Source organism: Micrasema longulum, unplaced genomic scaffold, assembly GCF_059751315.1.
Source record: "Micrasema longulum isolate JH-2025_06_02 unplaced genomic scaffold, ASM5975131v1 h1tg000831l, whole genome shotgun sequence".
NCBI lineage: Eukaryota > Metazoa > Arthropoda > Insecta > Trichoptera > Brachycentridae > Micrasema > Micrasema longulum.
The window spans coordinates 571,368-715,546 of NW_028278023.1; the positions used below are offsets into that span (position 1 = coordinate 571,368).

Genomic DNA, 144,179 nt, shown 5'->3' on the forward strand with positions numbered 1-144,179 from the left:
CTTTGAAATTCAAAATGAGTATCTTTTTGCCAAAAATAACACACAGTGTGCACAATGAGTTTTTCCGAGTTGCTATCCCGCGTGTCTTTTGTAAACTTTTCCAATGTTTCGGATCACATTACAGCATCCATCATGAGTCGATGTTATATGTTTATGGTATGTATTTAGGATTTGTACCGTGTTTTAGTCATTGCTATATGCAGCAAAATTGACCCTGATGATGGACAGTGATGCGATCTAAAACGTTGGAAGAGGGGCAAGGGGAATAACTTAGAATAACTCATTGTGCATCTTAACTGAAAATCTAAGAAATTTAATCCATAGCTATTTGGCGTAAATGATGCTTATCAAAAATACTAATTCTTATACTGGTATGAGAATAATTAGTAACTTAATTTTTAAGTTGAATATTTTTTATTGTAAAACATTGGGGTCACAAATAGGCAATTGAATGCCTGTTCTAGTGGTTATATTTAAATGAAAACTATGGTTTCGAATATTTTAGTTTTAATAGTCATAAAAATATGCTTCAAATACTCTATTCAATTTTATAAATTAATAATTATTCAATTATTTCTCTACTTTAAAATGTTAGGTAAACCATCTTAGCTTCCAGCTTAGTAACCGGGTTTAATTAACCCATCTGATGTAAACTTTCTAAGATTACTATGGTTAAAAGATGCCTGGATTTTTATTTAAAAAATATCGCAAGTATATTGAATATAACTTGAATGAATGAATAATTTAGAGAAACACCTTTTTATAATATGCATATATATGAGGGAAGGAGTGCCCGTTTGAATTGAACATATTGTATTTATATTTTTTTGATCTGATTGTATATGACTTACACTGACGGTATTAGTATGTAAAACTTGCTTAACAATTTAGTTATTAGATATATTTTTTCATTTTGCTATAAATAATCTCCGCTCTAGTTAAGAAAATACCTTTCTCCGAATATTGATTTCAAGAAAAAATAATTATTTGTGTATATAATTTGTTAACATCTAGTAGTTAATAAAAATTGTAAAGAGTGAAAATCTACTGTAATTCCATGTATTTGTTTCAATACAAACCCAAACTTTACATAATTTAAAAGGATTTTGGTTTCTTTACTTGCCCTTTTATTGGAATAACATTGTGTTATCAATAAAATACCATATTTATTTTTAAGTGAATTTTATTTCTTTCCCTAATCTTGCTAGCAATTATCACGATTTTCACAACATGTCCAGCATCTGAAAACGATTATAACTATTAGAAATAGGCATAAAAATATATATGTCTCAGAGTTTACATCTTGACTTACATTTTTAAGAGGCAGTGGTAAATAAACTGTTTGGAAATCTGTGTTACAAAAGTATTAATTGCGAGAAAATTAGAGATCTTTGCAGCAACACTTTCAAATAAACACTGACTAATTATGGCAATCCATATTAACTTTTATTAATATATATTCAGTAAAGAAATTCTTTTAATTTACATACCAACTGTGGAAGTATTTTTTCCACTTGTTCAATTTCTATACATGTTATGTGATCGCGGATAGCTTGTTTAGCACTTCTGAGTGTGGTTTCTACGACAAGTTTTTGTAGAATTTCATTGACTAAAAATAAAGTTTCTTCTGGAATACGTGTTTTTGAATCCTTAAATGAGCGCTTTAAACAGTCGCGGACTACTTCCTAAAGATACAAAAAATATTGTGTCAATTGTGGCTTTACAGCTTTTAACACACGATTTTATATTGGGAAATGTTTTGAAATACTCACAGATTTAATTTTAGATTTTACATTTGAAGCAACTAAAGAGTAATCAAAATTATCTGACATTTTCCAATAACAAAATTGAACGATATTCCCGTGCAATCGATACCGAAAAATTCAAATCACAAGTTATTTAGATGTCAAAATTAATTTATAAAAAACCACAGATGTCAAATTTAAAACATAGACAATAAAAATTGATAATGACCAAAGACAAAATTGTAGAAGGGAAAAAATACTATTTGGGGACCACCTTATTTAATTTACAAATAATCCACAATCAGAAACCTCCAGGAAAATAAGAAAATTCATAATATTGTGTTGGGAGGTACACAAAGATTTCAAGCTTAAGAAAGTAAGTTAGAAAATCCCATAATTGATAATCGCGCACAATATATTATAATATTCATTGGTTTAAATAATTTTAGATAAATAAATAAAAGAATAAACAGCAATACATACGTAGCGACATAATTTCAAGATAAATAATTGAATACAAAATTATTAATAAAAAGGAATACAACACAAGAGCAATGAGACTGTCCATATTGTCATTGTCCTGGCATGACTTTTTTAGAAGTATTTTTAATTTCTCATTAAGATAACTTAAATATTTTTTAAAATCCATCAGCAAAAGATACATTGTTCAAATTGTGTCCTTGAATTTAAAAAAAAAAATACACTTAAAAAATATTGCCAGCGCAAAGACTATATCCTCTTCATAACCTAATTAGTGAAATATACAGGTGTTCTTTAAACCCTGTCACATCCGAAACCACGATGATCAGTATGGCCAAGAAGACATATTGGCACATTAAAATAAATGTTAAGAACAAATAAAATTTACAAAAATAAAATATTAAAATAAAACAAATGATTGCTTACTTCTGCAAGGGAGAAGCGAGGAGGGGAGTCTGATACACCGTCAACCACATGGCCTCGCCCCCCTCGCTTCTCCTCTGCAGAAGTAAGCAACCATTCGTTTTTTTAAATATATATTTTTTTAAATTCTGCGTTCTAAATATTGTTTTAAATATGCTAATATGTCTTCTTGCTCATACTGATCATCATGGTTTCGGATGTGACAGGGTTTAAAGAACACCCTGTATATCATAATACACCAAATCTACCTACATCATTATTGTTATACATCAGACTCTAAATGTAATGACTCTGAAGTTTTTTTTTATACTTACACTTAACCGAGATCTTGTTAAATCTATACACAAAACAGACACAATCAAATGTACATTGATGCTCTCTAATAGTACATTACACATTAAAAAATAAATAATTGTGGTTATGTATTTGTACTGGTAAATAGTTCACATTACACAAAAAAATAACATTCACGTGCTGTCAGATGCCATCTGCTGAAGTAACTTCATTACATTCTGAAATCTATCTCTGATTTCCCCGATAGATCGATGTGGTAAAATTCTTTGAATCTTTTCAAAAGTGTAATCAGAGTCGCTTTCACACTGAAGAACCATTAATATGGCTTTATCTTCTTCCCTCGTCCATGTTTGCTCATCTTCCAATTTGATATTTGGTGTACTTTCTGATAGATCCGCAGCATCAATATCCATGTTTATGTTGAAATCATCACACGGTAATTCTATATGTTCAGTCTTGACGATTGTTGAATTTGTGATTTCACTAGATTGTAAAGGTTCAGACTGAGAGGGAGAATTTCGAACAGAAATTGAGGAAGGCTCAACATTCATGGCCTCTATACCATAATCCTGAGGAGATACTTCCTGTGTAGGTTCCAAGCGTTCTTCACCTTGAGGTAATGCTTCAGCCAGTTGTTCGGCTTCTCTACTTCCCCCTCTAAATGGGTTGTCTGCCAAATTCTCGTCCCTAATAATACTTTTGGAGCAACTCGGTTTACTCATTGCTTCTTCTGCATCATTAGATTTTATGGAATTTCTTGGTATTCGAGTGTGTTTGGTTTTAGACGTTGGAGTTCTAACTATTTTTACAACCCTAGAAATAAAAAAATAGTAGTTTTGGATTAGTAAAATCAATAAAATAAATTTATTCATTTCGAGTTAGTGAATAGAATCCATTTGATTAGTACCTTCTAGGGGAGACTCTCTCTTCATCACTGTCCCTGTGTGGTGGGTCTATGGATGTAGCTCTTCTCTTCCCAGTAGTTGCAGAAGAGTTGACGTGCGGGAGAGAGGAATGATGTGTGGGAGGAGCAGAGAGGCGGCGAGCTTGCTCAGCTCCCTCCGCTTCCCCTCCCCACTCCACCCGCGCTGCTCGCAGACATTTGCCATGTTGAATGTATAATCGACCTTGCATATACTGAAAAAGAAAAAGGGTATTTTTTTAGGTGATAAATTAAACAAAACTTATTATAGACACAAAGAGGGAATCTTTTTTGTAAATTTTGCAATTACCTTCATACCGCAGGCGATGCAATGCCGCGCTCTCACTTTCAATTTGTCATCTGAGGTATTGTGACATGAACACACACAGGATTCATTACCATAATTATCTTCTATAGGGGGAATGTTTAGTATTTCACTATCCAAATATGATTCTGCGGGAGTTTCAAGATTCTTTGTAAGGCTTTCCACATCTATTACTTCAAAACTGTTATTTGTTTGACTAAAAACAAAGAAAGTGTTAGAAAACCTGTCAAATTCGATGGATTATGTTGTATGGTCAAGCAACAAATAAAGAAATTTACTGTTGCATGAATTTTTCTTGTGATTTTACGACATTAAAACATGTAAACTTTATCTACTGTAAAAAATATCCTTAAGAAAAGGATTTTATCTAATTTACATATATATTTTAAAAACAAATGAAAAATGAATAGTTTATTACGCAGAGAGTTAATAGCTCTATACCTTTCTGGTGGGTTTTCTGTAGGAAATAATTTCAGGAACCAATTTACCAAGTGCTTATTACCCTTTAAATGAGGTAGTATAGTAGCCTTAATACTTTCAATAGTAACTGAGTCAGTAGACCTATCTATGTTTTCTACTATCCTTTCCAAACACCAGAGAATTTTCCTTAATTGTGCCGGCCTTCTTGCAAAATATATCTATAACACAAAAACCGATAATCATATAATGATAATTTGAATATAAATTATGTGGACGAAATAAAGTATCTCGGGGTCTACTTGGATAGATATTTAAATTTTAAAAAACATACTCAATATGTAACTTTTTTTTTTTAATTAATGGGAAGATTACGAAATGTAATAGATTTAAAAAGTAGTATTCTTATATATAAAACAATAATATGTCCACACATAAATTACTGTTCTTCCATTCTTTTTTTATGTAATGGAGAAAAATTCAAAATATACAAATTCTTCAAAATAAGGCAATGAGGATTATACTCAAAAGAAATATCTATTCTAATGTAGAAATAATGCACAAAGAAATTGGCTTGCTCACAGTAAAGCAACAAATTAAATATAATGTAGCAATTTTTATACATAAAATAATTAAGGGGATGAATAAAATAAAAACAATAATAAAATTTAACCAACAATGTCAAACAAGGGGTAAAAAAAAAAAAAAGATTACTAATGAGGAAAAAAACAGAATCTCAAAACTCATTGTACAAGGGATTGAAGCTGTACAATGAGTTACCTGAAGAAATAAGTTATTGAGAAATTTTGATAAAAAAATTGTAATATTATTAAAAGTTTATATTAGTTCTTAAGATGTTATGAACTAACTCAATAAAGCATAAATAAATAATTTCCAAAAAAATAAAAAGGAGTAAAAATAGAATTCCGAGTCTAATCTGTAAAAGATGTTTTTTGATAAACTCAACAAAAAATTTTGGTATGGAAATCGAGATTGCATAAAATTTTGAGACACTTTTCCAGATCATTTTCAGTAAATGCTAATTTTAACTTCTTAACAAACCTGCAATCTTTCAATAAAGTCTGACATGTTGGTTAACATGAAATGATCCATAAATCTTCCAACTTCCACAGCTTGTCCCGCAGTCAAGAAAGTTAGAAACTCTTCCGTCAAGTCTTCATTTTCAGGGCCGAAGAACTTTTCCAGGTTTCTGTACAAGTCACAAGGTGTCTCTTTTTCTGGGTCGAACGACTCTAACATATCTTGAAACTCTACATATTTATTTGTGATATAAGTCTCCAAATTGCCATTCAGGCGAGATTGAACTTTCTCCAGAAAAGCTGTGACGTATACTGCAAAAATTGTAAAATAAAATGTTTGAATCATTATTTTTACATAAAAGCTGTATTTATATTTTTATGCGACCATTTCTTAAACGGTTTATTGGAAACGTAATACGACATAAGAATAATTAGAGAAGTATTTTTGTTCGTTTTTCAAATGTTTTTTGATTTGGTATAGAAAAACTCTCATAATATTTATAAGGTCATCTCATCTCATAAGGTCAAACTCAGTGTTTCATTGATGTACAGTATACTTATATGTGGCTTTATTCCTATGAAAAAAGAAAATATACTGGAATGCGCCGGAAAGGAAGTGATTTTCTATTTTTATTGAAATTGTATTTTTTATGTATTCGGTTTTTTGGGCTGTAAGTTTATCTGTGTCTGGGCGGATAAAGGAAGCAGTTGTGTGTGTGAAATAGAACAAGACTATGGGTAAGTTTTTTCAGCTCGATGGCTACTCTTAGGTGGAAACAGAAATTATTTTGGTTGGTTCGATTTCTGGCAGTCAAAATGAAATATTTCTTAAAATGTGGTTTTCCACCACAATATTTCTGGGCTGGCACACAAAGCCACTCCTTACTGATTTCCTTACCTTTATTTAACAGATTACAGCAGTATTCATCAGGTGCGGATATGGATATAAATATGATGGTTATATGCACTTACAAGAATCTTTGAAATCTTCCACATAGGGATCGCTGGTGGCAAACATGGCCTTGTTGGCTTCCAGTTCCCGCTGTGCTCGCGCAGCCAGGCGATGTTTGGTGGACTGGCCTGAGATACCGCTGCGGGGCGGGTTACGCAGAGGGCGGCTGGCCTTCTCCACTCCCTGATGAATCAATATTTATTTATTTTATTTTAGGGTGATCATACAGCATACATGTATAATAATAATAATATGCGTACAATAAATATTTTTTAATAAAAAGCTAGACTAAAAATATGATTATGAGTTGGTGTTTATTTTGTAGAACTCTTATTTGAGTTAGGAACACCGCCTTTTTAGGGCATTTTCAAATTAAGAATTGTCTGATTATGCCAAAAAAAATATGTAGAGTCAATCAGTGTTTGGTTCAAAGGAATGTTTATGTGTAGATATTTGAGTGATGTTTTTGTGTCCGTGTGGATAAGATATGCGCATAAACATAATTGAGAGAATAGATTGCTGTGTGTCCAAAAACAAGTTACGAATTGGAATTTGCCAAATCATCTTTTCTCACTGAGCATCTTTTTTAAAAGGACATAAAGTATCCAGGAATCAAATATTTATTTCGTATTCATAATCAACCTAAATAGAAATGAAAAAGTTTTTTACAAAAGAATATGGATGTCTAGGTATTAACAGTGCTTATGATAAAATTCCTAGAAAGTTGAATATGCTAGTCTACGATTGGATAAATTGGGCACTCAAAATATTTACAATATTTATTCTACTACTACTATCATCTTGCCATTTCCCATTTCGTAGGGGTAGACAGAGAGGATGGACTGCCACACACGTCTATCCTGGCATGCATTCCTAGCTTCTTCCATACATGCTCTTTGGTTGTGTCTGTTTTTGACTTCACGAAAGCATATTTTTTCTATATTATGTATATATTATCATTTATTTAGTTTCCTAGTACATATTAGTAATGTAGCGTAAGGGAAATAAACATAATTTTATCTTTTATTTGTTACTAAATTTGTATAAACCACTTAATTTTTTTAATTACACTTTGACCGGTTTCGAGGTTACTACCTCATCGTCAGGAATTTAACTAACTTATAATTACACGCGTTGCTATTTATATAATAAAATATTGTATGAAAGAGACAGAAAATTGAAAGAAAGAGAGAGAAAGAAGATAAAATAAATCATAACGGGAATAGTTTTAAAAGAGGACTCGAAGTTAAATTTGATTGATTATTTATTATTTGAAGTTTTTGATTAATGGCTTTACTAATTTCTAATCGTTCTAAATTATCTAAACGAAAACCATTTTTATTGACATGCAAAATTTCTACACACGTTTCGTGTAATTATAAGTTAGTTAAATTCCTGACGATGAGGTAGTAACCTCGAAACCGGTCGAAGTGTAATTAAAAAAATTAAGTGGTTTATACAAATTTATAAACAAATAAGTGTAAAATGTCATACCACAAAGTGAAAAATGTTTTTGATAACAATAATATAATTTTATCTGTCTAATAAACCATAAGTAAATTTCTTTGTTCAATATAATAAGTAGATCGATGATTAGAAGGTAGCAGCCTTACCTTGGAGAATACTAAGAATCGATTAAAGTAAACTTTGCAAGTTATCACAAATATATTTTTGCTTTCAAAATATCTAAGTAATTATACATATATTCCATCTAACCTTTTTGACATCATCTTCAACGATTGGTGGTGTAATCTGAACATCTGGAGAATCGCACTCGGGAATTACAGGAACACCAATTAAATTAGATTCATCTTGACCATCGACACAAGATTTGGATGGAGTTGTTAAATTTGGCATAGATGGCAACATGTTGTTTTCAACTTCTTGAATTTCGTTGAATAATTTAGCTCGGACCCTCCAAGCAATATGTGATTTTAATTTGTGTTTTTGATTACTTTTTTTGAGAAAGAGAGCTTTCCTTTCTCTGTTGATTTTAAACAAATGTTTTAGCTTAGAAAGTACAGTTCTTAATGTAAAATGTTCATTATTGTATTCATATTTATAAGAAGAGAATAATTCAATTTCTTCTGGATTAGATTGGTCTTGTTCATCAACACTCGAGGTATCACCTGTTAGATCGTGCGATGGAAACGGAACATGTTCGATTATCAGTTCTTCTTGTTTAATGTGTTCATTCTGTTCTGGATCAGTAATACTTGAATTTTCCGTCAAATCTAATACATTCGGTTGGCTCCACTCGAGAATAACAGACTCGGAAGTGATTTCCTTGCCACAATTAGCACTACAGACAGGATTCGGTTTATTTTTAACAGTTTTTTTGAAAAATTGCGTCAGCAAAGTTTGGTTCTTCGGAAGTTCTTCATCTTCGATGCTGCACCCAGAGTGGCAGCAGGTTCTATCAACATTAGAACAACGATTTTTGTCGGCGTTATTCTTTTTTGTGGAATTTGAAACTTGTTCCGGTTGTTTAGGAGGCGAACTTGGCGGGGAATTCGAGGGCGAATTACCAGAAATTAAATTTATAGATTCGCAAGAGTTAGATGATTCGTCACTGGAAATAATAAACTGGGGTATTTCGTTGCTGATTGGCTTTTGACTGTGTGTCTGCGCAAGTTGAGGGATTATCGGCGGCTCTGTTCTGTTGTCCGATCGAACAGCGGGAGTAACACACTGTTGGGAGATGAACTGTCCGCCATTTACGTTAAGAGCGGGACTCTGTACATTGTTGTTAATGAAAAGCTGACCGTCTCGTAAAACTAGAGATAGAGCAGGAATCGGTCTCGTATTTGTAATCAATGGAGAGCTTATAGAACTATTATTCAAGTTAACCATATGAACAGCGCCATCATTTGTGATTGCAGGTATTGTGGTGGTTCTATTTGTAATCAATGGAGAGCGTATAGAACTATTATCCAAGTTGACCATATGAATAGCGCCATCGCTTGTAATTGCAGGTATTCTGGTGGTTGTATTTGTGCAGGTTTCAGTAGGTTTGTGTTGTGTCGGTATACCGACCTTGTTGTGTAAGCTATTCCCTAAATCCCGGTCAACAATGGGACTAAACACATACTGATTCGAACCAACAGGCTTAACATGATAATAAGCATTGTTTAGTTTGTTAGGTGTATTTTGGTCTTGTAAAATATCTTTAGATGGAGTTACCCCATGATTCGGTTGCGATAAAATCGGAGTCTGATAATTTGCATTATTACTATTGCGGATTTGGCTGTTTTCTATTAATGGACTTATCAATAGAGTATTAGGGTCCACGAATAGTTGCGTTGTCGCGTTACTACTATCCAAATGTGCGGGGCAATTTTTCTTACTTTCAAGTGTTGCTGACAGTGCTCCTAACCTTTCAACTATCTGTAAAATAAACGTAATATTGATTTTTTATGAAAAATAAACATGTAACATTTAAAAAATATATAATAAAAATGAATAAAACAGTACAAATTTGATAATAATTCTCATTCGCATCACTCACTCATTCACCAATTACAGCTTGTTTTGACATTTAGTTTAATGTTGCCAGCGGAAGAAAAAAGTACTTATCCGAAAAAATTTAAAACTTTGACCATAGGTCGTATAAAATTAAATATTATTATGAATAATATTACATATACAAGGAGCATGTAAAATGTATCAGTGCTTAATTTAAACAAAAAAAACCTCAGAAAAAGACATTATATCAGTATAATTAAAATCATTATCAGACAGAAGTCAAATATATATTTTTTTGCTATAAAATTTTTAAAACATTTTAAGAAATTTTGTATTTATTTATTTGCTTATCTCACTAACACTTTTTTATTATGTCTCAGAAAAGGGTGAAATCTATTTTTTTAAAATACAAACTAGGTAGGTATGCGTTTAATACAAAATACATGTAAACACACATAGATGTTTGAGTCACATAACATAAAATAAGTAAAACTGTTATTTTAATGGGGTCAGGTCGTTTGGCTACCATGCAAGAGGTCTCGGGTTTGATTTCCGACATGGTGGATATGAAATATTTATTAAAAAGGGTGTTTTCACATTAGAGTATTTCAGAGTCCCTGGACCGGCACCTGGGATGCTATCCTGAACCACTCTCGTGGCAAGAGAAAGCAGTTTTTTACTAGGGTCGGAAAGAGAATGATGATAATATATTAAATTACATATGTAATATTACAATCCGGCTTTTTTGTATAAATATTAAGACCCAGACGAGCAGTTTTCCTGTTGTTTGTAAATAATGTCCCGAAGAACACCAACAGATTTTTTAAGAAGAACCGCATTATCTGTGTACTCCAAGTCGCACAACTTTAGGAGGGAGTTCACTTCTATGCCTCAATCAGGTGGTACTGATTTGCATAAGATAAAATCCATCAATTTGAGGAATAAGAATGGTGCAACGATGCAGCCTTGCCTTACTAGAGTGGAGACCTTGAACCAAATAGTTAAAGAGCTTCCGATTCTCACACGACTATTGTTGTCTATGTGGAGCGCCTTTATAACAGCAACAATCTTGGAAGGAATACCGTACGCATCGAGAATTTTCCAGAGTGATGGTCGATGTGGACTATCAAATGTTTTCTCGTAGTCAATGAAGCAACACGAAAGAGGTGAGTTCATTTCATTGCTCTGTTGGAAAATGCATCTTGAAAAATATAATTATGTTTGTACTACTTGAAGATCAAATATATATGAATCATATAAAATAAATTGGCACTCAAAGGTATCAAAAGATCATTTTGATAAAGTGGCCAACTTTCCTATTGCACGCATCTCTATTTAACTTTAATAAAAGTTGATGGAATGACAAGTTTAACAAGAGTGGTTTAATTATTTTAATTTTTAAAAATCTAGCTACACTAATATTTTTTTTAATGTAATGATAATTATATGATATGATAGGCATTCTTTGAAAAGAACTGTTTTAATGCATACAGGACAGAGGTTCCACAGAGATAATATGCTAAATAAATAAAAATAATACATCATTAATAGTGATGACAAGAGATTTTCACAAAATGTATAACTTACGTTATTTTTAACCCTTGATGTTGGATTCAAATATAATCGCCAAGCTTTTGGAAGATCAGTGAGTGGATGATCTCTAGGGGTCTTGGACGGATCAAAAGGTATAATCGTATGCTCTGTCTTAGGAGCACACCCATGTTTAAAATAATACTGAAAAACACAATATTTATTATTCTTTAGAAACAGCTCTGCAAACTTACTACTTGCAAATAAATGAGTTTATTTATACACATTACATGCATTTAGAATTTTTATTGAGACCATTTTTTAAACACAATTGTTCTTTTGTCAAGGCATACAAATAAACAAATGAAATAATCTTAAATTCATAAACAATTTCAAATATTTTAACCTTGTAATCCCACAGGAATTATTATTGACGCAAACTAGTGAATCCCACTCGAGAAGGGATAGCTTATGATGACATGTCATTTATTGGTTTGTGTAATCACTTCACAAATTGCGTGACATTCACCATTTTGTCTACATTTGAACATTCATATTTCATCAATTCTGAAATCTGTTATTTTTTGTGAAGTAAAAGGGCTGATATTAATAACAACATATCGAAAATTTGAAGAAATGTGGATATTTAATCTTGGACCAAAAGGTGAATGTTACACAGTGTGTAAAGAGATTATTTAAACTGGCCAATGACTGTTCTGTAGATGACTATACTTTTATATTTTCATCTCAAAAATTATTCTAATTTAGAACCGGTTAAAATGTGTGTTACCTTTTTTACTAGGTTTTTGTGCTTAAAAAAGTCAAGAAGCTTGACTTACCTTGACTGGGTTATCTGAATCTTGGCGTTTAAGTAGTCTGATTCGACTAGTTAGAGCACTTTCTCCACGAGAACGAATTATGTATGTGGAAATTAGTCCGGCAAGTTTTTTGAATCGATGACTTGGAATAATTTTATTGTAAAGTTTAGGATTTGCATTTATGTATTCATTAAATTGCTCGATGCCTAAAGCAATTAAGCTAAAAAAAGAAATGAGAGTTAATGGAATAAGTAAACACACATGGATATTTTGACATATTATATACATTGTGGCAGCACCAATACATTGTATGTCAAAAAATAATATTCTTGTCTACCAACCCAGTGAACTACATTGCAAGAAGACTGACATTAAAAACTAATGACAGAATTAATCTGAATTACACATTACTCACACAAAGGCAGCTGAGAAAATGAGAATGTTTCTTGTCTCTCTTGTAAAGATATATTTATTTGATATACAGCCTATTGCAGTTGCCAAGACATAGTTATCATTCCAACTCAACACCAGACCATTGCTTTCAAATAGTTGTAACAATATTATTGGAATATTGGAAATTGTTGATTTACGCAATTCAATGAATATGTATGTATACGAAATAAATAATTACATATAAAAAAGACAAAGGATATGTGAGGCATAAGGGGGCGTAACAGGAGCATTTCTAAATAAATATATTCTTTTGCCATTTAATAAACTAAGCACTTTTTTATTTTTAAAAGAAGCAGATTTTACAATAAAATTGTAACTATGAAATTCTTTTATGCTCAAAAATATAATTTTGGTACTATGACACACATATAGTTCTCAACTAAATTATGCCTTTAAATGAAATGTTTATTTATAAACTGTAGCCTATTGAAATGTCCAAATGTTTGCAGTAAAGGCTGGAGGCTGGATTGAAATTTATTACAACAGAGAGGGAACACATTTGAAATATAGGCAGAATGGTTAATGCTACAGTGTGTAAAGTGGCCGCTTAAACCAGACAATGACAAATCATAAGCCCTGTAAATGCCAAGACTTCCACATTTCCTTCTCAAAAATGTTTTCCCTCTCTGTTGCAATAAATTTCATATCAATATGTTTATCAATAAAAATATACTAACTGATCCTCTGAGGCTGAGTATTCACACTTGCCAACCATCTCCGCCCTAAATGGATTGAATGGTAACAAGTGTGGGTAGATGAACACATTACTATTAACAACTGTTTCAAAATATTCCTTAGGAAATTTCATGTAATACACTGAACTCTGTTCATGCCGTTTGATTCTGAAATAAAATAACATCAAAATTATAAATCCACAGACCATCATCCCAAAAATTATATTCTCTGGCCATAAAAATAAGCAAAAATTAAATACTTACAGTTTTGGCATACTAAGTAGAAAAAATTTACAAGCATGATAAAAAGATTAATATTATAGGCTGATAAAATCAGTCTTCACCAGTCAGCTAGTGATTGTCTCTGGCCTAAAAAAGTTTCCTTTAAATTAACTATAAAAATCTTATGTGCTATTTTTTTCAAAAAGCATTCTTCTAAAAATATATTTATTGTACTTACGCTTTTAGATTTTCATTCACTATAAACCTGTAAGGCAAAAAAGCATTAATTTATTAATTATTAATTTAAATCAAGTTTATTCAGTAACGCAGAAAGAAAAAATCACAAGACTCCTATGAACTCTGGTGGCAGTTGATATAGTTTAGTTAAGTTTAAAATTAATGAGTAGTCAAAATAATTTTAATTAATTACAAATCTAGTTTTCCCTACATACAGGAAAAATAAATCAACACATCTAACTAATAATGTTGTATCTACAAAATAGGCAAAAATGAATGACTAAAATAGCATCATCATTTACGTCAAATAAAGTCGGTTGGACTTTTTGTATTTTATTGTGTTGTCTGAAGGAGTACGACTAAATTAATAGACTGAAAATGTTGTGAGCATTGCCCGTGCGCTGTGAAAAAACTGTATTCTGGACAAGAGAATAGGGTTATTTTTACGCTGATATATATTAAAGCTTTTTATTCAACACAACACGTTGTGAATGTCTGGAATAAAAATTGCCACACCTACAAAACCACCACTGTAAAATACATATGTAATTTCTAATGAACCGGTGTTGGAAAGAATATTTTTAAAAAGTAGAGGAAGTTTCTAAACTAATAAGTTAAATTTAAGATGGTAAAATAAACATTTTAAAAAGTAAAAAAAACTTACTGCATCATGTCTCTCATTTCTTGAGTGTCTTCTAGGAGCATACTTTGCCATTTCTTACACAGTTCAATTGCAGGTAGAAGATTGCATGGGATAAAAGCTGAATTAGGCTTGTTGGCTCCCAATTCTTTTAGTTCATTCTAATTGAAAAAATATTACATGTTAAATGCGTGTATATATTTCAGCGCTTACTTTAATTATCGAAAGTGTAAATCCATGAGAAGCTCAATTTGAATTAGTAGACCCCATAGTGTAACGGTTAAGACGTATGCTACATGGACGGGATTCCGAGTACTCTAGATTACAATAATGAAATGTCACTTCTCTCAAGCCTGTACTGTGATTTTGTGCAACTTGGTCGGTCAGTTGTGGTGCAAACAATATACACATTGTAACTGAGCAAGTCCTAAATTGTTATTTGTAAGTTGAGTGTGCAGAAATATTCTTTACAACAATAGCAGCATACCTCTATCATTATTTTTGTTACATTAAAACAATATGATTAGTAAGTCTTCCTTTTTTAGGTGCCAGTGAAATATTGGAGTGCTAAACATCTTTTTAAATAAATATTTCATGTCAGGAATTGAACCTAAGACGTTTTGCACAGGAAAATGTGCTAACCAATAAACCACCAATTTAACCAATAAACATGAGTTTGAAAAATAAATAAATCTAAAGATTACCAAATATTCCATTTGCTTTGGTCCATGTTTCCATAGCTCCGGGTGGCCGTGAAGTTGCAGGAAACACTGCGTCACTATTTGAACATGCTGTCTCATTTGTTGGTCGAGAATTTGATGTTGTTTGGGTGTTAAATCTACGACCTCTTCAACATCACTATCATCGTCATTTTGACTACATTTTTCAACAACAGGAGTTGGTTCATTCTTTATAATCTTATCAGTTACAGTTGTTATTAATTCAACTGAGGATGAAATGACACGTCTCTCATTATCTAAGACTTCCACCTTGATGCTTAGAGGAGCCGTTACCGGAACCCTTTTTGCAACTGTGACAGATCCAGTTTCCACTTTGACATTTGGTGGTGTTTGAGTCTTATTCATCTGTTCAATATTTTCAGCAGTTAAACTAATATTTTGAGCTATTTCATCGATGCAATTCTTTTCCTCAATTGAATTGTGTTGCAAAATGTGCTAAAAAGTTTGAATTAATGAAAAAATATCCCAATAAAATTCTCAATAATATTGAAACCTGACTGTAAACATAAATTTCAGTTTTAAAAAAGGAAGAATCTCTTTATAATCTAGATACTTAAATGATTTTTACATTGTATGTTTACTTATGCATTTTTATTAAAAGTATGATATAATTTAATTGTGATTTATTGTGTATTAAACTAATGTCAAGAACACAGTAGCTTTTTTTATTTTATTCTAAATTTTTTTTTTACATTAGACTAGGTGTTAGTGGGGTTTCAAATAGACAAATTGTTGCCTGTTCTACGAGTTTTAAGTAGCAAATGTTTTAAAATTATAGTTGCTATGATTGTATTTTTTTAAGTAATCAATGTGGATAGTGACAAAGTAAAAAGTAATTACAGAGGATTGGCTAATGTCTAGCAATTTTATCGGCGAATTCTTTACGGGAGTTTGCAAACTTGCATTAGGAGATAAATTCATTGGCGGCATATGTGAGTTGGAAGCCATCATCATAGGTTCTTGAATGCCAAAAACATCTTCAATATCGAAAAGTTCTGCGACCAAATCATTTAGTTCTTTTCTGGATACTTTAACTGCTTTGTCTTCTCGTAACTCCTCCAAATCCACTGCAAATAATTGGGGTATATTAATCAGAAAGTAGAATTATGATATTCACAAGATGCAAAACGTAGTTTTAAATGTATGTTTGTACCCATTTCTGATTCTGCCGAAGCATTATACTCCGGATCATTCGCTTCGTCGTCATTTGTAGGCTCTGGCGGAGCTGGAAAAGAAATAATAATTGACTAAAGTAAATGACATGGTTATTGTAATAAATAAATAATTAAGAAGTTTCAGTTTAAGTAAACCAAGCTGATTAATGCATTCAAGCAGTGTATAAATGATTATTGCAATTTTGTCAAGTTGTAATAATTTTTTAGAATTTAGAATAATTATTTTAAAAATTCTCCGGGAAGTGAGTATTTTTAATCAATAGCTACAATAATATAATTATAAAATTAATGAATTATAAGAAACTGACTTTCAGGATTAATAAATTCTGCTAAAAATTCACTCCAGTCATTGTCCATAGGATAGGCCTCAACATCGTCAGGGGGAACGAACGAGTTCTCTATTTCTTCAATAGCTTGATCACTGAGACACAGTTTAGATCTTGTTCTGAGTGCAATTGTTGGTTCACTCTTCTCATCAGGATTCGTGACATCCTACAAAATATATAATGTATGGAAAGGTTAACTTAATATTCACCTAAACAATGAAAATAGTTTGAGGACGGAGGAACATTATCTTTAATGTAGAAAAAGTCATATTTAAATTGTAAAAGAACAAATAAAATAAAATACTATCGGCTCTCCAAAATTTAATTTTGATGTCCCCTTTCGCGTGACAAGAAATAAATATTTATTCCATCTGCCAGTTTGTAGCACTAACTATGCACAACACTCTTTCCTCTATCATTCTTGTTCAAATTATAATGTATTTTTTTTCATCTATTAATATATTTATCAACACCTTAATTTATTTAAAAATAAATTACGATTCATCCTATCTGGCTGTGATACACTCCCACTTGCTTTTAAATGATGCCCAGGCTTACACACAAATTAACATTTACTCTCACAAAAATACATACCCTCTTACACATATATATTTATATATATGCTCTAAAGATAAAAAATCTCCATCTTAGAACAGGCTGAGCCATGTTAGATGGAGACTATCATAAACAGAGAATACTCCGTTTTCATTTTACATTAATTAGTTTTATATAGATTCCCTGTTATTAAGTTTGTATACTAATATTTTGCAATAAATTTATAAAATAAAATAATAAATATACACGCACGCACATGTTTAAGAATGCACCATCATTTAATATGTATGATTATTATTTTGAAACTTCGCTGGTCTGTCTTTCAACCTTACCTTTATGTTATTTCATTATTGTTAATTGTATATTTTTATTTTTAAAATTTAAAAAATGGTCTGAGACACGTAAACCACAATAGTTCAAATACAGCTATAGGCAACAGATTTAAGATATTTAATATGATGTAGTAATTGGCAGTGCACAATAGAGTTTTAGTCCCAACACTTATGTATGGAAGTGAAATGTGAAACCGGCAGAGGAAAGCAGAGTGGACGCGATCGAAATGCGATTTCTTGGATGTTTATTTATTTATTTATTGTGGATAACTTATATAGCGCCATTTTCGTAATAAAATACCTCAAGGGCGCTTAACATGGTGATTCTATTGTTAAGTTAATTTAATTGAAGCTTTTAAATTTGTAATTTAATTGAAATAATTTATTTTGTTGTCACGTGCTACGGATTTATTAAAATGATTTAGAGAACAAGTGGGTTTTAAGTTTTTTCCGAAACATCACTTCACTTTCACAGCCTCGCACCTCTGCTGGGAGAGCATTCCATGCCATAGGGCCTGCGACCGCAAATGCGCGCTCACCAAATTTAGTGCGCTGTTTGCGTAGAGGTATAATAACTTTTCCTCTCGCCGTAGACGTAGCTGATCTAAGCGTGAGACGCCTGTCAGCTAGTTCATCTGGAATGCATAGTTCCCTTAGATATTCCGGAGCCGAGTTGTGCAGTGACTTATACATAAGCCAACAGAGTTTGTATTCGACCCTCTGTGGAAAACGTAGCCAGTGTAGTTCCCGAAGTAGTGGAGTGATATGACTGAACTTAGAGATTCCGAAAATAAGTCTCGCTGCGGCATTCAATACAGATTGTAGGCGAGTCATTTTGTTCATTGGTAGACCTGCATAGATACCATTACAATAATCGACTCTAGACACTACAAACGCATTTATTAATTGACGGGCGGCATCAACCGGCAAATTTTTGCGTATGCATTTAATTTGTCTCAGCTGGTAGAAGCATGAACTTATCGTTCTACTAATTTGAGCGTCAAGAGATAGGTCAGAATTGAGTAAAACTCCCAGTAGTTTAACGGTGGGTAAAACGGCACTCCCTACATTGGGTAGAGCCGTATCCTGGATCAAATTCTGTCGTCTGGCCGAAGCCACCCACAGTTGTTCAGTTTTTGATGGGTTTAATGTTAGTCTGTTTTCAGCCATCCAGTTTCCTATTTTCTTGATGCATCCATCAATTAAATTGACAAGCACACTTCTCTCGCCTGGTTTGCAATAAAAATAAATCTGCGTATCATCTGCATAGCAGTGCGATGTGTGGGATATCAATGAATAACAGGGTTACGAATTATGATATCAGGTGGGAGTGCAAATCTGAGACAAGTATAATTGACAAGATTAAGAAAGGACCATTTAGATGGTTTGGTTGTGAAGAACAAATGGATGATGAAAGAATGTTAAAACAGATATAAATGGAGAGAATGAATGGTGACATAGGGAGAGGACGACCAAGAAAGACGTGGCATGATCAAATAAATAAATAAACAAAAATCTCATGGTCTCTCTGGTCATGTCAAAAGTAGGCACAACTGAAGACCATGTATGACAAGATTTATGAATGCGGATACAGCTAGGAATGTATATCAGGGTAGAGGTATGGCGGCCCACCCTCTCTGTCTACCCCTACGTGGAAATGGTGTAATGGTAGTAGTAGTCAACAAAACATGCAGGGGGAAATCATTGTGACCATTTTGTATCTCTCTATAAGGTTTCCACACTTCCTTTGTTTTTACAATAAAGCTAATTTTTATATTTTTTCTTATTTAGTTTATAAGAGAAAAAAATAATCATTTACCTTTGGTACTTTAAAAACACCATCTTCTGTGTACTTTATTGGGCTGAGATCGAAATCTATTGATCCGGGAGTTTTGGGAGTCCGAGGTTGGGAATCCGCATCAGACAAGGATCCGAGAGTATCTCTCTCATCATCGCTACCATCCTTAAGGAAAAAAAATACAGGCAATGTGAAACTTTTTAATATCCATAATGCAAAGAGAGATGAAAATATATAAATTAAACTGAGAAACTAAGAAAATATACATATCTTCAAGATAAACTTTGTATGCTGTAAGGGTAAAGAAAATTACAAAAAATAAATATTATAGAAACATTACAATTGTGAACATTTTGAGTGGTAAGTCCTTTATTATTCTTTGTTTTTTCACCCTTAATTTAAACAAGTAACAGATTATATTTTATAAATAGATAAAATCCTGAGGGTATTGAAAAAAAAAGACTTTGACATATTAATAACTACATCAGGATTACTCATCCCCGATTACTCATCCCCGGGAGTCATTTTTTGAACTAAATACTTCAAAATAGCTGAAACTACTCAAAAAGGTCCAAATATGTATTAATTGTGATTAGTTATATCAAATGATTCTCATTTAAAAGACATACGAGTTATTTCACACCAGGACAAATTTGTACCATCAGGGAGCAAAGGGTTAATACAGTTATATTCAATCGTCTGTAAAATAAATTCAAATTTTTCATAAAATTTGAAGTACCATTGTTGGAAACCTGTAATTGAACATATCTAAAATTATATTTGATATAAATATTCCGTTTTCAATACAGAAAATAAAATTTTACTTTATAGACAATTGAAGACAACTCTGTTAACTTTCCACTGTAATACGGGACCTAAGTGAGATCTCTTGCCTTATACGTTAACCTGTCAAGTAGGCACGAGTAACTCGAGATCATTTTTTGAGAGAAATTTGAGCTGCAGCTCAACAGCTCAAAGCATTCGAACAGTTTTTTCGAACCGGTTTAAAATTGAGTTACCCATGCCTAGTCAAGTAATGCTGGCTGCAGTTATTTTTTGTAACATAAATAAATACCAGAAATATTATATACAGATTCTCCATATTTAATTATGCTGTAAGTTTGTTTGGCTCTTGATTGAAAATAAATATGTATTACGTGCTCATCTGGAGTAGGCTGGTACTCTTCATCCGATTCTTCATCAGGTAGATCCTTCTCTATCAATTTAGTAACTTCGGGAGATGTAACTTTCATGACCTTGACAGGAGTCAGCGGGAGAGGCCATGTCATGTCTGGGGTAATTTTTTTAAGCTCTCTAAAAAAGACAATAATCAACAAGTATAAAATGAATTCGAAGCACTAGCTTTGTGATTTTACATGTTGAACAATTTATTCATTCAATGTGAGTGTTTTTACTCATAATAAAACATAGTTAAACTGTGCATCAACATTAAAGTATGTAATTATCATTATCGTATTTTCCTAATGAACATTTGTAAGGCACTACATCGGTACATTGACACCGGATTTTTTTTTAAAGAAAATTTGATTCACCCACAAATAAAGACATTGAAAATAACAAAGAAAAAATATTATCGAATCGAAGCCAATAAAAAGAGAGAAAAACGAAGCTAGAACCGATAATTGAAAAAGGTGTTATAAATAAACATTCTTCTTTTTTTAAATTTGCAGTTTATTAAAAATGTATTGAAAAAACGTATCGATAAAAGTGAAGAAAAATGTGTATGATGAATATTATGTAAAATCTAAACTATCTTATATGATTCCATCATGGGGTACAGAAGCTCAAAGAAATATAAATAGACAAGTGCACCTCCGAAAAAAATCAATTTCAAAAATGACATATGACATACCATAACGAATGGAAACTGCAACAGACTTAGGTACTGGCTCAAAGTTGTTTATGACATAAAAAGTATACTACCCTTCAGGACATTAATATCACTCGCTCACTGAATCGATTATATCTAACAAAGTGCATGTTTGGAGTCTCACTTTCCAGTCTCATCTGGGTAAAATTTATGATATTCAGGTGAGACTGTTGAGGGAAATTGCACCGAATAGCGTAATCCGTGAGGTGAAACATATGGGCAAGGGTGTGCATTTTAAATTCTGTAATATCCTGCCGGTAAAAGAACTTTGTGACTTTAAATTGATTGTAGATCACTTTGTTTATCCGGAATATAAAAAAAAGTTTTCCACACTCACACTAGATTAAACCGCTTAAAACTCTTCAGGAGAAGCCGGCCTGTTGACAGTTGTCAACCGGCCTTCAGTTCCACTAGAAGAGTGTTCGGCATTTTGTTCCCTACTTTGGTTTATTTTACCGATTGCCTGCACTATATTGATCATGTGATGTAAGTGGTTTCCTCTCCACATGATCAAATGCTGAGAAGTACCTGATTGGCCCACATTAGAATATTCTTCCCGAATCCAACAGTTTAGCTAAAATAATGTAATATAGCGGAAAAATCCTCTTTTTGAAATATAAACCTTGTATATTATAATCAAGGTTATAAATAAAGCAACTCCCATAAAAAAATAAAAAAACACTAAATTTTTTTTTTTCTTTTTTTTTTAAAAGAAGAAATATTTGCGTTCTTATGATTTACCCAAATATTTAATTTTGACGACCATTTTCAACGAGTTGTAAATAACTCACTATTAGAAAATGGGAATCAAGTTGGGGTAGAGCGGGATTCGAACCACGGACCTTTGGTCCATGAGTCCGAGATACTAGCCACAGGACCACAACCTGATTCGATATTAAAAACAAAAGGTTGCCTGGACTGTAAATTACTTCAGAGAACGAACATTAAATTTCCTTATTTCAAGATTGTTTAATAATCTCCCAAAAATCATTATTCACAGGAAAGATCTTCGAATGCAAAAAAATACCTACTTAGTACCTTATATTAAATATCAATAATTAAATATAATAACGTATGTGTGTAAAACAAATCAGTTTAAAAAAAAAATTGTGTCCCATTGATAAGTCTCTAGACTTAGTGGGTAACTACAATTATAATATGTAACGTAATATATATTTAATAAGCGCTGTTCTGCAGCATTGAAAGTAACTCTTACAGAAGTATACAAAAACGTAAAACAATAGGATTAGGTGTCTACTCACCTACTCGATTATCATGAAAATATTGAGTCAGAAATTGTCAATGAAATTAATATCAATTTTATTAATTTGACTTTTACTTTGCATAAACAAATTCCTAAAACTCGTAATATTTTTATGATTATCAGGTAAAGTAGGCAGTGGACACTGCTTTAAAGTCTATAGGAGTGCACGCACCTAAAATGAACTTCACCAATCAGAGACGCTCAAATATCTGTCAAATGCTAGTCCAGGGAGCATATTTGTAAATACCCGATGCATTATCCATTCGGTAAACTTCGATATCACTCAGAAATGCGTCTCCTGTTTGGGATATTTCGGAATAATTTGGGCGCTCATTATTAATTAGTTTAGTTCAATCTAACACCACAAAATTGTTTCTGAGTAGCGCCTGCTAACGTCACTCAACATATACATTCCTATTTTCATTATAGTATGTCGGTTACGCCATAAATGATATATAAAAGAATTTGGTTTGTTTCCGTTATTATTGGGGTGACTAACGCATCAGGTATCTTCATCCGACACATCTGCTATTTGTTTGTATTTACGATGACATTTCGGGTTGATTCCAACAGAACATCCTGAATGGATAACGTGTCTGGTATTTACGTCCAGGGAAACTATGGAATATTAATGAAAGCAAAAATTTTAAATTATAAATCATTTATGCCAACACTGTCAGGAATTTAAATCAGAACGTCGTGTAAGATATGGTATTTGATAATTGTGGCGAAATAAAACATTACAAAATACACATAAGACAAAATAAAATTAAAAGCTTCGGGCCGTGCATGCTTTCTTGAAATATTTTCTTATTCAATTAATAATCAATATCCTTACTTTGCTTTAGATCTGGTGATTTTAGGCTCAGGAATTTCCTCTTCATCTTCCATTTCCTCTTCTCGAAGTTTAACAATAGCCAAAACATGTTCATTTGTTACAACCCGCTAAAAATATTTAAAAAAAACAACGACTTTTAATGTATTAGCGCAATTAACACAGTATCGCTTGAATGAAATTATAGCAGGCATTGTGAGTAATAATAACGCTTTAAAATATATATTTTATAACAAACCTTCAGAATATTTTTGACGTTTGCAGCTGTCAAATGATTTTTTGCAGCTGTTGTGCAAAGACTCTCCTCGACTTTTATACAGTTTTCAGGCAATGGACTGTCGTCTTCATCACTACTATCCGTCGTCTCAGTGCTATAATACCGATAAAGTGATTAATAAATCAAGAAACGATAAATAACTGCAAGTAAACAATAACATATTTTGGAGGTTATCTTACCGCTTTCTCTTCTTGGATTGAACGATTTTAACGTCTTTATCGTCATCTAATACTATTTTCAACTCATCGGAAGATGAATCGTTATCATCTTCATTGTTTTTAGAATCATTTTCCTCCATTATTAATAAAAAACAATATTACTAGTACTCCGGGACATTCATGAAATAACTTGACCAATGACAGAATTTGACATTCTCCAATCACTAACATAATAACCATAGATGTGGCGGATGTTTCCAGTGTTTCCAGCCAAATATTTTTTTTTAATGAATTAAATCAAAGTCAAACAAAATGGCTGCCAATGCAAAGCACCACAGTCACAGAAAAAACTAAGCGCGGGCATTTTAAAATTCAATATTTTGAAAAGTAGTATTTGTGAAATTAATAATAATATACAACTTAATCAATTCTTCCTTAAGATAGTAAATTACATTCAAAGAATTGAATTATGATATTCCCGCAACGATCATTATATGATCTTATAACTTTATTTATTGATAGATTTAGAAAATATAGAAAAATGATTAGGAAAATAAAACCACTTTCAATACATATGCGAGCTTTTATTGTGTATTAGAAACATTATTATGTACATGAGTAATTAAACTTATTTCATCCCACTGGCACTGTTATTAAAAACTTTTCAATTGCCAAAAACATCGGCTAAATATATGGGTACTATTTAATTTTCATCAATAAATGGAGGTTTACAGAAAATATTTTCCATTATTGATTAAAATGGTCTTGCGATTAATTTATTTTGTATAATTATGATATAATGTAGTTAAATTTTATCTATTAGATGTAATTGAGTGGAACAAAGTGAACATTCGTCAATTGTTCAATTTATTAAAATTTCAATAACATTAATAGGTGTCATAATTTTCAACAAATGTTTATTGATTCGGGCCTCGTATCAAAATAATATTACTCACACTCCGTTTTAATAATATCTAATTTATATACTTTATACTTAGTTGGAATCCTCTATTAACTAGTCAATATTTTATAAGCAAGCAATACCAAAGTGTAGTTTTAGCCCTTTTTGTCTTGGACAGATAATTACTCTAATTTGAAGCTAATGATTATTAAAAGTTGACGATATTTTTATTAAATATATATTAAGGGCTTGTTTTTACGAACACGAACTCAATAATGTGTTATGAACTTATTTATTCAAATTATCGATTACATTGCTAGAGAAGAATTTTTATAAATGACATTATCGCATTAATCATACAAAATTTCACTCACTGAACATGTAAAACACAAAGCGCTGTACTTTTTGTTTTGGGATAACTAAATAATAAACAACAAATTATTAATAATATACCATTTGTTATTGAAATGCCTTACATCGCTTTTTTACTTGGTTTATAATTTAATAATATATTATGATAATCACTATTACATCACTATTTCGATGTTTTGAACTATTTTGATTTCATGTTAAATTAAAGAAAAAGATTGTACAGTAAATAGTGAACAATTTATTTTTTTAATTCCGGATTGATTTTTACACAAGGACCTTTAACCTTTCCAGCATTGCTATTTTTAAAAAATATACCTTCCTAAATGTTTACAAGGATTGTGTGGAACATATCCCTCGCTTAAAAAGAGGCTCCAGTGTTCTTATATAAGTAGAAGTGAGGATGATTAAATTAACGAATTTAATTTTAATATTTCGGTTTCATCGAAATGATAATTATTGAATAATTCTGATTTTGCTTTATATAATACAACTTCACTAAAAATATTAGCCTCAAATAAAATTTACTAGGTAATCATATTTTACAATAATTGACGTGAATTAAAAGGAAATATTAAAGGTCAAATTATTATTTCTATTTGAATGAAATTGGAACTTTTATTTAGCCATTATAAAAGTCTATAGAAACATTACTGTTGTCAGTATGACCATGGTTTTATTGATCATAAAAACCCACCGCTGAAAATATTCAATACATGCTTGTATTAAAAAAGCCCTACATATTATATCCACGTATAGTTCATGTTATGTTTTCGCTCTTTTATTGTGCGTTTTATAATATTAATAATAGGTATACATAAATAAAATATAAACAAAAATCCTTAGTGCTCATAACTATCTCAACATTTTGTAATTTCTCTCTGTATATTAAATCTTTTTTGTATATTCTCATATGTTAAGTGTCCTCGGCACATTTTAAAATTATTTGTTATTGTTTATAATGTAAAAAAAAGAATAACTAAATCAACATGTATATTGTATGTAAAAGGGAAAAAAATGCTTTACTCGTGTTCAAATGTTATTGTCTACAGAGACAAAAAACCTTACAATATAACTTTATGAAACATACAAGCTTAATGAATTATCTTTAAAAAATACATGTGTGTAATAAAAATGAATTAATTTAAACATTAGTACGATTTCCTAGCAGTACCTACTAGTAGATATAGGAAAGAATACGATATATATTAAAATGAAAAGAAAATAAGTTGTTCAGGAGGTATTTTATTCAATTTTTTAACGATTTGTTCATACTGTGATTTTTTTTGTCAGAAATTTTACATAATTTAATTAGACATTATTAATTTACTTAGATTAGTCACCTGTACACAATTTTATTATAATATCTCGCCTATCATCTGTGAAATAATAATACATGTTACCTATGTTCGGGTATGTAAAAAGACTATGAGATATACAAATTATTAAACAATATTATCTAAGTCTTAAGTCATTACAAAAATGTCATAATATCGTCATAGTACATAACCAATAAATTATTATGACCTACGAATACTTATCACGTTTCTGATTTATTGTTTTTTCATACATTTAACATTTTATAATAATTTAAATTACATATTATTTAACTAACAATTATACCTACCGTTGAGATTAAGTACACAACATTTTACTTAATCGTACAATACAAAATAATTACCTTAAAGTTAATGTATTGCGATAGTTAAATCATTGAGTTGATTCGTAATACTGCAGACAATAAAAATGTCGAAATGATAAAAACACATGGTGTGTTTTTCAAATAGGTGGTTTTAAGTTTTCGATTGAATCCTTCTTGCATTTAGAATTTTAAAATGAAATTTTACAGTTATGTTTATAATGTATCTCCATCATCTTTCATAAAAAATGTATTAACAATAACATCCACCGCCAAAATAATAATATTGATAGCCAAACAGACGTTATTGAGAAGGTCTGCCTTCTTGTGATCCTCGGGTTTGTTGAGATCAAGAAATGAGCCCAAAATAACAAACAGCACGCCAACAGAAACCTTAGTTTTGTGCAGACGCCAAAATGAAAAAAGAACAATAAAATAAATAAATAAAATTCTTGTAAAATAAAAACAAAAAATGCAGAAAATAAAATAAAGATTCATTTAAAATTAAAAAAATACTTACCACAAAGTTAAACAATAATTAAACTTTATAAAAATATTTATGGCATTAGAATGGCAAATGTAAAAAAATCAAACCCTTTTAAAGTTTTTGATTTTAAATGGGGAGCTCATCCCCAATTTATATTTTTATGTAAGTAAGTTCAATAGTAAATTAATGTAGTGTTTTCTACTTAATTAAACATATATTAATTAAGCGGAAAACTGCTTCGTACCCGTATATTCACTAAGTACTTATATTATTTTAAAAACTGATCATTAACGGGTTTTAAAAAAGACTAAACTCTACGAAATGGTTGGTAAACCTTTGAAAAAAGAACTTGTTATAAAAAATACTAATGTTACTTATTTTTCGAGCTTCTTCTGATTACTATTTAATTAGTTAAAAATAATACCAATAACACAGGTTGTGTTTGATTTTTTTTATAAACATCTCTGCATAATAACCGCATCAATCATGATGCAGTTATTGTAGAAAAAAACAACACGTATGGCCACAAGTCGGTAAAGTTAGCAAGTTTTTAAAGTTATTGTTTGAATTTTTTACTCTTTATTGAAGAATACGTTAATCATGATATCAAGAACAAGAATGACAATATTGATAGCCAAGCACACATTGTTGAGTATTTCTGCTTTCTTGTGATGGTCCGGATTATTGAGGTCATAGAAGGATCCCAGAATGACAAAAATGACCCCAGCACAAACCTTGAGTGTAGAAGAAAAGAAAAGAAAAACAAAATAAAGCAGAAGAAAAAGAATAGAAAGAATACACAGAAAGTAAAGAAAAAAACAGGAAAGGAAGAAATAATAGTCGACCAAGGTAGTAAACTTCATAGATACTTGGAGTTTTCCACGCCAGTGACATCTCAGAGATATCAACAATTAAAATATAGTTTTTTTTTATTCAAACAATTTATTCAGGGTTAAAATATTTTGTTTACGAGAGTTTATAACCTTGGCATTGAAAAAAATCATATTAGAAAGTGCAAAATAGATCGGTACCCAATACCCACACATTTATAAAAGATTTAAATGTTATTTGTGTTGTGTTATCTTAATTCGATGAGGTATGAAATTCAATGAAAAATAAAACGTCGCGAATAGAAAAAAACAAGAAAAACACAATAAAAAAAAAACCATCTTAAAGAAGATTGAGGTGTATTGTCTTTTTCATAGTTTCAGATTTTATTTTCTTGCTTCGAATGATAAAAAAAATACCACAAAATCCCACGCTTGATATTATGCAAACGAAGCTTAGAGTAGTACCTAAGTAGTATTATATTTATACACCGTAAAAAAGGACACAAGAGAACTCGGAATCATCATAGAACCCGGTTTGACTAAAAGTATTTTCTGTTAAAGGAGGAATTCGCATTTTCAACAGACAGTGCCGGATCAAGACCAAAGCTCATTTTAATGACGTCACAAAATAATGCACCGGTGACCAGAGCGAGGGAAATATGATTCAAAATGGCTGCGATTGTCCGTTCCTTTTCTCCCTTGTTGATATTCAAAACTGATAGTGTAACTGCCAATATTGCAGCACTCACCTGTTTTCCGAAAATTTTACATTAATTTACATAGCGATTATAACAATAATGAATGATTCGATACATAAACGAGTTTACCAAGAAAATAAATTCAAATGAATTATCTCAAATTTCAACAATCAGATCTAAGATAAGTAGACAGCATATCAATGTATTTTTTATGACAAGTATTATGATTCAAAGAAACTACTTTATTTAAAAGGACTAATTACACGTTTATGACAAATGTATTAATTTGATTAGTTTTTAAAATAATAATACATTGATAATTAATATCAGATAAGTACCCAGGTATTTGATAATGCAAAAATCGGATGAAATAAAAAAATAAATATTTCAGAACTCTTTGAAATAAATACCAAATATTTAAATTGTACAATACAGTTAAAGAACAACATAAGGTGTTACTCTATGTTAGTATTTTTTTGTAAGCGAAGATTATCATGACTGCAAAAGCTTTTGTCTGAATGAAGAAAATACAGTTCACAGAACATAATTGAAATAAATTGTTGAGTATGATAAAACAGAACGCTGTAATCTATAAGAATTTTAATTCAAGATATTCATTATAAAACCGTTCTTGGCTGTTCATTTCTAAAATCCCTCTGCAAAACAAGGGGGTGATTGGAGTATTCAATACCAAATCCAGAAATGATTACATTCACAATTGATATTAAAAAAACAAAAATAAGAATGACATCGTTCAAAATAGTGGCAGCAGTTAGATCCCGATTTTTGTTGATGTTCAATCCGCCAATAATTATGAATAACAACCCCACGACCATCTGTAGAAATACAAATAGTTGAATACTTTGATTGGCTACATCTCCACAAAGCTAACAAAACAGAATTCGGTGCTATGTATATATTATGATTTTCATACTTGGGCGTATCGATAGGTGCATGCACAGATAGATTTTAGTAATTAAATGAAATTGTATTAACTGCACTTATTTTATCGATTATAATCCAACAGTTTGAGCATGGATCGCAAACGGCAGGATAAACAGAGTTAAAGTGGTTTAAGTGCAATGGATACAAGCATTTGCGGCACTAACACTTATTAGATAAGTATCGCTCTCTATAGGTTTAGTTCAAAACAGAGCCAACAAAGTAAAACCTTCGAATCTTGATTCATTTTGACAATGAGTTAAAATGCAATGAGCTTAAAATATTCAAATTATAAAATCAATTGATGACTGTCATAAACCACAAAATGACCTATATTCTTTATTATTCTGGTGTCATGAAAACGACTTTTTTTTATATAAATAAATGTATGTCTATTAAATTTACAAGAAAAATAAATAAAACCGTTTTCAATTATTCAATCGATAACACAATTTTAGTGAACGTCGAGACAATTCGAGATCTTGGGATACTTTTTGACAACAAATTTAAATTCAAACATTGCATTGATCACATTTCCAAGAAAGCGTCCAAAATCTGTGGATTTATTTTGCGAATACCTAAGCCATTCAAAAGCCCAAAAATTTCAATAACATTGTATAAATAATTTGTTCGTAGCTTGCTTGAATTTAATTATATACTATGGTCTCCTAATTATAATATTCATCTAACGCGGATTAAATCGGTGCAACGTAAATTTTAAAATAGTTAATATTTGGAATTGGATCAAATACTTTTATAACTAACTATTATAATCGTCTAGAGTACTTTCATATCTTTAGTTTAGAATTCAGAAGGATTTTGGTCTGTTTGATATTCTTGCACAAATTAATTTCTAACTGTATAGATGCCCATGATATTCTAGCTCAGATTAACCTTGTTGTACCTCACCGTAACTTGCGTACTAATGCTGTCTTTGCTGTGGGAAATTATAAAACCGACATCGGATTCTTTTCTCTTTTGTCAAGGATCCTCAGAATAGTGAACCAAATCACATTGAACGGTACTGTCAATGTGTTCCTACAGCAAAGGCAAGCATTCAAGAAGCAAGCGGTGTTCTCACTCCGGAACTCTTGACTCGCGACGACACACTTGCCATGTCCGCCTAGATTATGCCACACATTTTGTAAATTTAAATAGATTTTAAGATTGTTGTAAAAGTGTTATAATAAAGTGTTATATATACCCATTAATGCCACTTTGTTAGGGCTTTCGTAAGTTTGTTGATTGGCTTAAAAAAATATAAACAAATGAGTTGGGCCTTAAAATACAAAAATTAAAATAAATATCCAAATAAAAATATGTTGAGTTTCTTCAGTGAAATTTTTTGGTGTAGGTACTTCATTTTAATAATGATAAATATTTAACTAAATTAGATAAGGATGCTGAACGAAATTGAAATGTATCAATTATATTTAAATATGATGTTTGGTAGTACCTAAAGTACTCGATTTTCAACAATTGACATGTAAAATTATTTGTGCAAAAACCCATCAGTATGCACAATATTTCCAACTGGATCCTTAATGCATTAATTTCGGTTTAATTTTTTGTCCATATCCAGCTTGAGTTTAAAAGTTAAATTGTTTTAAATAATTAGATGGAACGTCCAGAATCCTACCAGCAGGACTTTGCGACCTATCGAGGAGGCACATTTTTCGTTATATGAGGATTTCTAGATCTGCTAGCAGAATGAAGTTTTTTAAAAAAAGTAGTGCGTCTCTTTCTGAATACTTGAGTCATGTTTGTACGATCACAAACCGAAATTCTGTAAGCACTCGTATAAAATGTGGCTCCCGCGTACGGGCAAAAGCTACATTTTTTGAATAAAAAAAATAGCGAAAACACTCGATACACATCATACCATAAAAATAGTCCTAGCAGGACCCGTTCCCCCTGTTGTCCTTCTGGAAGTGCCTTCTGAAGAACACGGTGTTGGACATTCTATCATTGAAGGTTCAACAATTTATCTTCAACGTTTTAAAGTCTATTCAAGATGAAGTATACATTAAAAAATATATGTTGTAAAACCAAACTTTGTAATTACTCGCAGGCCAAATAGTGGCCAGTGTATGTATATAAGTAAATACATAATATGTTATTATTCCAAGTTAAAGGATGCGTATTTAGCAACGGATGGATCAAATGCTGAAATCATTAAATTCAATGCCGTAATTACAAATGAACATCCCGTTGTCGAGTAATTAATAATGTTGGCTGAGTTATGGTAGGATGGAATATGTAATCTGCAGTCTCTCATCAGGTTTAGTGACAAGCAAACTATACCCATCCCCACCTAAAGAAATCGAAATGTCGTATTAATTCAAATGTCAAAGAAGTAGAAAATCATAATCTAATCAAACCTTTATTATCATATTAACTAATAACTTCTTTTTTTATGATGCGTACCTATCTATTTTAATAGCTTAAACTTTAAGATTTCCGAATGACTTCAATTTACCAAAATGCAATACTTAACAATTCTAGCGAAATAAATAAACTTTAATAGATTCCTTTCAGTCATCAAGGAAATAAAGCAGTTGAAAAAACAATACACTTAAAAAAACAACAGGAAAGTAAATAAAACTGCAATTATTTTATTATATTATCCATATGCTCAATTGATATAAAATAATATATATGGTAGTTTATGTCTCTCTCCAACACAAGAGCTTGCCTCTTTTTAAAAGGCATAGTGTAAACTAAAAGAAATATATTGAAGTATGCACCTACCTACGTTGTTATATTTTTTATAATTTATGTATATTAAATTCATCATCATTATACCCCATTTTCAATCAGTGGTCCACAGGGAACTGCATTAGTAAACCAAATGCAGCGTTGTTCAAAATAGGGTTTTATTCTTTCAGGTGCCAATCCAGATACAATGAAATATTGCAGTTAATTTAAAACTGTAAAACCAATATTTCACGTCCACCATGCCAGGAATTGAACCCAGAACCTCAAGAATGGTAGGCGAATGCACCAACCACTATTCGATTTTCTTTTTCGGTATTTTTACCTAAGAGCAGTCATCAAGGCGAAAGCACTCGTCCAGAGTTCTGGTTCTATTTTAAACACAAAACTGTATTCTTTATCCGCTTGAACACAGAGAAACATACTAAATAAATAAAGTAATTCCGATAATGTAGTTATGGTAGTTATCCGTGGCTCTATCCCACTGGGTTCCTCTTGGGTAGCTTGGGACCAATAGTTTGCAACTTAGAAGGGATGGGTCTACACTGACCCATTCTTTCAGACTGTTAAGGGGTTTCATCGATAACTCGGCCATTTTAGAGAGTATCAATTTTTATGTTCCTGGGCTGGTATTCCGAACGCGTTTACAGCGCGCTATAATCCGTATTTAGTACGTAAAAACGCGCTATACCGCGCTATAATTTCGTTTGGAATACCAGCCCTGATGGCTATCTCCGACAGCGTCAGCACAGACTGTTTTACCTCCCGGTTTCCAGAACCAACCTGCCTTTGGTCATGCCGATTGGAAGATCAGTCAAGCAGCTGAACATTATCACTTTGGAGATCGACATCTTTCACATTAGTGAAACTATGTTTAAGAGGAAAATACTCTTGCTATTAGAGAGTATTATACCTTAATAATGTCGAACCATTGCTCAAGGGTTCTTGGTTTGATATAAAGTTCCAATTTAACGTCTTAAATCCTTTGTTATTTGTTATGTTACTTTGTGAATAAATAATTTGAATAATAAATTAATAATTATAAAACAAATAGGTAAACAAAACTAGCATGAAATTCTTTGTATTCCTTGTACGTCAGAAGAAAATCAGGGGCGGATTGTTTACTAACAAATAACAGTAAACATTCAATAAAAACAATTATTTACATTAGCGATTCAATTATCAATTAGACCCTGACATCTATCGTAAGCTCTGGGATTTATGTACATTCAGGTTATGCATGCATATATTAAAATCCAAATAATACATACGTATAAATCAAATAATAGGTAAAAGGTACTAATTAAAGTGATTCAATTTGTTTGTGTAGATAAGTATCTACATAATATATATGCCTCTATCTACTGATAGCTGATAATATTGTTTCGATATGATTTTAAAAAAATACGCAAGTAAGTAAAGTGGTATGCTTAACAATTTCCATGATTTTGCTTTTGATGGATATTGCGGTACATGGTAAATGAGGAAGTTCAGCCCTACATGAAGTTAGATATAAAAGCGTTCTTAGGAGTACGCGCGGTAAAAAATAGAGTAGTAAAAATGTATGAAAATAATAATAAAAATGATTTTGAAAACAATTTTGCATGACGTCACTAGTTCTTCCGAATCAATCTTCCGGTGATAAGAGAGTTGCGATAGATTTCCAGCTTACGGTAAATCAACTGATCAATTAGCAGAACTCGTCGAGAAGAAAGGGAAGATAACTTGAGACAAAGTAATTTAAAAAATACAAAAAAAAAATTGCTTGGTTTAATAGTCAATTAACAAATAATAAATACGAACAAAAACAGCGAACTTCCTTATTTCTTCTACATTATACTTGTAATACACAACATTATTTGTATTGGTTTGGGGTAGGAGCAACTAAAGATAATATAATTAATAGGAGAACAGCAAAGTAGGATTTTAAAATAGTCTATCAATGTCTACGAAATATATACATATTATAAATCTATATATTAATATATTTATCACCTTATTCTATCTATACACTGTTTGCATAAACGACACCGTTTACGCTGTATTTTAAGCATTTTTTGTAACACGATAGGCCAAAAGGCCCAATAACAGTGATTACAAGCTTGAAAAATTTCACATTAAAATTTTTGTGATCTCATCGGGAGTCGAACCTGACACCTCTATGCGTGAGGCAATCGCCTTGGGTCTAAGATATTACTCCACGGTAGCTATTTTATTGTGACACGATTTTACGATAATTAGGGCCACCTTTTCCATAAGGGCACACGGGGCACGAGCCCAGGGCCCCTGGCCTGATGGAGGCCTCGAAATTCTAAAATGGCCCATTTCTAAAAGCCTCAACATCCGTGTATGGCCTAAGACAGCCCTGACGATAGTCAATTGAAGTGGAATTTCTAAGGTAACTAATTTTCGACATTTCTAAGAAATCAGATTAATATCAGAAGCTAAAATATCAGTCTTATTATTGTTTGTCTACTTATCAAGTAACGATCAGATATTTTTTTATCAACATTCTTTACTAGTTACCAAATTTACGAAATTATTCATTATTGTGACTAATTTCACCGAGTAACCTAATCAAAAATAAATAAATAAAAAATAGATAATTGTACATTTTGCGGTCACTGTCCAAATCGTATTGTTTAAAACCGAATAAAATCGTAAATAGTAATAAAGATGTCCTTCTATTTCTTTTGGAATTTTCCGGGTATTGTTTTCTTTAGACATGTCTTCAGTGAAAAATATTTCCTCCATATGCGTGTCCATATTATTTATTACCTTTCCACGATAAATCTATTTAAAAGTATTTTATCATTTCGTTTCACGTCGATATCAAGTTTAAAAAAAGTTTCTCAGAAAAAATTGCAAATCTTTCAACTACGGTTTAATGAAAAAACTGATTTTATAAAGAAAATTATGTGTAGAAATTATTCGTGATAGATATTTTTTGAGGACATGTTGTTTAATTAGATATCCACTGCAGATAAGACAGGAAACAGTTAAAAAGAAAAGAAAAATTTAGTGAAATTTGGCAGAAAATACAGAAAGAGAGATAAAGAAAAGTGAATAATACAGTGGTGCGATTCTGAATGCTCTGAGAGTAGAGAGCGTTCAGAAGCCCAATCACAAATAACTATCGACGTGCTTAAAAACATGCTAAGCATTTGAGCGATCACAATGAACAATAGTGAACATGCTTAAATTATCGCAGTTATAAGTCAACGCGTGTGTAATCTCTAAGTCAACGCTCGTGTCGGTTTGTTTTTTGTTTTCCCCGTAAATAAATACAGTTCACTGGCAAAAAATCGGCGTTTACTATAAAAAATAATACAATATCTTGCATTTGCAAAATAGTAAGGTAATAAGTATCTAATACAAAAAAGTTAAAATTAAATTACAATGACCGTTTTTCTTGACATTTGGCATGGCAACCGCCGGCTAAATACAAGGAATAGTATGATAAATAGACAAATAAAAATAGCAGTTTTGAAATATTTTCCATATTTACACCGGGGAAAATCAAATATGTGATTGCGCAGCAGGATTATACGTCGCGAAACGTAAATATTTTGACATTTAATATAAGGTGTTCACGGATGTTCCATTGTGATCGTGAATACGATAAACAACCATTGTGAGAAATTGTTGTCAGGTCGCTTATTAGCACGTCTATAGTTGTTTGTGATTGAGCTACAGAATAGCACTGCAAGACGTGATACAAGTAGATGAATAATATAGGTGCATAACGGGGCAAGCTTTTACGTGAGGATAATAATTATTCTTTGTTTTTTTCTTATCTTTTAAATATTAGGTTTATAATATAAGATAGCAATGTATTTATTGATATATTGAGCTAGAATTATGTACAACAATCTAGCATTCATTGTTGTTTTTAGTAGTTGTTTAAAATATCAAGATAAGTAAAAAATATATTAAAAAAATTACCCAGCTTATAAAAATTCACCGCAGTAGCAAAGCGTAATAGTTTTAACTAAATAAGCAAGAAGCGACAATTTACGTTTTACTAGGATCAAAACATGTTGTTGTTTTGTCTCCTATTTTTCCTTACCTGTAAAACTATTGATACCGTAATTAATGTGAGCAATAGGGTATAAAACTCGTGTTTTTCTCCAACTTGCAAGATATATTTTAATTGAGATGCATTCGCTGTTAGGAGGGCAATGTCTAACATCCCCTGGGCGATCGTCTTCTTTGTAGCGTATCTGTTAGCGTCAAGTCCTTTTATCTGAAAGATGACAAAAGTGTTAACAGAGGCTTACGATAATCATAAGCGGTCATTTAGACATAGCAACAAAATGGTTTATCAAAATAATTTTATCGATGAACTAATCAATTCATGAAAATATCACGAGACTGAAATTTATTGCAACGTAAAGAGGAAAACATTTTTGAGCAGGGAATATGGGAGTCAAGCCATTTACAAGGCTTATGACCTGTCTTTGGTTGGTTTGAGTGGGCACTTTACACACTGTGTAACATTCACCATTCTGCCTATGTTTAAACATCCACATTTTTTCATTAATTGACTTTTTTTGAGTGAAATAGCTGAAATCATTATTGATAGGTGTGAGATTAATTTTCTTGAATTATTTATCTTAATAAGCAACGCCAACGCCTGTAAAGAAGTATAAAAATTGAAAATTATTTTCAAGTGTTGCCTGATGCGTAAGACTGACCACCTCAACTTTCATTTTTAAAAAAGTCCTAGATACAAAGCCTTTGGAAGGAATCTATGATGATATTGTAAATGTATGTAATATTGTAAGTAAACCAACTGGCCCAAGAAGGAGTTTAACAATTGTAAAATCGTTTTCAGGCGTTGTCTAGTATGTAAAATTATCCAATCGGACGAATCTCTTCGTAACAAACAACAATAAAGGTTTCAGCTCTTTTACTTCATTAAAATCAACAGATGGAAGAATCGAAGAAATGTAAAGAACACAAAGGCAGACTTGTAAATGTTACACACTGTGTAAAGTGGCCACTGAAACCAGCCAAACCAGGTCATAATCCCTGTTAATGCTTAGACTGCTACATTTCCTCTTCTGGAATGTTCCTCTCTCTTGTAATTTATTTATAATGTATCAGTTCACATTTACCCGTTGCGTAAGGTTTTGATTTATCAAAATTAAAAAAAAAAAAAAGTTTTTTGAACTGGACAGGAACCCGTTTTTTCAATTTTTTCAAATCTGTCGATTCAAACAGTTAAAAATCGATTTTATACGAACCTACGACAAAGGCACATTTTGTCAATTTATTGTCTCACTTTGTTCTATTACCTTTCTAATTTATATGAGAACTTTAAAAAGGAAAAAAAAATAGGACGAAATCGAGTAGGTATATTAAAAAAAAAAACTAAATAGAAACAAAGCCTTTACTATTTTTTTAAGATCTACAGTTTTTGGCTATGTGTACTTAAATTGAAATCCCGCGATCAGAAATTAATTATATTCTAGATTCCGTAAACTAGGTCAGACTGACACATGACAATAATTAGTACATGGTTTATCTTACAAAGATAATTTGTCAACAATGTTTGATTATGTCCAAATGCTTGCAGACTGGCTGGATTTCCTCCCCAGGGAGTTGTTCATATTTAAATTTATATCAACAGAGAGAGAAAATTTTTGAGAAGAGGACATGGAAGACTAGGCATTTACAGGGCTTGTGACCTGTGATTGGCTGGTTTAAGTGGCCACTTTACACACTGTGTAACATTCACCATTCTGACCAAACATTGTTGAATTACTACCTGGTAAAAGGAGAAGTGTAAAAATTGGAAAATTGTTTTCAGGCGTTGCCTAGTAGGTGATTTGGTTCAGCCGTATGAATCTCACCCACGTGATAAAGGTTTTAGCTCTTTTACTTCACAAAAGTCAATAGATGGAAGATTTGAGGTGTGGATGTTCAAACATGGTCAGAATGGTGAATGTTACACAGTGTGTAAAGTGGCCACTTAAACCAGCCAATGACAGGTCATAAGCCCTGTAAATGCCTAGACTTCCATATCCCCTTCTCAAAAATTTTCCCTCTCTGTTGATATAAATTTTAATAATTTGTCAAACTTACCCAGTATTTTTTAATCAAAATTACATTTTTTAAATATAATTATGTGTCTTATGACGTAATTGGTCAAGACATAATTAACTTTTTAATTATTTGATTACCAATCGGTTTCTGAGCTACTGCGTGCTCCTTTATTTATTTATCTTATTTTATTAACATAAACGGCAAATCTGCCTTTTACAAAAATTTATAATACTAACATATTTGGCTTAATATTTTATTTTTTTTAAACATAAATTTCCTTATACCCAAGATTTATATTAAAAAAATAACCTAAAAATTATACAGCATATTCAGTAGTAAGTTCAAACAATTCAAGAATAAATGTAAAAAACAAAATGAAATAATAAAACATTCTACAGTAATACAACAAAAAAATCACAAGTACTGTTTTATACAGCTGGGCAAAGTGAACAAAAAACTGTATCTATTATGAAATGCATGAATAAATAAATATAATTACTATTCACCATCTTTGAAAACGTTCAAAAGGTTAATTCTATAGGAACAATACCCTATTTTGCCAATTCCTCCTTCATCAAGATTTATTACAGCAATGTTTTGGGGATGTCCAAATGTTTGCTGGAAGATTATGCCCTTTAAATTCCTAGACTTCCATCTTCCCCTCTCAAAAGGTTTTTCCTTTCTGTCGCAACAAATTTAGATCTAAATAACTCCCTAGGGAGAAAATTCAGCCTGTCTGCAAACGTGTGGACGTACTGAAAACATTATTGTTTAAACTAACTGGTATAAGAAGAAGTATGAAAATTGGCAAATCGTTTTCAGGCATTGCCTAGTAGGTGAATGAAGAACTTCAGCTTTACGGGAAATTGGATACAAAAAATTATAGCATTAAATTGTACGGCAAAGTTTCTTAAAAATGTATGAAGAAATAATAAAAAAATATTTTAATAAAAACAAACTACTTTGAACGACGTCACTACTTCAACAAATGATAAGAGACTCGTGAAAGGTTTCCGGTTTACGGTAAGTGAACGGACCAATCGACAGAACTGACCGAGAAGAAGCGGAAGAGAACTTGAGACGTCACACGCGGAGTAATTTTAGAAATACAAAACTTTAAAAAATCATAGCCCTGATAATACGATACATAATTTGTAATTTCTAAAAATCACTGAATTTCCTCATTGGTTCAGCCGGATGAATATCACCCACATGATAAAGGTTTTAGCTCTTTTACATCACAAAAGTTAACAGATGGAAGAGTTAAGGAAATGTGGGTGTTTAAACATAGACAGAATAGTGCATGTTGCACAGTGTGTACTTGGAATGGTGAATGTTGCACATTGACTACTTAAACCAGCCAATGTCAGGTCATAAGCTCTGTAAATGCCAAGACTTCAATATTCCCTTCTCAAAAGGTTTTCCCTCCCTGTTGCAACAACTTAAAATTTATTACCTCCATATTATGTATTTGATTTAGACAGACACTGTTAAAATAAATAAAAAAAAACGGCAGTTCTTTTTATACGGTTCGAAATAAAACAGTAAAAGAATTAAATTTAATTAAAAATGCGTAAAAGTAATATCGGCTTCGTGGTGTAATGGTCAGCGTGTTTATCTACCGTGCAAGAGGTTCGGGTTCGATTCCCGACATGGTTGATATGAAATATTTATTTTAAAGGGTGTTTTTACACTAAAAATATTTTATAGTCCCTGGACTGGTACCTGGAGCGTCAGACTGATCATCTTACCTTCATGCAACAAACAATATCAGGATACGCTGCGATTGGTGTGCCGGCGCAGTGCCCTATGCATCATTAGGCGCGGAAAGGGAAAAAATATGAAAAGTAATAAAATTACAGTATCCCTATAGCGTACATTGAAGAACTGTTACATAAAAATAGAAAACTCTAAAAATTAACAAATTTACTCATAAATTTTTTGACTTTTATATCGTTGTGTTTTTTTTAACACTTTTTTCAGTGCTCGTAAGCTTTACGGCTTTTAACTTTTTAAAATAAGTTTCTGTTTCGGCTAAAAATCTTTTTTCGGTCAGTCACTACCAGTTGGAGCATGGTCCACTCCTGATCCTGAGACATTTGCGGAAGCCACGAATTTTTCGACAAACGTGCAAGCATTCCAAATTTATTATATTATTTTGTTTCTTAATTTTTTTTACGTACGTTTTTTGATTATTTTTTTTATTTGGGAAAAAACAACAGTTTTTACATATATTACATACAGAAAATAAGAATACAAATGAGCGAAAATTGTGAAAACTGTCAATAAAAAATTTCCACAGTGGTGTAAATATTGATTAAGTGCATTATCGATATCAAAATATAAAATATTATGATTGATTATTGTTTATTTTATTTATATTCTTCAGTAACCTAATACATAATACTTTTTTCTCAATGATTTTTTTGTTTAAATGTTATTACTTACGATGTTTAATATTTTTAAAAGCATGTCAAAAATGTGTCTTTAAATAAGAAGCAAAAATGAGGAATAATTAGTAAATGATTATTATCATTTATATTAATTAATTTCGTCGTGACGTAGTTGGTTATATTCGACGCCGCCGCCGACTGTGAAATTGGCGTCGCATGTTTGGTTCCCGCCCGTTGTAAGAACAAAAATCTAAGAAAGATTTTTCTCAATGAGGAAGTTCAGTGGTTTTAAAAAAATATATATTTCAAGACGCTTGACTCACACACGGAAGGTTCCGGGTTCGATTCCAGGCGAGAACACAAAAAAAGTGATTTTTTTCAAGCCTGGGTGTTATATAATGTAATTCATCACTGTAATTGGGTCTCCTGGCCTGTTGTGGTGCAAAAATCAAGAAACTTTGCCGTAAAATTTAATGCTCTAATTTTTACCGCGCGCAAGAAATATTTTTTTGCATCCTGCTGCGAGATATTGCATAGATTTGTATACTACTAAGCGTGTTGTCCAGATGCCCTTTGAAATATATGTATGTTTATGTAATATTATTAAATTGTTATTTTTGCTATTATTTTATTATGTACGTGCTTCCACTTTCCATTATGTTGTATCCCAACCCAACACAGGGCCCTTGGCCTCATAGAGTTTGGGATACGTTATTATTGTATTTTTTGTTAAATGCATGTATTTGTATGAATAAATAAATAAATTAAAAAAACGATTTCCCGTAGGGCTAAAGTTTCTCATTAGTCCGAGTGTTGTGTTGTATTTTTAATAACCTTTTTCCACCCCTTCTCTCTTACTTGCTGACAAGTCTCTAAAATAAAGGCTTAGCGGGTTATCCTGTTTTTTAAAACTGGAAAGTCGTTTTTGGTTTTTTATTTGTGTAAGAGGTGTAGGTAAGGGTTGTATTGTTCCCAATACAACACCTACCTACTGGCCACAAGGTACCCCCACATACCTAGACCAACAGGCCATTCTTCAGCTAGCCTCCTCTGTAGACACTTGTCCACTTGTTACTATTGTTCCTCTGTATATCTTGTAAATATACCATAATAAGTAAAAAGAAGAGTTTAAATACAAGACCGCCAAGGCCACCCCATAACAATTTGTTAGTTCCCTGAGTTTGTAAGTATTATTTTTAAGCATATAAACGTAAGACAATCACAAATACTGAAAAGCAAATAACTCTAGTTTGTCTACATCGAAAACACTTAAAATATGAATAATTATTTTAAAATTACTCTTTGTACAGCATCCAGGGTGATGACTGCCATTCTACTGACAGCAGCACCATCTGTGGAATCATCCTGTTGTGTCTGATTATTAAAATCCTCATTTTGAATGTCCTTCATGGTAAAGAGATCTTTTAGACGCGCAACACGCACTTCACAAAATATACGAAATATTGTTTGGATGAGTCAACTTTATTTCGCAAGCACTGACTTATTTCAGAAGACACCAACTGCTACCGATTTGATCGCTTCTAACAAACTGACCAAAATGTTAAGCCATTGCGGTAGATATTGATGTAACATTCGTTTGCAATAAATATATCATATTTTGATTGTCGCGATATCATTTTATCTGATAAAATTCTTTAATGTTTTTTATAAACGGTAAATTACTAAGTTTATGACCGATATCAAAATTTCCTTATAGTTATTTGTCTTCCAAACAATGCCATATTTTTACTAAATAGGTAGGTATGGGCAAACAAAAGAATTTTTGGAAAGCCACAGAAAAGATGGGTCAACGACATTGCCTCTATTGTCGGTAAAACGTGGATGATGAAAGCGGGTGATAGGAAGGAATGGAGACGTTTGGAAGAGGCCTTTATCCAGCAGTGGAGAGAATAAGGCTACAGAAGAAGAAGAAGAAGAAGGTAGGTATATGTATATTCCATAATAATTTTTACACGAATTTCTTTTGTAAAAATACATGAATAAATAATAGATTTTTCCAATATGATACACACATTCACAAAATATATTTTTTTTTCTGACCTTGCCTAATATTGCGAGTGCACTTTATCGAAAAAAAAATTATTTTACATGAATTACTAGTACATTTAACTTTTAAAACACTAACAAATTCCTAAATATGTACAGGATTTAAATTTTATTAGTCAATATTAGGTTAGTGCATAGGAAACAGAACCCCGACAAACACTAGGTACTTGGGCGCGTTCAAGAAACACTATGATATTATAATAATATTAATTCACAAACCTCATTTGAACCTTGTAAAAAGGCAGGAGAAAATATAATCTTTTGTTAATCCTTTTAATTAAGAATTCGTCCTTTTTGAGTGTAGGTATGCAAAATACATAGGACTTCATTTTTTATTATATCTCTTCCAGACCAATGCCGAGATGAATGCAGCAATTTTATTAAAAATAATAATTGCTTTTTTATTTTAAAAATAAATCATCAAATGTAAATTTTGAATCGAAAAATTTTTGTAAGGTAAATTATGATATTTGTTTCAATATGTTCATATAGATTATGTATAACTTACCTAATAATTAGGTGTTTATATTGTTTATTATACATACATAAATAAGCGTTACGAAACAAAAATGATTAGGAAAAATAATTATTGATTATAAAAATCTGTTGCAATAATTATTTCTAATGTCTGTGTATCATCATTTTATATTCAGACGTTTAATTTTCATTACATAAAAAAACATTAATCGAGTGTAATTAACAACTTTCCTGTAATGCCCACTTAACCTGTCAGATATGGAGGTTGATTGATATTTATTTAGTCAAGATCGACTTATTTACTGTAAATATCTTTTTTTTTCTTTTGTGTTGTTCTATCGGAAAATTGGGAAACGATTGCATACGTAATAATTCAATACACCAGTCTGAATTTGTTAACTTTGTGTTTTGTGACGTGTGACGACCATTTTGAAACTATCATGATTAATATTGTTTTATAGATGGAGGCCCAAATCTTCGGTCTAATTTTATGTTAAAGTTGTCTTTATCATCGCAAGAATGCTATTTATTTTTACAATTTCTAACCGAAAAGAAATCCATGGCTAAAATGTGTAATTATTGGGACAATTATTTCATTATTCTAATTTATCCTCATAAGATAAAAGTCACCATGGCAGTCAAAAGAAACTTCGCATGGTGATATGTACCTCGATTTTTATAGGGCATCTTTGTAATCAGTTAAATTAAAGCTCATGTTGAGGGTGTTGAGGCTCTGATTACAGGTTTTATGATTATAGCAATTATCGTTTTGGATTAGAAGCTGCAGCACTCTTAATAATGGATTAATTTTAATGAGCTGCAGTATTTTGACTATTCAAAGGTATAATAAAAATATATTTATTTATACATCAATGGTTCAAAGAATAATCATGTATTACATAATATGAAATAATAGAATTATTAAAACTAAACAATTTAGTAAAAATATTATAATACAAAAACCAAAAAAGGAAAAAAGAAACATAACATCTCTAAATAAAAGATAACAATAACCATGAGAAAATCTTATGTTCTAAATATAAATATAACACAGTAAAGTTGAGAATAACTTGATATTAATAATTTAAAAAATAATACAACTTTAGTACTTTCAAAATTACAAGTTTTTTAGACCAATAAAATAAAAAATAAAAAAAACTAAAATTAACTAAAGAATACATTTATTTGGTGAAATCATCTTTATCAGTTGGTTGAAAGAAGTTTGTTTTTAACAATTTGTTTTAAAAAATCCTCCTAATTTAAATATTATCTGTATAGGTAGGTATCGTACAATTATTTCGTGTATAGTAATAATTTGCGTATTAAATAATGATAAAAAAGATAAAACGAAAAAATTCCATATCATTTGATTTGGGTAGCTTTTCCTGCCACATTAGCCATATCGACGATGGAAACGAAAAAGTTCGTAAGCGACATATGGCATCTTTAAAGAAAAGCCAATTAAAGTTTTTTTTAATGAAAAAATTTCATAATTCACATGAAAATTTAAAATGAGAGATTTTTTGCTATCTAAAAAAAATTTGTCGCTTACGAACTTTTTCATTTAATTTTTTCATCATGGTCTCAACATGTACCGTATCGAAGGCTTTTTTCAAATCTAAAATTACTCCTGTGATTGGAATCTCAGTATCCATGTTTGTTTGTATATAATTTATTAAATTTACTAGGGCGGTTCCGGTTCCTTTTTTTTCCTGAAAGCCGCGTTGATTGAGAGATAGTATATTGAGATTTTTTTATATGATCCATTAATCTCTTTTGAGTGTATTTTTTAAATATTTTGTTGAATACTGTTAAATTTGTAATTGGTCTGTAATTACTATGATCTGTTTTATCACCTCTTTAATATATTTGAGTTATTCTTGCTATTTTAAATTCACAATCTGGCTATCAAGATAGGAAGAATCACTCCAGGAACATATGTACCTTCTTTTATATGCAGATTAATCAGATTGGTTAATATTGGACTAAGCATGTCTTTAATAATTTTCACTAGCGATGGTTTAATTTTATCATATCCCGGAAAAGTTATCTATAATTTTTTTGATTTCTCCTATTGTTGCGGGTCTAAGAAAAAGGGTAGCATTTTTTTGGTATTTTTGTGTTTCTGTTATATTTAAACATCGTCCCTTTAATTCATTTGCAAGATTTTTTCCTATATTTATATAAAAATAATTTAATGTACTTGTTATTTCTACCGGATTACTTGTTACTTTTTCAACCATTTGTTTTATTTCCTTTATACTTGGTGATGGTATTTTAGTGTCTGATTTAATATTTTTAATAATTTTACATAGTTAATTACTGTTTCCTTCTGCACATGCTAATTGTTGTTGACAGTATTGTTTTTTAGAATTTCTTATATCAGTCCTTAGTTCTTTTTGAATATTTTAAAGTTATATTTGTAGATGTTGATTGTCTCTTTCTTTTACCATTTTTTTGTAAAACTTTATTTTTTAGAATGACTTTTGTGAGCCACCAATCTTGGATCAAAGTAGTAAATCTTCTGCTTTTCGTTTTTGTATTCTTTTTAATTTCAGTTTGAATCAACTCTTGCAGTTGTTTAAAACTAGTTATTAGTAAATTTTGTAATTTAACTTCCACGCTTTCTTTAAGTTTATTAAAGTTGATCTTTTCTGAAGTATATTTTTGTCTTTCTACCATTTTTTTAGCAACTGGTATATCCAAATTTAACTCCATTACTCTATGATCACTTAACGGTGTGTCTATGTAGTCAATAGTGTGATTGCATCCTATTATATTAGTGATCATATGGTCAATTATTCTATTTCCACCTCTTTGAATTCCTTCTAATGTTCAAGTACTCTAGTAATAAATACGTATGTATAAATAATATATTGCATATGTAATAAATTTATAAATAAATATCTAAACGGTATTAAAACTAAGACTATTTTTTCAATTGCATTTTTTATTTAATCAACATAAACATTATGATTAACCAGCTCTCCATATTGGCACAAATATGCCTGTCTTAGGAAATTATTTTGGGTTATCAAATAAAACAATAGGCAAGCCTTCGGTAGATCAGCTACGAATCGTATTTTATCACCTGTGAACTTGAAAATGGATTCTTCCATGGTTAAAACGTTAAAAGTGAACAGTTAAAGGTGGTAGTTACCTACTTGCTCCTGTAAGCGTGACTGATGAGGTGTGCGTGATTTCTGTGCATAATGGTTTTGGCGTGTATTAAATAACAAAAGTACAAAATGCCGGAGTTATGCTTTTTTTTTATTGGTAGGAAAGTTATTTCTGTTCGATCATGTATGACGTGTCAGATGTATCTATTTAGTCAACAATATTTTGCGTATGCTCAAATGTTTGTTGACAAGGCGGGAATTCACTCTCTTGCGAGTTATTTGTATTGAAACTTATCACAACAGAGATGAAAACCATTTTTGAGAAAGAAATATAGAAGTCTACGGATTTACAGCTTAGCAGGTAAAATAATTCAGCCAAATGAATCTCTGCCACTGTAATAAAGGTTTCACCTCCATCACAACATACAACAATTATTGGAAGAGTTGAGCAAATGTAGATGTTAAAACACAGGCATATTGGTGAATGTTACACATTGTGTAAAGTGGTAACTTAAAAAAAAAAAGTTTATTATTATTTATTATATTTTTTATTGTTTTTTTTTTACAATATCACAAGAGGTAAAAAAGAGTATTCAAAAAATAAAGGATAATTACATAGCAATGAAATACACATTAATAGTAAATATAGTAAACAAAAAAATCCAGACTTTCCAGTCCAGACTTCAATATTCCTTTCTTAAAAATGTTTTCCCTCTTTGTTGCAATAAGTTTCAATCTATTTAGCCAACTCGAATTTTTGAAAAAAAATTGATTACTATATAAAATCCGTGAATATAAATTTACTGAAATATTTTTATACATTCATTAACCTTTCCGGGTAGACCCGGTTTTAAAATAAAGGTTTTTATCTTATTGTGTTTCCCAGTAAATGAAGCAAATAAAAACGTTTAAAAAAAATTTTTGGTATTCAATTGAAAGATTAATCTATAACTGCGTTATGGATATTCCAATATTTTGCGTAGATGTTCTTGTCAAATAAATGCAAACCTTGCTATAACCCTTCGGATACCTTTACAGATACACTTATGCGCATATTTCCATCTGTCACCTGTGTTGGCCTCAACTTATGTTGCGTTAATAATTCTACGCAACGCGGGAAAATGAACTTAGCAAAGGTATTGCTTTCAATCATAATTAAAGTGACTAAAACATAATATGCATGTTTTGCACATTAATTTTTATTCTTCATTGCTAGCATTGCATATTTTTAAATAACTATTCTTAAAAAACAAAATAAAGCAAAAAACGCTAAGCTCACGCAAGATTTAACAATATAAAAATGTCTGAATTCGGCACAGGGCTGTGGCCAGGGGTACGCCAGGGCAGGCTTTTGTGAAGATTTTGTGCCTGCCTTACCTAACCTTGACTTCATGTAACATATTATGATCAGAATCCGCTGCATTTAGTGTACCTATATAACGCCCTATGCACCATTAGGTGCGGGCGGATGATGATTGTGATATAGTGATATTCCTATACATGCGTATATGTGTGTAAAACGTAAAAAAACATCAGACTGCCTTGACATTTTTTTAGCCTGTCCTAGGCTGGTATTCCAAACGCTCTCGCGGCCGTAGAAAAACCATTTATCTCATGTATTTACGTACAAAATACGCGAGAAGTGTTTTCCACGGCCGCGAGAGCAATTCAGAATAGCACCCCAGATTACAAAGTCTGGCTACGCCTCTGAATCGGCCTAGTGCTAATAACGCGCTTAGGAATTGATAGGGAACCTTATTTTATATTGCCTGTGTACGTAATCTAGTATCAATATGATATTAATGCACAAATATAATATAAATGCACCAGAAATTTTCCCATTCAGTATTTAATCAGTCATGCTTCATACCGAGTTCATTGCAATGGCGAACGGTGATTTTATTTAGAGGTAAGCAATAAAAAAAATAAATAAATGTACCTTCATAGTAGGTTCATAATAATATATTATGTAAGTGATATATATGTACTGTAAATTGCTATTTTTTCTGTGGTTTTGTGTGATACAACAACTCTCACCTATGAAATCAACTCAAACAAAGTAACTTCGTGATATTGTGTAGCTATATTATCCATTAATTTAACACATAGCTGACATAAAAGTTTATAAAAATAGCACAATGAATTCAGTCAGTATTATGTATTCTCATTACGATCGAAATGTAAATTGGCCGATTTGTTATATAAATAAATAATGCCAAAAACGGCCGCGTCGAGCGCCACATGTGTTCAAGTCATATGTCAAAAGTATCATCTCGAAGAAAAATAGTCCTCAAGAAATAATATTTGAAATACTGTTACTGTTTTCCAAATCAAGAATCTTTAAAGAATTTGTGTAATCTGCAAGTTTACTGTAGGAGAAAAATCTCGCCACTGGGTTTAAGATGTTCAAAATATAGTACACTTATTTGTGTGAAGAAATAAGCTGGAGTAATCAGCTAGTTCCTTGGCTAATTGCTGGCGCTGGGCGCGATTTATTATTTTTAAATTTATATTTGGAAAAAAATACAAATGGTGGCAATGATTTATAATAAATAGTAATATTTTTTTTTGTTTTTCCGTAAATAAAGTTACCGTAAAACATTATTATGGATAGTCAAATATAATGGTAAGCTAAGCATAATCGCTTCTATACACGATTCGCCCCTGGTTTATTGTCATCATACCCCTATCTGCACCCGATGGTGAATAGGACACTGCATTGGTACAGGGTTTTTCTTTTCACCTTCTTATTTCCTTTCCACCCCCTTTCTTTTTTTATAGTATTGTGTAGATTTTTAGTTTAGTATCAATATGGTATTAAGGCACAAATATGATATAAATGCACCAGAAATTTTCACATTCAGTAGGTATATAATCAGTCATATTTCATACTGAATTCATTGTCATCATACCCCTATCTCCACCTAACGGTGCATAGGACACTGTATTGGCACAGAGTTTTTCCTTTCTCCGTCTTCTTTCCTTCCCCCCCTCCTTCACAATATGTGAAGGCATTAAAAATGCTCATAATATGAAAATGATCACAATTATCTGTAGGAATAAAATAAAGTGTAAACAAACCCCAATTAGGAAGTTCAGTGCTACGTGATATTGGGTAGAGAAAATTTTAGAAATTGTGTAATGAAGTGTTCTTTGGCCATGCTTGTTTACAAACCTCGGTACTGACAAGCTTTCACGTTGAGCTAGCCTTGTATTATATGTAAATCAATATTTAGTAACAAATTTGAGCCATTGAATAGCATTTACGGACAGGCACCCGATTATTTACTTATAATAAACCCTGATTTCGGCACTGAACTGAATGACGTGATCAAAAATCCGTTTTGGGGATAGCGAGCCCGTGTTACAATGGAAAGATCACAGAGCTGTCTTCAATTGTCTGTAAATTACTTATACTCCTTATATTGCTTTTTCAAATTTTAAAGATAACTTGCTATACTTGTTATTCTTTCACTTTTCTCTGCCGCATTGACATGTATTTATACTTATAAACTACTTTTAATTACTTATATTGTAAATGTACATAAAATCAATATATTGCTGCTCTGACTATAATGTGATATTAATTTTGAAGATGTTTTTAAAAATTGACTTGAATTTACTGTCATATATTATTTTATTTAAAGATTCTTCTCATCGTTTCTTTGAATCTCATAAAATATGTATGTGTATATTTATGTTTTTCCTTTTTGAAAATGTTTTTATTTTATTTTTATATCTAAGCATGTTTTCCATTCTTACCTTTTAATTATTAAAAAAAAAAAAAATTTCATAAAAAACATTATTTTGATTTGTAAATACTAACTACAAACTTTTAAATGACTTTTTTTACTTTAATTTTAATTTATAAACAACTTCCATTTCTGTTTTTTTTTCCTTCTCTTTTTTGTACTTTCATTGATAACCTTACATATAATTATTATATAATATGAAAACTTCACTTGTCCATTAGAGTTAAGTCTGACTGTGAAAAATATAAAACTATGTAACTGTACTGTATGTTTCTTGAATAAAAAAAAAAAAAAAAAGTACTTTCATCTCTGACGTTCTGAGCAGTTATTTGGTTTTTCTATTTAGTTTTTCTACTTGGTTTTTCGTTTTTTTAATTTTCTCTCTATCTATCCTCGCCTCTATTGTATGCACCATGATCGGTCTGACACACTTTTTGTATATCCGAATTATTTTTCCAATAATCATGTGTTCATTGTACTACATGACATTTCAGATGTTTACTAACTGAGATGGATATGTTCTCATCATCACTATGGCTGCATCATCTGCGTGCCATGGGATGTTAATGACCTTATCTCCCTTGGTAGATTCACTACATTTTTCATTCTTAAAAGCCTTTTTTTTTTAATAAATTTATTCTGCCTGTGTATGAAAAGGTTTTAGGCATATTGTAGTGGTATATTAAGTTATAAAGGTGCTAAACTTGCTTTGTGTCTTTGTTGTTTTCAATATGTGTTAATTTTTAAATGTTAATATTATTTATGTCTCGAATTGAGTTGTTGTAACTCCTGGGAATGTAGTTCAACGTATTATACTTGAAACTACTTTGTATTATATGATTTATAAATAAATAAAATAAAATCGAATTTTATGCTTGAAAAATTGATTATTAATATCAATTATTTTGCACGTGTTCAACTACAGATAGCCGACAGAGATACTTAAAATTTTCAATAAATACATATGTACACATTTTCAAGCAGAAAATTTGACTTTTTAGACAACTACGGAAGAAAACTAACTTTCCATCGCTATCGGGCCTGGAGGATTCTCTTTCAGCCGAGGAAAGAGAAAAGTTCAATTAAAAAGCTAAATGAGGAAGTTGAGTAATTTGTTATTTTTTTATTATTTGTTAAGAGCTTAGACTATATACATTTTATCAGCGCTATGATTTTTAAAGTTTTGTAATATTTAAATTATTCCGCCTGTAATGTCACAAGTTCACGGCGGTGAGTTCAACTATATGGTGAGTTGGCTTCCCAGAAACTAGAAACCTATCACAACACTCTACCATTAGTCGATTCGGAAGAACTTGTGTCTTAGTTCAAAGTGGTTAATTTTTTCATACATTTTCGTGAAACTTCGCCGTACAATCGAATTTTTACCGCGTGTAAGAAAACATTTTTCATATCGAATTTCACGTATCACTGAACTTCCTCATCTTTACCCAATGAGTCGATAGTAAATAAAATGATTCTTTAACAATGTTTTGAGTGTGTCTAAACGTATGCAGACAAGGCTGGATTACCCCAAAATAATATAAACTCTATGTAGACTCACGGGGGGAGAAGAGTCTCCATACCCCTTTATGTTAATCCTTTTTTTTAAATAAAATTACAAAATGTACAAAAATCGAATTAATAAATAATAAAAAAATAAAAAAAATACGCAGCTTACATTTTTGAGTATATGAGTTTGTTTGTACCTCTTTCTAGCGCCTGCTTACATATTATATATGAATATGTATATATATTATGTTGTCGCTATAGTATGCTTAGTTACTTGTACATATATTTATATTATTGTAAAAGTAAAATCCAAATATAAAAGAAGTAATCAACCGTGATAGGACACAATAAACTTCCGTCGTGAATAAGGATGAGTTAGTTACATAGCAGATTCGTACTCAGTAGAAAAACATTTTTAATAAATTGCATACTATGCAAAATTTACTCGTATATTTCTGTTTTGCAAACATATGAAATGCACCCGACGTGTAATAAATTTATGAAGAAAGATGTCTCTTTGACTTTATTTTAAAAAATGGTACAAGAACGTGATGATGATTAATTTGTTTTGATTAGTGTATTGTATAATATAGTTAGATCGTACTACTTTTGAACAGCTGTCAACCTACAAAATAAGCGACCCGCTTAATGAAAAATAATAATTACGCGACAGTTGTGTTGAGACAGAAATAAAGATTACTGAATGAATGAACTAATTTGATGATAACATTGTATGATTGATTATATTATTTCCGACGGTGGACCGTACCGAATTTATTCTGATTAGAAAATATAAAAAGGATTTAAATTGTGACGTAATTAAGATGAATGTACCAAAGTACACAATAATATTTTTTAGGATTTACTCTGGATACTTAACGTCAGAGTAGCTTTTTGTAACAAGCAAGATATTGTTGCAATTGATTTTTCAATCATGTGTATAAATGTAGATAGGAATAAAGAAAAGAAAACTGAATTTGTTACAATATTTTTGAAATGAGAATATTGGCGGCCTCCGTGGTGTAATTGTCAAGACGCTTGACTCACACATGGAAGGTTCCGGGTTCGATTTCCGGTGAGAACACAAAAATGAAATTTGATTTTTCTCAATCCTAGGTATTCTGTGATGTAATTCACCAGAGTAATTGGGCCTCCTGGCCTGTTGTGGTGCAAAAAAAAATTATATGGAAGTCTAGGAATGTTTTCCCTCTCTGTTGCAACAAATTTAAATCTGAATAACCCTCTACGGATGAAATCCAGTCTGTTTGCAAACATTAGGACATATTCAAAACATTGTTGAATTAACTAACTGGTAAAAGAAGAAGCATAAAAATTGGATGAATCCCACCCACATGACAAAGGTTTCAGCTCTTTTACTTCACAAAATGCAGCAGATGGAAGAGTTGAGAGAATGTGGATGTTTAAACAAAGGCAGAATGGTGAATGCTACACAGTGTGTAAAGTGGCCACTTAAACCAGCCAATGACAGGTCATAAGCTCTCATAAGTGCCTAGACTTACATATTCCTCTCTCAAAAATGTTTTCCCCTCTCTGTTGCATTAATTTTAGATCTGAATAGCTCCCTGGGAAGGAAGTCCAGCCTGTCTGCAAACATTTGGACATGCTCGAAGCTCGAAACATTGTTGAAAATAAAACTGTATCATTAAATATTAGTAAATAATAGTATATAACTAATTATCGACTTTTTTATGTCTACCGGTTTCAAGGCGTAGAAATAGATACATAAGTCTATAAGTGGTTATTTTCAATTATTGATAAAAACGTTAATGCTTTAAATAATATTAATAGTAAAATAAAAGTAGCAATAGACAAACTTGCGGTATTTGTTTATTAATTTTATGATAAATTGCTTAGGTACCCAAATAGAAAAAAATAATTAATTACAAGTTGAATTGATTTGTGGTGATTATTAAAATCAAAAATGAATAAGGTAGGTATTATATTTGTTCCCAAAAGTGTCATTAAATTAATGTGGATAAAACTGAAAGGGATTTGAAGGGGATTTCGCTTTTAAAAATATATGTATACTTTTTAAAACATATGTATGCTTTTTTAAATATATGTATGCTTTTTAAAACATATGTATGCTTTTTAAAATATATGTATGCTTTTTAAAATATATGTATGCTTTTTAAAACATATGAATGCTTTTTAAAACATATGTAGGTATGCTTTTTAAAACATCTGTATAATTTTATAATTTATTTCTAAAAAATCAGCGTATGTGTCTAAATATAAAATATTGTTTAGGATGGTTATATTATATAAAATTATTCGTGGAAATCATCATTAAACACATCAAAATGTGTTCCAGATACTTAGCACAAAAGCGGTTGTGATTCTAGTTCCCCATTTGAAGTTGATTAAAAAAATAATTGTCATTTCATTTTTATTTAGCTCCCTAGCGAGCCAAGAATTCTAATTCTACAATAGTACATCACAGCACGATAACATCCAGATATTTATGGTAAAAGTTAATGACAGAGATCTCGCCGGAAACCGAACTCAGAACCCCCGTGCCTAAGACAAAATTAAGACGAAAAAAATTCGTGATCGCTACATTTAAAAACTATTTTCAGGATAATATTTCATTTCACTGTTGGTAGTTTTAAAGGTAAATTTAAGGTAAATTATTTATTTGTTTTTTTAGTATTATATTATATACACAAAATTACACATTTATAAAAAGTTGCTTAGACCGTCTAACTAGGGCTATTTACCCCGTTTTTAGACAGACAAAAATTATTTCATAAGTGATTTATATTCCATTAAAATTTATTGAACGTTAGTAATTAATTTATTAATCATTAGTGACATTAAATAAGTGTTTAATCACAAAGTTTATCATTAAAATATTAATAACACCCATAGAGTTTATTTTTTTGTTAGTTTTAACAATGAACCAATCTATTTAATTAATTTTACGTTTTTTACAAGTACCAATATTTATCTTCATAATATAATTCACTCACCCCATCGTGTACTCCAGTATTGTTGTCTGGCGCGATGGATGTCATCATCTTTCAAATTATTTATTGATCCCGTAACAACAAATGAACAATGCCGATTAAATGCTACTGATCTCAGAGTCTTAACTTTAGATATTCGTTTTTTCCACACACAATCGAATCCTGATGCAAAAGACGTACACAATATTGCAAATTGTTGAAACTGAATTACTTATACCGCAGTTATAATTACGATAGAGCTTTGTACATATCGTGCGATTTAATAACGATAGTGTTTTGATAAATTTATTATTGTTCCCATTACAGATTCTTTGTTTTAAGGGCCGATTAGGTATCTTTTGTTTATGCAAGTGGTATTTTAATTAGTACGCAATTCAGATTTCTGAATTTTAAAGTGTTTTCGAAGCTTTATGGCGCACTAGGTAACGCTGTTGGAAACACTGGATGGAAAATGTTCAAACATTTTCCATGAAATAATCGATATTCCGCCGTTACCAAGAAGTCAATGTATATATAATGTACATACATACTTACTACATACATAAGTATACTTGCTTTTATGTGCATTTGTCATAACTTTTTCGTTCGATTTGGTTGTAATTCATTTTTATTACGCATGTTTCGTGTGCGCGCAAAATGAAAAATACAGCTCGGTGAATAAAATCAGGCTCTAGATGAGTATTTTCAACTCGATAGCTGCAGATGAAAATCCTGAAAAAGTTCGCTTACTCGGTATTAGAAATGTCACATTTTTGTAGTACTATAGTACTAAGCATACAGTGTATAGGTACTGGCCTAATAATGAACCAAAATAATAAAAAACGGAAGGCGATGTTTTTTTTATTTGTAAATATGGGTAGCTAATAATCAAACCATTCCAAAGATATTATTGCTCTAACTCAAGTGTAGATGTCACTGAAAGCCATTTTACTAAAACCAAAATAAGAATCAACAGGTGTCGCTGTTTTCATTTTCGAATTATTGATTTCTGACAGTTCTTGCAATTTGAAAGGCGTTTCGTTTGCTTTTTGTGGCGATTTGAATTTTATGTAGTGGTGGTTCTCACAGAGCCGGTTAATCGTAGCGAGAAAGCGAAAGTGTACGGTCTAAAAGCGAGGCCGCCTCTTACACAATCAGCTCCACATTCCGCCGATTTCATTCAATTTATTCGTTATCAAATCAGTGTTTATACGTGAACATGTCTGTCGGTCGTGTCTTAGTTTACGGGGGCCGCGGGGCTTTGGGGGCAGCTTGCGTTTCCCACTTCAAAGCCAACAACTGGTGGGTGGCCAGCGTGGACCTACACCCGAACGAGTCCGCCGACTCCAACATTACTGTTAATCCGGAGGCGGCCTGGGTCCAGCAAGAAGAGCAAGTGTTGGCTGACGTCGGCGGAGCTCTCGGAGGAGAGAAACTCAATGCGGTGATCTGCGTTGCCGGAGGCTGGGCTGGTGGAAACGCTGACAAAGAGCTGAGCAAAGCGGCGGATCTTATGTGGAAGCAGTCGGTGTGGAGTTCGACTATTTCAGCGTCTGTAGCAGCTAAATATTTAGCTCCTGGCGGTTTCGTGGCCCTCACTGGAGCCAAGGCTGCTCTCGAAGGTACCCCTTCCATGATCGGCTATGGAATGGCTAAGGCAGCTGTTCATCAATTGACTAAATCCCTCGGGACCGAAGGATCCGGGCTCCCTAGTGGTTCGTTGACTGTTGCGATAATGCCCATTACTTTGGATACTCCGATGAATAGGAAGTGGATGCCGAAGGCTGACTTTGGCACATGGACCCCCTTAACCTACGTCGCTGATCTTTTCATGAAGTGGACTAAAGGAGAGGAGAGACCGAAGAACGGAAGCCTTGTAGCCCTCGTTACTAAAGACAATGTTACTCAACTTATTGTAGAATAAACCACAACGAATCAAAATCCTACGGCTTAATGTATTCTTGTTAATTTATGACAATATTAATTTTTACGAACAAACGACCAATTTGTTTTAGGATATATTATGTATTGCTCGATGTCTGTGTAACTGTTCCTAAATTAATAAAATAATTCATTAAACGAATCTCATGTTAGAGCGAGTATAATAAAATGTTATGTGATGTTTTATGTATTTATTTTTTGATAAAAATATATTTGTTAGTTGATTATGTCCCAAATTTTTTATCCTTTTGAAATTATTTTTACATTCTACTTAACAAGGTCAAGTGAACCCTGATATCAGGGTCAAATTCAATGCTCTGATAAGTGCTTCATTATAATAAATTGGTCCTATTGGTGTGTGGAATAGATCTGAATATTTTGTAAAAACATATACTGTATATTTGAATAAAATTTGGGAATGATTGTTTGAAAGATATTTAAACAACAATATTTTTTATCTATGTATTATTAAATATTAATATTTTATCAAGTTCCCATCATTATTTGCACATGCTTTATTACATCACATCTTATTTGCAAACTTTTTTGTGTACTGTTGAGTAATTTATATATTTTTCAAAGTTTCTGTAATAATACCACTTTATTCTTGTTATAATACAAATATTTTAGTTCAGATTTGATTTTATAAAGCTATTTCAAGTTTAGAAATCAGTTTATGTAGATTGTATTAGGAATCTATGCGCTATTGGCATTATAGGCTGTGCTTTGTTTTATATGCAAAACTTAAAAATTTTAAAAATTAAATAAGCTCCAGTAACAACCAGTTGTGCCTGTTTGTTACCTGTGCATATTTGAATTCTAAACATCAGTTGAATATGCTTATATTTTTTAAACAAATAACACTGGAAACTGGAATCAAAAGCAATATTATTTTTACATTCCATAAAATAATGGAGACAGAAATAAAACAATGTTTGGCTATCTCTTACAATAATTTATAGTCTTTAAATATTTAAAAATAGTATCGTTAATTTTGAGAATTGGTTTTACTAGTTTAGTTGTAAAAAATGTGATTAAAAATAAGTTTTGGTGAAAACTGGATTGAATTTTCAAAAAAGATTGTGGCCCATGAGGGGATCGAACCCGCGACCTTCGCGTTATTAGCACGACGCTCTAACCAACTGAGCTAATGGGCCAATGGACATTACTGAAATATTTTATATATAACAATTAAACAAACATTGTTGTATAAATAAATACACAACACCATATAATAATTCAATTAAACCATTATTTTTTAATTCAGCACTTTGTAGGACTGGTGTTTACTGCTCTTATTATTTTAATCCATAATGTTACTTTTATTAAAATACAACTAGTGGCATCTGTGGATTCATCCTAAGATCTTACAACAAACTAATTGGGTAGGCATAGAGGTAATAAAACTGAGTAACCAAATACCTAACAAAATAAAATATTAAAACACAGTTATTGTATGAAGTGTTTATTCGGTGGCAACTTAAAATATAATTTTGTTTTCTATTTTGTTAGTTTGAATTTAATAATACGTTTAAACTAAGGTTGAAATCACGAAATGCTGGTGAACTCACACGTGTTTTGACAATTTGAATGAACCCTTATAATCTTTTATATTTATATATTGTAACTTTTCCTATAGTTTCCTTGAGGGTCATATTTCTTGGTGAGCCTTTCCCAATCTCTCGGCCTCCTTGAACTTAGATGCCTGGTGACTTTTTCTGTTGTTGATCGCTGTTTTTCATTACATTTTTTGCAGTTGTTGGCCAAAGCATCGGGAAGGATTCCTAAAAAATGTAAAAATCAAAATATGGGGTTCTTTTCTAGATTTTTCCTTCGACAATTATTTGACTAAATTGACAGGTGAGTAAAGTTGTGCGTTATCTAGCGACGTACGATAAAGCTTTAATGGTTTGAAACTTCGCTGTGTTCAAAACAAAAATATAAAGCGCCTCCACTAACGAGTGATTTTGGAAAAGGACTATCCCACTCTGTTGAAAAATTCTCCCTGGTATTTTCGTCACGAGCGCGCGAAAAGTCAAGAAGAAAACGGAAAACGGAACGTTTTTGTTCAACTTGCAAATAAAACATATTTAATGTATTTATGTATGCAGATAATTGGTAGAATTCCATACAAAAATTTGGTTAGGTATCCAAAATAAAATACTTGTATTGGATTTAATTCTAATTTTATTTTTTAACATACGTGTATACTGTGACGGGTTTCGTCTTGTTAGGACATTATCAAACTAATTCAAACTAACACACTGATTCAATGTTGGTTTGGGCGAATAAGACAATCCATTTTACTTCTACCTAGCTCCACTATACATTTTTTTATAGCCTTTTTAAACATTTTCTCGTTACTAATTGTTTTAAAATGTAGTGGAAGTAGGTTATAGATTTTAATTGAATAATACTCAAAATCCCTTTGTACGAATCTGGTATTAGTTTGTGTTTGTTTAAGTTGTCTTTGTGTTGAGGATCTAGTGATTATATTATTTGTATGTGATGTATTGTAGAAGTTGTCTTTCATTTGAGTAAGAGTAGTTTTTAAATCTGTAAGTGAGTATTGTTTTAGCGTATAATTGTTTTGGTGTCATAAATTTATCATGCTATTTATTGCATTTAGCCGGCGATTGGTAAGCCAAATGTCAAGATAAGCAGTCGCCATAGTAATTGTAATTTAATTTTCACTTATATTGATATAATATATATATATATATATATATATATATATATATCAGTGGCGTGTCGTCCATACATGCGATACATGCGGCGCATGCCTTTAATACTTGAAAACTACGCATGTTGTAGGTACATATCTTGTAAATGAAATATATGTACTCTGTTATTATTAGAGCTCACATAAGAATATGTTTATGAGTGCCCTATTTCTATCATTGACATATATATTATGTGTCAACGATTATTTAACTCTACAGAAAAATGTTGACAAATTGTTCATGTGGTGTTCGACAAACAAGCTGCAACTAAACATTAAAAAATGTCTGGTCATGTGATATTTTAGAATAAATAATCCTATCTTATTTGATTATATTATTGCAAACGATAAATTGATTTCTGTTTCTTAAGTGCGAGATCTAGGCGTTATCTTCGATCAAAAGCTGTGATTCGTCAGTCACATAAACTGCATAAATCCCTAAAAATGCTCGGCTCGGCTTAAACGCACGAAAAGGGATGGTCTAAGGTCTCTGCTCTACCTTGCTTGTAGTGAGTATAACAGGCTACCGGAGTCCTATAGAATGCCAAAAAATGACTGTATTCATTTAAAAAATTACTAATTGAGGAGGTAGGGGAAACGTGAAATTAAGTTTTAAGTTCTTCTTTTTCCTAGGATATTTCTTTCTTACAACATGTAAATATTTAATTTTGATTTTTATTATGGATTGTTTAAATTTCTTTGTATTATATATTTGCTTGCTATCTTATTTCAGTTTTATGAACGTATTTTTACTTGTTACTATATTATTATTATTATTACCATACCTTTATGTAAATATTATTCTGTCCCAAAATGAGTTTGTTGTAACTCCTTAGAGTACAAAAAAAATTGTATGATTTAACAAATAAAAAAAATATTTTGTGAGTGATGAAGGATTTTAAAAATATCGCTACATTGAAATTGATGAACACAGCTTTGGTTAGGAGCCAGTTGGAATACAACTCAACTACGAGGGCGGATTGAAAATGAAGCTACCTAAGTGGGAAAAAATAAATATTTTTTGTGTTTGTGCTGCCATCTAGCGCTAGGTAGCTTCATTATCAATCTGCCCTCGTATACGGACTCCGTATTATAGTTCTCACCAATATACCCTTGAAAAAGTTCAAAATATTTTTTTAAGATACGTTAACTTTAAATTTGGAATCAGATATGAATTTCTTAACTATGACTTTCTATTAAATACTTTGAACTTGTTGATACTAACTGAGAGAAGAAAAATTATAGATTTACTGAATGCCCAATTACTGCCCAAATCTATTAGCACCCATGAACTTAAAGGTACCTTGACGAAGGACTCGTCAAGTACCTCCGTTTAGTTGCAAAAATTCGCGAACAGTATACTCATTTAATGCTATTCTGAATCGACTACATGTACTTGGCAATAACTATTCCGACGTTGCTGATATTTTTAACATAAAGTATAGTTTGTATAAATCAACTCTATTTAATCATTTCAAAGGTGGATCACCAGATTATAGTGCTTTCTATGTTTACTTTTGTATGGGAACTATTGTTTACCAATTTTTTAAAAAAATGACTTCAATTGTTATTATAACATTTTATATGTACATATATATATATAAATATACTATATATATTTTTTTTGAGACATAAAACAATTTTATTGTATTTAATATACTTATGTTTTGTACCTCTTGAAGAAAAAAAAAAAATTTATTTTCCTTTTAAAATTTTATCTGCACACATTGTAAGTATTTAAAAAAAATCTAAATATGTTCTTTTTACGAAACTGCTGTGTTATAGTATTAATGTAATTTTTTTGTATTGTAATGTAACTTTTTAATTTGATTTTTATGTTTTTCACATTATATTGAAGTGTTAATATTCTTTTGAATATGTATCTTGGTAAGGTAAAAGACACTGCACGCCGTGTATGTTAATAAATTAATAATAAAAAATATATATTGTATTATTTTTTACAGTAAACGCCTAATTTTCGCCAGTGAACTGTATTTATTTACGGGTAAAACAAAATCAAACCGACACGAGCGTTGACTTAAAGATTACACATACGTTGACTTATGACTGCCATAACTTAAGCATGTTCATTATTGTTCATTGTGATCGCTCAAATGCTTAGCATGTTTTTAAGCACATCAATAGTTATTTGTGATCGAGCTACAGGTGAGTAAGTATATACTATGGGTGGGTTATTGCGAATAACAACAATTCGACACATCATTACAGCAATGTCACTGGTGTCTCTGGACAAAAGAATAGGCAATGAAGGATTATGACTATGCAAATGACAATAGCGATAGCTAATTTGTGTTCGATTCACACCGTATTTATTGATTAAATTTCGCAATGCGGCGGTACAAAAATAAAGCCCTCTAGTCTATATATTTAGTATGCTGATCAACACATTACGTTACGATTGTGACTGAAAGGATTGGGGTCAATTAGTATGGTCCGCATTGCATGTTTCCCCTACCAGACCTTACTCCCATAATATTACTATTTCCTCGCATATTACCGGTAATATCTGTAATAATTAATTACCTGCGTGAAGAAAGACTTAGATATTTCTATCAATTCTTGTTTATTCAAATAACGCAAAATCCAAGCCAATAATTTTAACCCAGTAATTTTACAAAGGAGTATCTATTGACGGGGTATTCATTCATGGCGCACGGAAGGAAAGCGGTAATGTGTTTATTGATTCACTTTCCCTTAGGTACTAACCAATAAAAAAAAACACGAATTCAATCTGTCAGATGAATTTCTCCATTGCCATAAGAATATGAATAGACTCACCCGATCATTAGAGTTTTTATAAACATTTTAAAAATTAATTAAATTCCATTATGACACATTTTATTAATAAGCTTACACGTGCAAGCTCTATTCACCCACTAATAACAGCTGAAAGTTAAAAAAAAACACGTTTATTCATATTAAAAAATAAATTTTGATCAATTTTCATTTTGGCAAGTTTGTTTTTTTGGTTATCTTATTTATGTTTTGGTTATGTTTATCATGGGGTGATATTTCTAAAGCTCTCGCGGCCGTAGAAAAAGCTTTTATCTCATATATTTACATATTTATTTAAACACTTTATATACATATACAGTTTTCATACATATGCATTAGGGCGGGCATATTGCCTTAAAGCAATTTCTCCCAACCTACCAAAACCATTCAATTTGAGAAAATCAGTGGGATATGAACATACTGTTGGTTTATTGATAATTTCTTTAGAGAACAAAATATTGTTTTTTTTTTAAGAAGTAAAAATTTACTAAATATCTACACTATACTATGAAGAGAGAAGAGGGAAAAGAGGGAAGGAAAGTGGAAGGAAAAAGGAAAACCTTAAATATTCAGGAAGTGACATTTCGGATGTGATTTAAATGTAAATAAAAAAAGGGGCGTCTCTAACATTAGTAGGTAAATTGTTCCAAAATCGAGCAGCTAATACTGTGAAAGAGGAGGCAACAAAATTAGAGCGGTGAATGGGTATTGAAAGGGTTCTCTCGTTACTAGAACGAAGAGTTAGCCTATGCTGTGATTGGCTTCTCAGATAAACAGGCGAAGTAGAATTATTTAAAATATCGTGAAGAAGTGATAGAATGTGAAAGTTTCTTCTATGCCTGATACTGAGCCAGTGTAGTTGCTTGCGGTATTCGGAGATAAAAGTACGAGATAACATACAAAATACGCGAGATAAAAGTGTTTTCTACGGCCGCGAGAGTGGCCAAGAATAGCACCGCTGGAAGATATTGATGTTAGCCAAATGAAGAAGTTTAGTGCTACAGGAAATTGAATATAAAAAAATGTTTTCTTACGCGCGCTAAAAATTAGAGCATTTAATTGTACGGCAAGGCATTTCGAAAATGTATGAAAAAAAAATTAATAAGAGTGAGCTACTTTGAACTTCCTACGTCAACAAATAATAGAGTGTTGTGATAGATTTCCGGTTTCCGGGAAGCCAACTCACCAATCAGCAGAACTCACCGACTAGAACTTGTGATGTAATTGACCGAATAATTTCAAAATTACAAAACTTTAAAAATTCATAGCGCTGATAATACAATATTATATATGTTAAATGTAGATTATAGTGCAAGTTGCATGTTTACAGAAAATTTCTTCATGGATTTGATTATTTGGGATACTTGCTGAATGTACCATCTTGAGTGGTTTATAATATGTATGTGTACCGTATGTAATGTATGTGTTTGTGTATGTTTTATATATGCTCAATATATGTGTGCATGGATGGCTCGGAGTGTGCATTCGGTATTTTTTTTATTTATTACCAATTACCTCCACGGAAAACGCAAATGTTTAAGTTTGTTATTTTCTCACATTAGTTTTTTATTTATTTAGTTTTTGTCACATTTAATGTTTACATAATTTTTGAAAACTCTATTTGTCTTTTTATGTAAGAAAATCATTTAAATCAAAATAAAATTTAAAAAAAAAAACTTGTCGCATCATTAATTTAAAGTAGTTCGATTTTATGAAATCATTTTTATTAATTTTTTCATACATTGTAGAGAAACTTCACGGTACAAATTACTACTATTACTATTTAATCTAATTTTTACCGTATGTAAGAAAACATTAAAAATACGTAATATCTTTTTTTATGTAAATATTTCTTATTTTAAATTAATTTTTATTGTTTGTATACCAAATAAACTAATGAATATAAAAAATCCCCTTTTGCATCTAGTGGTTTTTATGACATTGCATTGGTTAATAAATAGCAGCGCATCTTAATACATTTTTTGTTACATGAAAGTAAGATGATCAGCCTTACGCTTCAGGCGCAAGTCCAGTGACCATGAAATGTTGCAGTGTAAAAATATCGTTTTAAATAAATAAAGTCAACCATGTCAGGAATCGAACCCGAGACCTCTTGCATGGTAGGTAAACATGACCATCACAAGGCGGACAAAATAAAATTTAAATAACAATAAAATATAATAAATTGTGATTCACATTTCTCTTCACCTGACATTGCAAATATATACAATAAACAATATAACATATTTAAATGTAAATGTATTTTCAATAGCCATGACCTGAATACAATAATTATTATTTTGGCACAACTAATTTAGATCGATACTATAACAATTTTATAAAATTATATAGTGATCTATCTAATAGTGAGTTATTTACAACTCGTTGAAAATGGGTAAATCATAAGAACGCAAATATTTCTTTTTCTAAAAAAAATATATATATATATAAAACTGTTTACATACATATATTACAAGAAATCTTTTAGTGTTCTTATGTAACGGTATTCTACGCATATAACATTAGTTTTATCAAATCACAACAGAGATGGAGATCATTTCAGGGAATAAGGAATTTTTTAATATAATTTTTGAATACGGAAGACTAGGTATTTACAAGGGTTATGTCCCGTCATTGGATGGTTTAAGTGGCCATTTTACACACTGTGTAACATTCACTATTTTGTCCATGTTTGAAAATTCATTTCGTTTTTTAAAACTTTTTCATCTGTTGATTTTAGTTTTGTTCTGTTGCTTTCAAGGCTTTTAAAAAGTTTTGTAATCATTTCGGCGAATTGATCATGTCCAATCAATTTAATCCCAGTCAGTGAAGAATTCACTTCCCTCTCTTCTCAATCCAATGAAGTACATATTATGTACGTCTGGATTACTTTCTTTCAGCACAAAGATGCTAAGGCTACCAGATTTCAGAGAGCTCCTTCGGGCAGCTTTTCTCGTTTGACAACGAGCAAATTTTCCGTGTATGTGGGCACCGCCAAGGAGACTTATGTCCTCATGCGGTGTGCGGTATGTGGTGGGTAAGCTGTTGATTTTAGTTAGGAAATGTTAAAATAATCATAATAGTAATCTATTCTGAAGTTATTAAATTGACAAAATTACTTTAATAAATGTAGGCTATAGTGATACAACTAAATGCAGCTTTTGCTACCTTTCGTGTTTGCAATATGGTCATGGCGATGAATGACATTCTGCAAAGGCCCTCCATATAATTTGCCACACTCACAGTGAAAGCGGCAGCAAAAGTAGAAGAGTTAAATTCAATTAAAATATACGAAATTGAACATTTTAAAAGGATAACTCGTTTATTGAGAAAAACACATTGCTTTTTAGTATGAATAAAATAAACGTTGTTGGGTTTCTGAAATAAAATGTCTAATCTTTAGTTTTGTGTATGTGAATTATTTTAACTTTTCTTTCTTTGAGAAATAATTAGTCTTATCTTTAACACAATCTTTTGTGTCACTCAATTTGACTTAATTAAGCTACACAACACACTTATTTTATAATATTTATGAAAGACGGTTAAGCTAAGGATAAATATAAAGAATTTTACAAAATGTATGTATTTTATGTATCCTTGTTGATTTTTTTTTTATTATTTAAAATTGTTAAAACGATAGGAAAACGCACGGTCTTAAAAAATATTTCAGGATTTAAAAAAAATAAAAAAAATATTAGCGTTCTTATAATTTACCCAAGCATTTCAATTTTGCTGGCCATTTTCATCGAGTTGTAAATAACTCACTATCAGAAAATGGAAATCAAGTTGGGGTAGAGTGGGGTTCGAACCTCGGACCTCTGATCCGTGAGTTCACAACACTAGTCACTTGACCACAACCCAGTTTCAAATATTATGCCAGTTGTTTATAAAATCTGATACATTTTTCAAAAACAAGTTATCAGTTATAATATTGGTTACGGTTTTATTATGATAACACTGTCAGTGTATTAAATAACTGCGGAATGATGTGTTAGGGAGTAGCTTTCTATAATATTGATTACTCATTAGTCAAGAAGCAATCATTTTAATGACTTGTGGTGTCTTTATGTGTAGAAATTTAATTACTCATTATTGACAGGTTTTCTTAAAAGTAATTTCTGAATCACTGACGTAGGCGTAGATTGGGTGTATTATTTGTTAACAGAAATATAACAAAATAGAGCTTGAAACACTATTACGCGTCTGTGTATCTCATTGCCTGCGATCGGCAGAATGTTCGACGATAGGGTATCAAAAATGTAAGTGGGTACCCCAATAGAAGCAATCTAGAAGTGAATCAAGGAAGAGATTAATACATTGTGTAAAAGAGGACTGAAGTAAGGTAGTAGGTAGGGAAACTGGAGAAGGATGAGCGGAGACAGGAGCCGGTGGAAAGTGTTTATAAAGGACATCAAGTCCCATCTGAATGTAGTGTTTAGAAGAAAGAAAATATAATTTGTAAACAAAACAAATCAAAGAAAAGGAAAATGAGAAGTTAGGATGTTTGTTGTTTTAATGAATGGTGCGACATCAACTGTCTTCAACTTAACATTGATGAATTAAAAATAATATCTTTATCGCGACGAAAAAAATCTATACATTTCAAATACAAACTAAAAATATTTCCCTTTCAATGATTTCTTCAATAAAGGATCTTGGTGTTACTTTAAATAGTAAACTTAAAAGATAATACTATAAGCAAATATATCAAAGTTCTTGGTTTCATCAATATAATGACGACAGACTTAAAACATATTAATACCATCAAAACTCTACCGCACACTAGTTTGACCCCATCTAGAATATGCTTTTCCAATTTAGTCTTCATTCTATAGGACCCATTGACTATATCGAATCTGTCCAACACCGTTTTCTAAGAAAACTGGCATGGTTGCTCGGATTATAAAAGGATAATTATTGCTTCACCGAAATGGAACTATCTTTGATATGTCTTCATTAGTCAAACGTAGGAAGGGAGAAGTAATTGATGTCCCATCCCAGTTGCAATTAATTTATTTTTATGTTCCCAACCATGTCCAGGGGTGCTATTCTGAACCACTCTTGCGGCACGAGAAAACAGTTTTACATACAAAATACACATTTGGAATACCAGCCCAGAAGTCAAAATTTGCTTTTTATCAAATCTTCTAAGAACAACCTTTGTCTTTATGACCCAATGTCCAAAATGCGTAGATTAGTCAATTCGTCAACTTGGAATTCTTTGGGATAAATCTACCTGCTTTTCGTAGATCTCTTCGCCATTAACACAGTGAGGGATGGGTTCTTGTACCTATATATATATTGTACGTCATGATTATATTGCCCTCGTTTGTTTTTATGTTACTTTTGTTTAGTTTCTTGTAAATTGTTTCTTAATAAGAGTGTTGTAATTGGCTTAGGCCTTATATTTAATAAATGAATCATAAAAAAAAATACGAAAAGTTATTTCTTCTATCAATTGTATAATTGCACTGATAATTCGCATAAAAACGTTTATTTCTTCGTATTTTAGGATATTTTAAATGTCATAATATGAAAGAGTACATTATATTTATAATTATTATAAATTTGGTATTGTAATTTCGAATTATGTGATGAACATATTTAATGACTTTTTCTGATTTAAAGGTATTTTACCAGAGCCAAAATCGACTAAACGCAATTAAAATGTATTTTTAAATATTGAAATTCATAAACTTATAAAGAATATGTTTAATTACCACTGAAACTATTCTAAAAAGTGCACCGAGTAACATTCTACTATAAATAAATTGTTTAATAATTTATTTTTTTTAACGAATAAAACTTCAATAATATAAAAATAAAATAACAGTACATACATAATACATGATACATATGTAGTCAGTAAAATAGATTTTTAAAAATTAAAGGCTGAATTATTTTTTATGCTTGGTAAAATTCACACAAATAATCAAAAGTTAGTGCTTTCAATTTTTATAATATTATGTTATGGATTAGTATATTTTACTTTTTATAAGAATCGCTTCTAAAAACAATAATTCGGCCAAAGTATAATCATGACATTATTACACATATACTCCCGACTTAACTCGGAATTTTCCAGCAAGTCGGGACATAAAAAAATATAATTATGCTATGATAAAATTGTGTATTGCGTGCATTAAATAAATAATAAAAAAAGGTACGATACAAAAAATACATATTAAATGTTATAGTTTTCATATGTATAAACTATATTATATTTTGTTTTTTTTTTTTTTTACTAACTTTGTACAATTTATGGAAACCTGATATTGGTTCCGAGTTACAATATTACACAAGTATTATGTTGCTTACTATAAATATGTATGTAGAACGGCTGGTTTCAGAAAAAAAAATACAGTACTTTGAAATTAAAAATTTAAAAAAAAATTACAATATAAAATAAAATGAATGTGTTTTGTGTAATGATGAATTACATGGTATTAAAATATATGTATATATTTAAATAATAAACAAAAAGTTGGGGTGGGGGATATATTTTTATAAAAATATCAATAAAATTCCTTGGTCATGTTTAACTTTGTTTAATTTGACCAACGAGTGCTTTCGCCTAATTAGGCATCTTCAACTTTACTATTTTTAACAATGTTATTGAGGGATAATATCAGGTAAGTATTTTATTTAGGAACAGACAACATAAATAATATAGTAACAACTAGTTGGCAAAGCAGTAAAGTTTATTTTTATGCTAGGAAAGTTTGTTATTGGACCGAAATTGAGATAGAGCAATATTAATTTATTATTTAAAAGGCGGAAAAGTTTCGCTCGTTGGTCAAATAAACAAAGTTAAACTTAACCAAGAAGTTTGATTTATTATCAAAATCATTAACGATAGTGTTTTATCAAGAAATATCTGCAAAAAACACAAATATAATATTTAAATATGTTTTGAAAATAAAACGATATGGAATTATGATAGCTTACTTTTCAATTCTCTTCCTTCAGCTGTGCATGGCCCTTCATCCAGCATACACTTTATGTAATTGTTGAGGATTCGTTCACTGCTAAGGATATGATCCACGTTGATATTATCATATTTATTTGTGTACTTATCAGTTCCGGCTGCGAGGGTGACAGCCACAAGACACAGGAAAATCAAGACACGCATTTTTAAGATGGTTACCTAAAATAATTAGGTAAAATAAATATTGTAGAGAAAAAAAAAATTCACCTACCCATACTACCAAATATACGCATATTGAGTTTACTTAATAATTAACAGTCATTTACCGTAGTAAAAATCAACAATTTAAATTAATTAATTACTACAAAATTGATAAGTAATAATAACATTAATTACAATAATTAAATGAAATTTTATAAGTGAAAAATTTGTTAATTTGATGCTAAAATTAGATTAATTAGATAGATTCGAAAATGGATTGTTGTTACAAATTCTTCATAATTCCTTTTCGCACTGCATCGTAGCGTATCTGAACCATTTTCGTTACACGGAGGTAAGATGATCAGTCTTGCACTTAAGGTGCCTGTCCAGGGACTATGAAATATTCAAGTGTAAAAACTAGTTGTTAAATAAATATTTTATGTCAACCATGTCGGGAATTAAACCCGAGATCTCTTTCGTTGTAGGCAAATGCACTTACCGTTTGACCACGAGACAAATTAAGTTTAACATGAATAATTAAATACACAGATATTTATTTAAAAAATAACTAAATTTACACCATTTTTTAATTGAATAAAAATAATAGCTAGCGGTATAATTAAAATACGATTAATTTGTTTGAACTGGGGGAACAAAAAACCGCTATCATATTTTTGAAAAAATGCAATTTCACAACAATCACTTTTATTTACACTTACGTTGAAATCAATTCTGGAGTAGATCGTAAGGTAACAAACGTTATACTCAGTCAAAGAACAATCCTCGTCGTCTGCCAAACACAGACTGATATGGCATCATATGGAGCGAGCTATATATATGCTTTCCATCATCAGCACTGTGACAAAACTGCCTATTAGGTACTATGGAGCACGTAAATCCATAGGCTTAAGGGTATCGTACCGAGAGAAAGGCCCGAATCAGGAATTTGTAAATAGCATTTTATTTTGCAGTTTTATTTATGCATTTATATTATTAAATGAGCACAATGGCACTAAGTTGTGATTTTTGTACAGTGGTGCCTCGCATAACGAACGCCTCGCACAGCGAACGCTGCACACAACGAACTTCCTTTTCGTTCATTTCACGATTCATACAACGAACTTCGCTTCACACAACGAACTTCGCTTCACACATCGAAGTCGCCCACTTCACACGATCACTGCCGATTTATTGCATCCTTCCGCGCAGGCAGTCGTTAGTCACTGAGCAGTACGCCTTACTTACGCACGTGTCGCAGCAATCGTTGAAGAGGATGTAGAGGAGCTTATTGAGGAACACAAAGAAGAGCTGACAACTGAAGAGCTCCAAACACTTCTGGCCCAACAACAGGACAATGCTCAAAGGGAAGCGTCATCTGATAACGAGGAGCAACAATCAAACAATCAACCAATTCCAACTGCTGACATCAAGAACATCCTGGTCAAATGGAAAGCAGTTCAGGAGTTTACCAATGCCCACTATCCGGATTCCGCTGAAGCAAACAGGATCAACGACCTGTACTCCGATACTCTTGTCCGTTATTTCCGGCAGATGTTGAAGAAAAGAGAGAAACAAACGACTTTGGACAGGTTTTTCACTGCACCATCGGCCAAAAAGCGGAAAATGGATGAAGATGTGCAAGATTCGATTATTTCTTAAAATTAAAAAATGTGTGTTTTTTTCATTATGTTTTTAGATGTATCTAAATAAAAATAATAACAAAAAATTTATCTTTTTTTTATGTCATCTTACCATATTTTATGCTACAGAACGAATTATTTTTTTTAACATGTATTGTTATGGGAAAACGCGTTTCACATAACGAACTTTTCGCATAACGAACTTGCTCCTGGAACGAATTAAGTTCGTTGTGTGAGGCACCACTGTACTTTGCAGAAGAATGTAATGAAAATTTAAAAACAATTTATTAAGTATGTAGGTATGTGGAAAATAATTTAATTCTTTTAGAACCATGATTCTAAGGACAGCATTGTTTTTTTAATTTTTTTTTTATATTAAATAAAAAAAAAATTGGACAAATTTTTGTATCTCTATATAAAAAAACCCCTTGAGGTTTTATGGTCAGCACATTTGTCTAGCATGCAAGTGGTCTCGGGTTCGATTAAAAAAATCTTATTATTAAAAAACAAAAAATACACGAAGTAGACAACACATAAATATTTTTTTGTGTGTGTTCTAATTATATTATTTTGCATGTAATTGACAATTTAACAAACATTATATTATGAAGGGTAGAAGGCAAGAACGGGCTCATAAACATACAACAAATGTATTAGGAGAGCAAAAAGAACGATACAAACCTTATTTGTGGGGCTCTAGGTTCATGTACTATTCAATGAATTAGGTTTTGTTCATTTTTAAATTTCATTTAATTGATCTCATTTAGGAGAAAAAAATGACATAATATCTCGAAAATTGAAAAAATGCAATGAACCTATTTTAGCCGTGTACCCTTCATATGTTTACTAAGGTTTTAATACCTAAGGGTTTGATTATTATTTTTTTAATAAATGCTTTTTATGCCTCATATAGCGAAATTTTTGACTTCACCTTTTTTAAATAAGAGTCTGATTTTTACATTTTCTCTGATAATCACGTTCACGTTCAAAAAGGTTTAGCAAAACTTACATAGGTATATTACCAATAACTTAGTGCTAGTACATACATGTTTAGAAACGCTATATAATAAATAATAACAATAATATTTGACTATTTTTATATAATGAAGGCGATTCTGATGCTTTCAGATAGTCTTAATTACTTGCGTACATTACAAGACATCAGAACACCTGCTGCTGACTGTTTGTCGGCAGGTCATGTCAGAACTACGGGACGCGAACCTGACTTGGGAAGATGCACAGGAGCTGGCAGCGGACAAAGATGTCTGGAGGCTCTTTGTGGACACCGTATGCTCCAACTAAGGAGCGGGTATGGAATGATGATAACGTTTTTTGTGAAAAATCACCTAAAGGGCGCTTTACAATGCAATACAATATTTATAGCGCACTTTTTCACATCTTATATTTTTTACTTCATTTTTAATTACCACATGAAAAATGTTTTTTTTTGTTGTAATTGTGAGGGATTGAGAATTAAAAAAGCCTTCGTATTTTTGGAAAGCTTTGTCTCATAACTTATTCATTTTTCTCAGTCAATAATGTCTTGACCAACATTATTCGCTAAGTATATACTACCTGTGTACATATATAATTTGATACGTGAGAATTTGTCATTTTTTATGAGTACAATCAAATCGTCATGAAGTTTCTTTTATAAATCACAATACAATAAACGTAATATTGTTATTCCCACAAAAGCAAGAACCAAATTATGATCTATGATATAATATAAATTACAACAGTTCATAACATTTTTTTGTATGTATAACTTATTGCGAGCCAACCAGTAGAAAATACGGAAAACTTGCGTAATCTTATTTTGAAATTCTGTCATGCTTTGCATATTTGCATGATTTTATAGCTTTCATTTTGCAAAAATGTAAATACAGGAGGCAATGAAATTAATGTGTGTGCTGTAGTAATTGGACACTCTAAATTTAATGGTAAAAAATAAGTAAATATAAGAATTTGTGTTCACCATAAAATGTACACTTTTTTGTGTTTTTATCTTAAAATGAAGCATTACATTTATTTATTTTTGATCATTAGATTGAGAAAGTCCAACTACTGCAGCATGTCAAATTACTATAGCACCCACCCTTTATCTTTTTTTGTCATAGCTTCCCTTACAAATCAAATAAACAAATGATCGCATAAGTCAAAATTACCTTTCCTTTGTAGCGGAGAGCGAAGTACTTAAATAAACATTATCAGGTTGCCTACACTGGAACGCCTTTTCAGTTGGCAAACCTGATACGAACCTAACTTCACTCTATATGACACTTTAAAGTACATCGGTCGCTGCATTTTTTCTCGATCTTTCTTCTACTCTGCACGCCCCTTCGCCAATTTGAACTATATTGTGGGTTATTTTTGATAAAATTATATGGTGATATAGTGTGTCACTTCTAGTAATACCTAAATATTTCGAATCTGAACTATGCAAATCATAATCCACACTCGCAAATCAATATAAAAGGTCGCATAAGACAAAGTAATGTTAATAAAAGTTTATATTAGTTCTTAAGATGTTATGAACTAACTTAATAAAGCATAAATAAAATAATAAATATTTTAATTAAATAAAAATTCATCACCGTCCTTCGTTTTGGGGCAATGCGGTAGTTAACCAATTGCAGCATAGTTTGATCATCTGTAACATAAGGGCAAGGTGATTAGTCTTACGCTTCGGGTGCCAGCCAGGAACAATGAAATATTGCAGTTCAAATAACATTTAAGAATCAATATTTCATCTACAGAAATTGAACGCGGGATCTCAATAATGGTAGGCGAACGCGTCAACCAATACAGACTTACTCCACTCGATGTCCTTATTCAGGAACACTCGTCCGGGTTTTAGGGCCATGATTACAAACGATGTCTTCATCGCTGCATATCGAGATAGTATGAAATAAAATCGATATTTATGTACGAAAATATAAACATTTGTATGAATATTTTAAGTAACTTCGTCGGCAACCTGTATTTTTCACACTTTACTCTAAATCAAATTAAAGATAAATGTTAACTTCCCGTTGTAACACGGTACCTAGTTTTATTTCACACATAGAACTGTTTTCTTCATCTGCATAGGCATTTAACATTAGTTGGCCCTTACGTATTATGTAAGCATTAAAACATACCCATTCTAGAAAGCTGGACAGAAAAATGTATACCTAGGATTTTTTTTACCTAAATGATTATTATTTGTTAAGGTTTGTAAAAATTGCCATGTAAAAATAACTTGTCAAGTACAGAGTACAAAATATTAAATTTAATAAATAAATACAATTAACTTGTGAAATCATGGCTAATTTTTTTACTAGAAAATGTTTCAATTTCTATAAAACTTATTACAGTTCTGATCTGGCCTGATCAAAAGATCAAAAGTGCTGACCGCAGAAATGTCTAGTAGTATCTAGTACTAGCTAGGTATCCAAGTCTATTAATGCTGAGTATTGAATGGCAATATATTTTATTCAGGATGCGAATGCATTTTATAAAATGCCTGCCTTGCACAAACTTTGACGAAAATACCTGATAATTTTATAAACAATAAAAACCATTGCCGTTATCAAATTTATTCGGAAAATTATTGTCGCCAAAGAAATTCTGATTACTTTGTGTTAGTAAAAAAGGAGTAATTAAGTACTGTTTTTTCAAAACACGACGTTCGCTTGAAGCGTAATTTTAACAAAAATAATACATACATTTTTTATATATACTCTGTTGTTCAAAATAATATTTTTTACTTCTTTTGAAAAGTTTGTCTGAGTCTTTTGTTAAGTTTTGTCTGGTAGTTAATTGTATAATTTCAGTCCCTGGTTTATTGGTCTCGACTGTCCTTGTCTTGTTTTAGAAAGTTGTATATGATATTCTCGTATTATGTCCATGTTTACTACAATTTTCTACATGTTTTAGTTCTTCGTCTACAATAACATTAGTGGCTAATTTATGGATAAATTTTAATGATCTAGTTGAAAGAGTTGGTTTAAAAAGTTCTCTAGTTGCTGTTGGTCATATACTAACTTTCATATTTTATTTTGTTGTCTTTATTGTTGTTTATGTCATTTTGATATCATTTTTCTCCACAGTAGTTATATATAACATATTTTGGTTTTTACATAGGCTCATACATTAAAAAAATTTCCGTTTTTGGAACAAACTTTTTGATTTAAAAAAAAAGACTCGATAATGTCGCCACTTTACAAATTAAATTGCTGAAATGAATTTTTCATGTCAATTGTCTATCTATTGTTAATTTTAAATATTTTACATGTTCAATTTTAGTTAGTCGTTCATCATTTATGTGAGCATCTATTTTATGTCATTTTTTTCTAGATTCAAAATGGATTTTCTAGATAATATTGCATTTTTTTTCATTAAGTGTAAATAAGTTTGTGTTTGTCCATTTAATCAACATTGTCCGGTCAGGTTCAGGTTTTATACAAAACAGTGGAAAGAATATTTCATGTTGCCGCGAAGTGCTGCACAGTGCCGCGCAGTACCGCACCGCGCCGCCGTAGTGCGGTATGACCTTTTTTAGTGAAGCGAAACTGAAGTGTCGCGCCGCTGTACTGTGGTTTAACCTAATGAAGTTTCCTCTTCGTTTGAATATATTTTAGTAGTTAACTTGATATAATTTATTTATTTATTTCACTGTTTTAAAATGTAAACAGGTTCATTGTTTCAGGTCCTGACTAGCTAGAAAATTCCTGCGTTTAGGAAGTACCTTCTTTTTACATGTATTTTTTTATTAAATGATGCTTTAAAAAATTCAAATAATAATATCAAAAAGTTCAAAATGTAAATAAATTAGCAAGCATACCGATTATAATAAAAATTGCCGTATAAATGTAAATTAGAAAATATACCATTAATAATTAAAAAATGAAACATAAATATAAATGTAAAAAGTAACAGGTAATAATAAAAATTGAATCACAAATATAAATTAGAAAAAATACCATTATTAATTAGAAAATGAAACATTAATGCAAATTAGAAAACATACCGATAATACTAAATATTGAAGCATAAATATAAATTAGAAAATATTCCATTAATAATTTAAAAAATGAAACATAAATATGAATTAGAAAATATACCGATTATGATAAAAATTAAGCCACAGATATAAATAGAAAATATATAATTTACAATATAAATTAAAATAAAAAGAAAATTTAAAAGAAAATTAAAATATTTATATTGATTAAAGATTTATTCCTTTACATTTTTCTTGTTTAATAAATATTACATAGATATACCATAGATTAACGAACTTAAGTTTTGACAGCTGTAATTTTATTGTCAGTTCGTTCATTGTTCGGCTCCAGTAATTTTCCATATTAGTGTGTTTCTGTGATTGTTTTCAAAGTTTATTTAGTTTTTTAATTATCGATGGTAAAGAAGTACTTCCCAGATAAGCTAAATCTATCTTTATTTTGTTATTACAAACTTAATTCAAGATTTAAAATTTGATACGACTGAAATTTTCATTTTCACTTGTAAATTGTAACAATAACTTTTTATTGTTTTTTTTCTACGTTTTAAGATTTTTTAGTTTCATATCATTTAATTTTCTGGGAATATGGAGAGAATCAAAACGCCTCGTAAGGAACCTCCTGATATCCCTTCCACATCTTTATCAAACACTTCATTATTTTCTTCTTCAATTTTACCAAATAAAGTAATAAAACGGTGCAAAAATGATTCTGTCAAAAGATATTTCAAACAATACCTCAAACGTCTTAACCCTGATTTGTCAGTTACCTTCAAGATCAAACCAACCTTCATCCTCAGTAGAGAGAGACTATGGACCTTTCTGTGTTTTTTGTTTAAAAAAATCTTCTTCCTACCTCATTTTTCTCTTTAAATGTCATCGAACTTGGTCAACTCATGCATTCCCAATATTTCTCCTCATGCGGGAATAAAATCTATCGGCCGAAACCGTGTGCCAATATAATTTGTCGACTATTTAGCGGCAAACGATCAAAAGATGAAGGTATGATGATCAGTCTTACGTTTCAGGTGCAAAAAACACCCTTTAAAATAAATACCATTTCAACTATATCGGGAATCGAACCCGAGACCTCTGCATGGTAGGCAGACACCACGATGCCGACGCTTTTATAGATGATAATCATTTGGTAACACATGGGTATAAAGTGTCCATTCCGTATTATTCTTCAGCTTTCACAAAAAATACTTTACATTATATGAAAGGTTTAAGATTTATTTTACATATAAATATGTTTTTTTTATGAAAAACAAAATAAACATGTTTATAATTTTTTAAATGATAAAAAAATTCACAGTTCGCTCTGCTGAAAAACAAAGGTCCTGTAGACAATTGATATATAATGGAAACGACTTCTACTTTTTTTCTTTTGAAGCTCTTTTGTACCTATGGAAAACAATAATTTATGCCATTCAAGTTTAAATAAATAAAAAATGAACCTTGTATTAAAGGTGAGGTTCAGCAAGGGAATCAAAAGAGGAAATAAAACATTGCAAACAGCAGTATCATCATTAATTATTTATAGGTATACATTACATTCAGATACCATTAAACGTAAAGTTTATATTATTTGTTCAGTGTTTTAATGAAAAATATCCATAACGTGTTTTTAGTTCGTAAAATAGTTGATACGCGTACATTAAAAAAAAGTGTGGTGTTGGTTTTCAAGAAAACTACGATCGCTTGTGGATTATTCTTCTCATTCAAAGCCTTGAACCGATGGTCTGTCTGCAGAAAAGGTAAGTCAAAATTTTTTCAACTATCCTGTTATCAGAATCAATCTTGGACCACATTTGAACGAAAAGAATTATGTTGACATGGAAAACGCATATTTTTATCCTTGATCGCTCTATTATTATTTTACCTGCAACAAGGATTCATTTACCTGAAATCCAGTGGATGACAAAACAAACTTTTATCCACACAAATTTCACTTTACTATGCTAATAAACCGTTTTATTTTCATTTCTCGGCAATTTCATTTTAATTCCTTAGCGAAAAGTCTTGTATTTTATAGAAATATACTCTTAGTGTTTTTGACGACAAGCGTGAATTTCACCAGATATTTTTACTTAAAATACCCAAAGGTTATATTTCTAAAGGGTCAAGCAACAATGGTTTACTTAAAATCTACGAGGACAACGTAATATTCAATAATGTTTCTGCGTCACGTAATATATTATTTCCAAAACTAAAAACAACAGGACAACATCATTATTTACTGACAAAGGAATATTTTTCTTTAGTACCGCCAGGAATACAAAATGTTTAAGAAATAATCTTAAAATGATGTTTGTAATTATGTTTTTATATGGCACCGTATATTTGGTAAATTTAGGAATATTTATTAAGCGAAAATAAAAAAATCACCATTGTAACTCGTCACTTCTCATTAAGGTACATAAAAGCCTAGGCGGCCTCCGTGGTGTAGTGGTCAAGACGCTTGACTCACGCACGGAAGGTTCCGGGTTCGATTCCCGGTGAGAACACAAAAATTTAAAAATGTGATTTTTCTCAAGCCTGGTTGTTCTGTAATGTAATTCACCACTGTAATTGGGCCTCCTGGCCTGTTGTGGTGCAAAAAAAAAATGAAAAAAATGAAAAATTGAAAAAAAAAACTTTTATAGGAGATACGGTATTTATTATACTTGTTGAATTACGTAACGCCATTCAATTATTTTTTACCTTAACATAATTTCTTATTTTTCATTTTCCCTGTTACGTTTTATCAAGGATTTACTCCTGAGTAAACAAAAACAATGTATTTGTGTTGGTAAAATTATTTATATTAATAAAAACTTTTTTTTCTTTTTTAGTAACGACTTTATAAAAATGAAACACCGTATAAATATTATTTAAAAATATATTCGAAAGTACACCGGGATTCTTATTAGTTGAAAAGATTATGTGATTTTTAAAAACATTGGATTTTTTTTTGGATAAAAAATAAGATTTTTTTGTCCAACAAAATGGGCATGATTTGAAAATATATTTAAAAAACATCAACTGAAACCAGCCAAGAATGGTTTTAAATTCCAGTCACTGATTTTAGAATTAAGGTACTCTTTGTTTGTGATTAAGATATTAAGCAAGAAAAATGTGGTAGATCTTGTTTTTATGTTATTCCTTCACTCAAATGATTACGCAGAAAGAATATGTGACATGCTTGCAGAGCCGCTTCATAACTTAATATTAATTAAATTATTGAGTTATACTCAAATAACGGCAAACAGGCTTTGCTGGTGCGCCCATACTTATCTTGTAATATTTTATTACATTGTTATTCATTTCAAAAATCATTTCACACATCACGTGGTTTTCAATTGGTTTTCTGTGGTACGTGTTAAATTCCAGTTTATAAAATTATTTCTGTCCAAACCACTTGTCGAGAGATAATATTTTTCTTGGGACTCAGGTGGAAGTTAGACTTGTGAGAAAGCTTAACCTCCCAGATCGTTTTTTGAAATATTTTTTGTTCATAGGTAATTATCTTTTCGCAAAAATCCTAAAGACTGACAGTATAATACCTCACAAGCAAAAAGGTAGCTATTTTCAAAATTCATATTTTGAGATATGACGCTTTTGAGCATTTATCAACTTTATGAAAATGATTGAAAACTGTAAATAATCCAAAGTAAAAACACAGTTAGTTAATTATTTTTAAGCATTAAACCAGTTGGCGTCATATCTATACTGTGTTTTGCTTATTAGTCTGTAGATTATGTGTTTTTGCTTAAAAGACTTTTTGCGTTATATTAAATGGTTTGAAATTTCTTGTAGATTATTTCGCGATATTTAACTCATTTTTTTGTTTTATATCCAAAAGCTGCCCTTTTTGCTTATGAGTGCCAATACTAAAATATTTGTACTATAACTTAAATACACAATATATTTTCCGCATTTTTTATACGTATAAGAATTATCTGCCTATAAATCAATCAGCTTTGAAATGTGTTAGTACAATCATTGACCAACTTATACTAGTCTGCTTTTGGTTGGTTAGAAGAAAAGAAACATCATTTTTGGATATATATTAAATATCTAAATTATCCGGATTAGTGAGTGCCAGATTTTATTGCTTTTGAATTAATACAGTGAATTAGAATCACATTAAAAACTTACTTAAAAAAAACAGCAAAGTTTATTACACAATTACGTTAATATTAAAAAGTTCTCCTTATTTTTTTATTCCCTTATAACGATCTGAATATTTGGAAATCCGGATGACTGGAGTTTAGATAAACGGAGTTATACTGTGCGTCGTATTTATGTATGTTGGTAAGTAAAGCAACGTAATAAAAACCTATGTCAAATTTAAGAAAACTCGTTGCGTAGTATGGGATATTAAAAAATATATCGCGTAGCAAAACTGATGCAAATAGTTAATCATCCAACTTACACTAATGGGCAAGATTGGGAACAACGTGGACCTGGTAGAAGACAGACGTCTTGGCTGCGCAACATATGAGATTGGACCGGAATGAAATGTGTGGAAGAGTTGTTCCGGGCTCTTCAAGACAGAGAAGCCTTTTTAGAAGTGATTGCCAACGTCGTGGACACCTGATAGAGCACAATAAGAATAGGAAGAAGTGAAGAAGAGGAAAAAGAGGAAGAAGAAGTAAATTTTAATGAAGTTGGTAGTACAAAAAAGCATTAATACTGTTTTTTTATATGTCTTGTTGACAAAGCGGCTCTGTGTTTACAAGCCGTTCTTTCAATAAAATATTTTTTGTCGGTAAGTTCTCAAAGGTGTATATGATTTGATTAGTTACATGATTGGATGAACTAGATTAAAAAATGATGTGTATGATAATCCGTGTCTATTGGCACGTTCTTGGGCATCGGTCAATGGACTCGAAAATATTTTTAAACTTTTGAATGTTGACGATTCAAATATTCTGGTATTAAACATAAGTATCTACCCAATACTATTACATAATTGAGCCCGCGACAATAATTCTACTATGGAGTGTGAAATCCTTTATGTATAATATAAAATGTAAAATCATTATATATTATTACATTATTTTCTAGTCTACCAAATATTAAAATTTATGTATGATATTAACTTATTTAGTTACTTAACCCAAAAAACAAATCAGAAGTAAATGAACAAACTGAACATAAATATTGAAATAGTACTCGTATAAAGAAATTATAAAGACACAATAGAGAAATTAAAACAAGTAGGAATTTATTACGTAAAGTGCAATAATTGCCCTAGTTTCCATATAATAAACAAAAGAAGCAGGGTTTCAGTTGAGATCTAAACTGGCTGGGACTTTCGATAGGAAAATATCACATACTATAAATACCGATAAAAATAAATGAATGGATTTAGAATAATTAATTGTATTTTCAAAATCAATATGGATATTGTGGAGAAATGTTTTCATACACAAATGTAAAAAAGAAATTTAATAAAAATACGTTGCTATAAAAATGCGACGTGTTTGGCCTTGGTTATTGTGATGTCAAGATTCGTGATATTGTTCTGAACGAATTTCAATGGTCAGGAACAAATAAACATACACCGCGTCGTATTGGGGGCGTGGCCAATAGAATGCCTGTTTTTGCGGGAATTCAAAATTACAAATTTAGAACTATTTTTTATGCTACTAATAATTACACATAATGTCAGGTATAAGTTTCTATGGTCGCTATACCAGATTTGAACGGAGTTTAACTCTATGCTAGGTTAAGTAAGACTTTTTGCTATACCATCATTATTCTACCACTATTCTCAAGCTTAATTTTATACCCGATTTATAAGTGTATGGCTTATGTTAGGTTTTTGTTATTTTCATTGTGTGTTTTGTAATATAAATAATATAGATGTAATTAATACCTTGTTTTTAAAACCGTCTGAATATTTATTAATTATCTTCGTTTTTTTAATTTAGTCTTCTTTGTTAATTCTCAAATGTAATTTAAAAAAAGTGTATTGTTAAGTGTCCTCGGCACGGGGAACCCCAGTGAGGTCACATAATTTTTATTATTAAATATAGTTTGTAAGCAAAAAATATGAATAAATAAATAAATAAATTAATTAGTAAGGCCCAATAATGTATTTATTTAGTTGTAAAAGAAAAATTAAGTATTGATTGTAAAAATACTATTTATTGTCTTATGTGTTTATGTTAATTGGAGTAAGTACAGAATTACATATGTACATAGAGAAATATAAGCAAATTACATAATTATCAGTTATACTTTCACCCAAGGCAGTAGCGGATTCCTTTGAGTTGGTACATTATAAATTGTAATATAGTAAACAATGTTTTTAGCATGTCCAAATGTTTGTAGACAGGCTCGATTTCCTCCTAGGGAGTTATTTAGGTCTAAATTTGTTGCAACAGAGAGGAAACACATTTTCGAGGAGGGAATATGGAAGTCTAGACATTTAAAGGGTTATGACCTGTCTTTGGCTAGTTTAAGTGGCCACTTTTCACACTGTGTAACATTCACAATTCTCGATTGAATATTGTTAATTAAAGTAACTGGTAAAAGAAGATCAAAAATTGAAAAATAATTTTCAGGCGTTGCCTAGTAGGTGAATTGGTTCAGCCGGGTGAATCTCACCCACATGATAAATGTTCAGGCTCTTTTACTTTTACTTCACAAAAGTCAACAGATGGAAGGGTTGAGAAAACGTGGAAGTTTAAATATTGCCAGAATGGTGAATGTTATACAGTTGTAAATTGGCCACTTAAACCAGTCAAAGACAGGTCATTAGCTCTGTAAATACCTAGACTTCCATATTCCTTTATTAAAAATGTGTTCCCTCTCTGTTGCAACAAATTTTTATATAATATAGTACATTGCCCACGGCAATATCATAAATCACTTTGTTATCAATTATCATTATGAGTTATTCGACTTTTCTTGATGGAAATGTTGTGGGTACAAGGGGCTAAGTTTCTGGGTTTTTTTTATTTAAAAAAATGCAAATATTAAGAGAAATAAAAAAAATTGTTAATGCAAAGTATTGCTTCTTGTGTCAGCCTCGTGGTGTAATGGTCAGCGCGTATAGAATATTTCATAGTCCCTGGACTGGTACCTGAAGCGTAAGACTGATCATCTTACCTTTATGTAACAAAAATAATCAAGATACGCTGCGATTGGTGTACCAATGGATTGTCCTATGCACCATTAGGTGCGGAAAGGGAATGATGATAATGATGATGATGATTGCTCCTTACTAGCTATACGTATACATTTGTGCCATCTTTTTGGCAATACATGAATACCGCGGCGATAAAATGATTGTTTTTGGACTAAAACCATTCATCTAACCAATTTTGCACGTCTTTGAAATTGGCCAAGTGTAAGCCAGCTAAGCCATGGGCCAACGACCGGAACAAGTGATAGTCAGAAGCGTCCAGATCTAGCGAATACGGCGGGTGAGTAACAGATCCCAATTCAAGGTTTTGGTGTCTTTAACGATGAAAGTGCGATGGCACGGAGCGTTGTCGTGTTGCAATATCACTCGTTCGTGTCTGGTGTCCTATTCTGGGCTTTTTTCGATCAACGCCTGATTCAGATTGATTAGTTGTTTTTTTAACACTTTGTATCCCGGAGCCGTGTAAACACGTGATTATATAACCACGTGTTGTGTCCCGGTCCCGCGTTTTCACATGGTTTACCAGCTGTCTAAAAAAGTGCATTTTATTGACATCTAGAGACTTTTATTAGTACTTTTTCGCTGCTGGTAAACCACATGAAAACACGGGACAGGGACACAACGCATGGTTATTATAATCACGTGTTTACACGGCTCCGGGATACAAAGCACAATAAAGGAGTGAGACCCTGTATATGTGCGAACATTGCAATGTGGCTCTCCATAAAGGCCAATGTTGGCAAAACTATGACACAAAAATGACTTATTTAATTGTTTAAAATAAATATGAGAAGATTTAATTGATTTAACCCAGTATTTTCATAAATGTCAATTTTTAAAAACCCCTCACTAAGCATGAAATTTCACAAAAATGGGCCGGGCACAGGGTAAATTCTATGTGTATTCGGCCGGTACTCAAAGTATTAACAGTTTCACTCATTTTCTTTCCTTTTGAACTTTTCCCATGCAAACGCCGTTTATTTGGCACAAAATTTGACATCTTCGTTGTTAAAATAAATATTTTCGCGTTACGATATGTGTTGGTATTACGACTGATTATTGTTGACAGCTGTTTAACCAATAAAACAAACACTACTTCTGACATGTATGTTCACTACACGTGCTGCTAGTGCCATCTATGTGTGAAACCCGGAAACTTAGTTGCGCACCTAGAAGAAATAACAAGTTACGATAAAACGGAAGAGAGATTATCAAACTGATTATCACGTAAAGTTTTATGGTTTTCCTCTTCGTTCACATTCTATAAGTACCCTTTTAATTTCCTTTTCTTTTTTAGCTCGTATAGTGTCAACGCAGCTCGACTTTGGACTTGACTCATCTCCCATTCGTCATCCCATCTCTTGTTACATTAATAAATATCAATAATATTAATCTTCTTCTATGACAAAAAATAAATAGATCAATCTCCTAAACAAACGCGTGCGACCATTTTAACTTACACACTTATTAATTCGTCTACTTTGCAATTTAGGCGAAAACAAATATTGATATGAATGACAATGTCAGATGTTAATAAAAATATTCAAATGGATTAATTACAATTGCCTTTATACATACGTGCAGCAGCTTTTTAATCCAAGCTCGGCAAAATTTCATTCGGGTCACAAGTCACAATACAGTTCATTATAAATAGCTATTTCGAGCAAATTCGAATAGTGGACACGTTAACATTGATTAAGTAATTTCACAGATAATTAACCACAAAAATCCGAACCACCGTGTTTACCTGTGCTTTGTTAAATAAATATTTTAATATATTTTTCCCCTGTACCGCCATCTGGCGAATTTAAGAAAAACATTATACTTCAGTTGTGAGATATCAATAAAATACTTAACAACTGTATTTAAAATATGTATTGAGTTTTCTTTCGTCAGCGTCGCGTTGTTTAATGAAATATATTTTATTTCTGGACTTCTACTCTAAACGCTTTCGCGGCTATAGAGCGCGGACTAACGTACTAAATATGCGCAATAAAAGCGGTTTCTACGACCGCGGGACCGTTCAGAATAGGAGTCCTGGTGTTTTATTTTTATTTGCATAAATATAGGAAGAAAACGTACGATTAAGATTGGATAGCTTTGTACCAGGGTCTAATAGTGAAAAACGCAAACTGTAATAATTTATATTGGAAATTGAAATAACTAAGTTTTCTTTTAATTTGGCCATAACTTAAATGCCCTTTTGTAAATCATTTTTCTGTGGAGTCTGGAGGCAGCGCGGCGGATGATGATTAATGGCGATGGATGATAAAATGTTTGCGGCGTTATATTAACTTTGACGGCGAAAAAAAAGCGAGAAATACTTTTCAACAATTAGAAAAGCGTGCGAACATAATTCGTTGAAAAGGCGAAGAATGGCGTGAAAGACGAGCAGTGTTGCCAACCAACAGAAGTCACGTCAGGCGTGGCAACCTCACAAATCAAAATTAGCCAGTATCTACTTACATGCGATTCTTCTGGCTAAATACATTGAAACAAATTATCGGCTCAACCAGCGGTTTTAATCTTTTTTGACACTTTATGTCACAACTTGATAAGTTCAAAAGTGTACCGTTTAATACTTAGGTAAGTCTTAGAACAGGATAAATAACCCTAGTTAGATCGTCAAAGCAACTTTGTATAAATTACAATTTTATAAAATGAATAAAAAAACAAATAAAATAAATAAATATATGTATATTTCAAACCTGTGCAAAAAGACTATAATTTTTTTAAATTATCAAATATAAAAGAAAGTCAGTGTCCCATTTTTCGCACCTCCGTCATTGTTCTACGATCCCAACAATTCAATTGTTACGCCGCGCCGTTTATCATAAGAAGATCAGACGGTATTTTTTTACAAAACAAAACTAGTAAGTTTAAAATGAACAAAAATGACATGCTGGAATTTTCTGTTAGGACTTCAAATAATCTATATGTGTAATTTGTATGTTCGTACAGCGTTGCATTATTTTAGAAAATATATCTAAAATACTTCGCTATAAGTAGCTTTTTTTACTCTCCCCCAAATAAAAGTATTTTTGGGATTTACTAGTTTTACAGGTTAGATCGACGATATCAAAACTCATAAATACTTGTTTATAGAGGTTTTGGAATTTGTAAGGGGTTAGTGTCTTGATAATTCAACTTTTTTTAGTACAAACCAATTTGGACGCTATTTTCATATTTATGAAGCCTTTTGATACATTGTTTTACCGCATCAACTAAAAAAGAGACAGGCTTTCATTTTAAGTAGTTGCTAATGAAATCGACATTTGTTTGATTTATATAGTTTATTGTTTTTTCCCAAATTATTCGATTTGCTTTTATTTTGTGACTAATCACCAATGACGTATAATTTAAAAGACACTTAACTAGCGCGAAGAAAATGGCATTGACTTCCGTGCCTACATTCTGTAACGTAGACGTGTGCTAAGCAGAAACACGGCGTCGTGCACGACGAAAAAATGCTTTGATTGCACCGCAACTGTAAAAAACAAATCTAACATTTCATTCGTAAATACAATCCAATTTATATAAAAACTTAATAGGTATATTTTAGGCACATTTTCCAAAATATTGACAGCTGCCAGCTAGTGTCGTTTCTATGGTAATGAGCTACATTGAAATAAATATATACTATAGAAATATGTACATCTCTTCCTTACGTGAATGATTGCATGAGTATCGTGATTTGCTTTTTTTTTTTAAACTGTTGATGACAACGCAATATTTGCCATACCTTAGATGTTGCTAGTTGCTGTTATTGAAATAACGTGTGTATTTCATATACGTTTTTGGTAATCATTACAATAATATTAACATAGAAAAAAAGTGTTCCAAATTTTTTTTATAATTTTTAGTTGAACAACAAACGTGTAACATATTGTTTCGATTTGTGCTTGCAATTCTCGACCTGAATACCAACAGCCCGTTGTATTGCTATAAAATGTTGATAATCATAGAATGGTTTATGTCCGTATGCGCGTCTCTATGAGCGGGTGGAGTATTATTACTCTAAGAAAAATATAAATAAAAATGCATATCAAAAAATATAATAACAGTTTATTTTAAACATAATTTGGGTTTTTGATTAATTTTTTAATACTCATGTTCAAGTATACTTCTTATAAATCAAAATTTTCACACATAAAATAGACGCACAATATGTGCACTCTGGATAAAAAAACACCTATTATCAAATATAATTATCATAAAATACATGGCAATCATTAACAATTTTTGTTTTTCGGGTAAAAGATTTATTAATAATACTTAAATTAAGTACGTATTATTTATTTCAAATAATAAATTGATTAAAACTTAATTAAAACGTTTATACAACTAATCTAAAAATAATTGCGAAGATAGAAAATGTTAGTATGAAAATGTGTTCATCGCATTTTAGCATGTTACATCCTAAAAGCTTTTTAACATTTAAAGGCACATAATATCGTTTTCTGTTCCTTGAAAAGAGGAATGATTCACATAAAAAATGGCGCAATGTAAATTTTCCAATGTACTAGATATTTCTGATAGATTTTTTTAATATCAAATGCATTTTTCCTTGTGTGGAATGATGCATTTGTACTAACCAAATTTATTGCAACAGAGAGGGAATTTTTTTGTTGAGAAGGGTCGTTAGAGTTCTAGGCATTTATAGGGTTTATGAACTATCGTTGGCTTTTAAGTGACCACTTTACACCCTGTGAAACATTAACCATTCGGCCTGTATTTAAACATTTGCATTTTCTCAACTCTTCCATTAGTTGACATCTGTGAAGTAAAAGAGCCGAAACATTTAGTGATGTGGGTAAAGCTCGGGTTTCCTAGGACAGCGGTGCCCGTATTTTAACGGCCGTAGTGAACATTAATGCGGTTGACAGCCGTCGTAACGGTGACTAGAGAGTGGTTTCCTATAAAAATGGTGTTGATAACACCGTTAAAAAATAAAACTACTCTCTAGTCACCACTACGACGGCTGTCCACCGCATCACCGTTCACTACGGCCGTTAAGATACGGGCACCGCTGTCCTAGGAAACCCTAGCTTAAGATTCATCTTGCTGATCATATAACTTTCTACGGAGTTAAATCCAGCTTGGCTGCAAACATTTGGAGAAACCAAAAACATTGCTGATTTTTATGAATGTAAATGTGTATAAACAACATTTATTAAAGTAGGTAGTTACTACAAATTTATATTTAAAAAAAATATACAAGATAATGCATTTTTAAAAACTCGTCTTGTTAAACTGGGCATTCAGCCCTCGAATATTATTTACCAATAAAAACATAGATCAATGGCTCAGTTCCATAAAAGGATAACTCAAAAATGTTAAGTTTTAAGCTATTTTCAAAAACATCCCATTTCGATTCTACCAAGGTATAACTCTAATAATATTGGTTTTCTCTGTCTAGACAGATGTTTTCATATAAAAATAAATAAAACTTAACAATCTCTCAGCTCCATAACTAATTAAAACGTTCTGATAATTGCCATAACAACGTTAATCCTAAACTAGTAACCATTGTGTTTATATTTCATGTAAGATATATATAGGTGACTTCACTTAAGGTGATATAAATAATGATTTGCTCCATATCAATTTAGATCTGTCACAACTTTGGACAGCCATGACTCTACTAGTAATTTCTAGTTATCTCTGTATGGAACTGACCCATCAATAAGTACGTATTATATTTTAAGCATGCTTTACATTGCAGTAGATATTTATATATTTTTCGAAGCATTATTTTCCATTTTGCCTTCAAACCCACCAACTACAATAGGAAATTAGCAAAGCTATATTTTATTATCTGAAAAATAAAATCGAATATTTATCAGTAACCTATTATAATTGAACATGTTTCAAAATAATATTTTACGAATATTTAATTTTGGATACAGAAAAATCGCTTTTATTTTATAGACAACGAGGAAGTTTAGTGCTACGGGGTCAGATGTAAAAAATATTTTTTGTGCGTGGTGAAAAATTAGAGTAGTTAATTGTAGGGCGACGTTCCTGGAAAATACATGAAAAAAATAATAAAAAATGTTTTAAAAAAAATGAACTACTTTAAAATGTCCAGTCATAATAACCAATCAATTGAAGCGGTTCTTTGTGTTGTGATAGATTTCCGGTTTCCGGGTAGTCAAAGATTAGTGTATTTTCTATATAAAAATTGAATTGAATTCTAAAACCATGTACACTTATAAAAAATATTTTTTTTGAAAATAAAAGGCAATACCTTGTCTATAAATGCAAAAAAAACGATAAAAAACAAAATTTTGGCTATTGTTTCTCTCCGTTAAATAGACTACAATCTTCAAAAATTTAATCCAACAATATAATATAACATAATATTCCTATATAAAAAAACATGGATTCTGTTTCAAATAGTGACTTGATTTGTAAATTCGATTTCACAAACATGAAATCTTTTCTGGGTCACCCCACGACAATTCTGACGGTGTTTTTCAACAAGTCAGTGACTAGTTCCGTGGTCTTGATGATCTTGTTGCCGAAGTGGTCGATGAGTCCCATGACGGGCCGCGTGTCTGGAGACACGAACTCGTACTCCGGGAATCTGGTAGTCGCGACTGGGCGCGGCCGGTTCGGCCTAGCCTTCATCATCATGACGGGTGTGGGCGTGGGCATGCTCATGGTAGACGGAGATGCGGTGGTAGGCATCCTGAAAAGAGAGAATACGTAATTACTGATTGTATAATTGATATACGACTTACCATATCGTCACCCTAACTAATAAAACTCGTAAATCAACAGATGGTCAAAAATGATATTTTGAAGTTTTCTGTTAGGACTTCAAATAATAATCCATGAGTGTAAAAATTTTATGTGTGTAAAATTGTAGGATTTTGCTGGTAGTTGTGGGTGGGTGTTGGAGCTCCTACTCTAGTTTGAGATTGACAGAAGAAACGTGGTTGACGTTCATTGCGTATTTAATTATTACGCTGCGAATAAATATACGGAACTTTTTTATGGAGCCCGAGAGTTATGATGATGAGTTGAATTGTGGTATCTTTATAAGTCGCTTACCTTTGTTCTTCATTTCTTCTTGGCGGGAATGAAGTTTATGTAGCTTGTTCTTATAAGGACGGATCACTTATGTGCAATAATGTTGCTCTTCCAGAATATGATGTATTGTATTCAATATAAAATGCTGAGTTGCTTCTTTGGTCGTTGTTATATATTTTATGCAAAATCGTTTGGCACGTCTGTGTTGTTATTGATTACTGGACTTTGACCCACACAAAGTGTTGTTAATCTATTAATCAGTTTATTTTATCTTGTTAATTTCAAAAGTATATCTTTTTTGGAAACATAACTTATACTGCAATGAAAGGTTCAAACTTTTGATGAAAGATCTTTTTATTTCACAGTGCTTTCCGTTTTATTTAATGTATCCTAAGCGAATCACATCTGTCCCAGATTGGTCCTTTTCTTAATATTTAAAATATGATGCAACGGACTATTGTATGATTTTGCTGCTAATTACGAACTATATTGTCTATGGGTCAACGAATCAAGGCTATTGTATTATGAAACACAGTGAGAATCTTTGTTTCCAATTATTTTTTATTGCAGAAACACGCCTTTTTCTAACACGAAGTAAGAAATTGTACACAAAGATAGTTCTTACATTGACCTGGCAGTAGCTGGCGGTGCTCTAACTGTGGGTCGAACCTCCGAAGACGAGCCCTGCTCGCCCTGGTCAGAACCGAACCTGTTGACTACCATCGGCCTAGGCGGGGCCATACTGCTGGGCTGCATAGGTTGTACACTCATAGGTTGGATGGGCATCATAGGTAGGCTCGGCCTTACAGGTTGGATAGGTTGCTCAATTTCTGACGGCTGTGCTGGTTGAATAGGATTATCTGGAAATAATGTTTAAAATTTTCATCTTGCTAAAAAAGCGGGAAAGGTTGAACTTTAAGCTATCCGTAGTTAAAAAATTAACTTCCAAAGGCTTCTAACAATTAATTTATTATATTGTGCAAAGGTTTGCTAGATATGATAATATTCATTACATTTTGTCGATTTACATTACAGTCCATTAAAATTAAATTATTTTACATCTCTTTCTGCCAACCGCATTTTATTCGACATGTTTTCGAATTTCTCCAAGAGATGGTGTTAAGTACTGAATTTAAAATTTCTATTCTGGCAACTCGTATAAGACTAAATATTCCGTTCCTACCCAAATCCTTCCTATTTCAAATTCTTGTTCTTCTACCGTCCCGTGAGCAAGTCACATGTAAAAAGTTGTTTCTCTGATAAATCTTTATCATATCCTGCGTCAGCGCATTTTGTACAAAGTGAAGTTAGTGTTGTATAAACAGGCTAAATTATGCAGTTCATCATTATCTACACGATACCGGTATCTGTGCCACAGCAATAGTAAAAAACTTTAACGTGAGTAACAATTTCTATACAGTCCACTTAATTGTAATTCCCTCCGTTATAAGAGCTGACCATACAGATGGAGTGATCTTGAATCTAAATATAAATACAAAAAATGTACAACTAATGGCATAAAACATTTTTTAAAATCGTAAATGAATAACAACAACATTTTTTGTCCAAACGCAAGAAAAATATGTAATTGGCATATAATGAGTCCTGTGAGTTAATCGAAATCCGAAGTCACATAACAAGAAATGACAAATTTGATTATTGAGGTATTTCCATGATCAAATTCAAATCACGTATTAACATATTTTTTTACTTATCATGTTTTTTTCAGAATCATCATCATCATTACGATTTCCTTAAATGCACTCAGTGGGACGTAGGGCACTGCATTGGCAGTACAGCTTATCTTAATCATTTTTGTTAGGTGGAAGTCTTACGCTTCTAGTGCCAGTCCATGAACAATGACAGATTTTGCAGTATACCTTTTTACGTCCGCCCTGCCAGGAATCGAACCTAGGGCCTCAAGTACAGAAGGCGAAAGCGCCAACCATTACAATGCGAGGCAGATTGACCTCTACTTGATTTCCTTTTCAAGGTTTTTTACCTGAGAGTGTACATGTTTCTGCTTATATTTTATATGCAGAAATGTATGCTTTACTCGCCCGGACGCAGGTTTAATTTGTCAGAATACGGAATATTTACAATATATAACTAAAAATGCACTAAACACCTAAAACAGTATAAGCCACTCTGCAAGCACAAGAGCTAGTCTTTTTTTTGAAAACTTACAGCTTTAAAAAAACTAAACAAAAGTAAAAGTAGATTGTAATAGACAAAAATAAACATGTATCATTTTATATCACCATATTAGTTTAATAAATTAAAAAATAATAATAAAAATAAATGTCAAGGTTTCGGGATTTCCGTGACTTGGTGGTACGTACCAACTTTGTTGTTGTCATCCTTGTCCAGGAAGGCCACGAACCTCTTCGTAAAGTCTCCCGAGGGGTCCCATTTACTGGAGAGCTTACTCCACTCCGCCGGATAGTGGTCCCGGAGTCCCCTCAAGATCATGAGAGCATTATGCTTTTGGCGTGGGGTGCACCGCGCGCACTTGGTCCGCAAACCTTCCGGTAAAATTCCTGGAAATGGAAAAATACGGAATTATTAAATAACCAACATGTTCTAATATCATCACGTATTCTACATACGTACATGTTCCGCTTCTTATTGACCACAAATATCTTTTTTATAAAAATCGAAAAACTGATACAAAAAAAATAGAATTTTTGTCCTGTATTTAGAAACATGTTGCTAGATAAAACAATCAGGATTGAATTTTTTTTCTTACGCTTTTCGAATGATAAAAATATTTTTATGTGTGCTCTAATAATAACAATGTACATATATTTAGTTTATAAGTTGTTTGACACATATTTCTTAACTTTTAGTTTAAATTTTGGAATGTTTTTTTCTTCATAATTGTTTTTTTCAAATCATAATATTTTTATTTTTTGCAAAATTTACCGTACAATGAAGGATGAACTTAGACAGATTTATCGGTTTGGTTAATTCATTATATTTGTTTCAATAAAATTGGAAAAATCAACAATGTTTGTATACAGGCTTAATTTCCTCCCTAGGGAGTTATTTAGATCTAAATTTGTTGCAACAAAGAGGGAAAACATTTTCATAAAGGTAATATGGACGTCTAGGCATTCATAGGGCTTATTGGCTTGACCACTTTACACACTGTGTAACATTCACCATTTTGCCCATGTCTAGGTAAACATACTCATTTCCTCAACTCTTGATGAATCTCACCCACATGATAAAAGTTTCAGCTATTTTAATTCACAAAAGCTAACAGATGGAAGAGTTAAGGAAATATGGATTTAAACACAGGCAGAATGTTGCATGTGACACAGTGTGTAAAGTGGTCACTTAAACTAGCCAATGTGTTATATAAAAATAAATAAATGCTGCCTACCTCAGAACAGGTATTTACTATACGAAGTGAGGAAAGACAGTATCTAATTTGTTTGATTATAATTTAATTAAAATTTAATTTTACATCATTGTTCTACACCTAATTTTACTTAATTGTAGCCTTTTTAACGATTTCCGGCACTCAATTGAATGACAGGCCATAAGCCCTGTGAATGTTTAGACTTTCATATTCCCCTCTTAAAAATGTTTTCCCTCTCTGTTGCAACAAATTAAGATACAAATCGGAATATTTCCATAAAAAATGTCGTTAACATTGGAACTGAGGTTCGAAAAAATAATTAAAATGTCATTTTTTAACATTAATAATTCGAAGGGTTTTTGAGAAAAAGGGGTCGAGATATTTCATTTTGAAATCCGCTTGTTTTAAGATCAGCACTTTTTATGTACGGCTGCATTACTGAGAAAAAAATCATATTTTTCAAAATAAGTATTCCAATAATTGGTCATCATCACAAACGCAACATTACAGAAGTTATCATTGACAATTCAATAAGTACCTATGGATTAAGTACGTCAATACATTCAAATTTCTATTGTGTAAAAAAAACTGACATTAACCTTTATCAAAATGTTAACAAAAGACAAAATTTAACACAAGTCTCTTTTATATAGACCCAAGCCACAGAGATAAAATCGTATACAGCTATTATTTTATTTTACTCATCTCTGTTAGTGTGATAGTATTCATTTTTCGCTTAATGACACGCATAAAACATCAAAAGAGTAACACCGAATTACCTTCTTTAGATTATATTCAATTTATTAATTCAACCTGGATCCGACAGATTCCGTCGATTTGTTTTAAAAGGTTCCACTGGTCTCAGATGAGTGGCATTTAATGTCTGATCGATTAATACTAAAATGTGTTTATCTTAATCAAAGCATTAGAAAGGTTAATTACGAAATACAAGTGCATTCATTTCCGAGTAATAGTCACCATGCTCTCAAACGAGAGGAGAAAGTCGACCTTGGACACTTATATACACCTTACGTATACAGAGCTTGTACCTACATCACTTAAAATTGTATGCCTTTACTAGAATACACGCTGTTTGAGAAGGAAGTCATTAAAACATCGGAAAACATTCGGAGAACCTGAAAATCAAAACAAATTTAGAAAATCGTAGAAGATCTTACGAAACATCATCAAAATTCTCTTAGTTGAATGCGATGATGCAAAATACTGCCTTGGTAATCCAAAGCATGTACGGATTAAAAACTATGACACGTTTGGATATTCTCTACCCCCAGAGAGTGATTAATTTGGAGATTTTTATATTTTTATTTGCTTCATATAATGGCCACACTGATGATTAAATTTCAAACAATTACGAACACATACAACTAAATAAGAAAATTTTCATTTAGACCATTATTGCGACCTTAATTATTACCCAAAACACTTAATTCGGTTGAATTGACCAAACCGTATTTTTTTTTCTCCATTTTTGAAGCAGTTTTATCACTCTCTAGAGAAGATCCAGAATACCACCCCCGAGAGTTTCGGCAACTCATAGAACTCATTAAACCTTTGTAAAAACTGGTTGTTTTGAGCTCCAGTCATTCTCAGTTTAATAATTCTGAAATTATCTCCACTTCTTGTTTGGTGGTTGATAACATCCATGTTGTATTTTATTGTTTGTTTATCGACTTATAAAAAAAAAACTACCAAGCATAATATTAAATCATAACATAAACAAATGATCATTTTTAAACCAACGTACCCATTCTTCGTGAATGTTTATTTTATTTATTGAACACTTTTTATACATATACAGTTTATATGCATATAAGGGCGGGCATATTGCCTTAAGGCAATTTCTTCCTACCTACGCAAGCCGTTCAGTTTGAGAAAACTAAATAGGGATAGGCGGTCGGACTTTTCAACTTATTCCCGTATTTTCTCCCTAGATTATGGCACTAGAGTAATGTTTTTTACACACTATAGATATTTGTCATTAGACTGTCTCTATTGTTTTGCTTTTTTGATAAATTGCTTCTTATGGTGCTTCGGACCATCCAAAAATCCAAAAAAGCGCCCAGTTTTATCTGCCATCTTCGGACGTACGGAAAGGTACCGACACAGAAAACATCATACTGATACTATTTCTTTAACAACCAAATAGGTTCAGTTTTGGGGTGCGGAAAATGAGACAGCGAAATCTTGATTTTGTCGATTTTAGTTAGCTATAATCAGTCCAACAATATCGAGGAAGCAACTGAGAGAGTCGCAAAAAAAAACTATTTTCAAATACCTATTCACCAAATTTATTTGACACCGCCTATCTTCTTAATGAAAATTGAATATTTTTGAAGTGTGAAAATATATTTTCTGTATTTAATTTTATTTTGACCTTGTCGGGTGAAGCCCGGGATCTCTTGCAGTAGGCGAATTTGCGAACCACTACAATGTAAAACATTCTTACAAAATAAACTCTACGTTATTATTCCAATAACATTAATTTATAAAAAAATGTGACGTGATTTGTGTTGACCACTCGTTGAAATATTTTCCGACCTTTACAACTTTGAAAAATATCTTGGGGGTTTTGCAATATTCAATTCAAAATATTTAGGTACTGTTTGCCCAAAACGATTAAAAATAACGTGTTATTATCATCATATCCATTAAAGGTTTTAAAAAAAACAAAAATACTTGCGCAACTTGACCCTAATATTTTACTGTCTATTCATAAATCTATTCAGAATAACAACTAATGATATTTGACAGGCATTATTGGAAAAAAATATTTGACATATTACCTGTGAAATCATAATCATTTTAGGTAGAAGGGATTAGGACTTTGTAGCTACAGTTTCAAATTTGGCCGAGAGTGGGTGGCTTTATAACTTGTTTCTTAGAGTAAAGATACATTTATCAGGAAACTAATACCCGTATGCGGAGACAAACCTTAAGGCGAGGAAAGTACATTGTCTTCACTTTCGGGTTATTCTCTGCATTTGAAATTAGAATGTACTTTCCTCACCTTAAGTTTTGTCTCTGCATACGGGTATTAGTGTTTCTACCCTATACGGGTGCATTACTAATAGATGTTGTTTTATTTAAACTATTATATGTGAATATAAAGGGAGATGGAATTATTAAAAGGTTGAAGACAGGAGAAGAATATTATTTGATTTATTAATATTATTTCACAATATTATCTAATTTATTTAGGAATTCTTTCTACAATCACTAGACGGAAATTGATGTTAAGTATAGCTAGCTTCTAAAAATCAAACATGTTTTATTATGAAACGATTGCGTATTAGATGATTTCCTCTTGTTTATTAAAATACTGCAAAAATTAATTTTTTTTAATGTGTTGAATATTAAAATTGCATTATTTAGACAATTAACATGAATGGATTATTTTATCGAGGTCCGTGAACTATGTAAGGCGGAGACAAACATTAATGACATAATTAAGAAAGGGGTGCTGCGTTGGTTTGTGTAGAGCGAATGAACAAATGTATAGCTTATGTTATGTTTTTGTTCTTTCATTATGCGTTTTGTAATATAAATAATAAAGATGTACATAAACTAATTATAAACATAAATACGTAGTGTTTAAAACTGTCTGAACCGTTTGTTAATTATCTCTTTTTATTAAATCTTCTTTGTTTATTCTCAAATGTAAAAATATTTTTTAAAAAAGTACATTGTTAAGTGTCCTCGGCACGGGTAACCTCAGTGAAGTAACATTATTTTTATTAATAATCAAAATTTATAATGGACAAACAAATGAATAAATAAATAAATAGAACAGCGAAAAAACGGCTAAAAGAATCTACGATGCGAATGTTGAGGAATACAGAAAACGAGGAAGACCGAGAAAGACATGGCACCACCAAGTCCATCAAATACTTAAAGATGGACATGTGGACGTGCCAAGAGTAGGAATAATTGACGTGCGTGCATAAGAAGACGGATAAATGTAGAGAAAGCGAGGTCTTTATGCAAAGAGTGATGTGGCATTTTATCCTCTCTGCCTACCCCTATGGGGAAACGGCGTGATGGTTAGTTTGTTTGTTTGTGTTTATTAAATATTTTGCTTGATAGTTCTTTAAATACAAAATTAACATTTTTTATTTTTATATGAAGCATATTTTTTATATCAATTTATTAAAATGTTTTCAATATCATTATTTGTTTTATTTATTTCATTAATTATAAATAGATATTTTTTTTAAATCACGATCAAATATACATATATTAATCTTTGTATTTTTTATTAGCACAACAAGAGACTAGGAGGCCTAATTACAGCTCAAAGGATTGAGTTGCATCACATTTTATTTTTGTGTTCTTAACGGGAATCGAACCCGGAACACTACGTGCATCAGGCCTGCGTCTTTCACCATGGCGTGAAGCCGCCAATATAGGTAGACAATAAAGGTGTTTTTTAATAAATATTCTTGAATTGTCTTTTGTATTTGCATTTATATTTCCATATATAATTTGTGTGTTTTATAATATATTTCAAGGTAAAACCAGCATTGGCGTTAATAAATTTAAAAAAAATACATTTCAAACATAATTCATGATTCGAGATTTGTGGTAATATTTTTTATAAACTAAATAAGCATGGCAAAAAGATTTACAACCTTGCTATTATTGGTTGGTTTTAGTTCACTTTTTACACTGTAGCAATCGGTATTCCTTGTAGTAAAATTATTTCATTAATTTCAAAGTGTGAACAATATTTAAAGATTCTGGACGACTCAGACAGGTAACATTCTGTGATTTATAGTTCATTGCAATTTCACTTCATGTTTCGCCATAATATATACGAGTGTTACCTACACTCGTACATTTGCCATTCATCACTTTTTTGTAGTGTAATAATTTTGAATATTAAAGAGCTTATAGTCTGGAGAATATGATATTTATACTATGACGTGACGCGATTCGCAGAATATTAATTCCTTTACCATTGTTTTAAGTTGAACCAGACAAGAACTGTCAACAGTAACTTTCATGTTCCTCAATTATTGTATTTGCTTACAATAACCCAATTTAGGTTACGTAGATTAAAATTTAGCGCTCTTTAAAAAAAATATTAACTGAATCGTAGGTACTGTCAATTAAAAAAATGTGTTGGTCGAATATTTGTGTCATTAATCCTTAATTTATATTTATTTATTAAAGAAGGTATTTTACTCTAGTATAATTATGTTATTGCTGCCTTTTATTCGGGCATAAATACATATACACATGCTCGTTTTAGAGACCCTGCTTATTTTATGGATCACGTTGGATATTTTAATTCTGAAATGAAATTGTCCATCTCATATAGAAATTGGTTAAAAATTTATTAAATTTATTTATAAACACTAAAAAAAAAATATTTTTATTTCAAAGATCAGATATAAGTGTTTAAGCCTAAGAAAAAAACTAATTTAGTCAATTTAACCATTGGCAGGTTAGTTTCAGACACCGCACCGGTAGGAATAATAATCTACGCATACTCTACATACATTGGAAAACAAATTAACTTATTCCTGGACAATATAATTTAAGTAACATAGCGAGTTGTAGCATAATATTATATACGTAGTAATATTTGTAAAATTATTTTAAGATTTTAACTGAAAAAGAAAGTAAAATTATTTTCAATTTATATAAACGTTGATTGAACATTTCTAGGCAAATGATCTGTCATTAGCAGTAGAAATATCTATAGATCATTCAACATTCTTTAGGGGTAAAATTCAGTTGTCTAAAAACATTTTGACATAGGTACTTAAATAATGTCTAGTTAAATGTGTTTATGTGTAAAAAATCTTCACAAAAAAATAATTAAACGTTAATTTTATCATGAAGTAATCAATAAGAACGCCATAGGAAAATTTATTAGAATTTTCTGCAACAATATACCTACATAATTAACGACATAATAAATAAGTATCGTATAAAAGCCGATATAATTTCCATGCTTGACAAGATAAATAATTATATACATATATACTTGATAATTATAATGGTTAAAGTATAAATAAGCTAAAAGCAAATACGTAATATTTTAAAATGTGCATGATTTATTTACATGCAGATGTGTTTAAATGTGCGACAGAGGGAAAATACACACAAACGTGATTCTTATATCATACTTTATTGGTATAGAAGAACAAAAAACAATCATTTTGGAAATGACGCGAAATGTCAATTAAATTAATAGATAATTGTATAATGAGTTCCCTGAAAAAATAAATGAAATGGAAAGACCCAAAGTATTTTTAATCGATTTTAAAAATATATTCTTGATAAATTTTGATATTTAATTTTATGTTAGTTCTTAAGAAGTTTTGAAACAACTTAATTATTTTTTATTTTATTTTTCTCATTAAAACAAAATACATTATAGAATTAATACAATGGTATTGTAGCATTATTTTTCTTTTTCATTATAACCTAGCTAAATACTAGTCACTTGATGTTTATGTTAAATTATTCTCAATTTTAATTTGCTATATTTATACTTAGAACATAAGGTTTTCTCACATCAATTTGTTATCTTTTATTTGTCATCTTATATTTGTATGTTTCTTTTTGACTTTTTTGCAGTTTAAAAAAAATAAAATAACTTGTTTGTTTAGTTTTCATATTTAGTTGAATTATATAGTTATATTTTATATTATATATAACATAATGAATTGTTCACTGCTGTGATTATTTCTGTAAAAAAAAATATTGTAAAAGGTTCTTTGAACCGTTGATATATTAATAAATAAATATGTCACTGGAAATATATATATATATTGAAAGTGTCTGATATTATAAGGATAACTTTTATTAAAACATAATAAATAATATATATATATATGCCAAGTACTTGTTTTAGTGTAACAGTTTTATTATTGTGCATGTTGATGAGGGTAAGTATAGGTATATATATATATATATATATTTTGTGTGAGGGTGTTTGTATTTACTGTATATGTGTATGGATGTGTGAGTTTTGTATGTATGTGACAACGTGTGGTGAAATATAAGTGGACTTATTGAACAATGATTAACAAAAATTATCTGTTTTTTTTTAAAACTTTCATGAGGAAACCTATCAACCACCTAACCGATCGATGTAAAATTGTTTAGAAAATTGTTGAGAACTTAATAAAGCATAAACAAATATCTGACTTTTGTTATTCAAAACTATAAAATATTTTATTACTGTTTTATATTATTATTATATATTATATAGGTATATAACAATGACTTATTTTTCTAAATTCAAAACTTAGAGAAATTACATAAACTTTATCAAATGAATTGGTACCTAGTTAATTGTCATAAGTATAGTACCATTGATTTTTTTAAATTTATTATAAAATACACTTTGGTGCGTTTTTCTATTAAAAATGCGTAATAATTTCTTAATAAGACTACTACTACCACCATCACGCCATTTCGCCGTAAAGGTAGGCAGAGAGAATGGACCGCAACATACACGTCTATCCTGGCATACATTCCTAGCTTCTTCCACATTCATACATCTTGTCATACATGCGCTTCGGTTCTGTCTGCTTTTTACATGACCAGACTTAAGATTTTAGTTTATCTGATCATGCCACGTCTTCCTTGGTCGTCCTCGTCTCACGGTGCCGTTCATTTTCGCCATATATACTTGTTTTACCATTCTACCGTCGTCCATTCGTTCTACGTGACCAAACCATCTCAGAGACGAAATGCATTATGGTTCATGTTAATAAAATCTTTTTAAAAGTAGGATTCGTATCCTGTATTTTATTTTAATACCTTATTAACATACCAAATTTATATTTATATTGTACCTAAGATAATTTATACAAAAGCTTAATTGTAATTTATTGAATTATAAATATTGAGAATACAATAAATAATTATTCAAGAATAATAATACCTGTGACGTAATTTTTACTCCAAACGCATACAATAAAGAGAAAACTGTTTTTAGATAAGTTGATTTATGTTACTAGTTGTTGCCTATAAACTGCGAGTCGAGAACTTAATGAGACCTAAACTTTCACTTGCATCACTAATGTTCGTGCATAATTTCAATCATCTGCCCTTGAGGAGAGTAGTAAAAAGTAAGTGGGTACTACTTAGATACCTTATAACATTTCCCACGACCATAATAATTAATATTGTTATTTACTTTGGAATTTAACATACTTTCTCGATAGTAAATAATGAAACGCATACTTACCTTCTTTATTATCGAAACCATATTACGTATGCAGCAACCTAATTATGAAAATAATTCATTTTTCTTCAATTACTGCTTATATTCTAACTTTAGTATTTTGCATTATTAAACAAAAAATTGATTTTGTTAATATAAAAAAATAGCACTAAACTCGTCTCCCTTAATTGTTATTACACTTTGCGTGAGTGAGGATTTTAATTTGAATGAGCCCAAATATTCACAATTATTATAAACACATTTTATATTGTGATGGATATTTATTAATGGATTTTATTTTATAAAAAATAGTCGTATATTTTAAGCTAAGGACCTATGGGATCCCATGAGCTTAATTGATTGCATTACATACTGTTTAATATTGATTATTTTGTGTCGGTATAACAATGATTGAAAACACTTTCCAATTTAACATTTTGGCCTGCTAATTATTTTATAATAAAGTATTCGAGTATAAAGTTCCGATTAAACACAACATAGAACATTTGATTTTATTTTTGGTAATTCCTACAAGCCGTGCATCGCGTCGCTTGCACTGTTTTCTTACGTTTCGGATCACATTGCAGTGTTCATCATCGTAGTTCGCCATTTTCGTGAAGATCACATCAAGGGCGCTGTACAATAATTAAATATCCTGACTCTTATTATTAATATGCTTATAAATATTTAATTTGAATTATAATTTTTTTTTTTTCTTTATTTATTTATATTAATAAATAATAATAATAAAATAAAGTTACAAGGTTATAATTGTATTATTAGAGTATGGAGTATATAAAAAAATATATAATTGGTATGAGATAAATGCAGCTAGCATAGATCCATGGAAAACGCAAATTTAACCGTCTCAAAATTTGAAATATGAGGTGTTAATGATAGTCACTTTAAATTGTAAGTAAAAAGTGATGAGAAATTGGTGTAAACGTACGGTTTGTTCATTTATTGGATAATGTATATTAATTTATGAATACCTTAAGATAGAATTTGAATTTTTCTCAAAAGTAAGTGTAAAAATTAAATACTAAATAAACCTATATATACGATATAACCTGTCTATAAAAGATTTTCTTCCTGGTTTTAGAGTCATGTGCATTGGGCACAAATGACGGAACTGCTTGTACGATAATTATTTATGCGTTTTGTGCATTCAGATTAAGATCCGCCTTCGTATCATGTAATCGCTGCACTGGAGAGAGTATTACGCGTGTATTATGTCATGACTTTTTCTATTATTAGTTAAACGACGATCTAGGAAATTAAATAGGGACATCATTAATTGCCTACCGTGTTTATTCTTGAGTAGAAATAATTTGCACTTTGTAAATAATAAATGAAAAATTAGAAAAATGAATAAATAATAGAGATTTTTTGGATGAAAAGATAAAGGGTCTTAAACATAGCATACACATTTTTGAAATGATTACCACAAGCTAATAAAAACATAACAATAATAAAACGGTGGCAGGTGGACACCCAGAATAATAAAGTGGAAACCATGGGCAAACAAAAGAGGTGTTGGAAGGCCACAGAAAATATGAGTCGACGACATCGTCTCTATTGCCGGTAAAACATGGATGATGAAAGCGGGTGATAGGAAGGAATGGAGACTTTTAGAAGAAGCCTTTATCCAGCAGTGGAGAGAATAAAGCTGAAGAAGAAGAAGAAGAATAATAAAATAATAGTAAACACTGTTTAAATAAAATAGGATTAGATTTATTGGTAAATTATACCTCGATAAAGATGCTCGTGTAGTTTTGAATCCGGTCGGTAGAGAAAAAACTGGTCAAAAACAAAGTTGCTTTATATTTATTTTATTATAATGAATAACCAAAAGGGTAATGCTTCAAATATAAATTTTATATTACCATAAGAGCCTGCTATAAAAATGAATGTGTGTTATAAATAAAGTTCTTCTTACTTAAGCTTTAATAATATTATGTATCTGATGTTTTTTTAAGCGTGCTCCAACTTCAAATTGGAATAATACAAGCAAATACTTCTTGTTCTAATCAATTTTTGTTTATTTATTATGTTGGGAAGAATATACACACAAATTTGTTGTTTGGAAAATATCCACCAAATAATATCCTCCGCTACATGCGGTCACTTTTCCAACCAATCCGACGTTATTTCCGAATGTGTGTGTTGTATTGGCTAGCGATGCTTCCAAGAGTTATTGGTTTATTTCCTTAGACCGTGGATTTAACGCAGCCCTATATGAAACGATCCAATGGTGTCAAATCATAGAATAGTGGGGACCAATCAATAGAACTATTTATGGAAATAATGCTGTCACCAAACTTATCACGCAGTATATTCATGGTTTTACAAAGACCCCCATACGTTTGGCGAACTAAACACTGATTTTTAAAGTTAATTTTCTAAAATTTGCAAGCATCGTTCGAGTGTAGGGCGTTTCATTATTAATTTAAGTATTGTTACAGAGCGTAATACAAAAAAGGCACTAGTTAAGATACAATGTTACCGATCAAAAGTTCAATCCCTCTTTCTATTATTGATTAAACGACGATCTAATTAAAAAGGGACAGAACTGGTACCTACTGGTAACTTAAACAATGAGGAAGTTTAGTGTCTTTTTTATATTTTTTATTTGGTAATAGACTAATAAACCAAGACAATTTTTTAAAACTGTATTTTTATACGTTGTATTATCAACGCTATGATTTTTGAAAGTTTTGTGTTTCTGAAATAACTCCGGGTGTGACATCAGAGGTTCTTCTCCGCCAGTTCTTCCGATTGATTCGTTGACGGTTCATATGAACCAGTGACTTCGATCAAAATAGTGCGTTTTCATTACAATATTTTTTATTATTTTTTTCGTACATTTTCAAGAAACTTTGCGGTACAACTTAATGCTCTAACTTTTCCGCGGGCAAGAAAACAGTTTTTGTCTTCAATTTCCCGTAGGGCTGAAGTTCCTTATTCATAAATTTTTAGAAAAATGAGTTAATAAAATGTATTTTTTTAGTGAATAAATGAGATTGTAAAATAGGGTCTCTACCTAGAACGGATATCTTTTGTAACTATTTAGGAGCCTGCTGTAATCGTACATTACATTTAATAAATGACTTAAATAAAACAACTTAAATTCTTTTAACTTAAGCTAAACTATAACATGTATAGTATATTGGTTTAATATTTATTTATTCCATCCTAAAACCTGTATTACGCACAAGGCCAAGATCTAATTAAATCAACACACACTTTCAAATGAACAAGTGTAACCCAAGTTAAAACTATGTAGAGTTTGAATACATTAAGTTAAAATATAATTATTGTTAAAACTATTTCGCAAATCCAATTAGAATATTAATCAAGTTTTTGTATTTGATTACCCCATCATTTAAGAACATTCAAAAATAGCATAATTATCATGTACAGGATCGTATAAACATATTTTTGTTCAGATACCTTTGTTTAAAAGGAATATTAAAAGGATAAATTCACAGGTAGTTGGAGTATTTCATTTTATTTATTTATTTATTTTATTTTACACATAAACGTATGCAAACATATACACATTCACATACAGATATTCAATTTTATTAATTAAATTTATTTTTTATTTTAAAAATAAATAGTACTGATATAAGCACAAAACATAAGTACTGTGCAGATATTGAGTCGACAAATAACCCACGTTGCGGTCTATTGGACACTTTTACATCGGCCAGCTCCCGGTACTCCAACATCTGCGCAAATACTTATATACATATACAACAATGTTATAGATAAACATTAATCAATATACTATATGGATATGAACATAAGTGATAAATAAATTGAAACGGGTTTTAGATTTTTTGAATAATTAAAAGCGATTGGGTTGTATTGTATAAACCTAAGTATGCATTATCATCACCCCCCTTCCCACACCTAGTGGTGCATAGGACACGATACTGATAAACCTAATGCGGCGTAGTTTGAACATCTGTTACATGAACGTTATGTGAATAGTCCAAAGCTTCAGGTGCAAATACAATGAAAGAATAATAATATTAATTCATAAACAATGAAATATTGCAGTACAAAAAATATTTAAAATCAATGTTTCACGTCCACCCTGCCAGGAATTGAACCCTGGACCTCAAGAATGGTAGGCGCATGCGTCAACCACTACACAACGTGGCAGACTTACGAGTATCCCCACTTGATTTCCATATTCTGGATTTTTACTTGACAGCGGTCATCGAGTCGAAAACACTCGTCCAGGATTCAGATTCTATTATACAGGCAAAACTGTATTCTTCATTCGTTCGGACATAGTCTGACATGTATTCCAAAACGTATTTTTGTTAATTTGACAAAATAAAACATGAAAGGATTCCGCTTTTTTAAATAAGTTATTTTGTACTCCAGAATACTGAGTATCTACTTATTAGTTAGCTTAAATGGTGAAAACTGTGTACTGTTGTTAACTTTAGACTTATTAAACGTTGTTATGCAGAAAGCAGCCAGTCCATAATTTTGAAAAATAGATGTTGATGTTATCGGATGTAAGAAGGTCAATTCTATATTCTGCTAAAAACAGTCAGGCCGTTTTCATACAATAAAACTGTAAAAATCACCCTCTGAAAATAGTGTTTATCACAAAAACTTACAGTACTAGAAAAATCTTACGGTATTGATGCTTATGATAAGATTAATTAATGCCTCCAGAAATCTAGTTCTTTTCAATAAATTAAAGTGGGAAAATACACAAATGTTTTACTTTTGTAAATGTATTAATTAAATAATACCTGTAATAAAAAATAAATTGAAATATTTATATAATGTCACCTTAAACATTTAAAGTTTGAATGAGGTATTATTCAATATTAGATTTGGCTGTTTTCTGCAAAATGCATATTTGGTTGTGTGCTCAGCCAGACTTAAAAAAATCACCAAAATTCCTTGAACAAATAATTAAATTATTGTAAAAGTTATTACAACAAATCAATTCAGTGATTCTTTATAATTAAGTACCCTAATATAAATATAAAATAACATTTAAGATACATAATGACACAAGATATATCAGAGTTTTACAGCTGGCTATTTTCTGCAAAATGCTCATCTTAAGTTGTGTGGTCAGCCAGACTTTAAAAATCATTAAAACTAGTCAAATACATAATTATATTAATTTTTACCATGTAAAAAAAACGTATCTTTTTATCAAAGTAGAAACATTAAAACTGTAGTGTAGATTTGATTATTCACTCTTCACAAAAGTGCTATTATCTCAGTTTCGTTTTTCTATGGCTAGCTGATTTCTGCATGACTACGTTCAAATGGTACTGTGAATTCGAATGTTTGATATTCCCCCATAATTAACCCATGAAAACTTATTGTTTCACATACATAAAGAAGAGGTTATTAAATATTTAAATTTACTCACATAATGTTATTTTTACTTCATAGGATGATAATAATAGGTTCACGTTATCCTGTAGTGTAATTTGCCACTTATGTATTTGATTGTTTACGTATTTATCTTATTATGTATGCCTAAAGATGAATATGTTATATTTACAGCAATTTATACAACAGGATGCAAAATGTTAAAATATGAACAGCAAATATAAGTTGTATTCGGAAAATAATAAAAAAGGAAAAAACCAAACCTCATCAACTTTGGCTACAAAAAAAAATTATGGCTGTTTGTAAAATATGCGGGAAAATATTAGGTTGTTGCATCATGAATGTCGGATATTATATGAGTTAAATAAAAGTTTATAACTTTAAAAAAAACATTATTCATTCAAAAAAGTAAAAAATATTTACATGAACACTATGAAGAGAACAGTATTTTCTGGGAACTTAAAAAAATCCTCATTGTAATTGTTTATAAAACTTTTTAAATCCGAAATTATAGAGTCCCGATTAGATAAGTTAAAAAAATTGTTTCGTTGATGGTTATTCGGGTTTTGAAATAGATAGTTATCTGTTGGAGATAGGTCCGGTGAATATGGAGGGTGGAGCAGAATCTTGTATCCCAAATCCAATTTTTTGTTTGTAAATTTTTAGTGGCTGCCTCTAGCCGTCATAGTTTACCGGCATCAGTTAACTCGCAAGGTACCCATCTATAATTTTTTTCACCTTCTAACCCGAGCCAAGTGACGACTTATGATTTAAATGATAAATTTGTTAGTCACAATATATATCCGAATTGCAGCCTCCGTGGTGTAGTGTTTAGACGCGTGATTACTCACGAAAGGTTTCGGGTTCAATTCCCGGTGAGAACACAAAAATTAAAAATGTGTTTTTTCTCAAGTCTCCTGGCCTGTTGTGGTGCAAATAAAAAAGTTTTTTTAAAAATATAAAAAATAAACATGGATTGGTTTGTTAAAACTGCTTCCACAGAGCTTGCGAAATCTCAATTTGCGCGTACGTGGACTTTTGAATTCAGATCAATCGCCTAATAGGAACCAACAGATCTACGCAGTTCCTTGTTCCAGAATTGGAAGAAGCGCAATGAATTTTTCTTCGGTTAGCCCATAACTGTGCAGGCGAAAGATTGTGTGTGGGTTTGTCACAATTTTATAGATATTATTGATTAATAAATATCGAACCCAACTCAGATCGCTACGGTTGAAAACAAACTAATTAAATTAATATTTGTAGTTAGTGAAACTATTATTACTTTTTTAAAAAGGAATAACCCACTGAGTCTCTATTTTAGAGGCATTTCAGCGGAAAGGAACGAAAGGATAAGGAAGGAAGTTATGAATAAGACACCACTAAACCCAGACCAATTCAGAAAAAAACCTTTGTTGGATTTTTTCTTGCAACTGGCGGGAATCGAACCCGCGACGCCAGTTTCATAGCGCCACTGCGCCTGACAACTAACGTTATTATATTTAAAAAATAGATACTGATTGAATGGAAGTCAAATTTTTAGGGAAGCATTGGATTCATCCAAACTATGGACGGGCAGGACCGCGCATGGTACATATGATATTTATGACATTGTTCAAAATTACATAAATTAATTGCTTTAGTCGAATTATAAAAAATATTTTTAGGTTCCTTTTTTTTTTCAAACCTTTATTAACATAAAAAAAAACAATGCGTACAGTAAAAAATGGAACACCTAAGGTTGAACTTGCCAAAAAAGAGTCTGGCTCCTGTGTTTGGCTAGTTTACAAAATAATATAAAAAATAAACAAAAAATGCAAAACAAAATAAAACACGAAAAATTGAATAAAAACTTTAGAAGTGTCACAATTAAAAAATATTTCTTAAATCTTTTTGATGGTGAAAATTTTTGATGTAATTTATATAGATGGTGTAAAGTATCGTGTTTTATGTTTCTTACACAATAATGTTTTCTTTCTATTTCAATTGTATTTATATGTATGAAGTTATGTATTGTCAATTTTTTTTTATTTTTATGTACGGTCCCAAATGAGTTTATTTAATAACTCCTGGGAGTAAAATATATACTTTTTGTATTTTATGTTTTATTGATGAAAAAAAAATATGTATATAAAAAAATACAAAAATTAAACAATTTTAAAAATTGAGAAGATTTAACACATAAAAAAAAAAAAAAACAAAATTCATCAATTGATATATACACAGGCACATATTATACATACAGCTTTATTTTCAAAATACGGTTGATTTTAATTTTGTCAGGAAGCTTTTCTTTAATTTATCCTTAAATTTTCTGTTTCTATAAAATATTTGCGATGATATGTGCTCATGTGCTTGTGTCAACTAATTGCTCGTAAAACTCAACACAGGGTTTTTAGTCCCATAGAGTTGGGACTTATGTCTCAAATAATGTGGAATAAACGGTTATAGGTTTATAAGTAAATAAAAATAAAAATAAAAATAATGAAGATGAAATAAATTTACGGCATGTTTCTGTTTAAGTATTAAACGACAAAATTAGAATGTCCAAACAATATTAAAAAACCAAATTATTAAAATTATCATAAGATTCTAGCTGTCTGTTTTATGAACACATTACCATTCCATTGAGGTAATAAAACGATTATTAATCGCATTTCCGTTTCTTTGTTTTGTAATGTCTTTTATTACTGATGGATGACAATATAATAATATAATCCCGTCTTGCTGTAATTTACTTATATATGCTTGAGGTGTGCTCTGACGGTGCATGAAATTAGCGGTAGAAAATGCAAGCCAAACAAACAAACCCCTTTGACGAGCGAATCGAGGAAGTATTAAACGCGGGACGTGCTAAGATTTGCAAATTGACCATACGAACAACAAACCATTCATATGATAAATATTTAATTATGTCACCGAATGTTACTCACACCATTAGTCAAAAAACTAACGTACAATAGTCGTACAATATTCACTGCATAACAGCCTTTTTTAATTTAACACACGTTACATCAGAGAATAATATTATAAAAATGCTAAATATTATTATGTTACCAGTATAAAAACTTAGGAGCTGAAAATAACTATTTATTTATCTTAATTTTATAAGGTAATTCAACAAAGATACGTACTTAAAATTTGTGGATATTTATTTTATTTTATTAACATAAACGGCAAATCTGCCTTTTACAAACATTTATAATACTACATATTTGGCTTAATTTTTTTTTTTTAAAAACATAAATTTCCTTATACCCAAGTTTTATAAAAAAAAAATTTAACCTAAAAATTATACAGCATATTCAGTAGAAAGTTTAAATAATAAAACATTCTACGGTAATACAACAAGAAAATCATAAGTACTGTTTCATACAGCTGGGCAAAGTGAAAAAAAACTGTGAATGTTATGAAATGCATGAATAAATAAATATAATTACTATTCACTATCTTTGAAAAAGTTCAAAAGGTTGTCCATATAATTCCGCATGCATATATAGTAGAACCTCGATTATCCGGACTAATTGGGGATGAGTGTTGGCCTCGCGGTGTAGTGGTTAGCACGTGTGCCTACCATGCAAGAAGTCTCGGGTTTGGTTCCTGACATGGTTAACATGAAACATTTATTTGAAACGGCATTTTTACACAAGAATATTTCATAGTTTGGCACCTGAAGCCTAAGACTGATCCATCTTACCTTGATGTAACAGAAATGATCAAGGTACCGCGATTGGTATACCAATGCAGTGCCCTATGCACCATTAGGTGCGGTAGCGGAATGATGATGATATATTTGGAATAAGCGTAGTCCGGACAACCGAAAATCCGGATAACCGAAAAAATATATAATTAAGAAGAGAAAGAAAAATATACATATCTACATATTTTTATTTATTTATTTATTATATATACGGCCTAAGCCAATTACAACAGTTACATGAAGAAACATAAATACAAGAAACTGAACAAAAAGAACATAAAACTATGTAGCAAAGACAAACAAGGGTAATACAATATTGGTATACAATATATTCATAAAAACGAAAGACATAAGACTTCGAGCTAAACCATGCCAATCCAACTTTATCCCACACTGTTTTAGTCGCGAAGAGATCAACGAAAAGTCGGAAGATCTATCCCAAATAATTATAAGTCGTGTGATGAATTGACTAATCTACACATTCTGGACATTAGGGCATAAAAACAAAATTTGCTCTTAGAAGATTTAATAGATAGCAGATTTTGACTTTTAATGACATGCTTAGGAACATGAAAAGAAATTGATTGCAACAGAGATGGGACATTACATATAGCATTAAGTATTTTTAAAATGCATATAAGGTCTATCCCAGTCCTACGTTTTTCTAATGAAGACAGATTAAGAGATTGCTCTATTTCAAAATAGGAATAATAACCCCTTTGCAATCCGAGCAACCATGCCACTTTTTTTTAGAAAACGGTGTTGGACAGACTCGATATGGTCAATATGAGTTCTGTAGAATGGAGACCAAATAGGAAAAGCGTATTCTAGATGGGGTCAAACTAGTGAGCAATAAATAATTTTGATGGTATTAATATTGTTGAAGTCCGTCGTCATTATATTGATAAAACCGAGAAGTTTGAGAGATTTGTTTACAAAATAATTGTTAATATTTTTATTGAAAGTAGACACGTACATACCATATGTAGATATAAAAATTGAATTTAAAATTATTGACAATTAACAAAATCAATGATTAATTTTTGATTAAAATTAGCTTTATTTTTAGAAGCTGCCAAATCTATTGCTATATCAGAAGGTAATCATAAAAAAAATTGTTAAAATTTTTGTTAAAATTGAGTTAATGTGATTTTTTTCTGAAGTTTCTATATTGAAGCATAACAGTGACGGACTAGACCAAACTCTAAATTTAGGAATTTAAAACATTTAATTTTTGTGCCAATAGAAGTGATATTGATACATTTGAAAGCGATGCTCTAAAATAAATGTAAAAAATATTCTAAAAAAAAAACTCCTTTTTGGGCTTGACCATTTTTGAAGATTACCTCCTGATATGTACTGGCCAAATCACGTATATTTTTGAGAAATATAAGTTGCCTTGAGTTACATTCTTTCTGGCTCTCACACTACTTGAAGGCGACATATAAACACTGAATAGTGCAACCGAAAAAGCTTTTTCCCACGTATTTTCAGTTTTTAAATACCATAGCTAACCTGATATTGCGTTGAAATTTGGATCTCCATTCAATCTTGTGTTAAAAAGTACAATTTTTCCACATAATATTGGACCAGATATGCAGATATTGGCCAACCAGATGATTGCTTTCGAGTGTACCACATGAAGAGACACTCATCGACATCATAAGTGCTGTGCTGCTTTTGTTTGTCTGTGCTCTATATTAATTTGTTAACTATTATAATATATAAAAATGTAATTGCCTAGCTTGGAACGGGGTATGTACCCTTGTTAGCTGGGCAAAGTGAATATGGAATTGTATTTGATAAAGAGTGTGAATAAATAAATAAATAAATAAATAAGTAGATACATGGTTGTTCGGGAATATTGATTTATTTGTTGTTATATATATATATATTTTTTTTTTCATGTACGTCAGATGTTTTTTTAGGGTTTGTTTGTTTCTATGTTGATACGCCATGTATTTTTCAATGATGTTTTTGTTCTGTATAATGTATATGGTCATATGTATGTTGTTACAGTGTTATACATATATTCTTCCCAACTCAACACAGGACCTTAGTTCCATGGAGTTGGGACTTTTATCTCAATACATGTTATATACATGTATTCTGAATAAAACAAATAAATACAATAAATTGAGACGATTTATTTTAATAGATGCGGCTGAGCATATTACTTAAATTTGTATGAAAAAAGATTTTTAATCCAACCCGCATAGTCGATGCACGGATAATCGAGAAAAAATCAACAAATCAACAAATGAGTCGAAGAAAGTAACAACGAAGTATCAACAGTTGCGAAAGTATTGTATTTATTAAATTTATTTATTTATTTTATTTATTTATATATTTATTATCATTATATTACATACACAAAATTATAATTTATACAAAGTTGCTTTGACTGCCGAACTATGGTTATTTACCCCGTTCTAAGACAGTCAAAAAAATATTTAAAAAACAGTAAACAGTTAAGAGGATACAGTGGAAAACAAAGTAAAAAATGGAGTAAAAACATAGTTAAAATGTAGTAAAAAAACGAATCAAAAACATAATAAAAACAAAGTAATAAATGTAGTGAAAACATAGTAAAAAACATTAAAAATATATAAATATGTGTATAAAAATATTTTAAAACTCAGTAAAATGCGAATAATTTTAAGTCATAGTAAAAAAAGAATGTATGTGTATAGCAAAAAGCATATTTAAAAAAAAACATATTAAAAAATAAAGTAAAATATGTAATATCTGAACTATGTACAAAAGACTCGAGAGTATATTTTTATTGCAACAGGTGTAACTTTATGCAGGTAGATATGTAAGTAATACACATATTATGAGCTTAAAATCGTTATATACTCGTACCATTGTTAGGCAACAAGGTGTAGGTTTATACGTGAAAGGTATTATATTGGTTTCGTAATACATTTAATTTTCCATATACGAAAAAGATCAATAGATAGCTACGTATTATACTTGATGCAAAAAATGAATACAAAAATAATGTGTGCAATATTAAATGCAATACTCATGACCTATTATTATATTGAACCGACTGTAAATGTTTTAACGAATTAATGTGTTTAACATATTAATGTGTTTAACATATTAATGAATCAATGTGCGGCCAATAGCCACATCCATAATTCTATTTATTTTTATATGAGGTAATTTATTTGAGAATTGCTTATTTATGGATGTCAAAAGTACTGAATTATGACAAAAACGCAAGTCTCAATTTCTTCAAAGAATAAAACATTTACTAACGGAAATATTCCAATGGGGTTTTTTTTCTTTTTATTATAATTTTTTAATAAGCAAAAAACGGATGGTTACGATATTATTATTATTTCCGTGCGATGTCGGGTCAATGGTTTGAATTACCTGAAAAAAATACGTTTCGCACCCTAAGGAACAAACGAAATGTATTAAGTTACCACACCTTACTTGTACGTAATGTTTGTTATAAGCGAATGACGTGTGACGTCAATGTGACGTCACGCCAACTGCGAGCCGTTGTGTATGTGTTTATTTTTAAACCCAAAAATTATGGATGAAATTCCGTTTTTTATGCATTGCTGTTTATATCATTAGAATCGTTAAAAATCCGCTATAAATATTTCATATCTTAATACTTCATTCACAATTTGCGAAAATACTCTGTTCATGCACATTGACACAAAATACAATAAAATAGTAAATCTTTAACCTGGATAAAAAACGATGAGCGAAAAAGCATTAAGACAGACATACAGAAAATTCAGACAGATCTTTAAGTCGTCTGAAATTTTTATACAGTTTTACGCTAATATAATCTAGACCATTAAAACTATTTACTAGCCTTAGTATTCTGAGCAACTGTGCCTGAATGCCGTAATTGGTCCTGTGATGACCTAGGAACGGTTTATCATTGTTTCTGAGCCATGCTATGCGGGAATGCTGCGGAATTTAACAGTTAATTAATTAACTAACTAATTAATTAATTAATTGACTGAAAAGTAACGCTGTTGGAAAATTAAAAGAAAAATATTTTTTTCAATGTTATCAGTTCTCTTCAAAATCTCAGTTTACCCTACAACACAGTTTTTTTTTCGCTTATCCAAAATGTTGAAAAAATAGTGATTTTCCTAAATTTATAAGCTTATGTGATTGTTACTTTATTTAGTTAACCATTTATATATTTTTTTTTTATTTTTTTTTTTTATTTGGAAGTTCAACAAGAATACATAAAATTCATACATTTTTTAAGTAAGCATAACTAACGTTCTTTATATGTATTCTCAATTATAAAAGTCCACCATCTTTCATAAATTATATTAAATAAGTGTGTAAAATCAATTTAAGTAATATTAAAGATTAAGTTCAGTGAAAGATAAGAATAAAGATTGAGTCAAAGAAATAAAATTGAGTTAAACATAAGAAACTACTTTTTTTTTAAGAAAAGAAAAGAGAAATTAAAAACATATTAATATTTGTTCTATTGTTTTAATTTTTTATTGTGTGTTTCTTCTCTCTTATTAAGATACAATTGTTATTTGAATATTTAGGATGTCAATAATAAATGCAAAGAAGTTAATTAAAGTTGAAGACAATAGTATCATAGTTTTTTATCATAAACAATATAAGGTTTACTTTGTACCTAAGTAGAATTTGTTTTTTATTGTTTAATATTCTAACTTGGATACGTTTGGACGCTTCTTCAAAGCCATGTATCAACCAATTCTGCAATTATAAATATGGTTGTACAAATGTACAAGAAACGTCAAGAAGGCCATCAACTTCATTTAAATAACTTTGCATTAATTATTTACAACCAGTATTGAACCTATTCTATAATATTCGCCATTTCAAATAAAACTAATACTCCACTTTAAATATCTTATTTATAAACTTAAAAGTGATTATTTACTAAATGCAATTTATAAATAATCGGGAATGCTTAAACAAATAAATTTATATTTTTGGTGAGAACCTTAGATGTTTTAAAATTGTATTTGTTTCATTGTTCAAAAAATATCAAACGTACAAAACTTGTCCTTCCTAAAGACTTTAATTTAAGACTATTTTGTAAATATTTTTGAAAAAAAAAAAACATAGTTGTGCATCTAGCGAAATCATTAAATTTGATTGCAATTAATTAGTCAATTAAAACACTTATCTATAAGACAACATATATTTTATATTCGCGTATATTTTAAGTATGCATAAATAAGTGCGTACGGCTTCGTCTCAAACATTAATGCTTTTAATAATACATTTTAAATCATGCATAATATTGTAATGTACTATTGCGACTAATTTATCACTTCAGTATTAACTATTTAAAACTTTAATTCTGTGCGTTCAATCAAATGCAATTTGTCAGTAAATTCACCTTATCCTATTTTTGCTTTACATATGACAGTGAAGAAATCCTTTGTTAGTTCCGAATTAGGATCGCAGCTATACCTCCCGGATCCCGCTTCAAAATGAAGACGAACGTTAAACTTTGAAAACTTAAATTCTACCTTCCTCTGACCACAGTATTATTATTCTGTGTTCAATAAAATACAAATGGTCACTAAATTCACTTTATACTTTTTTTGCTATACATATGACAGTGAAGGAATCCATTGTTAGTTCCGAATTAGGACCGCATCTCTACCTCCCGGATCCCGCTTCAAAATGAATACGAACGTATCAATACAAAAAAAAACAAACAAATAAGTACACAAAGCCCCCTTACATCTTGAAAACATTTACAGAATTCAATACAAAACAAGACATATTCTAACAACGAAAGAAAAGTAGTTCACATACCAAAACACATAAGTGCATAAAATAATTATCGAGACAATACTAGTAAAACCCTAACACGCCAACATGACCTATCAAACTATTTTTAAATTCCCTTTTAATCCTTTTTAAAAAAAATCGTCATAACACCATAAATTTTTCACAAAACCCTAATTATCCTAATACCACTGGTACAATCCTGCGTAAAAACCATATTCCTAACATTATTTGTCCTTAACAACCCCTCAGACTTTGGAGCAGAAGAAACGGGTCCCAGAGCATAGCTGATCAGCGTGCGGTTTGTAGTTAGTCTACCATTTAATTTTGTAAGTTTCCATCTCCCTTCGATTGGACAATAGCAACACAGACGGAGAAGAGTTTAGCTCAGAGAACCGATGCCGCTACACAAGCATTTGTTTATTGTTAAGAAAAGATTCAATATTTTAGGTACATCGAAAAATAATTGGAAACTGCTTTTTAAAACATGATTTAATATAAACAAGAAAAATCCGAAAGAACATTATTGATGCAAAAATTAAGTATGCAAAAAATAAAAATTTTATAGTCAGTGATGATGTATGAGAATAAATAAGATGTGATAGAGACAAAATATCTGACCGAAATATGGCAAGAATGAACGTTCGATTAATCCAACTGTGTATTAATGAGGAACTCTGGTAACGGGATCCTGGAGAGAGAGACAGCGAATGGATCCACATGAGACTATGCAAATAGGTGAAGATCTACTCTATTACCTGTTAATCACCCCCAACAGACAGACTAAGGGTGGGTGTTACACGATGTAAAAATAATCTCCAAAGGTTTCTTAACAATCTCTTTGGTGATGATATCCAGTGTGACTGCTGCAACTCAGAACTACAGCTACCTACTGACATGCTTGCTCATGGAAGAAGGCTTCACTCTTAGGGATCTATTGTGGCAAATGACAAAGCGATATCCTTTGCCGCATATTGGAGTGGCCGGGTTCGATCCAGCCGAACACGTTAGCTAAACACTAATGAGTAAGTCCATGTGTATTATTAGTTGTGAATTGATATAATATTTATATAATTTAATATCACACAATGGTGAATCAAACTATTTAGTGCATTTAAGACGAATTTAGATGATATCACAGCATTGAAATCGTTTGAATTTTCTTTTAAGTTTTGCAATATTTTCTTGCAAGCAAACACACATTTTGATCAGCATCCGCATTTTAATGGGAAGTTAAATTTTAACTTTAATTTTATCTACAAAGTAAAATTATGTTTTTTGTGTGAAAAATGCGATAATTTTTTTTTATAAACATGTTCAATTACAGGTTATCGACGAAGATACATCGAATTTTCATACAAATATACACATTTTCGTACATAAATATCGATGTTAGTTTATAATGTCTCGATAAGTTCCGATGAAGATAGTGTTCATTATCCCGGCCCAGGAAATACCACTTCAATTTTCATTGACGATTTCTCTGCAAATCGATCACTAACATTGCGAAGACACGTGCTTAAATTTGCATAATATTCAACTACAGAGAAAGTTTAAATACCATAATTGAACGTATTCAAATAAAATTTAAATGTTGTTTTCAAATCATTTAAGTCCATGTGTAATGCAGTTATTTATTGAGATACACCGTATTTAGTAACCACGCTCTACCTGTATTTGTGAGTATTTATGAAAGTGACGTTGTGATATGTAGTAGTTGGTATAAAACCAAAATTTATGACATAAATTTGAATGACAAAGCGCGCATGTGCAATGTTGAAAGATTAGTATTTAGCATAACTCATGATTTAAAAAAGTAAACATACTTGCATTTGTAGCGTTTGGTGATACTAATCATAGTTTATTTCTTTTGATATTCTTTTTAAAAAATTAATGCCTTTAATCTTATAAAATATGACCATTAGAACATGGATTATCCCGAATTCAATGCAAGTGGTATAATATTTCAAATGTATACAAATTTATGTATATAAGTACTTGATTAAAAAGCCTCAAGGGATTTTATCAAGAAAAAACATATAAATTTTAAATTGTTTTTCTTAACAATCTTTTGTCCTTGATCAGGCGAAAGAAGAATACAGGTCTGTGTGTGAAATATAAATAGAACGCCCTTTGCACCACTGATTGCGGGTCCTAAAATGATGATGATAATTTACCATACATAACGTACTTTGAACTAATTGATGACTCGTTTTATTAGGTGTCTGAGCGGATGTAGTCCTCAATATGTCGGAAGCGAATTAACTTTTACAAGTAGCTTGTTGAATGAGTAGGTCAAGATTAGTGCGCTTAGTGGATAATGTTGTATTTCAGTGGGTAAACATCATGTACATGCATACATTGTGAGACAAACCTTTGTTTTATGTTGACATACCTTCAAGATATATTTTTTTATTTATGCTTTATTAAGTTAGTCCATAACATCTTAAGAAGTTGTTGAAACGTTAAATATTTTTTTCTTTTATTCCTTCTGTTAACTCATTGTACAATTTAAAACCCATATGTTTTGTGACAGTTTTTCTCCTCATTGGAAATCTTTTATATTTTTTGGTCTTTTATTTCGTATGCACAACATTATTGGTTAAATTATATTAAATTTTTAATTTGTTCAATCCTTTAGTTATTTTATGAATGAAAATTCCAGCATTTTGTTTCATTTGTTATACTTTTGTTTTGAATTTTATTCTCATTGCCTTATCCTGTAGGATTTGAATGTTAATAATTTCTTTTTGATTACATAAAAAGTTTCAATAAATCGTAATTTAAACGTGGGTTTATCATTATTTTATATAAAAAAATACTAGTGTTTAGAACGATTAATTTTTTAATCTTTCCCACTAACGATTTTAAAATTATGAATAGAGAATGCGTTTTTAAATTTACTTTTTGGTGTATGTTGGTAAATTTTTTCTCCTAATGTTAAATATTTTTTATACATTTATTTATTACGGGGGTTTTAGTGAGCAGTTAGAGATTTACTGTACTTAAGTATTGGACTTATTTTATTAATACTTCTAGAACATTTCACATGACGTGGTAAGAAACGCTTCGAATGTGGATCAGCTGAGGAGTTTGGATGGTGACAGAAAGAGGATCCAAGGAAAAAGATAAATAGAATGATGAAAAAATAGGTTAGACATATAGTAATAACTCATGTTAATAAATATAAGTATATTACCACTTACAGACTTTTTATGTCCACCGGTTTCGAGACGTACCCGTCTCTTCGTCAGGACACTCACTACACCAACTTGCAAATACTAAAAAAACACTTTCACCTTTACCATCACCGAAGTACACATTGTAAAAAATACATAAATTACATGCTGAGTTACAGGCGAATGCAATCACCAGCGTTTCCGAACAGGCACTTAAAATTAGGTTATTTATATTTAGTCATATGTTGAAGAATGGGTGGCTACGGGCTTTGCCTAAACTGCTCTAAACTAACGACGTTTGATTATGTCCAAATGTACTGGCTGGATTTCCTCCCTAGGGAGTTGTTCATATTTAAATTTATTTCAACAGAGAGGGAAAACATATTTAAAAGGGAATATGAAGTCTAGGCATTTACAGGGCTTATGACCTGTCATTGGCTGGTTTAAGTGGCCACTTTACACACTGTGTAACATTCACCACAATTCCTCAACTCTGTTGACCATCTGTTGACTTTTGTAAAGTAAAAGAGTAGTAGGTGATTTGGTTCAGCCGGATGAATCTCACCCGCGTGATTAAGGTTTCAGCTCTTTTACTTCACAAAAGTCAACAGATGGAAGAGTTGAGGAAATGTGGATGTTCAAACATGGGCAGAACGGTGAATGTTACACAGTGCGTAAAGTGGCCACTTAAACCAGCCAATGACAGGTCATAAGCCCTGTAAATTTCTATACTTTATATTCCTTTCTCAAAAATAAATTTAAATGCTCTAAACTATTTCAGTTGTTTCGGAAAAAAAAACTGTTAATTTTTTTTACCACCTCTAATATCAATCTAAATATACGGAATACTAGTGCATATAATATACGTCTAAAAATACAAAAATCATTAAATAATTGAGGAGGGTTACAAAACACGAAATATTTCATGTAAACTGTACTTTTTTTTTTTTTTTCTTTTCTTCTCTTTTAGGCTATAACTGTTTTTATATTTCTTCAATATTATTTTTATTTATGGGAAACATATTCGAAAACCATATTTGCCGCAACAAATCGGTTTCTTAGAACATGCATTTGCCCATATAGAAACCGATTGCAACATTAGGCATACTAATATTTCTGGCTCGCCGACCCCTCATATACTGAGCCTACTCCTAGTACAAGCAGAATTTGCCAGTGTTTTTTGTGCCATTTTTGTAACAATGTATGTATAAACTAATAAATGAATAAATAAAAATTACATAACGAGAATCAAGGCAGATACTAATAACCTACAATTTACTCTATTACATTAAGATTTTCCTGAATTCTCCGTGTATTATTTGTAAATAGTGAGTCTTATTATGATGCCTCGTTTGTATTATTGAAAAATGTTTCGAAACTCTTATAATACGCATTTCTCTAATGCAATGTTTTCTCAAAGCTTGAGAACGAACTAACATAAATTCTATTTATTCATTAATTGGCAAATACTTCATCAATGAAGACGATCATTGTTTTAAGTGCGTTTGCGTAAATTAATGAATGAGATAAGTTTAAAAACTGATTTCCTTTCACATACGTAACAATGAAAATATGTGACAATATCAAGCAGAAACGAGCTCGTGTGAAATACTGCCGTGCAATCCCTAAACGGCCGTAACTCGAAAAATTTACTTTCGATAAAAACGCAAAAAACATTTTTAACAAGTAAATCGCAATGATATTGCTAAGAGCTGCATTTTAAATTTTTTTTATCATAAGGCGTATATTCCGAGTATCGCACGCAACTACACTGGCATAGAAGAAACATTCACATTCTATCACTTCTTCACAATATTTTTAATAATCCCACTTCGCCTGTTTATCTAAGAGAGCTCATCCAACCTATTTCGCAACACGGACTATCCCTTCGTTCTAGCAACGAGAGAACCCCTTTAATACCCTGTCATCGCTCTTATTTTCTTGCCTCCTCTTTCATAGTAGTAGCCGCTCGATTGTGGAATAATCTACCCACTAATGTTAGAGACGCCCCTTCTTTATTTACATTTAAGTCAAGATTGAAATGTCACTATCTAAATATTTAAATTATTCCTTTATCCTTCTTCTTTCCTTCCCATCCCCTCTCCTCTCTTCATAGTATAGAGTTAATTTAAAAAAAATATATATTTATTGTTGTTAATCTTTGCTTTTAATTTTTGTATAAAATTGTAAGATTCAATATGTCCATGTATTTATAATTTTCTCAAACTGAACGGTTTGGGTAGGTAGGAAAAAATTGCCTTAAGGCAATATGCCCGCCCTTATATGTATATATATTGTATATGTATATAAAGTGTCAAATAAACAAAATAAATATATTTGAGAAAAAAGCGTGTCATCATAGAATTAAGAATAGTCCAGAAGGAGCGTAGAATCATATTTGAATACATCGGACTGTGTCCAATAATTCCCCCACCATGCTCTACTTTTGCCGCGCGCATTTGTGAGGTCGCAGCGTAATGTTGCTTGCTTAAGGTAAAAAAAGCAATCTGTTAATTTCTCTTAAATTTTATTGTGCACGCGGAAATATTGATTGACACAACAGAGTAGATAAGTAAAGGGTCATTTGATAGGAGTAATTGAATTAATAAACTTTAAACTTAAAAAAAAAATTATTTGACATAAAACGGATATTTTTATATCATGTTAAATAATATTTGATAATTTGAAGATAGTGTCAGTCAAATATCCACCACAGAGTTGTTAATTCCGAGATACAATTTTCATTAATTCTTTCATAAGATGAGCAAAGTAGGGTAAAAAAATTACTACCCTGGCAACACTAACGAAATTTCCATTTTGTTTCTTCGACAACCTAACAGATGGAAAAATAATTAAATTTTTAAGTAATGCATTTGTTATATACACATTTATTTGCTAATTACACATGAAATGTGATTGCATCATGTTTCTTTAAGATCCAAGCAGTATTTCTACTATTTAAAAGGACACAACACGGCATAGTTGAATTCAAATCAGGAGTTGCGTACTGAGCGACGTCTACAAAGAAACTAATGGGTCAAAACGTAAACCTACTCATTTATGAGTAGTTGAGTCGCCTTCTGTTTGATGTGCGTATGCGGTTTATGGACTATTCTTAATGCTATGCGTGTCATATATAAGTAAGTCACTAAAAAAAAAAAAGAAAGAAAAAGTGTTCTAAATTATGATCAGTTACTGCGCTCAAAAAGTTGCCCAAAATTAGTTCAAATGCACAAAGAAAACTAGTTTTATTGATTAACAAATTACAACAGGGATGGAAAATACCTTAAATAAGGGAATATGGAAGTCAAGGCATTTACAGGGCTTATTGACCTGTCATTGACTGGTTTAAGTGGCCACTTTACACACTGTGTAACATTCACCATTTTGCCTATGTTTGAACATCCTCAAATATTGTAGTTTTATTGACTTTTAGTAATTATTTCAGCCTAAAATGCAGTATTTCATGAGGTTTACTGTGCATTATTTGATTTTTGGAAAAAAAAAAATTGCAGATTCATCTTTTAAGTGCTTATACTTAAAAGTTTGAATGAAAACACATTTTTTTAAAAAAAGAACACGGTTTATTTATCAAATTTTAATGTAAAATAAACCCGCGGTGTTTGTTTTTACAAAACATTCAACATAATCAAGCTTAAAATATTTATTATTCTGTAAAAATACATATTTATTATCATATAAACATAAATATTTATTAATTTTAACAAAGTATATTGGGTCTAAAAATTGTTTTCTTACACGCGGAAAAAATTAGAGCACTAAATTGTACGGCGAAGTTTCTCGAAAATGAATGAAAAAATTTATTAAAGTGGTTTTGAGAAAAATCTATTTTGAACGAAGTCGGAAGTTATTGTAAATCAACGTTGAAATGTGTCGTAATAGATTCCCGATTTTCAGGAAGCCATTTTTTTCAACGTGTAGTATATTTTAATAGCTAAAGGACTCTACTTTTAACCGTCGAGAATAAGTGGCGTCACAGGCGGAGTAATTTAAAAATTGCAAAATCTACAAACATCTATACGATAAATAATTTATTTTTTTTGATTATTTTGATAATCTATTAACAATAAAAAACTAAAAAGAACACTGAATTTCATAATTATTCATCATTCATAAGGTATTTGTACCGTTTCCGGGTTTATTTTAAATATTGTTCATTTTAGTAATCTCTAGATTACCAATTGAATCGTGAATTGATCGTTTTACTTGAATAAATAAAAATTATTTATATTCGAAGCACTAGTTTACAAACACGGTGTTCTATCAATAAATGTTAATGCAGGAATGAAGATGATTCCATAAAAAGGTTGCTTTCAAACTTTTAAAATTATTGAGTGTATTATTATTTACTTTGCAGTTAAATGGCGTCACCGCAACTTTCCCAAAATAAGCAAAACAATACGTCATAATGCGCTTCCTAAAATTAATAAAAACAAAATAAAACTCACGTCTCAAGGCTTTTCCTTCTGGTGAACACGGCTTCTGGTTTAACAAACAGTCCACGTAGTTTCTCACAAGTCTCTTGCTTGACAATATGGCGTCAATGTCTAAATAATCATATCGGGAATCGTAGAATATTCCCGCATCGTCCTGCGCCTGCGCGATAACACACACTGCCAACGCCAACGCACATGGCAACACTAGAAAATTCATAGTGATTCACTTGGTTAGTCTACTATTTAAAATTCACCCCTTGACTTCACACTGGATAGTTTTTTTTTATGGCTGTTGTGTTTTTGAAGAGGTGGCCATTTGGGAAAGTAATCTGTAACAAACAATATTTTATGTTAAATTGATGTTTTTTGTTGATATTTATTGATAAAATTCCATAATGAATGATTTAGATAAAAAAATAATAGAATTATTAGTAAAACTTCTTGGTTAAGGTTCGCTTTTATTTAATTTTTGACTAACGAGCGCTTTCGCCTAAGAAAGCATCTTCAGGACTGGTAAATTGTTTACAACATTGTGAAATTTTACAGTTTTTGTTACAAATAAAATACTTGTCTGCCCCTAATAAAATACTTGTGTAATCTTTTTGTATCCAAACCTAGTGACAAATATGTATTTTAAAAGTTCAAAATGTTGTAAACAATTTACCAGTCCAGAAAATGCCTTCTTAGGCGAAAGCGCTTGTTGGTCAATAATGAAATAAAACTGAAACTAATCCAAGTAGTTTTATTGATGATTTTATATTAATCATTATTATTTTAAGTCATTTTTTAAAATAAAATAAGAAATACTTGAGTTTTTATTATTTACTCTAATATTTAAATTTTCGGACCATTTCTTACAAGTCGTACATAACTTGTGCTGGAAAAAAGAAAATCAAGTTGTAGTGGAGAAAGATTTGAACTACAGACCTTTGGTCCGTAGGTCCACAATACTGCCATGGGACCACAACCCGGTTATGAACGATTTGACTAATAAAATAGCGATAAAACAAACAATATATTCTGATAAAACAATAATTCAACGCACGGTTAAAAGCAATCCCAATAAATTCCTATAAACTCAGTAAGATATAGCGTAAAAGTTATAGGGAAGGTTACAATAAGGCCGACTTTCCGTATTTCAGCAAGAAACCGCGATATTTAGAAAACCTTTTCTAGTTAAAGCATGTCTAAGAAGTCCCGAATACATACACATACACATTGCCACCCATGACATTCTAATCGTTTTCAACAGCAAAAACCACAGACCTGCTAAGAAACGGCAAAAAAAATTGAAAAATAATTTACTCAATGATGTTTTGGCGCTTTGTGATTTGTACAATTATTATTACGTTAACTAAAAAGGTATTCACTGTGAATATATAATCTTTTGTTTTTAACACCTTATACAGTTTTTTAAAAATAGAAACGCAAAGTTTTTTGTGTTTTAAATTAATAGCGTTCTCTTGTTGACGGTTTAAATAAGGGTATGTCGATATAGAAGGGTAGCTTAGAGTATCAATAATTATTTTAATGATGAAATATGCCATAAACAATTAAAATTATATTGAAAAAATATTTTGCCTGATTTGATTCTCATGAAATAATAAAGCCATTTGCGACTGGCTTTGAAAGCGATGAAGTTTCACTAGTTATTCAGAAATTGTAGATTTAAGTATTACTCATATATTATTTCAATGAGGAAGTTCAGTGGTTTTTCAAAAAATTTAAATTTGTTAATAGACTGTTAAACTAAGTCAAATTTTTTATTTTTAATTTTTATGTATCGTATTATCGGCGCTACGATTTTTCAAAGTTTTGCATTTCTGAAATAACTCCGCGTGTAACGTCAGAGGTTCATTTCCGCTTATTCTCATTCAGTTCTTCCCATTGGTCCAGAAGCGACAAGCATACCGGAAATCTTCCATAGCTCTCAGATCATAGGTCGATTCACATGAACCAGTGACGTCATTTAAAGTAGTGCGTTTTTATCAAAAAATTTTTTATTATTTTTTCTGTACATTTTCAAGAAACTTTGCAGTACAATTTAATGCTCTAATTTTTACCCCACGTAAGAAAACATTTTTTGTATCCAATTTCCCGGAGGGCTGAAGTTCCTCATTATAAATTACAATGAACGTCAACCAAGATTAATTATATTTAACAAACTCAAATATTATTGATTTTTTTTTTTCTCCAAACGGTGTTATTTAAAATTAATATTTTTTGTGTGGAATGCTTTTGATTAGCGTTGGTTGTTTCGTGTAAACAAAATATTTATCAATGTTGTTTTTAATTATACTTTTGTGATACGATTAGGTAGTAAAATAAATATGATGATGCCGATTTTGTAGGTGAGAATCAAAACAGAGTATTTACAACATTTTAAAATATATTTTATCATAATAAGCACCCCTAGAATACAAAGTCATAATCGTAGTAGGTGGTGTATGCATTATTTATCCAAACTCAACACTGGACTTTATTCCCATGGAGTTGGGACTTATGTCTTTGGTCACAGTAAAAATATATATGAATATTATAACAATAAAGGTTTCAGCTCCTTTACTTCACAAAAGTCAACAGATGGAAGAGTTAAAGAAATGTAGAGTTCACACATGGGCAGAATGGTGAATGTTACACAGTGTGTAAAGTGGCCACTTAAACCAGCCAATTACAGGTCATAAGCCCTGTAAATGCCTAGACTTCCATATTCCCTACTCGAAAATGTTTTCCCTCTCTGTTGCAATAAAAATAATATTCGACCAATACCAATTTATCATACCTTTATATGTTGGTAAAAAATATAATTGAACATAATACGTTTCCAATGCCATATCCGGAATAACTTGTAATGTATGTACGTACATAAGTATGGATGTATTACGTTTCTAACATTAATATTAAGTGATGATGATGCTTAACAACTATTATCTTAATAAATTGTTTTATCCAGGTCACTGCCAAAAGTTGTGCATAGTTCATTAGGTCACTAAAATCCCATAAATTTGTATTTTTTTGCATATAAAATCTAAATTTACATTGTTCAGCCTTAGCACATTTTTGATTTCCAAAAAGAAAGTAAAATCCTTGAATGGACATAACAAATTCGCGTTCTTCTTGTTTAATACGGGTTATTTAAAGATACGGATGGCAACCTGACGTGAATCGTGATCATTCAGTTAAGCCAGGTCAGTCCCCACCTACAAACTTGTCAATGTATCATATGTATTATTTAAATAAAAAAACAACACAACAACAACGATTTAGTTAGACGTGTTTTGACAGCTCCTGTCAAAATCCCTAATTACACAGTATAAAGTCTTTATTTGCAATATTAAACTTTAAAACCTCGTAAACAATAATACCAAGTGACCGTTTACAGTGACATAACCTAGTTTTGTTAGTCTCAGAGAAAGATTTTTATAATTAAAATATCTGTGCAACTACCTACAGTCCCCAGCAGTCTAGGTGACAATATTTACTTCACCTGCTAATTGACTGTGAGTACATATACTGCGCAGTATAGGGGAACCCAGCCAGTAAGTGACAATCTCCTATTATTTATACAAAATTAAAGTTTCAAAAAATATAAAATATGGAAGCAAACAATTTAATAAATAGCGCCCAGGTGGCTATTAATGCAATCACTAAAATCCTTATGGACCCGGCAAACAAATTTACAAAGGACCAAATTGCGAAAATTGTTCCTAAAACTAATGAAATATTGGGTGCTATAGGCATAATGTCTTCAGAAATGGCAGCTAAGAATGCTTGCCTTGAAGGTGAACTTAGTGCGTATAAAGCAATGGCATCTGCCACTCCTAAATCTGATAGCACGAGCATCTGTGAGGCGATAGCTGAAGTGACAGAGAGGAACGTGAGATCAAGTAATTTAATTATTCGTAACTTACCAGAAAGTACTGCACCAACTCAACTTATACGACTTACAGAAGATGAAAATGCCATTGAATCAATTCTCCTGGATTTAGATGCTTCGGTAACAAATAATATTAATAAAATATATCGGCTTGGGAAACCCAGGGATGGAGTACCCAGACCAATTAAAATAGAACTATCGAATCCTTCACTATCCAGGAGTATATTAAGCAAGCGCAGATTATTAAAAAATAATATAAAAATCTACTCAGACTTGAGCCCTCTTCAACAGAAAGAATTGCAAGAATTGCGAGAGGAATTGGAATTACGTAAGATAAACGGTGAAGAAAATATCACAATCAAATACATAAACTCGACTCCGAGAATAACTCAAACTCTACCAAAAAACTAAGAAGGGTGCCACTACACTTTTATTATCAAAATATCCGGGGCGTTCGTACAAAATTAAATGATTTAAGACTAATTTTACCAACACTTCATTACGATATGTTTGTACTCACCGAAACATGGTTGGATCCAAGTATTAAATCTTCAGAACTAGGTTTCCCTAACCATAAAATTTATAGATGTGATCGCTCACCTTCTACAAGTACTAAATCAAGAGGTGGGGGAGTATTGCTGGCGATTAATAAGAAATATTCATCAAAACACCTTAAAAATAATAATCTCATCTCAGAACAAATATTCGTTCAAGTGAGCACAGCTTTTGAAAAATTCATAATTGGATGTGTCTATTTTCCACCACTTACAGATTCAGAAAATTATCAGAGGCATTGTGAAGACATCGAGTTTTTGTGTTCAAAATACCCTAACAACAAACTAATTATATTTGGTGACTACAACCTTCCCAACTTGTCGTGGGGAAATAGTGAGAGTGGCTATATTCATAGTGAAAGTGAGAACGATCGGGCGCGACCAATACTGGACATGATTAACTTTTTAAATTTTTATCAACATAATTTTATTTATAACGTGAAAAATAAGTTGCTAGATTTAGTTTTGTCAAATTATGCTAACCTTAATGTTGAAAAGAGCGTTGATCCGATCTTGCCAATTGATGATTACCACCCTCCTCTTGAATTAACATTATATTTACACGAAACCTGTTCAAAACACACTGATATTTCTTTAAATTACAAAAAGGCTGATTTTGATTCAATTATTAATCAACTTTCTAAAACTGACTGGACTTTTTTAAATAATGATAATACAGAAATATCTATTTGCCATATGTATGACATAATTTTTAATTCTATAGATAACTTTGTCCCCAAGTATCAACTTAAAATAAACTATCCAAAGTGGTTTACCGCTGAACTTAAAATTTTACTAAATTCAAAAAAAGTACTACACAAAAAATTTAAGCAAAGTCGGAGTATTCATGATTATCAGGAATTTTCCAAAACAAGAAACGAATGTAAAACGCTTTCCAAGATATGCTTTAAATCGTATGTAAAGAGTATGGAAAATTCGGCGTTAAACTCAAACAATCTTTGGAACTACATAAAAAAATTAAACAATTCTCATTTCGAATATCCAAGTGCTATGCATCTAGATGGAAAATTAGTGAATGGCACTGAAAATATTGTAAACCTTTTTGCAAATTTCTTTAAGGAAGTGTATGATGAACCTATTCCAGATGATAAGATTCCAACTTTTACTTTTGATAAAACAATTACGCTTTCAAACTGTAAAATTAATATGTTGTCTTGTAAGAAGAGACTACTCTCTTTAGATGAAAATAAATCAGCAGGTCCTGATAATGTTCCGCCTATTTTTCTCAAAAAATGTGCCTCAGTTATAGCTGAACCTCTCACCACGTTTTTCAATAAACTATTGTCAATGGGATGTTTTCCCTCCAAATGGAAATCTAGCTATATAACTCCAATTTTTAAAAAGGGGGACGACTCAGATATTAAAAACTACCGTCCTATATGCATCCAATCAGTCATACCCAAACTTTTTGAGTCACTCATACTTGACCAAATTCAACATGATGTCTCAAATATAATAGACACTAAACAACACGGTTTTATAAAGGCGCGGTCAACTGCCACAAACCTAATTCTTTACCATAATTACATATCGGAAGCCTTTAATGATAAAAATCAAGTTGATAGTATATACACCGATTTTACTAAGGCGTTTGACAAAGTCTCTCACAAAATATTACTAAGTAAGCTGTATGGTTTGGGTTTTCGTGGAACTATCCTTGATTGGTTTCGAGCTTATCTATCTGACAGGTATCTATATGTAAAAATCAAAAATGTAAAATCAGACTGTTTTTCTGCCTCTAGTGGTCTTCCACAAGGCAGTCACCTAGGGCCTGTTCTTTTTCTAATGTTCGTAAATGACATTACATCCTGTTTCCATGATGTCGAAGTTTTGCTTTTTGCGGACGATATTAAAATATTTAAAAAAATATCGGACATTAATCATTGTGAAACTCTGCAATCAAATATTAATAATTTGTATAATTGGTGTAAAAAAAATAATTTATTTCTTAATATTCAAAAATGCAAAATTATGACATTCTGCCGCAACAGAAATCCCATCGTTTTCACGTATAAAATAAATTCTTCACCTTTAGAAAAAGTTACAGAGATGACAGACTTAGGTATTCTTTTTGACGAAAAACTGAGTTTTATTAAACATATACAAAACATTACAAATAAGAGCATGAGAACCTTGGGATTTTTGCTGCGAACGATACGGGATTTTGAGTCTATAAACATAATGAAAACATTGTATATTGCCCTAGTGCGAAGTCAACTCGAGTATAACTCAGTTATATGGTCACCGCATTACAGGGTTCATGTTAAGGACATCGAAAGAGTTCAGCATAAATTTTTGCGTTTTATCAATTTTAAATTAAGTATACCGATTGAATACATAAATTACTCATACTTAAATGATTATTTAAACATCCAAACATTAGAAAACAGACGAAAATTAAATGACTTGCTTTTTTTGTTTAAAATAATAATGTCGATGTTCGATTGTTGTGAACTTATCAATTTGATTAATGTGCGAGTGCCTGGTCGAGTTACCCGATGTAATACTTTGTTCTACTGCGGTCCATCATCGACCAATTACAGCGCGAATTCGCCAGTAATGCGGATGCATGCACTCGCGAACCAATATGCTAACAACATCGATGTCTTTAGCGTGAGTCTTGTAAATTTTAAATATCAATGTATATGTTCCTTATCAAATAGAACTTAATATTCTGTTCATATTGTATTTTATAACATTATGTACCTAGCTGCTTTAAACCTTTAATTGTATTTCTTTAGCTTATTAAAAAAAATAGAAATATATATATATTTCTTTAATTTTTTTAAAACCAACTTAACTTTAAAACACAGTTCTATATTTTATTACAGTATATTATATATTTTTTTTTTTGAATTTATGTTGTTAATACACTCATCTTTTTATTTTTATACCAACTATACTTCTTAACACTGTTCCTTTATTTTGTTCCTTTATTTTATTTCTTTATATTGTGTTTTTTTTTTTAAATCTATGCTGTTTATATACTCATCTTCTTTTTTATACCAACTTTACTTCTTAACACCGTTCTATCTTTTGTTGCTTTATATTGTATTTTTTAAATTTAATGTTGTTTATATACTTATATTTTGTAAAATTTTCATGTATGTAAAAGCCTTATGGGCGTGAAAAAATAATAAAATAAAAAAAAAATAAAAATAAAATCAGTGATCGCCACATGGTAGCTTGTGAGCAGTAGCGGCGTTAGGGTAGGGCGCGGCTGGGCAATCGCCCAGGGCGTCAGATATAAAAAGGCGCTGCAGGCGCCCCATTTTATCCTCTCGCTCATCGGACGAGTTCAACTTGCTCGTAAATTTCCTAAATCTAGCGACAAACTCGTTATGGTGGCCCACGATGAGCCTATAAATTCTCAAAAAAAATAAAAGTTTAAGTTGAATTTTTCTACAGCCTTTTAAACACTACCTTAATTTCATTCAATAAAAGATTTGAAAAGTTAAATGAGTGCTCGAAATCTTGGTCTTTTCTGTTCAATATAAAAAAGATTCCGGAAAAACCAGACCTTCTCAAACTCTGTGGTAATTTCCAATTAAAATTAACAGTAGATTCTAAATCCGATGTAGATGGTTGTATGTTGTGTGATGAACTCATAAGTCTGAAATCATTTTTGCCTGATCAGAATGTGGTTAATCCTGTCATTGTTTTGAATTTTATCAAAGATCTTAACTTGCAAGAACTGTACCCAAATGTATAGATAGTGTGGCAAATATTGATCACTATGCCTACCTGTAACGGTTGCTAGTGTGGAAAGGAGTTTTCCTAAGCTTAAACTGATAAAAACTTATCTACGATCGACAATATTTCAATCTAGATTAACAAACTGGGCATCTTTGTTCATCGAAAACGAAATTGTGGAAAATATAAACTCAAGTATTCAAATAAAAGAGCTCGGTAATAGAAAGGCTATAAAAGTAAAATTTTATTATATTTTTTAAATAAATGGTTAAATTCATTATAAACCTTGCCTTTTTTCGTATGGGTTGAAAGGGGTGGAAGATAGGGGGCGCCGTAGAAATCCCGCCCTGGGCGCTGGTAGTGCGAAAACTGGCCCTGCTCGTGAGCTACCGGTAGCTCGCATAGGATATTATATTTGCCTGGTAAATTTTATTATTGAACGCCGAAAATAAATAAATAATGAGCTAAATTTCAACGAAATGCATAAAAGGTTGCTGTCAACATTTTCCACTACGAAGGTTGTTAAGTGTAAATATAAAAACAGACTCACAGATTTAAATCTTGATAATTGCATTTGGATGGGAATGACAATGTACTCACCAAAAATGAAAAAAATGTGGAGGAAAGTGAATGCCATTCTTTTCACTAATTATTTTTACTCTTTATTTTTACTTTTATATTTTAATTTAATTTTTAATCACACCTATTTTCAATTATTATTTTCTTATTAATTTAATTATTATTGTAAATCATACGTTTTAATTTATTTAAACTAATATAAAAATATTACGTATGGTACGATAAGGGCCGATGATAAAAAACTATAAAGAGGGAATTTGTATAGTTAACTCACCAGACAAGTTCAATTTCTAAAAGTAGCTCACATCCTTATTGAATTTGGAGACCACTGATTTAAATCTTTAAAAATAACGTGATATTTTAACATAACGTCAAATAGTATTTAATCCAAAGTATGCAGTCGCTTAGTGCAACAGTGAAGATGCTTTTTAAAATCCAAATATTGTATGAAATTGTTACTTGCGATGACGTAATAGAAAAAATATTTCAGAAAGTAGTAACTGCCAAAGAATTCTTTGTATTTTTTGCTTAATAACCCGGAATATATCTGTATAAATTATGTTCACGTTATTGTTAGCGAGTGTAAGTGATTTTTGATGTAGTTTTTCTTAGCTTTTATAGCATATCGTTTGTACTTCTTGCCAAAAATTCCATATTCCCATATCAAAAAAGTTTTTCCTCTGCCGCAACAAATTTAGATCTAAATAACTCCCTAGAAAAGAAAGCCAGTCTGTCCGCAAACATTTAGACTCAGTCTAAACATTGTTGATGAAATTATCTGGTATGAGAAGAGGTATAAAAATTAAAAAAATGTTTGCAGGCGTTGCCTAGTAGGTGAATTGGTTAAGCCGGATGGACCTCACCCACATGATAAAGGTTTCAGCTTTTTTACTTTACAAAAGCAAACCGATGGAAGAGTTGAGGAAATGTGGATGTTTTAACATAGGCAGAATGGTGAACATTAGTGTGTAAAGTGGTCACTTAAACTAGCCAATGACATTTCATAAGCCTTATAAATGCCTAGACTTCCATATCCTCCATGTATAAAAATATTATATGATTATTAACTACGAATTCAGCTACAAATTACAGCAATACAACGGCCGTTAGTACTCATGTCGAGAATTCCAAGCGCAAAACCGAAACCGTCCGTTACACGTTTGTTGTTAAACTAAAAACCCAACCAAAATTTAGAACGCTTCTTTCTATTCAATAGAACTAAAATGCTTATCTAGTGAATTATTACTCTAAGATTAAAACGATTTTAAAAGACAATTAGTGTTCTAACATAATACGTTATTAATAATACGTGTTTTTTATTTCACCAGAATATAATATTATAAGTTTGTGTAACTATGTAAAAAAAGGTATACATAAAAAATAACACTTATGTTATTATAACATGAAATGTTAAAAAAAACAGACAAGCCTTGGCTTTGAGGAACAAAAAAAAACTAAAAGTATGCTTGTTTTTAGATATCATGTTAAACAAAATAATTAAAACAAATATAATAAATCCTTTTCCATGATCGAAGTGGCTTAGATACTTTTTTTGTAAGAACATACTGTACTCTCATAGAATACAGGTTGGATCTCTAACCGGTTGGTTATACCGATTTGAAAGCTCGCAAATAATTATACGTCACGACTTACATATACCTAATGTACTTGTTATAACAGGAATTTGCCACACGATAACAGTTCATTTATTACTTTTCATATCAGTGAAACCATGTATTCGTTTTGTCCGGGTAGTAAAATAACATATTATATTGATATGGCATATGCATTTTGGGTATCGATATAAATAAACCGTATAAAATATCGCCCATTAAAAAAACTCGCTGAAAAATAATTAAGAGACAAAATTTTGTTGGTAATATTAGGCAGCACATTAAATTTTAATTTTAAAACACAGGGATGGGTACATTTACTGTAGTCACCGCACGCGTCTGGTAAATGATGAGAACAAAGTGACTAATCAGTAAAAAAGGGCAACACATCTTCATCCAAGACCTTAACGTAGTTTTTTATTACATTATATACTTTAAATCTAGGAGCAGTAAAAGAGCCGCGACATGAGTATAAGCAAATGAAAGAAAAAACAAACTCGATAAATGAGGGTAAAAGAAGCAAACTTAGAAATCTCTACCAAAAACCGAAAATTAGTTATTGATGCTTAATGACCTACCTAAATAATAGCGTAATTCAAAACTATCTCTAAATCTTGCAAAGACAGATTTTTATTATACTACTTGACACCGCAAACTTAGAATTCGTCATTAGGTTATTAAAGCATAAACGGAAATCTCACAATTCTTTTTTCAAAGTTTTCCGCAAGTATCTCAGTAACTCCTTCAATGGAGATTTCTAAGTTTACTTCTAATACCCTTAAATATTGAATGCAAAATACAGTTGAAAAAAGTTCCTTTTTTTAAAATACAAAAAAATAATAAACAGAATAATAGGAAGATTATGTATGTCGATGAATCTATCAGACATAAGTGTAAAGTTCTCTTTCTAACATTCAAATATTCAAACGACTATTTTGTGTGACGTTAGATAAGCTTATTAGAAATTATTAAGCTTATTAGAAGTTGGTGAGGTTGTGTCTAAAGTCAAAGGCAATTAATTAGCAGTGACAGCACTGAACACTAAACACTATTGCGTGTAGTTTCTTTTATTGGATATTGCGAGAATATTAGAATCTGGGTCGCATTGAAGGACGCCATTTTGTAACGGCAAAATGATTATATTATTGTTGTGATGGTGCTTTTGACCTTAAAAGGACTTATTAATAGGCATATGCGAGGTACTTCGTACTTGTAAAAAATTATATAAGATAATTATTAATAATTATAATAAAAAAATACGTATATAGTTTTATTCCACTTTTATTTATAATTTTTTTTACCAAAAAAAAAACTCAATAAATTATTGATCGAATGCAATATTTCATCGTTTAAGTTCGTTGTGTCTAACAGACCACTTTAAACGAAATTGAGTTTAGTTTAGATGAGTTCTGAGAAATCCTTTATTTATTAAATTTTTAGTTTTTTTTGTTTTTTTAATTGTTTAAGTGGTTTTTTAACGAATTTTATCTTAAGTTGTGGTCATTATTTATGTCTATTTCGTAAAAAAAACTTTAAAGCTCTATTTCTGCAGATTTTTGTTTTGGTCTGTTGGACAAAAACGAACTGATGCGTCGATTTGTGGACATTCGTATTCTTCAAAATAACTTCTATGCATTTGACTTTTCTGTTAAATATTGCGTATTATTATATTATTATAATCAATGATATGTCAATAGTACTGATTGTTTATGAAAACTGTTAGTCAGTTGCATATTATTTCGCAAATCTCTTATTTATCACTAGTAAGCATGAATTATAATAATTTGCTTTGTGCGCGCATAAAATAGTAAATTAATCTTGATTGTTTTTTGGTATTTTTTAATCCATATCTATTTTAAGTATCTTATTTTTAATGTTCTATTTTAGGTTTATTATATTAATAAAAGACGAGTGATACTTTAATCCACAAATTTGGAATATCCGGTGACCGGTTTCATCGCTTTCGCGAAATCTTCGAGACCGGTCACTGGATATTCAAAATTTGTAGATTAAAGTATCACTCGTCTTTATTTATTTAATAAATTACAATGAACTTCCATCAAGAATTTTCACTTTCAAACTTAATTTTTTTAGATAACGCAAACACAGCAACCCTGAAACGACTCTTTTTTAAGTTTTTAGAAAAACACGAATAAACCTCCTAAATTTATTTATTTACTAAAACTACGCAAGCATGGGCACTTTAGTGGACTTTTTGCTAAAAGCAATATCTTTCAGCTAACCAAAAAACAGAATGATAAAAAAAATTGACAAAACTTGTATCTACGTTAAAAAAATACGCATATTTCTTTGCAAATTAAAGATTTTATTTAATGGACAGATAGAGCGTGTACATATAAATTTAAGAATAAAAATACTTTTGTTTTACACATTATATAATGAGAAACGTAGGATCGGATAATGAATTCGAAGAAGACATTAAGAGGATTCAGGAAAGAAAAGAAATTAAAAATATATGGGGGTGTTTCGAGGATATAAAAAAATATATTATGTTTAAAGCGTTTCACAAAGGTGGCCAAGGAAGGTGCATTTTTTATATGAAAAGTCTTAATTCTAAGATATATAAAATTTAATATCCCAACAAAAAAACAAAGCGTAGAATTCTAAGGTCTGACAATAAATATCCCATTCTTGATTTCTTTCATTTCAGGTCAGTTCAGTGTCGAGAATCGGAGTTTATTACAGCAAAAAATACAATGCATTTTGTTTGCAAAAAAGTGAAAAGGATACAATTAAGTAAAATTAAGTGTAATATAATACAAATCAAATCACAAGCGAACATATTATAGTCTATCCTCACTTGGGGTAGTAAATATTTAATAAAACGTTGACTTCTTTCATGCGATCACTAAATCAAATTTCTCAGGAACAGGTTAGATTCCCACCTTGCTCAATTTTATAACATCTCTCCCTTAATATACTATAATATTATATTAATGGCTTTGTCTATATTCTTATAATTTAATTACCCTTACTTATTAATACGTAATATATTATCTTTTTTTATATCTTGTAATGTATGTAGTCTTTGTAAATGCCTACTGGATATATATATATATATATATATATATAAATAAATACATATATTATGCAAAATGCATGAACATTGGGTTTTTATTTAGATAAACTAATTGTACTTACAAAATAACACTTTTATTTTACTTTTATCCACGAAAAACAATCTATAGATTACGCAATTCTTAACGATCTAATATTTTCTACCTATTAAGGCATATTATAAGAACGAAAATATTTCTCTTTGATGAAAATGTTTAACTTTTATTTCAGGGAAAAGGGCATTGAAATTTTAAAGCCCTAAATCGTAAAACGTCTTTTATAATCAATCTTCTCGTAGTAATAACATAATAAGTAACCCAATGAATCTCCGTATTGACGAATTCATGTCTGATCTGTTGTTTCGTGTACCAAGTGCTTATTAGGTCCAAATAATGTTAAGTATAAAAGCGAAAGTAGAATGTTTACTTCCGAATGAAAGGAAACTTGGCGCCATGGAGAGGAGAAGATGAAATATTTAGTTCCGTTTGATTTATTGCGCTCAGACATGATGAAACACTTCCCAGCCTCTCGAAAAGATATCAGATTAATTGATACAAAAGATAACTAATTAATATTAAAATTATGAACATGAAAAACAATAACAAGCCTAAATATATTTTTTTTATTTGTTCTAATTTTTTTACTATTATTTTCTTGTCTATTATCATTTCCTTTCTCAAAAGAGTTTTTCCTCACTGTTGTAACAAATTTAGATCTTGATAACTCCCTATGGAGGAAATCCAGCCTGTCTACAAACATACTCAAAACATTATTGTCATACAGTTTTTGGTTCAAAATTATTTGTTATATTGTCTATTAAGGTCGCAATAAACTTTTATAATCTACTTTATTTTTTGTGTTAATAGATTTTTTTGATTTTCAACCGAACCAACTCAGTCAACTTTGGTGGCTTCCGTCTACTCCCAACTGAACGAATGTCTCAAATATAAAAAAAATGACTTTAAATGCTCTTCTTAATGCTTGGCAATCGCGATGGGAATCTTCCTCTTCAGGAAGGGTTACCTTTCTTTTTTTTCCTTCAATCCGCCAGCGCTTAGAATCTTCTTGGGTTATCCCCGATCACTGGACTACGCAGTTTTTATCAGGTCATGGTAAATTTAATCAAAAATTATTTGTTTTTAATATTGTTGACTCCCCTTCGTGCTGCTGCGATATCCTAACCAATCTTCTGAACACATCCTGTGGTCTTGTCCCTTTCCCCTTCTCTATGATTACCGAATGGAGCTTCTCGCTACTATCCGTGGCCCTGTTATAGGTCCTGTCGGATATACAGATCTGGTGGCTTCTAAAAAGAATTTCAAGGCTTTTAAAAAGTTTTGTAATCATTTCGGCGAATTGATCATGTCCAATCAATTTAATCCCAGTCAGTGAAAAATTCACTTCCCTCTCTTCTCAATCCAATGAAGTACATATTATGTACTTCTGGATTACTTTCTTTCGGCACAAAGATGCTAAGGCTATCAGATTTTAGAGAGCTCCTTCGGGCAGCTTTTCTTGTTTGACAACGAGCAAATTTTCCGTGTATGTGGGCACCGCCAAGGAGACTTATGTCCTCAGATGCGGTGTGCGGTATGTGGTGGGTAAGCTGTCAACCGAACCATTTTAAATTTTTAAAAGAATGTTTATTATTGGAGACTTATTCAGTGATTCTTTTAAAAAGTCGGAGTTCCTATGTGTCGCACAATTTTCTGAAGTTACAGATAATATATTTAGTGGTTCAACAGCTTTACATAGAGTGCACCTACATACAGTTGTTACGATTAAACTAGAAATTTTATGAAAATTAAATTATTTCATATTGCCACAGTAGAAGTGAAATTCCTTTTGACATTCATAACATTGTATCCTATCTTAAGCAATCCTTAAGCAATCCATTTTATTTTACAGATAATAATAAAATAATAGTATAATTGTGGTTCGTTTATGGTTATTATATTTGATAGACTGTTTGTTTGTGGTTAATAAGTATATTTTTAATGAAATAAACCAATGCGATAAAACCGGTCACTGGATATCTCTAATTTGTGGATTAAAGTATCACTCGTCTTTTATTTCTATAATAAATTGCAATGAACTTCCATCAAGAATTTTCACTTACAAACTTAAATGTTTTATTTAGTATCGCCTGTTTATGGATTGTTTAGTCTATGTTTAAATATTAACCAATAAGAGTAAAGTGTCAAAACATTGTAACTGTGTCCTGTGCAGTGCCTTGAACTTGAAATATTTACTCTGATGACAATAATTTTTTGACTGGCTATTTCAGTTTAAAAAGTTAATTCTGTACTCACAGCTATTAAATTATTTTATTTTATTTTATTTTATTTAGAAAACATACAGTCATACAAAATCAGTATTAAAAACAACAATTTTTTAACATAAAAAGACCAATTAAGTTTTCATAAATTAAAAAGATATAAACATTAAATGTGACAAAAAATAAAAAATAAATAAGAATTTTAAGTGAAAAAAGGATAATTGTTGACATTTGCGTTTTCCATGGAGGTAATAAATTAAAATAAATAAAAAATACCGAATGTACACTCCGAGCCATCCACGCACACACATGAACGCACATATAAAACATACACAAACATATACATTACATGCGGCACATATACATAGCATAAACCACTCAAGATGTACATTCAGCAACTATCCCAAATAATCGACCCCATGAAGAAATTTTCTGTACAAATGCAACGTGCAGTTAAAAATGTCTACATCAATACTGAGTCCGTTATAATTTCTACAGGTACGTCTAATGAATGAATTCGAGGTATAATTGTTTTTACAAGTTGGTACATAAAAAAGGGAATTTAATCTAGTATAGCGAAGAGGACAACGGAAACCAATATTTTGTAAAAGATACGGCGAATCAACTATGTTATTGAGAATTTTGAAAAGAAAAATTAAATCATATCTAAGGCGCCTTTTTTGTAGTGATTCTATATTAAAATTGATCAAAGATGCGCCGTAATCATTTTCAATGTTACCAAAACGATATTCCAGGCTCCTTATAAATTTCTTTTGAATGTTTTCAATTTGATTAATATATAGATTATATTGAGGGGACCATACTATTATACTTCATTTGATCATATTTATATACTGATGTTCAATTGAGTAGTGTTATTTCTTAATAAAATCCATTTATTTAAATCTATTAACAATGTATGTATGCGAACAGATTTTTCCAAGTCAGGTCAAAAGTAAGTATTATGTAATTATTTAATCACGGACCATTCAGTCAATTTATTAACAATAAAATAATTTAGGATTTTTATATACCAGTATAATTAAAAGAAAACATAATTCAAATGATATGAACATACTACAACAGTTACGAAGGACATTTTAGAGAAGGGAATATAGAAGTCTAGGCATCTACGGTGCTCACGACCTGTCAATGGCTGGTTTAAGTGGCCACTTTACACTTTGTGAAACAGTTATCATTCTTCTTAGGTATATTTAAACAACTTGATTCCTTTAATTCTTCCATCTGTTGATGTTTGTAAAGTTATATCAAAGGATAGGACCAAAACATAGTGACCTCAATCTGGTTTATTTTAGTTGTTTAAACCAAGAAAGTCCAAATTCTCTCATGAGTTTACAATGCGACACATGACTAAAATAGTAAATCATTAACGCAAAATGTGCAGTCGCAAATGAAGGCAGATTTTGAGTTTTACACTACACGCGCCACAACGCTAATCGCTACTCCACTAGGCGGATAAGCGATGAAAAATTAATGTATTTATGTTCTTCAAGAGAGTTATAGACGCTATGTTTGCATTTTAAGAACATCTGTATTGAGTATGGACATACCGAGATTTCACTTTTCTTTTCGTTCGCCTCTTAAACGTAGTTTTTGACACTGGCGATAATGATTCTAATAGGAATGTCAACCTAACCTACATTGTTTAAATTATTTACAGTTGATTTCAAAAGAGAGATATTCGTAAAATGAAATTGTTTGAATTGCATTTTCGTGTTTCTATCGTATTTTGCTTTATAGCTGATGCAAATAAAATAATCGATGTACAAATTTGCATTCCAGGACAGGTCAATGATCCAATTTGAGTTCAGTTACTGAACGACCTTTCAGTATTTACCTGTATTTTGTTGCAATATAGTGCTCCCTGTGCAAACCAGTAAATGAATAATAAATATTATACATAAATCACTATGTAAATTTTATCTTAACTAAATAGAAATCATTAAACGCTTTCCATAATAGGGCCATACTCATAATCTTGGTATAAAGTTACACCTTAGTACAGTGGTATAATTCGGATGGGAATACCATACGTATTATGGTGGTAGAATAAGGACGGTATTTCCATTCGAATTATATCACTATATTAGGCGTAACTTTAAGCTGAGTTTATGAGTAAGGCTCTATGTGAAAAACGCCTGGATAATATTATATTTTTATTATTATTATTTATTTATAAATATTATTGTGCGCACAGTGATGTTGGTATAATATATATAAATATTACAAAAAACATGGACTTAACACCGCACCAAATACGTTTATAATACAATACAATAGTTTCTAACAAGGACTACAACATGTAATTAAACAAATATACATATTATATTATTTGTTTGTTTCTGAGTTTGGAGTGTGGTATGTGGAATAAAAGTATGTTAAGTGAGTGTATTTAGTTTAGATAAAAAATGTTAATTATTATAAATATCGTTGAGACTCAGTTTTCGTTTGCAACGGAGATCTGAGTCGTTGAACAAGTCCAAATTGTTAATTTTCTTATATTTTGAGAAAATGCTGATTGCTCTTCTCAACAGAGAATTTGCTGCTCTGGTGTTGCATTTGCTGTTGTTATATTCATCTTATTTCTCTATCTTCACCCAATGGTTCACCATTGGGTGAAGATATCTATCATATCATATTACTGATAATATTTCATTGATTCCAAACTTTCAAAATTTTCCTTCTTTTAAAAAACATGCACTATCCTGGATTCAGACTAAAGATATGAATTCTTTTTTTCTATGATTTATTTTGTTGCCCTTTAATAATAAGGAATATTTTTGTGTTTTTTAAAAATATTTTTTATTTCCTTTTTTAATTACTATAAAAAAAAATGCCATATTATCTTTTACAGAATACTTTATTTTTTCTTTCTTATGTTATACAAAATTATTATAACTGTCCATTATTTACTTCAGGAGCAAAAATTCTTTAACATTCTCTTGTATACTCACAAACAGGCCATGCCTTTGTGGGATTTTTTTGTTTACTATTTTTCTTTTAATATGTACTTCATTGATATGTAATTATGCTTTATTTTTTTAAAACTCTGTTTTATTATCATGTTTATTGTAAAAAAAACAAAAAAAATTGAATAAAATTAAAAAAAAAACACATCTATTCATAGAACATTTCATCGGTACGCTGCAGCGTATCCTAATACGTATACCGTGTATATGAATGCAGGATGACCTTTCCGAGAATCAAATCAAATAAATCAGACACTGTATGGAAACGCAAGGCGGCCTGATCTACTTTTCGGGATACCTAAGAGTACCCATCAAGTCGAAAGCACTCGTCCAGGGTTCTGGTTTACATAATTTAATTTTTATTCCTTGTGGACACGGTTATATAGATATTCAATATATTTAAACATTAAGTCCCGGGTTCAATTCCCAAAAAGGTTACAGTCTCTTTCACAACACTGGATGTAAAACAATACCTTCTCATATGTTCTAAATAAATTACTATACTATCACCTTAGGTTTTTAACCACGTATCTTTATCAGTCCTTTATATCTTCCATTACATGCAATTATTATTTATTTTCAAATATACGATTCGACAAAAAGCAACATAAAAACAACAGAAACCCAAAAATAAATATCTTCGACATTTTGTACCAGAATAAAAGTACGAAATGGGCCGAATCATGTTGTAATGAAAAGTTGAAGGGAAACACAGTGAAGTAAGAAGACTATAACTTAATTTTTTATTTAGAGCGATGGCGGACACAATTGAAAATGCCAAGATGATAGTCAACATTTACCGTAAATTGGATTTTTTTAGAGGAATATTGAAGGAAGTGACTTATATTTCACCACAACCCCAAACAAATTGAGAAAAAATATTTCCTAGATTTTTTTTGTTTTCTTTTGTTTATGGTTAACCCGTGATGCTATTTTCACAATTGGCAGTTTAACCAACTGCAATACGACGCCTGTCAAAATAATAAAAATATTTTACCGTAATATGTACCCATCTGGCTCAAAAGTACTAAGTAAAAATAAATAAATATATCCATACAAACAAATTACTACCTGTTGGTTGAAACATTTGCTTCATAGCAATAGCCCGCTATTATTAT

General features: G+C 30.9%; 6 protein-coding genes, 2 long non-coding RNA genes and 1 other non-coding gene across 15 annotated transcripts in view; 2 read left to right on the top strand and 7 right to left on the bottom strand.

Annotated features, from left to right (window-relative positions):
* Positions 1-1,165: 1,165 nt before the first annotated feature.
* Positions 1,166-1,955, bottom strand: LOC148278741 (centromere protein X-like). 2 transcript variants are annotated; one of them, XM_088230937.1, is made up of 3 exons: positions 1,773-1,952; positions 1,491-1,685; positions 1,166-1,241 (listed from the first exon to the last, which is right to left on the bottom strand). In XM_088230937.1, the coding sequence occupies exons 1-3, from the start codon at positions 1,830-1,832 to the stop codon at positions 1,224-1,226; spliced, it is 273 nt and encodes a 90-aa protein (XP_088087063.1). In that variant the 5' UTR covers positions 1,833-1,952; the 3' UTR covers positions 1,166-1,223. The 2 variants fall into 2 exon arrangements, with proteins under 2 accessions (XP_088087063.1, XP_088087062.1); XM_088230936.1 differs by lacking the exon at positions 1,166-1,241 and having other exon boundaries at positions 1,309-1,685; positions 1,773-1,955.
* A 1,100-nt stretch (positions 1,956-3,055) lies between these two features.
* On the bottom strand, positions 3,056-24,234 carry mute (gon-4 like protein muscle wasted). 3 transcript variants are annotated; one of them, XM_088230932.1, is made up of 21 exons: positions 24,010-24,234; positions 23,792-23,924; positions 23,557-23,663; positions 20,721-20,877; positions 19,585-19,728; positions 16,861-17,044; positions 16,531-16,602; positions 16,218-16,444; positions 15,342-15,812; positions 14,662-14,798; positions 13,999-14,025; positions 13,542-13,706; positions 12,433-12,631; positions 11,651-11,797; positions 8,315-9,985; positions 6,619-6,781; positions 5,669-5,958; positions 4,631-4,827; positions 4,175-4,385; positions 3,850-4,079; positions 3,056-3,755 (listed from the first exon to the last, which is right to left on the bottom strand). In XM_088230932.1, exons 1-21 carry the CDS (start codon positions 24,126-24,128, stop codon positions 3,116-3,118), a joined length of 5,691 nt encoding a protein of 1,896 aa, XP_088087058.1. In that variant the 5' UTR covers positions 24,129-24,234; the 3' UTR covers positions 3,056-3,115. The 3 variants fall into 3 exon arrangements, with proteins under 3 accessions (XP_088087058.1, XP_088087060.1, XP_088087059.1); XM_088230934.1 differs by lacking the exons at positions 11,651-11,797; positions 12,433-12,631; positions 13,542-13,706; ... (9 more) ...; positions 23,792-23,924; positions 24,010-24,234 and adding an exon at positions 10,107-10,146; XM_088230933.1 differs by lacking the exons at positions 11,651-11,797; positions 12,433-12,631; positions 13,542-13,706; ... (9 more) ...; positions 23,792-23,924; positions 24,010-24,234 and adding an exon at positions 10,073-10,146.
* Positions 24,235-25,327: 1,093 nt separating this feature from the next.
* LOC148278743 (ninjurin-1-like) lies at positions 25,328-55,311 on the bottom strand. Of its 4 annotated transcripts, none has more exons than XM_088230942.1 (3): positions 54,931-55,212; positions 36,639-36,815; positions 25,328-27,290 (listed from the first exon to the last, which is right to left on the bottom strand). In XM_088230942.1, the coding sequence occupies exons 1-3, from the start codon at positions 54,976-54,978 to the stop codon at positions 27,114-27,116; spliced, it is 402 nt and encodes a 133-aa protein (XP_088087068.1). In that variant the 5' UTR covers positions 54,979-55,212; the 3' UTR covers positions 25,328-27,113. The 4 variants fall into 4 exon arrangements, with proteins under 4 accessions (XP_088087068.1, XP_088087065.1, XP_088087067.1 ...); XM_088230939.1 differs by lacking the exon at positions 54,931-55,212 and adding an exon at positions 42,313-42,579; XM_088230941.1 differs by lacking the exon at positions 54,931-55,212 and adding an exon at positions 42,313-42,579 and having other exon boundaries at positions 27,154-28,118.
* Positions 55,312-56,003: 692 nt separating this feature from the next.
* On the bottom strand, positions 56,004-70,367 carry LOC148278744 (ejaculatory bulb-specific protein 3-like). The gene is made up of 3 exons (XM_088230944.1): positions 70,214-70,367; positions 69,314-69,512; positions 56,004-58,631 (listed from the first exon to the last, which is right to left on the bottom strand). Exons 2-3 carry the CDS (start codon positions 69,495-69,497, stop codon positions 58,462-58,464), a joined length of 354 nt encoding a protein of 117 aa, XP_088087070.1. The 5' UTR covers positions 69,498-69,512; positions 70,214-70,367; the 3' UTR covers positions 56,004-58,461.
* Dhpr (dihydropteridine reductase) lies at positions 56,126-57,083 on the top strand. Its single transcript, XM_088230938.1, has one exon. The coding sequence runs from the start codon at positions 56,126-56,128 to the stop codon at positions 56,828-56,830; it is 705 nt and encodes a 234-aa protein (XP_088087064.1). The 3' UTR covers positions 56,831-57,083.
* Positions 57,931-58,004, bottom strand: TRNAI-AAU (transfer RNA isoleucine (anticodon AAU)). The gene has a single exon. It is a non-coding gene; the product is annotated as a tRNA-Ile (tRNA).
* A 1,955-nt stretch (positions 70,368-72,322) lies between the features above and the next one.
* LOC148278747 (uncharacterized) lies at positions 72,323-85,022 on the bottom strand. Its single transcript, XR_015823092.1, has 3 exons — positions 84,859-85,022; positions 73,303-73,787; positions 72,323-72,432 (listed from the first exon to the last, which is right to left on the bottom strand). It is a non-coding gene; the product is annotated as an uncharacterized LOC148278747 (long non-coding RNA).
* A 2,306-nt stretch (positions 85,023-87,328) lies between these two features.
* The window catches only part of LOC148278748 (uncharacterized), a 61,147-nt gene continuing 4,296 nt past the window's right edge, over positions 87,329-144,179 (bottom strand). Inside the window, exons 2-5 of the mRNA XM_088230945.1 lie at positions 124,391-124,707; positions 92,661-92,858; positions 90,944-91,178; positions 87,329-89,974 (exon numbers count right to left, since the gene is read on the bottom strand). Coding sequence (XP_088087071.1) covers positions 89,731-89,974; positions 90,944-91,178; positions 92,661-92,858; positions 124,391-124,595 — 882 coding nt within the window. The 5' untranslated portion in view covers positions 124,596-124,707 and the 3' untranslated portion in view covers positions 87,329-89,730. The remainder of the gene's footprint in view (positions 89,975-90,943; positions 91,179-92,660; positions 92,859-124,390; positions 124,708-144,179) is intronic.
* LOC148278749 (uncharacterized) lies at positions 117,907-120,566 on the top strand. The gene is made up of 2 exons (XR_015823095.1): positions 117,907-119,796; positions 119,908-120,566. It is a non-coding gene; the product is annotated as an uncharacterized LOC148278749 (long non-coding RNA).

Excerpts from the sequence above, each read along its gene's own strand:
- LOC148278744 (XM_088230944.1), bottom strand. The coding sequence starts at position 69,497 with ATGCGTGTCTTGATTTTCCTGTGTCTTGTGGCTGTCACCCTCGCAGCC. Across the intron at positions 58,632-69,313 it reads TGAAGGAAGAGAATTGAAAA|GAATCCTTCCCGATGCTTTG; the intron begins GTAAGCTATCAT and ends TACATTTTTTAG.
- Dhpr (XM_088230938.1), top strand. The coding sequence starts at position 56,126 with ATGTCTGTCGGTCGTGTCTTAGTTTACGGGGGCCGCGGGGCTTTGGGG.
- LOC148278743 (XM_088230939.1), bottom strand. The coding sequence starts at position 42,423 with ATGAAGGACATTCAAAATGAGGATTTTAATAATCAGACACAACAGGAT. Across the intron at positions 36,816-42,312 it reads CCCTGGATGCTGTACAAAGA|ATAAAAGGACTTGACGCTAA; the intron begins GTAATTTTAAAA and ends GTCATCTTTCAG. Across the intron at positions 27,291-36,638 it reads CGGTATCAATAGTTTTACAG|GTTTCTGTTGGCGTGCTGTT; the intron begins GTAAGGAAAAAT and ends CACAAAACTAAG.
- LOC148278741 (XM_088230936.1), bottom strand. The coding sequence starts at position 1,832 with ATGTCAGATAATTTTGATTACTCTTTAGTTGCTTCAAATGTAAAATCT. Across the intron at positions 1,686-1,772 it reads TAAAATCTAAAATTAAATCT|GAAGTAGTCCGCGACTGTTT; the intron begins GTGAGTATTTCA and ends TTGTATCTTTAG.
- mute (XM_088230932.1), bottom strand. The coding sequence starts at position 24,128 with ATGGAGGAAAATGATTCTAAAAACAATGAAGATGATAACGATTCATCT. Across the intron at positions 19,729-20,720 it reads AGCCTACTCCAGATGAGCAC|GATGGTAGCGATGATGAGAG; the intron begins GTAATACATATT and ends TTTTTCCTTAAG. Across the intron at positions 15,813-16,217 it reads TAGACATTAGCCAATCCTCT|CACATTTTGCAACACAATTC; the intron begins GTAATTACTTTT and ends CAAACTTTTTAG.